The sequence below is a fragment of the Schistocerca americana genome, chromosome 3 (assembly GCF_021461395.2).
Source record: "Schistocerca americana isolate TAMUIC-IGC-003095 chromosome 3, iqSchAmer2.1, whole genome shotgun sequence".
NCBI classification, from domain to species: Eukaryota; Metazoa; Arthropoda; class Insecta; order Orthoptera; family Acrididae; genus Schistocerca; species Schistocerca americana.
This window is the reverse complement of record NC_060121.1, coordinates 496798524-496942702: the sequence shown is the minus strand read 5'-3', so window position 1 is coordinate 496942702 and position 144179 is coordinate 496798524.

The window sequence follows — 144179 nt, the reverse complement described above, 5'->3', positions numbered from 1 at the left end:
TTTGTTTATTTTGATGTTTCCTTCTGTTTATATGAGCCATTGATTAGACCACCTAACTTTCAGCTTTCACCTGTAGCACCTCACCTCAGATGCTTCGATTCTCTTCTGTTCCCGTTTTCGCACAGTCCACGGTCCACTATCATGCAGTGCTATGTCACGAATGTAAATTCTCAAAATTTGTTCTTATCTTAAGTTTCTCGCCATTATCCCTTCGTCTACTTTATTATTTTCGTTTTTCAGTTTATTCTTAATCCTTATTCTGTACTTATTAGGCTGTTCATTCCACTCAGTATACCCTGCAATTCTTCTTTCCCTTCACAGAGGATAGCAGTTATCACCAGCGAATCATAACATTGATATCCTTTCATACTGAATTTTGATCCCACTCATAAACCTTTTCTCTTATTTCTGTACTGTTTCTGCTACGTACAGATTGAAGAGTAGTGGCGAAAGACTGCATTCCTATCTTACACAGATTATAATCCGACACTTCATTCCCAGTCTTCCACTCTTATTTTCACGTCTCGAACGATGTACATTTTGTATATTACCAGTCTTTTCATACTGCTTATTCCTAGTTTTCTCAGAATATCGAGTATCTTACGCCATTTTGTGCTGTCGAACGCTTTCTCATGTCGCTGAATTCTACGAGGGGCGTTCAGAAAGTAAGCTCCGATCGGTCGCGAAATGGAAACGACTATGAAAATCCGATAAAGCTTTGCACAGATGTGTTGGGTAGTGCCTCTAGTATAACCCCAGTTAGCATCACGTCGCTCTTCTCATTTCTGAGCTCGCAGTGAGTGCGTAAAGATGTCTAGAAAATAGTGTCTGCCGCCAAGTACGAGGGCCTGGTGAGAAATTTCGCCTGAAGCTATGCAGCTAACATTACATAACTGTCGTGCTGTTTCGTCTTCACGACAATTCTCAGCCGCATTCTGCAGGGGCAATGAAGATGCTCCTGCATCGTTTTCAAATGGAAATGTTAGATTACTCACAATACAGTCCGCAATTGTCTCCCCCTGAGTTTCATCTCTGGTCACATGAACCGTTGTCTTTGAAGACAACATTTTGACACAGACAACGAGGTGTAGGCCAGCGTGGAGAATTGGCGGAAAGCACTGGCGGCTGCCTTCTATGATGAGGCTATTGAAAAGTTGGTACAACGCTATGACAAAAGTCTAAGTCAGAACGGCGACTACGTAGAGTAGTAGCTGAAAGGTGTAGCTAATTGTTACAAGTAAAACATTTCTGAAGTTCACTGTGGTTTCAATTTGGCAATCAATCGGAGCTTACTTTCTGAACAGGCCTCGTATGAACGTATTTTAATTTTTCTTCAATCTTGCTTCCATTATTAACCACAACGTCAGAACTGATGCCCTGCTGACTTTAGATTCCTTAAAGCCAAACTTACAATCATCAACAGATCCCTTTTTTTTTTTTATTCTTCTATATACTTTTCTAGTCAGCAGTTTGAACGCTTGGGCAGTTAAGTTGATTGTACAATAGTTGACACACGTATCTACCCTATATATACGTGGAATTGTGTGGATGTTATTTATTCGGAAGTCTGAGGGTACCTCGCCAGTCTGATATATTCCACAAACTAACCTGAATAGGCCTTTCGTTCCTGCTGCCCGCAATGGTGTTACAGACTCCGATGGAATGTTATGCATCCTTTCTATCTTATTTGATCTCAGGTCTTCCAGAGCTGTTTTAAATTCCAATTCTGGATCCTGTCTGTGTCTTCTATATCGACTCCAGTTTCTTCTTCTGTCACATCAGCAGTCCTACAATGTACTATTTGCATGTACCCACTCTCTCCTCTGAGTTTAACAGAGGAATTCCCATTGCATTCTTAATGTTACCAAACCTGCTTTGAATTTAACCAAAGATTGATCTGTCTTTTACATTTGCTGAGCCAGTCCCCCGACGATCATTTCTCCTTCGATTTCTTCACATTTTCTCTGAAGCCATTAAGCCTTGGCTACCCTCCACTTCCTATTTATCTCATTCTTAAGGAATTTATATTGCTGTATTCCTGTCTTTAATTAAATATATTTGTAATTCCTTCCTTCGTCGATCAGTTGAAGCATTTCTTTTATTACCCACGGTTTCTTCGCGGTCACCCTCTTTATACCTATGTTTATCTGTCCAGCATTTGAGGTTGTCTTTGTTCGAAATATCCACTCCTCTTTAACTGAACTGCCTACTATGCTGTTCCTTATCACGAACTTCAAACGCGTCTTATCATTCACTATCCATTTCCTTCCACACTGATTCTTCCGTTCAGTTCTCTTAAACTTCAGTCTGCTCTTCTTCATGAGCAAATTATAATGTGAGTTTACATCTGCTTCTGGGTAACCTGATCTGCTGTGTCTGACCGTGATGTAATGCAGTTGTCATCTTCTCGTGTCTCCGTGTCTTTTCGAAGCATATTAGTATTCGCTATTACCTTGTGAAATGTATTGCGAAATCATCTTTCTTCCGTCTTGTACCTACTGCGAAGTCCATATTTTGCCGTAACCCCTTCTTTTACTTCTTCTCCTACAGTTGCATTCTAGTCCCCCATAACAACTGGATTTCCACTCCATTTACTTACTGAATTACCCGTTCAGTATCCTCATATACTTACTTCTCCTCCGGACGTCGGTATGTATACCTGAACTATTGTTGTCGCTGTTGGTTTGCTGTCGATTCTGATTAGAACAATTCTGTCAACTAACTTGTTCACAGTAACTCATTCTCTGCCATACATCCAATTCACGACGAATCCTACTCCCGTTATACCATTTTCTGCTTCTGTTGATACTACCCTATACTAATCTGACCAGAAATTCTTGTCTTCTTTCCGTTTCACTTCACTGGCTCACACTATATCTAAACTGAGCCATTTACCTTTCAAAATTTTCTAACGTTAGTACAATGTTGAAACTTTTTCATTCCACACCCCGTCTCGCAGAACGCTATTCTTTCATTGGTTATTCAGTTTCTGTAAATGATACGATAAAGCACATAAATATCTGCTAAATATATAGTTTCTACATGTAACTACTCCACTATACAATGCTACTAAGTGCATAGTTTCTGCACGTAAGTGCTCCGTTATACATTGTGCTCTATACTGTTGTGACTATACCTAGCATATATTTTAGCATATGTAATAGCAAAATGAAACTTTCACTCTGCAGTGGACTTGGCGCAGATATTAAACTTCCTGACAGATTAAAGGTACGTGCCAGGCCAAACTCGAACTCTAGACCTTTGCCTTTATCATACAAGTGCTTACCAGTTGAGCTACCCAAGCACGACTCACGAACCGTCCTCACAGCTTTACTTCCGCCAGTTACTCGTCTTCTACTATTCAAACCTCCCAGAAGTTCTCCTGCGAAAGTTGCAGAACTATCACCCCTGGAAGACAGGATAATGCGGAGCCATGATTTAGCCACAGCCGGCGGGATGTTTCCATAGTCTTGGACCGGTACACAGTTTCAAACTGCCAGGAAGTTTCATATCAGTGCACACTCAGCTGCAGAGTGAAAATTTTGAGATGATAGTGCTCTGGAATGGTCGTTCCGGGTTCGAGAGTTTTTCGGAACAATATTTCCAAAATTAATATTTTTTTTATTTTTCAACGCAAAAACATGCATTTAAAACCAAAACCCAGTCAAGAAGAGAATCTCCAGTTACAACTTCGATTCTACAAAGTGTAATGACGCAGTTGTGCGTAGCACGACTTACATGGTTGGCCAACAAGTTAACAATTTTTTCTTGAGAAGGGTAAACAGCAAGAACAGAATTCAAACAAATAGCCTAGCACCAGCTCTCACAAACACTGCTACATACTTTGAATTTAGAGCTAGCAGTTACAGCAAATGAACCATAAATCAGCACAACAAGGAATGTGTTAGAACACCCGTTTGAATGAGAGGACCCAACAAAATACCAAATCAAAACAATCCAGTAACTGATAATCGTTTTCGAAATAACCTGCAGCCACGTCCACTCAATAGGTCACACCAGATAGCACAAAATCTCTTAATTTCATTGAATAATGAACAGCAGGCGTTCGTACTACTTATATTCACCTTGTTTGATTAGACAAAATTGTCCGTAATCCAGTGCTGCACGGGACAATACAACTTTCTAGCGAGCCGAGTATCACACATGCTCTGAATAGGATCAGGTCACGGCTCGAAATCATACGCTGGCTGGAGGATCTGTTGGCGGGCTTTACTGCTCACCAGATAGATGAATGTAGCAATCGAGGTCTGGGTCTGTCCAACGCAGGTTGTCCGTAAAATGTTGCCCGCTCGACAGTAATTGGTCCCTACCCGGAAAGCAGCACCTCCGAAGCGGCCACTGAGCGCCCTCTCAGCAGTTGCGGTTGCACGCTGACAGCGCCGGAGCCATTGGGCGTGTTTCAGATCGGCTCTCTGACGTGGCGGATCTGAAATGTCACAGACTCCGTTCTAGAAACATCCCCCCATGTTTTAGTTAAGCCAAGTCCGCGTAGTATCGTATCTTCAACTGTGCTAGTACTGAAAGTTTTGCAGGAGAACTTACGTGTGGTTCGAAAAGTAGGAGATGACGATCTGCCGGAAGTAAGGCTGTGAGGATGTGTGGTGAGCCGTGCTTGGGTAGATCAATTGATAGAGCACTTGCCCACGGAAGACAAAGGCCCTGAGTTTGAGTCTCAGCCTCTCACACAGTTTTAATCCGCCAGGAAATTTCATGTCAGTACACACTCTGTTGCAGAGTGAAAATTTCATCCTGGGAAAATTTCCCAGGCTGTGGGTAAGCCAAGTCTCTCCAATATCCTTTCTTCCAGAAGTATTAGTCCTGCAAGTTTTGCAGGAGAACTTTTGTGATGTTTGGAAGGTAGCAGGTTAGATAATGATAGAAATGAAGCTACGCGGATTGGTCGTGAGTTGTGCTTGGTTAACTCAGTCTGTAGGGTACTTGCCAGCAAAGGTCGCGAGTTCGAGACTCGGTCTGGTACACATTTATAATCTGCCAGGAAGTTTCATATTCAACATCGTTGCTGTATGTCTAAAATTTTAGGCGAAATTTTTGTGAGAACTTACTTCATTTGACGTTACCAGGGTTTTATGTTCCTGCCACTGTCAGTGTGGAGGCGATCTGCGAAGTATGGTAACTGAAGAAAACTTGACAATCCAAAATTGAAATTACACCACGTTTTAATAATTTAGCTTAGAATGTTTAATTGTTCCAAGTGATGTAGAATTGCAAATGGGCCCTCGAGTGATGTTTACAGTGGCATTGGTTGAGAATTTGTTTCCTCTGTTGCTGCTTTTGTGTGCGTTTTTGGTGGTCTTAAATCTTATTCGTGACGTATTTTATTCAAACACTTCAAAACTGTAATTTAGTTTGGAAACTGATATGGTTAGTCATTATATTAAGGTGGGTTTTCACGTGATTAAAGGCTAGAAATATCTCGAAATGTAGAATGATTGAGTCTAGGAAATTATTACCAATTGTGAATGGCATGCATACGACGATCTGAGACACTATATGCGACTTTTCTTGGGTATCAGCCCTGCGAATTGTCTCACGCAGCCCACCTCGACTTGCTGCCCTGCGCCAAACTCTTTCGTTCAGAGAAGCACTTACGAATAATGTTCTCAATTATATCTTGGATATATTTTAATCTCTGTCGGGCCCTACAATTTTTACCGTCTACAGCTTCCTCTTCTACCATAGACATTATTCTCTGACTTCTTAACACAAGTCCTGTGTTCCTTCTTTCCACAGTTCCTTCCATCTCCGATTCTCCGGATGATCTGCTCGTTTCTTATCAGTCCATCTAATTTTCGACATCGTTCTTTAGTAACACATCTCAAGCGCTTCGATTCTCTCCTTTTCCGACTTTCCTCACAGTCCGTGATCCACTTCGTCACAGTACTCTGGTCGATACATACATTCACGGATACTCCATCTTCAAATTAAAACCGATGTTTGATACTAGTAGACTTCCTTTGTCAGTCTTTTTTGCTTCATCCGTCATACATTATTATGCATCGAAGGTAACAGACTTATTTCAATTTACCTCGTAGTACCGAATTTTTATGAAACGTTTCTCACCAGTCTCATTTATACTACTCCTCACAACTTTCGCCTTTCACCAGTTTACTCCCATTCCATCATCTGATCACTGTTCATTCCATTCTGTGTGTCCCGTAGTTCTTCCTGGCTTCCAAGCTAGTTCTACCTCGATGCCTGTGATGGCCGTGTGTTGGTTAGAAGGAAGCCAGTTGAAGGCCTGCAACGAGCCTGTCTGCTTGCTAGACACACTGGACCTACACATGGAGCTATGGGACGACGTGCGATTTCGTATGACAGCAGGAGCAGTCTCATGATTATCCAGTGCACCCCGACTGCAAATTTGTATGTCATTCTGTGATTCGACCTGTTGTGCTACCATTCACGAACAGCACTCCAGGGGATGTTTTCCAACAGGATAACGCTCAACCACATACCGCTGTTTGAGCCCAAGGCGCTTTACAGAGCGTCATGTTAATTTGGCCTGCTCGATCACCAGATCTGTCTCCAATCGAGCTCACATGAAGGGCTTAGTTCAATAGTGGTACAAGTCCATTACCTCCACTTTTCTGCCTATAATGCTTCTGAAATTAATGATCCAAACAAACATACTGCAGATTTTTCAGCGCTCATTTAACTTCAGGACTCTGTATCTCAAAATGAACGAAAATGGACTTGTACCATTATTGAAATAAGCCCTTCATATGGGATATCATCGGGTGCCTACTCCAGCCTCATCCGTGAATAGAATTAACCGCCCTGTATTGACCGAACAAGTGCAACAGGCGTGTAACTCTATCCCACAAACTGTCATTCACCACCTGTTCAACACAATGCGAGCACGTCTGCATGCTTGCATTCAAAATTCTGTTGGTTACACCGGTTACTAATGTACCAGAGTTTCATATTAGCCATGGATTATCTTGCCTTTATATGATATTAATCTGTGCTCTTGAAATGTTATCTAGACAAACGTGTTCCCGAAATGTCATTGCTCCACGTTAATTAATTTTATACAATGACGCGGTGAAACACCCCGAAGAATTGTGATCATCAATTCTTTCTTCGTTTCCCGTTTTTACTGTTCCTTTTTGGTCTTTACACAGAAAGAGTATTACTCGTCTTTCTCCATAACTTAGCCTATTTTTCTGGGAATTTCGAATACTTTGCACCATTTTACTTTGGTGGGCGCTTTTTCGAAGTCCATATAACCTATGAAAGCTCTCAATTTATCTTGCTTCTTTTATCAAGAGAAACTTCGGGCCTACACCTTTCGGCCTCTGCCTATCGTCAAATCAAAGTAATCTTTTACTTAAAAATAAAAAAAGGAAGAGAGAGAGAGAGAGAGAAAGAGATGTGGAGCTCGTCCAAGTCCATACTTGCATGGTTACCATCACAAAAGTTCTACTGTCCCCTCTGCGAAAAGGTAACTATTTCATGGATTTTTATACAGGAGTCAGGATGAGTGACTGTGATGTCATTCCTAAGTCTGGGAGCAATCACTCACTAATACGGCCCGGTTTACTAGACAGATAGCGCCTGACGTCGGTTTGTAGTAGGGTTCTGGAGCATATACTGTAGCCAAACATTATGAATCACCTCGAAGGGAACGATTTCCGGCCGCGGTGGTCTAGCGGTTCTAGGCGCTCAGTCCGGAACCGCGGGACTGCTACGGTCGCAGGTTCGAATCCTGCCTCGGGCATGGGTGTGTGTGATGTCCTTAGGTTAGTTAGGTATAAGTAGTTCTAAGTTCTAGGGGACTGATGACCTAAGATGTTAAGTCCCATAGTGCTCAGAGCCATTTGAACCATTTTTGAAGGGAACGATCTATTGATACGTAATCAGCATGGTTTCAGAAAACATCGTTCTTGTGCAACGCAGCTAGCTCTTTATTGGCACGAAGTAATGGCCGCTATCGACAGGGGATCTCAAGTTGATTCCGTACTTCTAGATTTCCGGAAAGCTTTTGACACCGTTCCTCACAAGTGACTTCTAATCAAGCTGCGGGCCTATGGGGTATCGCCTCAGTTGTGCGACTGGATTCGTGATTTGCTGTCAGGAAGGTCGCAGTTCGTAGTAATAGACGGCAAATCATCGAGTAAAACTGAAGTGATATCGGGTGTTCCCCAAGGAAGCGTCGTGGGACCTCTGCTGTTCCTGATCTATATAAATGACCTGGGTGACAATCTGAGCAGTTCTCTTAGGTTGTTCGCAGATGATGCTGTAATTTACCGTCTAATAAGGTCATCCGAAGTCCAGTATCAGTTGCAAAGCGATTTAGAAAAGATTTCTGTATGGTGTGGCAGGTGGCAGTTGACGCTAAATAACGAAAAGTGTGAGGTGATCCACATGAGTTCCAAAAGAAATCCGCTGGAATTCGATTACTCGATAAATAGTACAATTCTCAAGGCTGTCAATTCAACTAAGTACCTGTGTGTTAAAATTAGGAACAACTTCAGTTGGAAAGACTACATAGATAATATTGTGGGGAAGGCGAGCCAAAGGTTGCGTTTCCTTGGCAGGACACTTAGAAGATGCAACAAGTCCGCTAAAGAGACAGTTTACGCTACACTCGTTCGTCCTCTGTTAGAATATTACTACGCGGTGTGGGATCCTTACCAGGTGGAATTGACGGAGGACATCGAAAGGGTACAAAAAAGGGCAGCTCGTTTTGTATTATCTCGTAATAGGGGAGAGAGTGTGGCAGATATGATACGCGAGTTGGGATGGAAGTCATTAAAGCAAAGATGTTTTTCGTCGCGGCGAGATCTATTTACGAAATTTCAGTCACCAACTTTCTCTTCCGAATGCGAAAATATTTTGTTGAGCCCAACCTACATAGGTAGGAATGATCATCAAAATAAAATAAGAGAAATCACAGCTCGAACAGAAAGGCTTAGGTGTTGGTTTTTCCCGAGCGCTGTTCGGGATTGAAATGGTAGAGAGATATATGATTGTGGTTCGATGAACCCTCTGCCAAGCACTTAAATGTGAATTGCAGAGTAATCATGTAGATGTAGATGAAGGATGGCGGTTTTAGGGCAGAGGAGAGGAAAATAGTGCCACGGCTAGCACCGTGGAAAAAATTTGTGGGACAGTCTGGAGGATAGTAGGGCTACTGGCTGATTTATGCCGCCAATAGCAACAGTTCAGGCATGGGCCTAAGGAAATATGGGTAGAACGCAGCTTCGAGGTGTTGATAATCGTCACATAACAGATGGTCAGGCGTTAAACCTAGCAAGGAAATGCGTGTATAATGTGTCTTTTATCCCTGCTGCTTGAAATTTAAATCTTAATCGGCACTGAACGTAACCCAGGTGTACTATAAAAGGGACCGATGGCATTAATTTGCTTCGATAAATTTAAACACTTCACAAGGCGTGGAATAGTGGAGACACTGAGTGACGTAGAGGAAACGCAGGAGAATAGCGGGCAGTAAGGCGTCCATGGGTGACTCAAAGGCAGAGAGACAGAGATAAAGACGACAGCGCCGGCGGATGTGGAGGCGGGCTCCTTCCGGCCACTGTGGGCGCGTCCCGCGGATGGCGACGGCGCATCACGCATCTGCAGGTAGCAGGTAGCAGGCAGGCGCCGGGCGCCGGCGTGGACAAAGCACCGGTCCACGGCGCGGCTCGCCGCGGGCACGTGCTGGCCGCTGGGCGTGACAAAGGAAACGGCGAGCGGACGAGAGGCGCCGCAGACAAAGGCACAATGGGGTGTCGATCGCACGCGTGTGATGCCCGGCCGCGGACAAAGGGCAGCCTCTGCGTCTCCCACTGGCCCGCGGCCACGCCACATAACCGGCTGTGACGGAAGCTGACGTTTGTGGTGGACAGTCCGTCGTGATTCCTGAACGAGTCGAAGCGTGTTTAAACGAAACTTCCAGTTGCCAGATTCACATTGGCATCTGAATGTCATGTTTCACGTGCCACCCTGAGATCCAGAGCTGTGAGGGGAAGATTAAAATTTAGTTGACCTCCAATACTTAGGTCGTACACACTGAGGAGCCAAAACATAATGACCATCTGCTTAATAGTTTCTTTGTCCGTCTTCAGAACGAAATACGTCACTCGTTCTCGGTATCAGGGTCTGACAGTTTGTTGGTAGGTTTATGTACACTACTGGCCATTAAAATTGCTACACCAAGAAGAAATGCAGATGATAAACGGGTATTCATTTGACAAATATATTATACTAGAACTAACATGTGATTACATTTTCACGCAATTTGGGTGCATAGATGCTGAGAAATCAGAACCCAGAACAACCACCTCTGGCAGCAATAACGGACTTGATACGCCGGGGCATTGAGTCAAACAGAGCTTGGCTGGCGTCTACTGGTACAGCTGCCCATGCAGCTTCAACACGATACCACAGGTCATCAAGAGCAGTGACTGGCGTTTTGCGACGAGCCAGTTGCTCGGCCACCATTGACCAGACGTTTTCAATAGGCGAGAGATCTGGAGAACGTGCTGGCCAAGGCAGCAGTCGAACATTTTCTGTACGCAGAAAGGCCCGTACTGGACCTGCAACATGCGGTCATGCATTATCCTGCTGAAATGTAGTGTTTCGCAGGGATCGAATGAAGGGTAGAGCCACGGGTCGTAACACATATGAAATGTAACGTCCACTGTTCAAAGTGCCGTCAATGCGAACAAGAGGTGACCTAGACGTGTAACCAATGGCACCCCATACCATCACGCCGGGTGATACGCCAGTATGGCGATGACGAATACACGCTTCCAACGAGCGTTCACCGCGATGTCGTCAAACACGGATGCGACGATCATGATGCTGTAAACAGAACCTGGATTCATCCGAAAAAATGACGTTTTGCCATTCGTGCACCCAGGTCTGTCATTGAGTACACCATCGCAGGCGCCCCTGTCTGTGATGCAGTGTCAAGGGTAACCGCAGCCATGGTCTCCGAGCCGATAGTCCATGTTGCTGCAAACGTCGTCGAACTGTTCGTGCAGATGATTGTTGTCTTGCAAACGTCCTCTCGTCTGTTGACTCAGGGATCGAGACGTGGCTGCACGATCCGTTACAGCAATGAGGGTAAGATGCCTGTCATCTCGACTGCTAGTGATACGAGGCCGTTGGGATCCAGCACGGCGTTCCGTATTACCCTCCTGAACCCATCGATTCCATATTCTGCTAACAGTCAGGGAATCTCGACCAACGCGAGCAACAACGTCGCGAACGATAAACCGCAATCGCGATAGGCTACAATCCGACCATTATGAAAGTCAGAAACGTGATGGTACGCATTTCTCTTCCTTACACGAGGCATCACAAGAACGTTCCACCAAGCAACGCCGGTCAACTGCTGTTTGTGTATGAGAAATCGGTTGGAAACTTTACTCATGTCAGCACGTTGTAGGTGTCGCCACCGGCGCCAACCTTGTGCGAATGCTCTGAAAAGCTAATCATTTGCATATCACAGCATCGTCTTCCTGTCGGTTAAATTTCGCATCTGTAGTACTTCATCTTCGTGGTGTAGCAATTTTAATGGCCAGTAGTGTAGGTATGTGACGTGAGATATCTACGCGTAGGTCATGTAATTTGCGTAAATAATGTGCCGCTGATATGCAAACGCGGTGGTGGCGCCCTATAACGACCCAGACGGGTTCCATAGGATTTACATCAAGCCAATTTGGTCACCTAGACATCAACGTCAGTTCACTAATATGTTCCTCAAATCACTTCAGTACAGTTGGCCCCGAGATACGGACAGTTATACTGCTGAAGGATGACGTCGCATGGAGGAACAAATCAAGCATGAACGGGTCCAGGTGGTTCACAGGTGTCAACATGCCTTCGATTACTACCACAGGTACCATGCAAGCGCAGGAGAATGTCTCCCATAGCATAATATTGCTTCCATACCCTGCGCCTCTGTCGCGTTGCACGTTTCGCGCCTGCGTTCACCTCGATGACGGCATTTATGGAGACGACCATCGACCTAGTGTAACAAAAATGTGATTCATCCGAAGAGCCGACTCGTTTCGATTGATGGACTGTCGAATTTCGATGGTTCCAAACCCACTGCTTACTTAATTAACGATTAAAAGGTAGGTCAGCATTGGTCGTAATATTGATGTTATATTGATAGCAGAATCGATTTTCGAACACATAGTAATCATCTTCGGTGCTGCACACATTAAACTCAGGCACTGGTATCAAGTTATCATTTGATAACAGATAGATGGTCACTATTTGATCGAAAATCGATTCTGCTATCAATAAAACATCAATATTATGACCAATGCTGACCTTCCTTTTAATTTAACATAAATGGTCGTTGTGCACACAGCACTCCATGGAGTCGCCAATCAATTAATTAACGATGTCGCTGGGTCAACATGTGAACACTTGGAGGAGCTCAGCTGCAGAGCTCCATGTTCAACAATGTTCGATTAACGGTGTGCTCCGAAACGTGCATGCACTAGTATTATGCTCTTTCAGCAGAGATGCCACGGATCACCATCTGTCCTACTTCACAGAGCAGACAAGCCTCCGACGAACCCGACGTTCTGTGAAGAGTTGTGGATGTGCAACCATTTAACCCGAGTGGTAGTTTTACTGTCCTTCTTTCCGTAGATGCTCACGATAGCAGCACAGTTCTCATGCTCTGCAGAATAATAATCTGTCCTTTGTAAAAGTCGCTTCGCTTATCACAATGAATTTCCCATTTGCAGCTCATCTTTTCGCTTATATATTATTGTTAACACATCATGTGCCCGCAATGAGACCACGCGGCACCCATAGTCGCGGTAGGCAGTGGTCATAATGTTTCGGCTCATCTGTGTGTATACACTGAGGTGACAAAGGTCATCAGATATCTTCTAATAGCATGTCGGACTTGCTTTTGTCAGGTGTAGTGCACCGTCTAGACGTGGTATGGCCTCAAGAAGTCGCAGTACTTCCCATGCAGAAATACAGAGCCATGCTGCCTCAGTAGCTGTCCATAACTGCGAAAGTGTTGCCAGTACAGGATTCTTTACACAGACCAACGTTGATTATACCCATAAATGTTCGATGTGTAGCCAGATCATTCGCTCGAATTGTCCAGCATGTTCTTCAAACCAATCGCGAACAATATTGGACCAATGACATGGCTCATTGTCATCCACAAAAATTCCAGTTTTTTGGGAACGTGAAGTCCATGAATGACTGAAGATGGTCTCCAAGTAGCCCTAACATAATCATTTCCAGTCACTGATCGGTTCAGTTGCACCGGAGGATCCAGTCCATCCCATATAAACACAGCCCACACCATTACGGAGCCACCAGCAGCTCGGTCTGTACCTTATTGACAACTTCAGTCCACGGCTATGTGGGGCCTGCACCACACTCGAACCCTACCATCAGCACTTACCAGCTGAAATATGGACTCATCTGACCAGGCAGCAGTTCAGTAGTCGTCTAGGACCCAACTGACGTTGTCGCGAGCTCAGAAGAGGCACTGTAGACCACCTCCTAGTGTTAGCAAAGGCACTCGCGTCGGTCGTCTGCTGCCACAGCCCAATAACACCAAATTTTGCCACACAATGCTAAAGGGTACATTCGTCTTACACCCCTCACTGATTTCTGCGGTTATTTCACGCAGTGTTGTATGTCTGTTAGCACTGACAATTCTGCCCAAATGCCGCTGCTCTCGTTCGTTAAGTGAAGGCCGTCAGCCACTGTGTTGCCCATGGTGAAAGGTAAGACGTGATATTTAGTATTCTCGGCACACTGTTGACACTGTGTATCTCGGAATGCTGAATCCCTTAACGATTTCCGAAGTGCAATGTCCCATGTGTCTAGCTCCAAGTACTATTCCATGTTAAAAGCCTGTTTATTCCACTTGTCTGTCCATAATCACGTCGGAAACCTTTCCACGTGAATCATCTGAATACAAATGACAGTTCCGCCAATACACCTCTTTCATACCTCGTGTGTGCGATACTACTGCCATCTGTATATGTGCATATTGCTATCCTATGACTTCTGTCACCCCAGTGTGCATATACATATTTAATTATATGAAATAAAATCGTTCATAGGTTCTGAATTGTTTGCTTTAGGACGTTCAATCTGCACGGTTGCCCACGAGGCATGATGGGAGCTTGTATGGCTTGGTTCAGCGACGAAGCCCATTTATATTTGGATAGGTACGTCAATAAGCAAAATCGGCTTATTTGGGGGACTGAGAATCCGAATTTCACGATCGAGAAGTCTCTTCACCCTCAACGGGTGACTTCGCGATGTGCAATTTCCAGTCGCGGAATAATCGGTGCGATATTCCTCGATGGTACGATGACTACCGATCGGTATGTGAAGGTTTTGCAAGATGATTTCATCCCCATTCTCCAAAGTGACCATGATTTAGACTACACATGGTTCATGCAAGACAGAGCTCGACCCAATCGAACCTGGATAGTGTTCGATGTCCTGAGGAGCACTTTGGGGACCGCATTTTGTCTGGCATGGGCCTCGATTGGCCGTCGCTTTCTCCGGATCTGAACGCATGTGACACCTTTTTTTGGGGCTATATTAAGGACAACGCGTACAGCAATAACCCCAAAACCATTTCTAAGCTGAAAACAGTTATTCAGGAGGTCATCGACAGTATCGATGTTCCGACACTTCAGCGGGTCATGCAGAATTTCGCTATTCGTCTGCGCCACATCATCGCCAGTGATGGCAGGCATATTCCTCCTTCTTCACCTAGCAAATGAAATGAACCGATGTTCTTCCACATTTTGAAAAAGAGTTGTTACCAAAAAGTCGGTAGCGGAAAGAAAAAATTGTATTCACCAGGAAAATGTTCTTGCTACCGCATTGTTTAATTTCTACAAACGATCAACTACGTAAGAAGGCTCTCACCTCGTTTATTTAGGCCAATGATCCGGCCCTCTCGACCCATCATAAGAAATTTGAAGGCTCTGAAACATATCTTTCTTCTCTTGATGACTTGGGAGAGTCTTATGAAGCCAACATCCCGAAGCCAAATCCTAGCGAAAAGTAGTCAGCGCTTTCCACTTCCATAACAAACATGCCAGGTTAAGAGTCCTAGGGCTGGGAACTCCTCTGAGTCAGAGCTCTGCCCCTAAACACCTCATGTTAGTTCTGGATGGAGTCTCGCAGTCACAGAGCTATGTGACTGTGTAGAATGAAGGCTGCAGCTTGAAACAGTGTGTTAAGAAAAAAGGAAGGTGCAAATTGGGGAGCAATGTCACATCCCATTCTGAAGTCGATTCTAGTCTTTAGCTAGACGTCAGGAGTGTATGCTTCCATCGTTTGGTACCAGTCTTGCCATTCAAAACATATCCTTATGAGGTGGTAAGGCAATGAAGGGAACACTTTATCAGTAAACACAGAAACGAGCAGTTCATAGTTCTGTCATGAAACAGGAAATAATATCTACTTCTGGAAGAATCATGAAGCCTCTCACTGTAGAGATAAATTCTCTCACTGTTGTCTAGCTTGATGTACCTGGTTAGTGTCTGGTTAGTGTTTGGTCGATGTCTGGTCCATATCTTAGAGAGGGATCTGGCCAGTGTCTGGACTGGTGTCCAGCTCACTTTAGTGCAGGCTGGTCAGTTTCGTGGTTGGTGGGCTGAGCCGCACTGGGTCAACACCCAATAGGTGATCTGGACAGTGATATAGACTGCTGCTGAAGACGATACTGACACATGAGTTACATCAGCTGTAGTAAGCAGCTGGCCTTGAGACAGGAGCTTGAGTGTTGTTGGCTATTGGTTATCAACCGCCTTAAGCAATCCAGTGCCAGGAATTTTGCGCGGAGTCACATGACATGTGAATGCATGTCATGTAGCATATGGATGAACTGTGTTGCGATGTTTGCAGAGAGGCTTGTGCCTTTTATATGGCCCGCTGGAGTCTGGCAACTACAAGAGTGACATGTTTTTTTACTATCTGGCATGTGCACAGAGTGGCACCTTGCTGTTGTTGTCTGCCACTGTCTGTAAGCTCATGTTGTGTATGACCAGGATTGGGATTGCCACATGGCTATGGTGGAGGATGCCAAGGATTATGGCAAAACACTGCCTGTGGATGTGTTCTGCGGTAGTATTGGTCAGGCAAGTGGCCATTAAATATGGGATGGCCACACAGCACCTCCTCCCTTCAAAAAGAAACAGCGAAACCATTGTGTGCAGACAGCCAGAGGAAAGGGGGAGGGGCATATGAGGGCAGTGGGTATGATGCAGGTACCGAAAAAATGGAAAATGGGCCTGTGCATGCAAGAAGTTCAAAGGGCAGAGAAAGGATCCACAGTATATGAGTGAGTAGAGACAGCAGAGAGTGGCAGAGGCTATAGTGTCGACAGCGCACAAGTAACGAATGGATTGGAACATGCAAAGAAATGGCAGTTAAGGAATAGACAAACCTGGGATGAAGAAAACACAGAGAAAAACACATGCATGAATGAGGCACGAGAGGAAAGTGGGAGACCCTTTCAAAAACGTGGCATCAGACTGGGGAAAAAGATGTAGCAACTCCATGCAGGAAATATGGGTCCAGGCTCTGGTATGCAGGCAGAGACAGTTGCAGATGGCTATGATGTGGGTGCAGAAGTCCCAACTGGAGGCTACTGTGAAGGCACAACAGCTGCCTAATGTAATGAGGGCACACCACGTACCCAGTATAGCACTATGTAAAGAGGTCTGGCCATGGCTGCAGTGGCACAGTGAAGTTGTATGCAAGGCAAAGGAGCAGTATCAGGTGTAGGTGAGTACCCTTGTAAGGATTCCAGCCATGACCGCATCCTCATGGGAGAGGAAAAGGAGGATGGAAGCAGAATTGAACTCACAGCCAGAGGGAGCAGTGAATGAGTAGCATCTGAGGTCAGACGCAGTACTGAGTGCCCTAGGAAGTTCAAAGGAAGCCTCATCGCTGGCATGCATTGAAGCTCCTGCTGTGGAGATAGCCTCGAGAGTAGCATCAAATGTGGTTGCATCGTTCCAGGTCAAGCTCATGGCAATGTTGGGCTCAGCTAGGAAGAGTAGGGAAGAATAGTGATGTGGACGAGGCAAGAAGGGGACCTGCAAAATAAGAAACACGCAGAGTCATCATCAGAAAAGGGCAACTGGGTCACCAAGGACGACGAGACCCTGCGAGGTCACAAAATTTCTTATCAGAGAATCCCAAAGGCACAGGGCCTCAAAGAAAGACTTATGGGGGTGGTGTCCCGGACAGGGTATGGTCAGGAAGGTTCTCAAACAAGGTGAAATGCATGCCACAGAGGTGCATAAATGCTACAGAGATGCACGCACGCCACATAGATGCCTGTTGGACAAAAAGGTGAGTACATTGGATGGACAGACCCACACTGAGAAAGGAGAAGACCAAGGGGGTGAAAGAGGCTACCCCAGAGGCAGGGGTGAAGAATCAGTGACTGGTAGAATGATGGGAGATGCGTCAGGAGGTGACAGGCCTGGATCAGTGGAGGCAGAAGGGGGCAGAAGGACACCACCATTGGAGAGAAAAGAAGAGGTCACAAAGAGTATGGAAGGCAAATGCATAGGAAGCACAAGCATGTGACCTATGGTGGAGAGTGTTCTGTGGGCTTCTGAGTGTGACGTGTGGCTTGCAGGTAGTTTCTCTGCTCTGGAAAGTCAGTTTCTGCTTCTTCTACCAATCTGTCATGGTGTTAAAATACTTCAGAATAATGAGTGGATTTTGCAGCTTTATCATGACAGTTTGTTCAACATTTAACACTATTTGAATGTGATACTGCGAAATCGGCAAGTTCATTTTGAGCTTTGTTTCAGATGTTACAACAGATGATACGGGAGTGGGGGTCCATTATTGCAGTTGTTGTGGTCTTCAGTCCTGAGACTGGTTTGATGCAGCTCTCCGTGCTACTCTATCCTGCGCAAGCTTCTTCATCTCCCAGTACCTACTGCAACCTACATCCTTCTGAATCTGCTTGGTGTATTCATCTCTTGGTCTCCCTCTACGATTTTTACCCTGCACGCTGCCCTCCAATACTAAATTGGTGATTCCTTGATGCCTCAGAACATGTCCTACCAACCAATCCCTTCTTCTAGTCAAGTTGTGCCACAAACTTCTCTTCTCTCCAATCCTATTCAACACCTCCTCATTAGTTATGTGATCTACCCATCTAATTTTCAGCATTCTTCTGTAGCACCACATTTCGAATGCTTCTATTCTCTTCTTGTCTAAATTACTTATCGTCCATGTTTCACTTCCATACATGGCTGAATGAAATGAAATGAGCGTTTGGCGTCATTGGCCGGGAGGCCCCTCGCGGGGCAGGTCCGGCCGCCATAGCGCAGGTCTTATTACATTCGGCGCCACATTGGGCGACCTGCACGCCGGATGGGGATGAAATGATGATGAACACAACACAACACCCAGTCCCTGAGCGGAGAAAATCTCCGACCCAGCCGGGAATCGAACCCGGGCCCAGAGGACGGCAATCCGTCACGCTGACCACTCAGCTACTGGGGCGGACCATACATGGCTACACTCCATACAAATACTTTCAGAAACGACTTCCTGACACTTAAATCTATACCCGATGTTAACAAATTTCTCTTCTTCAGAAACGTTTTCCTTCCCACTGCCAGTCTGCATTTTATATCCTCTCTACTTCGACCATCATCAGCTATTTTGCTCCCCAAACAGCAAAACTCTTTTACTACTTTAAGTGTATCATTTCCTAATCTAATACCCTCAACATCACCCGACTTAATTCTACTACATTCCATTAACCTCGTTTTGCTTTTGTTGATGTTCATCTTATATCCTCCCTTCAAGACACTATCCGTTCCGTTCAACTGCTCTTCCAAGTCCTTTGCTGTCTCTTATAGAATTACAATGTCATCGGCGAACCTCAAAGTTTTTATTTCTTCTCCATGGATTTTAATACCTACTCCGAATTTTTCTTTTGTTTCCTTCACTGCTTGCTCAGTATTCAGATTGAATAACATCGAGGAGAGGCTACAACCCTGTCTCACTCTCTTCCCAACCACTGCTTCCCTTTCATGCCCCTCAACTCTTATAACTGCCATTTGGTTTCTATAAAATTGTAAATAGCTTTTCGCTCCCTATATTTTACCCCTGCCACCTTCAGAATTTGAAAGAGAGTATTAAATTCAACATTGTCAAAAGCTTTCTCCAAGTCTACAAATGCTAGAAACGTAGTTTTGCCTTTCTTTAATCTAGCTTCTAAGATAAGCCGTGGGGTAAGTATTGCCTCACGTGTTCCAATATTTCTACGGAATCCAAACTGATCTTCCCCAAGGACGGCTTCTACTTGTTTTTCCATTCGTCTGTAAAGAATTCGCGTTAGTATTTTGCAGCCGTGACTTGTAAAACTGATGGTTCAGTAATTTTCACATTTGTCAACACCTGCCTTCTTTGCGATTGGAATTACTATATTCTTCTTGAAGTCTGAGGGTATTTCGCCTGTCTCATACATCTTGCTCACCAGATGGAAGAGTTTTGTGAGGACTGGCTCTCCCAAGGCCGTCAGTGGTTCTAATGGAATGTTGTCTACTCCCGGGGCCTTGTTTCGACTCAGGTCTTTCGGTGCTCTGTCAAACTCTTCACTCAGTATCATATCTCCCATTTCATCTTCATCATCATCCTCTTCCATTTCCATAATATTGTCCTCAAGTACATCGCCATTGTATAGACCCTCTATATACTCCATCCACCTTTCTGCTTTCCCTTCTTTGCTTAGAACTGGGTTTCCATCTGAACTCTTGACATTTATACAAGTGGTCCTCTTTTCTCCAAAGGTCTCTTTAATTTCCTGTAGGCAGTCTCTCTCTTACCCCTAGTGAGATAAGCCTCTACATCCTTACATTTATCCTCTAGCCATCCCTGCTCAGCCACTTTGCACTTTCTGTCGATCTCATTTTTGAGACGTTTGTATTCCTTTTTGCCTGCTTCATTTACTGCATTTTTATATTTTCTCCTTTCATCAATTAAATTCAATATTTCTTCTGTTACCCAAGGATTTCTACTAGCCCTCGTCTTTTTACCTACTTGATCCTCTGCTGCCTTCACTACTTCATCCCTTAAAGCTACCTATTCTTCTTCTACTGTATTTCCTTCCCCCATTCCTGCCATTTGTTCCCTTACGCTCTCCCTTAAACTCTGTGTAACCTCTGGTTTAGTCAGTTTATCCAGGTCCCATCTCCTTAAATTCCCACGTTTTTTGGCAGTTTCTTCAGTTTTAATCTACAGTTCATAACCAATAGATTGCGGTCAGAGTCCACCTCTGCCCCTGGAAATGTCTTACAATTTAAAAACTGGTTCCTAAATCTCTGTCTTACCAATATATAATCTATCTGATACCTTCTAGTATCTCCAGGATTCTTCCAAGCATACAACCTTCTTTTATGTTTCTTGAACCAAGTGTTAGCTATGATTAAGTTATGCTCTGTGCAAAATTCTACCAGGCGGCTTCGTCTTTCATTTCTTAGCCCCAATCCATATTCACCTACTACGTTTCCTTCTCTCCCTTTTCCTACTACCGAATTCCGGTCTCCCATGTTTATTAAATTTTCGTCTCCCTTAACAATCTGAATAATTTCTTTTATTTCATCATACATTTCTTCAATTTCTTCGTCATCTGCAGAGCTAGTTGGCATATAAACTTGAACAACTGTAGTAGGCGTAAGCTTCGTGTCTATCTTGGCCACAATAATGCGTTCACTATGCTGTTTGTAGTAGCTTACCCGCATTCCTATTTTTTTATTCATTATTAAACCTAATCCTGCATTACCCCTATTTGACTTTGTATTTATAACCCTGTATTCACCCGACCAAAAGTCTTGTTCCTCCTGCCACCGAACTTCACTAATTCCCACTACATCTAACTTTCACCTTTCCATTTCCCTTTTTAAATTTTCTAACCTACCTGCCCGATTAAGGGATCTGACACTCCACGCTCCGATCCGTAGAACGCCAGTACTCTTTCTCCTGATAACGACGTCCTCCTGAGCAGTCCCCGCCGGAGATCCGAATGGGGGACTATTTTACCTCCGGAATATTTTACCCAAGAGGACGCCATCATCATTAACCATACAGTTAAGCTGCATGCCCTCGGGAAAAATTACGGCTGTAGTTTCCCCTTGCTTTCAACCGTTCGCAGTACCAGCACAGCAAGGCCGTTTTGGTTAATGTTACAAGGCCAGATCAGTCAATCATCCCGACTGTTGCCCCTGGAACTACTGAAAAGGCTGCTGCCCCTCTTCAGGGACCACACGTTTGTCTGGCCTCTCAACAGATACCCCTCCGTTGTGGTTGCACCTACGGTACGGCTATCTGTATCGCTGAGGCACGCATGCCTCCCCACCAACGGCAAGGTCCATGATTCATGGGGTTCATATAATATTGAAATTAGATGACTTTAAGCTCAGCATTACAACTATTGGCATGATGTCAGTGAAGAGCAATGAGATAGTGTTCTCGCAAAGTTTTGATCACGCAGTGGGGGAAGTTGCTGTCCATTGATTTTTCCTGTGAATATGTACAAACTACAGGATAGGAGACAGGACATAGAACTTTTGATAGAATGTCATTCACACGAACCAAAAACAGAAAGGGCAGATAAATGCGAGAAATGCTCCAAAATCATCTTCACATCGTATGCGTCTAAGTTGATAACCTCTCCACTGAGTAGCCATAAACTGCAAACAACCACACGCACACACAAACATAAATTAATTAAAATTCAGGGTGAAAACATATCATTCATAAGATTTGGTGATGGCATTCTTTTGTTCACTGAAAGTGTGGAAGAATTACAATACATCTTGAATGAAATGGCAAGTCTAAAAGTCACATAATAGGGTGTAAGAGTCAACCAACGGAAGACGGAAGTAATAAGAAACAGAAGAAACGGTATCAGTGATAAACTTTCAACGAAATTTGGGAACACATAGGGGACAAAGTTGAAGAATGGTACAAGAAAGAGCCGTAGAGGACTAATACATTGGGGAAAGATAGAGACTAAAACCCACTCAACAAGTAATCAGGCACGTTGGGTGCTACTTTGAGAAAAAGTGGGTGTCGCAGGAGGGAAGACACGATTGGCCACAGAACACCAGTCAGCAGACCGAGAAACAATACCCTACCTTCCACAAACAACATAGAATCAAAAGAAGATCAGATCAAGGGAGCTGTATTGACACGATTGGTCACAGAAAACCTGTCAGAAGCCTGAGAAATAATTCCCTCCCTTCCACAAGCAACAAAAAAACAAAAGAAGATCAGATCAAGGAAGTTGTATTGACACTGAAGGCAGCGCGTATCTTTTTTGTGCCTAGAAAGAAAGCAGATTGAATATTTCTTATGCTCGAGCAAATGGTGGATGAATTACTCAGCACAGCCTTCCATTGTTCATAGTATAACACGAACACAAAGAGTAGTGCCCGACACAATCTGCACACTCCTCGCTTCTCAGCGGGATTGACTATCCTGGATTTGTTCACAAAGCTGTCAAACGTGGCAATGCTGGTGAGCCGTGCGCGGCTCGTGTTCATGCCGTTTCTTGCTTGATAGCTTCTCTTTACGCAACTGTCGCCTCGTTTCTTATTCGATTTACTGGCGTCTCTAAGTTTCTGGCTTGCTTGCCCGTGAATGGCAGCAACAGCGCGTATCGATAAGAGCACTGTCGTATTATCTTTGAAGTGACCGCTAGTATTTCCGGCTTGTCGTGCGTCGGGGTTCAGTCAGGACGCAGCACCAGTGAGGTCCGGAGAGCCAGTACTCTCCGACCGCTTGCGACACACATGCACTGTCCGACGGAAGGAGACTGGAGCGGGAACGACCGTTGGTTGATCTTCCGGTCTGTCGTCTCATCGAGCGACGTGTATTTGGTCTTTTGACCGTTTCTGGGCCTCGTCAGTTGGTCATCTTGCCGGACGTGGGTCGGTTTCTTCCTCGTACAGATATGTCGGGTGGCCAATGCGCAAGTGTTCCCTCTCCATGGTTGGGTCCAAGCCAGTGTGCCCGGGTCGCCGTGTTTCCGAGATCCGAACGTACATGTAGTTCAATCGGAATGGACCTTCAGTGAGGTCTGCACAGTCAGTACTCGCCCGACCTCTGGGGACACACATGCACTGTCCGACGGAAGGAGACTTGAGAGGGGACGACCGTTGGTTGGTGGTTCGGTCGGCCGTCTCATCGGGCGACGTGTATTGGGTCTTTTAACCGTTTCTGGGCCTCGTCAGTTGGTCATCTTGCCGGACGTGGGTCGGTCCCTTCCTTGTGCAGAGATGTCGGGTGGCCAATGGGCAAGTGTTATCCCTGCATGGTTGTGTCCGAGCCAGTGTGCCCGAGTCACCGTGTCTCCGAGTTCCGAATGGACAACAAGGGAGTCGGGATGGAGCTGCAGTGAGCTCCGGACAGCCATGACTCGCCCGACTGTTGTTGTCACACATAACTAGAGTGGGGACGACAATGGTTGGTCGTTCGGGCGGTCGTCTCATGGGACGACGTGTATTTGGTCGCCGACCGCTTATGGAAACTCTGCGTGTGTCGACTTGTGATCCGTCCTTGTTGTTCCACAGTGATTGGTTTTAGGATTGTAGCAGTTCTTGATGCAAGTGTTTTCGTGGAACTATGTCTAGCTTGTGTAATTTAGACTGAGCAATTAATTTTAATGCTGTCTGCGTACTGGAGTAGGCAGTCGGTCGGTTGGGACACAGCAGTGAGAAAGTCTCCGTGGTGAATTCATTAGCGTAGTTTTCAGCAGTGTGTTTTTCTTCACCGTATGATACTATCCGGCACGGCGTGTAGTTCGCCAGCCTTTGGTGTTGTTCATATTTATGAGTGGTTATTATGCCTTGGCTGTATTTAGACGCCAATATTTGAAGACGTAGCACTGTTGGTATCTTCGTCCTCGCTGACATTTTCCGTTGTTGCGCCGTTGGTCGACCGGAAGGGAATTGATTAGGTTGTTGGTCGGTCCTTCATCCGTCCCTGGGTCGGGTTGCCATCTGATTACTTTATCTAATTCTTGGCTGCCTATCTCACCTAACCTTACGTTAAAGTTACCTCATCAAGCCGACCATTGCAGCACTTCTGAGCACCATTGTTCTGTTGTTTTTAGACTGTGATTTTCTTTTAGTCTCAAGTACTGTGCCAGGCCTTCAGCCATATATTAATTTAGTTGCTTCAATTGTAAAATAAGGCCTTTAGCCGACTTAAATTATGGTTTCAAGACTGAATTGTTTAAAACTTATTTTAAAAAAGGAGATTTTGCTCTATTTTAAATCTTTCTTATTCAGGCCTTAAGCCTTCAGTATGTGGCCTTCAGCTGAGCTTTTTTTTTTTTAACCATGCACCTTGCCGTTGGTGGGGAGGCTTGCGTGCCTCAGCGATACAGATGGCCGTACCGTAGGTGCAACCACAACGGAGGGGTATCTGTTGAGAGGCCAGACAAACGTGTGGTCCCTGAAGAGGGGCAGCAGCCTTTTCAGTAGTTCCAGGGGCAACAGTCGGGATGATTGACTGATCTGGCCTTGTAACATTAACCAAAACGGCCTTGCTGTGCTGGTACTGCGAACGGTTGAAAGCAAGGGGAAACTACAGCCGTAGTTTTTCCCGAGGGCATGCAGCTTTACTGTATGGTTAAATGATGATGGCGTCATATTGGGTAAAATATTCCGGAGGTAAAATAGTCCCCCATTCGGATCTCCGGCGGTGACTACTCAAAAGGACGTCGTTATCAGGAAAAAGAAAACTGGCGTTCTACGGATGGGACCGTGGAATGTCAGATCCCTTAATCGGGCAGGTAGGTTAGAAAATTTAAAAAGGGGAATGGATACGTTAAAGTTAGATATAGTGGGAATTAGTGAAGTTCGGTGGCAGGAGGAACAAGACTTTTGGTCAGGTGAATACAGGGTTATAAACACAAAATTAAATAGGTGTAATGCAGGAGTAGTTTCAATAATGAATAAAAAAAATAGGAATGCGGGTAAGCTACCATCAACAGCATAGTGAACGCATTATTGCGGCCAGGATAGACACGAAGCCCACGCCTACTACAGTAGTACAAGTTTATATGCCAACTAGCTCTGCAGATGACGAAGAAATTGAAGAAATGTATGATGAAATAAAAGAAATTATTCAGATAGTGAAGGGAGACGAAAATTTAATAAACATGGGAGACCGGAATTCGGTAGGAGGAAAAGGGAGAGAAGGAAACGTAGTAGGTGAATATGGATTGGGGCTAAGAAATGAAAGACGAAGCCGCCTGGTAGAATTTTGCACAGAGCATAACTTAATCATAGCTAACACTTGGTTCAAGAATCATAAAAGAAGGTTGTATACATGGAAGAAGCCTGGAGATAATGACTGATTTCAGATAGATTGTATATTGGTAAGACAGAGATTTAGGAACCAGGTTTTAAATTGTAAGACATTTCCAGGGGCAGAGGTGGACTCTGACCGCAATCTATTGGTTATGAACTGTAGATTAAAACTGAAGAAACTCCCAAAAAACGTGGGAATTTAAGGAGATGGGACCTGGATAAACTGACTAAACCAGAGGTTACACAGAGTTTCAGGGAGAGCGTAAGGGAACAAATGGCAGGAATGGGGGGAGGAAATACAGTAGAAGAAGAATGGGTAGCTTTAAGGGATGAAGTAGTGAAGGCAGCAGAGGATCAAGTAGGTAAAAAGACGAGGGCTAGTAGAAATCCTTGGGTAACAGAAGAAATATTGAATTTAATTGATGAAAGGAGAAAATATAAAAATGCAGTAAATGAAGCAGGCAAAAAGGAATACAAACGTCTCAAAAATGAGATCGACAGAAAGTGCAAAGTGGCTGAGCAGGGATGGCTAGAGGATAAATGTAAGGATGTAGAGGCTTATCTCACTAGGGGTAAGAGAGATGCTGCCTACAGGAAATTAAAGAGACTTTTGGAGAAAAGAGGACCACTTGTATAAATATCAAGAGCTCAGATGGAAACCCAGTTCTAAGCAAAGAAGGGAAAGCAGAAAGGTGGAAGGAGTATATAGAGGGTCTATACAATGGCGATGTACTTGAAGACAATATTATGGAAATGGAAGAGGATGATGATGAAGATGAAATGGGAGATACGATACTGCGTGAAGAGTTTGACAGAGCACTGAAAGACCTGAGTCGAAACAAGGCCCCGGGAGTAGACAACATTCCATTAGAACTACTAACGGCCTCGGGAGAGCCAGTCCTGACAAAACTCTACCATCTGGTGAGCAAGATGTATGAGACAGGCGAAATACCCTCAGACGTCAAGAAGAATATAATAATTCCAATCCCAAAGAAAGCAGGTGTTGACAGATGTGAAAATTACCGAACTATCAGTTTAATAAGTCACAGCTGCAAAATACTAACGCGACTTCCTTACAGACGAATGGAAAAACAATTAGGGTCGACCTCGGCGAAGATCAGATGGATTCCGTAGAAATATTGGAACACGTGAGGCAATACTGACCCTATGACTTATCTTAGAAGCTAGATTAAGGAAAGGCAAGCCTACATTTCTGGCATTTGTAGACTTGGAGAAAGCTTTTGACAATGTTGAATATAATACTCTCTTTCATATTCTGAAGGTGGCAGGGGTAAAATACAGGGAGCGAAAAGCTATTTACAATTTGTACAGAAACCAGATGGCAGTTATAAGAGTCGAGGGGCATGAAAGGGAAGCAGCGGTTGGGAAGGGAGTGAGACAGGCCGGTCCCCGATGTTATTCAATCTGCATACTGAGCAAGCAGTAAAGGAAACAAAAGAAAAATTCGGAGTAGGTATTAAGGTCCATGGAGAAGAAATAAATACGTTGAGGTTCGCCGATGACATTGTAGTTCTGTCAGAGACAGCAAAGGACTTGGAAGAGCTGTTGAGCGGAATGGACAGTGTGTTGAAAGGAGGAAATAAGACGAACATCAGCAAAAGCAAAACGAGGATAACGGAATGTAGTCGAAATATGTCGCATAATGTTGACGTAATTATATTAGGAAATGAGACACTTAAAGTAGTAAAGGAGTTTTGCTATTTGGGGAGCAAAATAGCTGATGATAGTCGAAGTAGAGAGGATATAAAATGTAGACTGGCAATGGGAAGGAAAGCGTTTCTGAAGAAGAGAAATTTGTTAACATCGGGTATAGATTTAAGTGTCAGGAAGTCGTTTCTGAAAGTATTTGTATGGAGTGTAGCCATGTATGGAAGTGAAACATGGACGATAAATAGTTTGGACAAGAAGAGAATAGAAGCTTTCCAAATGTGGTGCTACAGAAGAATGCTGAAGATTCGATGGGTAGATCACATAACTAATGAGGAGGTATTGAATAGAATTGGTGAGGAGTTTGTGGCACAACTTGACAAGAAGAAGGGAGCGGTTGGTAGGACATGTTCTGAGGCATCAAGGGATCACAAATTTAGTATTGGCGGGCAGCGTGCAGGGTAAAAATCGTAGAGGGAGACCAGGAGATGAATACACTAAGCAGATTCAGAAGGATGTAGGTTGCAGTAAGTACTGGGAGATGAAGAAGCTTGCACAGGATAGAGTAGCATGGAGAGCTGCATCAAACCAGTCTCAGGACTGAAGACAACAACAACAACAATAACAACAACAACAACAAACTACGGGCTTCAGCCGTGCGGTTCTAGGCGATACAGTATGGAACCGCGCGACTGGTACAGCCTCAGGTTCGAATCCTGCCTCGTGCATGAATGTGTGTGATGTCCTTAGGTTAGTTAGGCTTAAGTAGTTCTAAGTTATAGGTGACTGCTGACCTGAGAAGTTAAGTCCCATAGTGTTCAGAGCCATTTGAACCATTTTTTGAAGCTTCAGCCTTGTGTATTCCTTAAAGCAATTTTAATAGCTTGTGTTCGGGCCTTCAGCCGTATTACTTTTGAACCCTTTTAAGGGCGCGTGTGATTAAGTGACTTTAGGAAAATAAAGTTTGTGTCTTTTGTGACGTTCGCGGCATGAAACACAAACCAGATTGATAACATCACCTGATGAGGATTGCCGTGAGGAGCGGCGCGAGCAGCGGTGGTGAAAGTTAAAGGGGCTGGTGATACTCACTTGGTTTGTCTCATTATTTCCAGGCCCAGCGGGCAAACAGTGGCACCCTAAGCTCAGTCCTACAGTACGTTCATGAAGCAGCCTCGCTTTTGGCACCTCGCTGCTGGCACATTGCACCTCGCTGCCCAAGGGGATACTTGTTGCATTTGTGCTGTAGCCTCGCTGCTCGCTGGGAGTAATTACCCTGAAGCTGCTCACATAGCGAGCAGAGTCAGACACTGCACTGCCGGAGTGACCATGAAGCAGCCAATCGTGGCTCAAGTTTCAGGACTTACGGTGATGCTCGCGGCATGAAATATCACCAGCCAGCTTAATATCATCACCTGGTGAGGATCGTAGCGAGCAGTGGACCCAGCAGCCATGGTGAAGATCGCTCATGCTTATGCTTATGGACTCATGTTTATGGACTCCATTTGCGCGTAGCTTTACAAAAGCCATAGAACATGAGTAACACGTAATGAGTACACTTGATGAAAAGCCCGCGAAGCACAACTCTTACGCTGCTCAAGACCCCTACAGCCTTGATAACGGCCTCAGTTTGACAAGGAAGAGGGCCCATAAGTTTAACGATATCCCATATCCAGCTGAAGTCACTCGTTGATAATTTGAGCCCATAGAGCAACTAAATTGCGGGTTTATTGATTCCTACGTTTCATCCGCTGTTCAAAACGCTCACAGATACTTCATATTTACTATGCCATTAAGGTCGCGTGATTCAGGCTACGTAAAACCCTCAGACGTGGAACACACCCTTGCAGCTGCTGTAGACTTGGAAAAAGGGAGCGTCAACGGGATTACTCACATGTAGAAGAAAATGCAGTTCTTATTCTCAGAACATTTGAAATAAACATCGTGGTTCATGTTCACGGTAATCCAAAAGAGTGGGCTTATATCATAACAAGAAACAGATCTCCAAATCACCGTGGTACACCCGTCGGAGTACTCGACACTTTGCATTTTTAGAAAATAGGTAAGATGGCGACTTATAGGACCACTACACTTTCCCAGTCATCTACTCCGCATTTTGTGTGGTTTGGCTCATTCAAGTCGTGCTACTTTATGTGCTGTAGTGGGCAATGCTCTGTTCGAGGTACCTAATCTAAATGTCCATTGCAAGCAGTTCCCTTGGAACAAACGATAATGCCTGGCACAATTTACTCGCCAGTTATTTCCGAAACGTATTTTCATTCTCCCAGTCCCACATTTTACAGCAGTAATTTCGCCTTCGGCCCCTGGACTCATTCTGCATCCCTAAGTGACTTACATTGCTGTGTTCTTGTCTTTGCTGAACCTTTTTGTACTTTTGACATTGATCAATCGAAGTATTTCTTATATTACCCAAGGTTTTGTCGAAGTTATCTTCTTACGGCGATTCTGCGATGTACCCGAATCCAAAGTCCGCTCCACAGAGCTCACGCCGTGATGGTCGCTTGGGGATTGGTTTAGACGGACGTGCTTTCACTGATAGCAGCAAAGTCTTATGGAGTTTTAAATCGATTCTCACTGAAAAGACGTGACATTCGCCTGTAGGCCTTGTCGGTTTGTACCACCTTCAGCTTGTTGCATAGCTGCGAGGGGCACGTTTTACTTCTAGACAAGCTGGACAGTCGTCGTTGCTACACCAAGAAATCGACCAAATTTATTTACAGTTCAGTCATTGGCACGTTCGAAGATGACAGCTCTTTTCTGCCATTCTCTCCCGTCTCTACGTCGACCCGTCTAATTTGCTGACTCTATGCAACCGAGTGGCAAATACACTCCGGGAAATGGAAAAAAGAACACATTGACACCGGTGTGTCAGACCCACCATACTTGCTCCGGACACTGCGAGAGGGCTGTACAAGCAATGATCACACGCACGGCACAGCGGACACACCAGGAACCGCGGTGTTGGCCGTCGAATGGCGCTAGCTGCGCAGCATTTGTGCACCGCCGCCGTCAGTGTCAGCCAGTTTGGCGTGGCATACGGAGCTCCATCGCAGTCTTTAACACTGGTAGCATGCCGCGACAGCGTGGACGTGAACCGTATGTGCAGTTGACGGACTTTGAGCGAGGGCGTATAGTGGGCATGCGGGAGGCCGGGTGGACGTACCGCCGAATTGCTCAACACGTGGGGCGTGAGGTCTCCACAGTACATCGATGTTGTCGCCAGTGGTAGGAGGAAGGTGCACGTGCCCGTCGACCTGGGACCGGACCGCAGCGACGCACGGATGCACGCCAAGACCGTAGGATCCTACGTAGTGCCGTAGGGGACCGCACCGCCACTTCCCAGCAAATTAGGGACACTGTTGCTCCTGGGGTATCGGCGAGGACCATTCGCAACCGTCTCCATGAAGCTGGGCTACGGTCCCGCACACCGTTAGGCCGTCTTCCGCTCACGCCCCAACATCGTGCAGCCCGCCTCCAGTGGTGTCGCGACAGGCGTGATTGGAGGGACGAATGGAGACGTGTCGTCTTCAGCGATGAGAGTCGCTTCTGCCTTGGTGCCAATGATGGTCGTATGCGTGTTTGGCGCCGTGCAGGTGAGCGCCACAATCAGGACTGCATACGACCGAGGCACACAGGGCCAACACCCGGCATCATGGTGTGGGGAGCGATCTCCTACACTGGCCGTACACCACTGGTGATCGTCGAGGAGACACTGAATAGTGCACGGTACATCCAAACCGTCATCGAACCCATCGTTCTGCCATTCCAAGACCGGAAATGGAACTTGCTGTTCCAACAGGACAATGCACGTCCGCATGTATCCCGTGCCACCCAACGTGCTCTAGAAGGTGTAAGACAACTACCCTGGCCAGCAAGATCTCCGGATCTGTCCCCCATTGAGCATGTTTGGGACTGGATGAAGCGTCGTCTCACGCGGTCTGCACGTCCGGCACGAACGCTGGTCCAACTGAGGCGCCAGGTGGAAATGGCATGGCAAGCCGTTCCACAGGACTACATCCAGCATCTCTACGATCGTCTCCATGGGAGAATAGCAGCCTGCATTGCTGCGAAAATGTGGATATACACTGTACTAGTGCCGACATTGTGCATGCTCTGTTGCCTGTGTCTATGTGCCTGTGGTTCTGTCAGTGTGATCATGTGATGTATCTGACCCCAGGAATGTGTCAATAAAGTTTCCCCTTTCTGGGACAATGAATTCACGGTGTTCTTATTTCAATTTCCAGGAGTGTACATGTCGCTTCACTGCCATTTCTGTACGTACGCGGCAAGCTGTCGAAGGTCATATGCAGCCTGGTACAACTTCTACATTATTTACAGTGACACAAAGCTCATGTTATCTGGTTATCTTAAGTAATCGGAGTGTATGTAGTTTTACAAATGTACATAACTATTACACATGAAAATTTGTCGGGTCTATTGCCGTTTCATTTCCACCGTATTCTTCAATGCATAGTGTAGAATCCGCTGCAACGACAGGACCATTTCGTTGTCGAACAATGACTAGCAAGCACATTTCGTATTCTCCAAAGGATACTACTGATTGATAAAGAGCTGCACTGCACGCCTTCTTTTTTTTTTTACTTTTCTTAACTCTGCAGTAGTGAACTGTTCGTACGTTCGTTTTAGTTACTAGTTGACACCGTACGTATAATAAAATAGTTCCATGTAACTACGCTAAATAAGCCTTTCCTTTTTCTAACATTATTTTTCATTCCAATTCTTTTGGGATCACTTTTTGTTGTTTGTATTTGCATTCATATGTTTTGTCGTTAGTGCTCATTTCCTTTTTCTTTTTAGTACCTCAAGGTAGGTCATTGTCCCTTTACTACAGCCAAAACTCGCAACGGGCCTATAGCAATAAGAAAACAGTACACCAGTTTTCATCGTATGTGTCACTGAAGCCTTGTTAGTGTAGCAGTTCCCTCTGAACATAATGCAAAGCACGTCTTTTTCGATTTAAGAGTGCTGCCCTTCTGCAAGATTACGTTAGAATGAAGCTTTCACTTCGTTGCCGAGTGCACTCTGGAATTCTTGAAGGATTAAATCGTGAGTCAGACTGTAACTTGAACCTGGACGTTTGCTTTTCGCGAGAAAGATCTCACCTATAGAGTCATATGGAAATGTTTCACCATTGCTTCTGTTGACATAAAGGAAACAAAATTCTCTGCTATATTAACACATGCATGAGTCAGTAAAAATTGTATGACTGAAAGTCTTTTTTTTGTATCATATACACTCTAAGACAGGGTCTCCAAACATTTTAGCCTAAGGGTTACATTGGATCTACAACTATGTTCGAAGGGCCAAGACGTAGCTAAAGTCTGAAATCTCTTGAGGCCGAATATTCTATTACAGCTGGGAACTCCTCTGTACAATTTAGAACTTTTCGTGATGCTTACCACTGCTGCCAGTTTTTACGAAATGACACTGAATAGATATCACTAGCGAAGGTCGTTGTAATGAGTTTTCACGAAACCTTATTACTTCCGTGCGTCATTAACATCTCAGGAAGTGGTCAGAAAGTGGCGCGAGCTGCATATGGTATCAACACTGTGGCAATAAATGTTACCTCTTCATTCCCTTTGGTCATCAGTGAAGTAGCTCAAGAAAACTTGGAGAAACCATAGCTCTTCATACCAACGGTGTTGAATTACGCGCAGATTTTCGTTTCCGGACTAGACGGTGACTGAGATGCACGTTCTGCGCTTTACACATTGTTACCACTACTTCCGAGAATGCTAAACGTATAGTAGTGACGTCTTACGGAGAGTAGAGAAGTTAACTACACCATCTTGCAGCTAGCATCAACATATGCCAACTGAAAAGCAATATATATAGACACTACATTTTCTTAGTGAATATACAGTGTGTTTAACAATGAGTAATTTAATTAAAATTGACCTAAAGATATATCCTGTGCAATTCTTTACTCAGATCCCTTCCTTTTAATACTATCAATTGACATTATTTTGATGTGCCCTTGCATCCCTTTCATTTCAATTTATCTAAATATGGAAAAAAAACGTCGATAGATAGTGAGTGCAGAAATTTTAAAAGGTAATGGGACATCAATATTTTGTGACAGTCAAGTAATAGGGCAATGCGCATAATTTTTAATGAAACAATATCAGCCCTCAAGGAATACTATATAAAACGTCATTATGAGACTAAACATTCTAAGATTTACTCCAAATTTAGAGGAAGTCAGCTGCCAGCGTGTGTAGTGCCAACAGTAAAATTCGAAGGCGGTGGTGTTATGGTGTGGTCGTGTTTTTCATGGAAGGGGCTTGCACCCCTTGTTGTTTCACGTGGCACTATCACAGCACGGACCTAAACTGATTTTTTAAGCACTTTCTTACTTCTCACTGCTGAAGAGCATTTCGGGAATGGCGATTGCATCTTTCAACACGATCGACCACCTGTTCATAATGCACGGCCTGTGGCGGAGTGGTTACAGGGCAATAACATTCCTGTAATGGACTGGCCTGCACAGAGTCCTGTATACGTGTTTGTGTGTGTGTGTGTCGACTATTGTTGACGAAGGCCTTAATGGGCGAAAGCTTTATTTGTGACACTCTTTTGTTGTGCCTATCTGCGACTCAGCATCTCATGATGCACAGCAACTTTCCTTTTCATAATATTGTTACATTCTATTATAGATATCCATTGTTTGATTTTTGTTTCAGTCTCAACTGAACATGCCAAACATTCAGTAAGTAATCCTACAGGCTTTCGATGCGAGGGGTTATGTTGATTAATCGGGTTTTTACCGGCTATTCGCGTCTTCCCTGAGCGATATTTCAACTGCGTGACTCGCAGTCTTCTTCAGGTTCTGTCCGATACTGATTCCAGTGTAGAGCGAGTCCGGTACTTATGCCTACGTTGTGCTAGGCGTTGCCCCTGCGGTCCGCGCCGCGTCTGGCGCTCTGTCAGTGGTGTGCACTGATCAGTAGCAACGGCTGTAGGGTTTTCTTCTAGACGCGGCTGTTCCGGACGCTATACGTGTACTTTGTGGCTATTATCCGCTGTCAGTATAGCTGAATTATGTTCTGACTGGCGTCCAATCTGTGCTAGACGTTTCATCTGCCGATAGTCATCAGTTGAGTCCTTCTGTGAATTGAGACTTTCTGTTACCGTGGTGTGCCGTGTTAGGCGTTCTGTCCGACGTTCTTGTTCCCCAGGAGCGGCTGCAGTGTCATTTTCAGGCCGATTCTGTTTATATTGTCGCTTGAGACTCCGAAGGGAGGGCGTTCTTCCGAGTCTCGAGCGACAATTTGAACAGAACTTCCCTGCTTATCCAAATATTGTACATCGAGAGCCAATAAAGCCGGCCGGTGGGGCCGAGCGGTTCTGGGCGCTGCAGTCTGGAACCGCGCGACCGCTACGGTCGCAGGATCGAATCCTGCCTGGGGCATGGATGTGTGTGATGTCCTGAGGTTAGTTAGGTTTAAGTAGTTCTAAGTGCTAGGGGCTGATGACCTTTGAAGTTAAGTCCCATAGTGCTCAGAGCCATTTTGAGAGCCAATAAACAAACAAGCATAAGCTGTAGCAAAGCGGTGTCAATGTTTCCTCCAGAAATGTCAGTAACCTTACTAACTCTTAAACTTTGATTAAAATTGCAGGTCCACAATCTGTAGGTGATGTACCAATGGGGTCTGTGCTCACTCGGCTCCTAGATTGTAACCTCTGAATGGGTGGATCATACCTCCCTTAAAAATCAATGCAAACGAATTTGTGCTTGATATATCCTTCTGCTTTAGCTCACCGACTTGTAAGTTCCTAATGCTCGGGTTGCTTTCCTTTAGACTGTTGCAAATGAATCCAAATCTGATATGTGCATTGCACTTCAGCTCACTTTAGTGCTTACGTTTACGCATTTTTCGAAGGTTGATGCTTCCAATGACAGTGTACAGTATTTCTAACTCTATTAACGTGCAAGAGATTTAGGTATGTTCATGTCAATGACGAACTCTGCCACAGGTATTCCCGCCTACTCCATCACCTACGAATATCCCTGTTTTACTAAACAAACACACTACAATTAGCTGAACACTGCGTGATGGAGGGTACATCATACCAGTATTATCGATTACCCTTCTATCCCAGTCTCACATTCTGTTCGAGTAAAAAATTGCCTATATACATCTATACATGTCCTAATCTACCCCTATGATGCTGGGTGAAATGCGTCGTCTTTCCCAGAGATTTTTTTTTTCTGTGACAAATTGAATGGTGTATGATGTTTTTGCTTTATGGATCAGTCATGTAACATGAACAGGCTGGGCAGACAGCTACTACGCAATCTCGAGCTGTCATATCAATGTGACTGTTCACCAGTGCATTTATTAATGATGGGAAGGAATACCTTACACAGCGTCACTGTAATTAAATAGCCCTGACAGTCGTTTGGGACCTATGTTCCGCGCAACTGACTCCAATGCGCCGTAAGGTTATTGGGTATTTCTTTTTGTGAGCAACTTCATCTTTTTTCTATTCATCAGTCTTCTGACTGGTTTGATGTGGCCCACCCCGAACGCCTCTCTTGCACCAGTTTTTTCATTCCAGAGAGGCACTTGCAACCTACTTTCTTAATTATTTGCTGGATGTATTGCAGTCTGTGTCTTCCTCTACAGTTTTTGCTCTTCACAGCGCCCTCTAATACAATGGAAGTCATTCCCCGATGTCTCAACAGATGTCCTGTCACCCTGTCCCGTCTTCTTATCACTATTCCCCATATTACAAGCCTTTCTTCGCCGATTCAGCGGTGAAGCTAATTTTCAACATTCGCCTGCAGCACCAAATCTCAAAAGCTTCGATTCTCTTCTCTTCCGGTTTTCCCACAGTCCATGTTTCACTACCATACAACGCTGTGCTCCAAACGAAAATTCTCAGAAGTTTCTTCCTCAAATCAAGGCCTTTCTTCCTACTAGTAGACCTCTCCTGGCGAGGAACGCCCTTTTTGCCAGTGCTCGTCTGCTTTTTATGTCCTCATTGCTCCGTCCATCATTCGTTACTTTGCGGCCTAGGTAGCAGAATTCCTTAACTTCATCTACTTGGTGACCATTAATACTGATGTTAAGTTTCTCGCTGTTCTCATTTCTGCTGCTTCTCATTACTTCGTCTTTCTTATATTTACTCTTCATCCATAATATGTACTCATAAGACTGTTCATTCCATTCAGCACATCATGTAATTTTTCTTCACTTTCACTTAGGATAGCAACGTCATCAGTGAACTGTATCATTGATATCCTTTCCCCTTGAATTTTAAATCCACTACTGAACCTTTATTTCCGTCATTGCTTCTTCGTGTACAGATGGAACAGTAGACACGAAAGGCAACATCCCATTCTTACCACGGTTTTAGTCCAGGCACTTCGTTCTTGTTCTTCCACTCTTATTGTTCCATCTTGGCTCCTGTACATAATGTACATGTCTCTCCCAGTAGCTTATCACTATTTTTCCTCAGAATTTCGTACATCTTGCTCCTGCAGTCTTCGCAATTGTGTGGACGATATCTTCCTAAATGCTAGATGGTATGTTTCGGTCATTTAATCATTCGAAGATCAACAGCAACTGATTGCTAGATGATATACCTACTCCAAAAAGTGTTTCATGCAATAAATGTGGAATTAAAAGCATACAAAAAATTTACTAGTGAAATAGTGTCAGGTAGTTTCCAAGTGTCAGTCAGTGCTATTTAGGTACAGTGATGACAGGTATCCCAACCATCCCTCCAACCATTAAAAAATGCTCCATTAAAACTAGAGTATTCCATGCCCTATACGTGCATATAGACTTCAACCTGATTTCGAAATTTAATCTGCTTATGATGAAAATACAGCTCATACAGCGAATCAGTGCTATCAGATGTCTGTAACACAGTTACCAGATGGCTATCAGGGCTATTGAGGTGAAATGGTGCTGTGTATTACTCCCTCCCACCATTAACAAATTCTCCATTAAAGCTTGAGTCTTCCGTGTCATGTACGTGCTTATAGACTCCATTTTAATTTCAATATGTAGTTTGCCTAAAAAAATACCCAGTAACCCTGTGGTGCAGTTCCATGTAACATAGGTCCCAAATGACTGTCAAGGCTAGTTAAGTACAGTGACGCTGTGTATAGTACTCCCTTCCATAATTAATGAATGTTCCAATCAATCTACAGCCTTCCACACCGTGCATAGCCTTTACCGGTTTTTGAAATGTGCTTCTGTATCACCACCATTTTGACAGGACCAAATTCGAACACTGAACTTCCATAGTTTTAATTCAGAGCTTAAAGAAACCTTCTTTTTAACAGAGAGATTATCCTATCATATTCATACAGAATTAGGAAGAGTCTGCAACACAGTCACTGACGGAATGGTAATGTTAGTAAGACGTGGAACACACACTCAAAGATACTCCATCCTAATAAAGATTAGGAAATTATTACCAATCAAACACAAACTCTGGCTTGTAATTTTCAACAGATTTATTTAACAATTGCATGCCAGCAGCAAACTGCTCTTACCCCAGAATAATGTACATAATTACCCTAGAATTTTAAACATTACTAAGCAGACAAAATGTCTACGGGCGTGAAAGCCCACCCCAAAGAATAAATAATTTTAAAAACCGCTTTACATAAATCTTAAGAACCACACATACAGTAGATGGCTTACTAAGAAAACTCCCACAGAAGTAGGACCCCTTTAAGCCATAACAGCAGAAACAACTCACAATTTTTCTTTCTGAATAATATATTAAAAACACTGTACAATGAAAGACATCTTTCGGGTATTACAAAACTTCAGTGACAAGTAATGGCACATCAGGGGTGCGCGGAAACTTCAGCTCAGATCGAGCCTGAATGAAAGCTGAAAGGAACGGTGAAGAAGAAAAGACGGACGTCTAAACATCACCAGGAACAAATAATAAACAGCTTGAATTCGCCGAGGAACGGGAGTCTACTGATAAACACAGCGACCGCGCTGTCGGATACAATTCAAACTGGCCGCCGCAAGGCGACGTCAAGCAGCTACAACGGACGACGCGCACCGTTGATTGTACCACTGAAACAATAACATAAAACCATACAGCAACTGAGCAGTATCCAGATTAACACAATCCTTAAAACATCAGAAAAATTTCAAAACAGGAATACGGCGACAAGGGACCCACATTCAGCACTTCCTACTAACGTGAAATAATGATGTACACAAGTTACTTCCACAAAATTTTTCGATAACAAGTCGCCATTCGCTTTTGTAAATTAATAATTAAAATGTTCAAAATATAATCACGTTGCAATTAGTGAAGCTTATAATTATGCCACTGGTTCTCTCCTTCCTCTATTTACAACTTCTGCCAACAGAAAATACGCATTATTTCTGAAGCAAGTTCCGACGGCGATTATTTAACAATCCGACGAAACAGACACCATACCATCACTGACAGATCAGACTTAATCAGGAAAGAGAGTTGCTAATTGAAACAATACAAAGCGACGATTATCTTCTACTGGTAACAGTAACACATTAACAATAAACTTCTCACGTTCTCTCGCATCGTTTAGGAGCACAGATGAGACCATCGTCCTTTCAGTAGACGCACACCACACGCACGTCTAAGTCTGCAGCCCCATTGCCCACGTGACAGAAAGAGGCAGAGCATGCGCGTGCGCAAGGAGCGACCGCCGAAACCCAGACTGCACACCGGAGCGCCAACCAACCGACCAAAACGAGCCCACTTCCCGCAACGTCGCGCGCTAAAAAAGCCAAAAAGCGGCTAAAGGGGAAAACCGCGGCCACGCAATACAGAGTCGATAGCAGAAATCTTAACTCAATACAGAGAGGCGACTGGCGCCAACGCCGCCTCGTATCAGACATTCTAAGGAAATGAGCATAAGCTATAGGAAAATGATTGTATGAATTGGTACTTACTGAAATATTCCAGACAGCGGCTCCATCAGAATAGCAATTTAATGTCAGTCATTTCCAGCCTATATGATTTGATCACGGTTCTTTACATGCTTTCCTGCTACCACATTTTACATGAGGTGGAATTTAACAGTTCAACTGTTACTATGCAGAGAGAATTATCACTTTTTCTAGTGTGCTATTCACATGCGACATTCCAACCACTTAGACAAAGCATGCTATATCTGACGTACCCATATACCACTACCGCTGAAAGGACTAAAGTTATATTTTCTGGCTTCTCTCTGTTTCTTCCAACATATGACCGTTTCAAGTATATTCCTATCACATTGCTAGAGAAGTGGGAAGAGTCTGTGACACTATCACTGCCAGGAGCGTGGATTACCGATATAATGGTGATCTGGCAGCTACTGCGCTATTCCAGACAGCTGCTCCTTCAGAATAGCAATTTTTACTGTCAACCATTTCCAGATTATATGGTTTGAACATGGGTCCTTAGACGATTTCTTGCTGTTCTTATTTAGTATTCCTACTGCTATCACATTGTCATCCCCGCGTGAGAGCCGTGGATTTCTCAGCCCTGACAGAGATGAACTTGAGAATTTTGCCATGTACTTAGCTGCTAAGGCCACCAAACACATTTGAAAATGATTTTCAGTTGGACTCCTCCTTCTATGAAGAAGTTTAGGGATACTAGACACTTTAGAACAGAAAAAGCAGACACGATATTTATATGTACCAAACAAACCCACACGCATACACCCACTCACACACACACACACACACACACACACACACACACACACACACACACAGGGTGTCTATGGCAGGGAAGTAGTGGAACAAAGCCAATATGAGGACAAATAATTTATTCAAAGTGGCAGCTACGTTTCCCCCACCCTATATAATGTCACACACCCACAACCACCTGTAAATGTCGAGAAATTTTGGCGGGAAACAGGGCAACTGTCTTTACTGTACAAAGCTAATGCCCCTACCTCTCCACCAGCTAATACAACGTTACCTATCCCCACCTCCCATCCCTTCCATGGGAATGGCGGAAACGGTCACTGTCTGTCCAGCTGCTGGAGAGGGACTTCATCTTAGTGAACTTTATTTAGTTTTTTTAGGAAACTGTATTAAATACTGGTCCTAATTACACATCTATAAGCATATTGGTACACGTCAAGTGCCTAAAATCGCAATACGACTCAGATTTGATGATTTAAAACAACTGGTGACATCCTGCTGGAAAAAAATTCACCACGCCTCTCAAGATTAGCTGCAGGCAGACTCAAAATAAATAGCAACTCTACATAGGATGTTCCGTCCCCTACAAGTCGAAATAAATCTCTCTGCTCCACTTGTGAATTGGTGGGAAAAAAGACTGAGCCTAAAACGATAACTGAAACAACCCGCTGAACTGGTAACTGCATATAAATTACGGATTTTTAAGCAAAAAAAATGCAGTGATGTTAAAAAAGCAGTCTACTTATACTTTCTAGTGATAATAACACCTTGCTAAAAATAAACTGTGCATAGAGTAACACCACCTCATCTGTAAATTGCAGGAAACAACACGAGAAAGCTTTGTAAATGACCGAGTGCTAGTGCAGTGGACTCTAAAAACGACTACAAGTGATACTTGCAATTTTGTATTTAATGCATAGCGCATCACAGGGCGTGGTTCCAGGCCCCTGGTAGACCTATAGCTCCAGCTTACTTGGAGCTCTTCTGGCAGCTGTGGATTGTTGTGGGGCTGTCACCCACACTGCCGATTGTGGCAATACCTGACAGCTTCCAGTGTAACTATAGCAACACGCTCAGTGCAGTGCTCCAAGCGGCTGCCATGTGAGACGTCACGGAGAGTCCTGTTATTATTTCACAAGAAAGATGTGGTCCATTCTGCAGGATTCAAACACAAATATTCTTTCAGACTCATATGTATAGATGACCGAAAGGAAACAGAAACTGTCGCTGGTCTAGAACAACAGCATACTTTGGCAAAACCTGTGTGTATGTGTGTGGTATATGGCCAGCAGTTTCCTCCATTTGTAAATAATGGACTCTGTCGATCATTTTCACAAAGTCCTTACTGTGATGAAGCTCTCCAACCTCCCCATTGTGAAAACTTCCAACAGCAGCCTCCAATAATACGATTATTTCCAGAGCATTCTGCTGTTAATGATAAATGTTTTCGCAGCACCTACAGCAGAGAGAGGGAGAGAGTTAATACCTGTTGAAACTAAGCAGTTCTTCATATTCAAAATCCCTACATAGAATATGTCATGAACCTTTAAGCGTTTTGGCTTCAAAGACATTTCTGAAAGTTGAGGGAAATGCTTTCTGCAAATCGACACATGCTTGCCTTGTGAACAATAGAAATTTACCTGTCTGCGGGCCACCCGTTCCTAAATGTGTATCCTGCCCTGTATTTGTAGTGACTGAGAAAACACATTCTTCCGCATCACTAAGGTATCATGAAAATCATGTACAGCAGTATGAAATGGGCTATATTTTTTCTAAGTAGTGTCTCACCTGGTAAAATAAATATATTCTCTGTCAGATCAGAAATCTACTTTCCTGATAGTGATTGTGTTGCAGACACTTCCTGTATTTGTAAGGAATGTTATAAGAATATCCCTCCATCAAAAGGAACCTCGTTTTTAAAGTTCTGATTTAAAACTATCGAAATGTATTGTTTGAGTCTGATCCTGTCCAAATGCTACCGATACAGAAATTCATTAAAAAATCAATATGGAATGTGTATAGTGCAGAAGATTGTAGATTTAATGGAACATTTATTAATTATGGGTGGGACAACCTTACACAGCGTCACAGTATTTAAATAGCCCTGACATTCATTTGAGATGTATATTACATGCAACTGATTCCAATTCACCATAAGATTACCAGGTACTTTTTTCCTCGTAGGCAAATTAATTTCATAATGAAAATGAAGTCTATAAGCATATGTCTGACATGGAAGACCCTAGTTTTAATGGAACATGTATTAATGGTGGTACAGAGTACCACGTATGGCATCAACATAAGTAAATAGCCCTAACAGACATTTGGAGTTTATAGGCCTAAAGACATTTAGGGATTAAGTTACGGCCTAATAGCTTTTTCAGGGATGGAATCGACTGGCCGGTATAGCAGTGGGATAAATATTCCAACAGTTTTGGCGACTATTTTTGAGTGTACGTATTGTGTATAACTACATTTTTGAGTTAATAAAATCGTTACCATTACTTCACACTAGTGACTGGGTTTCATTTGAATGCCCCTTACAGAACTAGAAATCCTGTACTCTGTCGTTGGAACCATTAACTGTCATATAATGCCTAGCAATAAACATCTGGGGCGAAGTGAAGTAGAACGCATATGTCGGGTTGAGATTCATTTGCTGGAATCATATGGAAAGCAACCTGGGCACTAGTAACTGACAAGTAGATGAGCTAAAGCAGAAGAATATGCCAGGCTCAAATTCATTTGCATGGACTTTAAGGGGGTGTGATGCACCCACTGAGAAATGAGCAAAGGTCCCCTTGCTATGTAAGATGAGTGCTGCTGATGGAGAAAATATTAACTTTGATTTGTTCCAGCTTGTACTTGTTTTTTAATTGGGCCTCGATGTAAGACAGTTGGATAAACATGCAAGTCCTGTGTTTGCTGCTAAATAATAATTATCACTATACATATGCATACTACCCATATGGATATACTCTGCTCTATATGGAATACAGTATAATGTTCGGTTCATTATCGAACATGGTGTGAGGGTAAAAAATGAGTAATGCTGTGATTAACTTCCGAATCTCACCCTACTCTTGTAGAAGCTCTTAATTATCCATGGAGGTGTGAGGTTATGGCTACTAGTTTCATTGGATAGTTTGTTACTGTGATATTGGTAGTTGCTCGCTCAATTGCTACAAATGTGAGGTGGGGACATACATCTTGGAAGGTGTGGTCAACAGACAGGTGCTATTTACGAATGGGGAGGATCACTGGCTGCATATCTTCCTACCCCCCCCCCCCCCCTCCACACACACACACACACACACACACACACACACACACACACACACACACACACACACATGCAGGTGTTGCCACAGTATGCTATTGTTCTAGACCAGCGACAGCTTCTTTTTGCCCTCTTCCATCTATACACATGAGGCTGAGTGCATGTTTGTGTTTGGATCCTACAGAATAGACCATTTCACACTTGTGAAATAGTAACAGGACTCCTATGTCACCTCACGTGGCAGCCGCTAGGAGCGCTGCACTGAATGCCTCATTGTAGGTCTACCAGCAGCTCTCAGGTATCTCGACATTCGACGGCGCACACAGCAGCTCCACTACAATCCACAGTTGCCAATAGTGTGCCGAGCGAGCTACTGCTAAAATTACGCTGCCGGCCCTGGACCCTGCACCGTGACATGCTGTGTGTTAAATACAAATTACGAGCATCATGTGTAGTTTTTTTAACCTCCACTGCGCTAGCACCCGGTAATTTACAAAGCTTTTTCATGTTGTTTCTATAACCCACAGCATGCACTTGTGATTTACAGATGAAGTGGTGTCACTCTTTAGAATTTTGTTGTTATCAGTAGTAAGTACGTGCAGTCCACTTTTGTAACATTACCACAGTACTCGTTTATTTCTTAACACTCCATAATTTCTATGCATATAACAGTTTAGGGGTTGTTTCAGTTAATGTTTTAGACTGCACTCCACCAATTTCCAAGTGGAGCAGATAATTTATTTCGACTTGAACGTGAAGGGAGCGTCCTATGAAAAGATACTATTTATTTTGAGTACACCTGCTACTAGTTTCGAGTGGTATTGTGAATTTTTTTTCAGCTGGGTAAAACCTATTACCTGCCATCGTCAGTTTTGAGTTGTATTGCGATTTTCAGCGCCCGTTGTGTAACACTGTGCATACAGATGTGTAATTAGGAGCGCTCTTTACTTCAGTTCCCCACCAAACATAAAGTACACTAAATTAATCTTATTCTATAGCAGCTTGAGATAGACTGAACATGTCCCCCTATTTCCAAGGGTGGGGTGGTGTTGGGTGTGGGTGACATCAAAGGAGAGGGGTGGGGGCATTAACTTAGTGGAGGTACCATAATTGCTCTATTTCTTGCCAAAATTTTCCGCCATTTTCCAGGGTGAGGAGGGGTGTGGGTGACGTCATGGGCGGAACCCTTACCATTTTGAACAAATTATTTCTTCTTGTATTGGTTTTGTTCTGCTACTAATGTTCTCAGTTAGGGAGAAATCCGGCAACCTTATTGGTGAAAATAGGGTTTGACAAGCACGAAGACCAGCAGTAGATCTCTCGCCGTTGTCAGGCAGGGCCGGCCGGAGTGGCCGAGCGGTTCTAGGCGCTTCAGTCTGGAACCGCGCGACCGCTACAGTAGCAGGTTCGAATCCTGCCTCGGGCATGGATGTGTGTGATGTCCTTAGGTTAGTTAGGTTTAAGTAGCTCTGAGTTCTAGGGGACTGATGACCTCAGATGTTAAGTCCCATAGTGCTCAGAACCATTTGATTTGAGCAGTACCAACATAGACATCCAGTTGTGCAGTGAGGTTTTTCATTGCAATCCAGCGATCTTTGCAAACGAGAGTGTCCACACGTTCCAAGATTAGAGGAGTCACAGCCGGCATGCGGGAGATTGGACAGGTTGTAAGGTGGCGTTGCCTCCTGACATTCATTTCTTACATATTCCGTCCTCACAATAGTACTCTGCACATCAAGACTCTGCATTCGAACCCAAACTCGATAAGGTAGAGAAAATTTTGTGTGAATTCATGTAAGTGGAATGCAAATCTAATAAGTAAATTGCAAATGCGCACCGAAGTTGAAAAAGTCGAGGCTGGGGTACACAACATGATGGCCACAGGAATTTTCGTTCTAAAGAGGAAACCAGCCCACTGGGAAGACCGTCCCTTCAGAGGACTGGGTCAACAAGATACCTACTGCAGCCAAAGCAACTGCCCAGGGAGAAGACAGCTTTTGCCGGAGTGAAGGGATAACGACCCCCATGTTCCACTTAAAAACAAATTCTGCTACATTGTGTGGGAGCGCCCAGAAGACGCATTTTTTCACGGACTGACTGCATAGTTACGGAGTTCTCACAGGAGGACAGTATACCCCTAACGGAGATGCTACAGATTTCCGCATTCATCGACTCAAACGAAACGTCATTCTCCCGTTTAAAAGAGCAATGCTGATTAGCGGAATATTTCAGACGCAAATAGCAAGAGGAGTGAGGGAAGACAGTGAATGGTATACCCTTGCAACTTTTCCAGAAAAAGGGGCCGTTCAGTTATCGCTCTTGAAGCTGGAACACGTAACGAGGGCGAGTGCGCTCGTACATGTTCGCAAAGAGTGAGGAACAAAGTCTCTCCTCAGTACTTCACTGGGAGAGCACCTGTGTTGTTAGAGAATTGGAGTGACACTCTATATTGAGTCGCTCGCGATTAAGCGTTGATCACTGTGTTGGCCACCACACTTATTGTGCGGTGTGAACACATACAGAGTACTAGGTAAACGTCTGTGACTGGATATTGAGTGGCATTGCGGTGGACTGGTTATCTGACCGGTGTACCATGCCTGCTACAGCAACACCTGCGCCACTTCCTGCCGCCACCAGACGCGCCTCTTCAAGGCGTAGGGAGAGTTTGATTGGCGAAGGTCAATGGAGATAGAAAGAGATAGTTGTGTTATCTGTCAGCAGCGAGTGATGCAGGCAGCAGTCGTCACAGCTCACGGTACTGTGCACTATATCATATGCAAGCCCCATCTGTCCTCATTGACAGTACACTCCACTACATTTCTCACGCAACAGCCTTGACCGTACCTAGAAAAGTTATCCAAGTTATGTAGACGTGGCTCTCAGCCATTCTGCAGAGTAAATAACATTCTTAAAGAAAAGGGAGGAAAGAATCTTTCAATACTTTGAAAAGTAATAGAATTCCTAATCCATAAGAGGCAATCTACTGTTCCAAAAAGAACCCGGAAATTAATTAATTTTTATAAGAAAAAGTTCCACTTGATTTCTCAGAATTTTTTTTTGCAATAAATAATATTTTTCGTTCTTTTAATGTTTTTGTTACACTAACTAGCAGTAACCCACTAGTTATGTAAGAATATAGAATATTTTTGTGGCTTTTCCTTACAGTGGACGACTCCAGAATATATTTGTCGCTGAATGTTTTTCAAGCAGTTCTTGTTGGTACATTAGGAGCGTCTGTCTGACTTCTGTAGTAGTGTGAGTTGGAAATTGTTTCTTGCAGGAGCCAAAGGGTACTCGTTGGATCAATCCATTGCGCAACTTGACAAAATAAAACCCACACACTCACAGAAGGTTTGTGCGACCTTGTGATGATGACAGACACCTCGTCCAGCGACTCACTGTGCTTTCGTTCACTGCCAGGTCTCCGTAGACGTTGTGCGAGTTCCTATGAATATCTGCAATGCTCTGATTTTCCACCAAAGGCACGCAATGACAGCTCTACATTTGGAATGCACCTCCGGTACAGACGAAATTTTGAAGGTTACGAAATAGCGCCGCCACCAATGGGGACGTCATGAAACCACAGTTGGAATATTCCACTACGTTCCACAACCAATTACGCATTTTTTAAACCGAAATTGGAAGAGAAAAAAATTCATTGGGTTACTTATTCAATGCCCCTCGTACGTAAGTTCATTTTTTCGAGGCGATAATTAGTGACGGTCACTCATGACTTCATGACTGTCCCTCGTACGTGTCTAACGGAGGGGCTCAGACAGTGGGGCAACGCGGCAGAAACAGCAGCAGAGCGGCGGCGCAGGTCCTTCACCTCGGCCTGCTACAGCAACACCTGCGCCGCTTCCTGCCGCCACCAGACGCGCCTCTTCAGACCCGGGCCGAGTTTTTCGGGTGACGCCCACGTGACGCTCGGAGTTCGGCCGGCGCTGTCCACGTGTCACTTCGCTTCATTACCCCATCCTCCGCAGCGGTTAAAAGCTCGCGCACATCGTGTCGTCACTGCCACTAGAGTCACTCGCCATCAAATTATTGGCAGAAAGCAGACACAAATCTAACTCGCCGCAAAAGAGAGAAAAAGGGAACGACAGTATAGCTAACCAGCAGCAAATAGTGACAGCAGAAATTCCATTAATTTCTGGTGTTTTTTAGCAGTCAGACTGGTTAACCAGGATGTAAGTGGCCTATAAATGAGTCTCATCGTACGTGGAATCTAGGAAAAAAGCAGGTAACGGTCCATTATATTAAAATACGTACTCCAACGCGTCAAGACTTCTAAGAATTGTTTTATTATTCATTATACTTTCTATTAATGGAGAAAAAATTGCTTTTCAATTTAACTGGAGAGTCTTTGAATCGAAACATGTTCGGAATTTTTTTTCTTTGCAGTTGTAAGAAAGAAGCCGGCCGGTGTGGCCAAGCGGTTCTAGGCGCTTCAGTCTGGAACCGCGCTACCGCTACGGTCGAAAGTTCGAATCCTGCCTCGGGCATCACACATTGTGATGTCCTTAGGTTAGTTAGGTTTAAATAGTTCTACGTTCTAGGGGACTAATGAACTCAGAGGTTAAGTCCCATAGTGCTCAGAACCATTTGAACCATTTTCATAAGAAAGGATGTGGTAAAACGCGTAAATTTGTCCCAAATGCAAGGTCAATGCTACTGCTCCATGTAAACATTAAAAAACGGAGTCATCCAACGTCGTTTGGATGTTTGGCCTTCATCTTTAGCATATTTTCCATTCTTTTACAGTGAAAATTTTCAGTGAAAATATTAATTTAATAACTTGCTTCATTTACTCGTTTAACTCGCGTAACGCACATTCAGTATCTGATGATATTAACTTCGTTATTTATAAGTGTACTTATACTTCCGAATATGAAATATTACAAATAAAACTGGAAAACACAAACGTGTTATTCTACACGTAAACTCAATCCATTGGAGTATTACTCTCACAATTAAATCTAAAAACTTTATATGCAAAAGAATAGTAAAGCTCAAATGTTTACATAAACGTGTTATTCTACATGTAAACTCAATCCATTGGAGTATTAGTCCCACAATTAAACCTAACAACTTTATATACAAAACAACAGTAATGTGCAAATGTTTACATCGGTCAGAAGTATGGGAAATAAAGAGAAAAATTTCACTACTACCCATGGAAGTAGAGTGCTGGAGTCTCAATGTTCGACCCAGCAGAAATGAAGAAATTATAAAAGTGGAAAGGAACATAATGGATACTGTTGTAACGAATGAATGGCTATGGTACGGAAATTCATACCGAATGGATGATAATAGATGGCCAAGAAGATTTGCTGGTGGATCCCTGATGGAAAAAGAGAGCAATTTCAGCCAGTGGCTGACAGATGTCGAGAAAGCTATGGTTTTCTGAAATCTACAAAGGGTGGATTGGAAAGGCTGTTAACTGTGAAGTTTGAGAAGCGAAAAGCAGTATTAGGTATAAATATCTCACACATATTATATATATAGCTGATTTTCCTTTATGCTAGATTGCTTTTTGGGCCTATCAGCAAGGGTTTGGCGCTCTGTTTATGTAGGAGCGTACAGTATTTTTTCGTCCTGGTAGCATTTTCCATCGTAAGAGATCCTCCTTAGAGTTCGAGATTTCAGTGAGAATTTGCTTCAAAGTGCAGTAGTTATTCCAACAGTGCAACGGTGTGACGAAACTTTTGGGTTCTAGATTTCTGAATTTTGCGTTCCGAATTTCCTTTTACGTGAGTAGTTCTTACGAAAACTACATGGCGGCGATGGGAAATATCAAACCGAGTTGAGAGAAACCAACCATCAGTCACAAAAGTACACTGACACCTCTACGACACCGCCAGCACATAAAGCAGAAACTTTTGCGTAATTTTATGAAAGCTAGAATTATTGAGAAGTGCAGTCAAACCTTTTGATTCATGTCGTGCAATCTTTCTGTGACTAGATGCAGTTTGTTCTAATTATTTCTAAAGTTATGTAACTAATGTTAGTACATATCCTGTCTCTTGACCATAACATTTTATAAATGTTTTTTGTTTTTCCTAGTTGAAATTATTACGACAATACTTAGTTGTCGTTAGCTCAGTTTTCAGTCATGTGCTAATTGATCTTCAGAGACAATTTTTTTATTTGCATCTGGTGTTCACACTGCTGCTTTCCCGTTTTGCTAATGAAAGATTCTGTTTCAGGAATAGGATCAGTAATTTTGAATAACTGAGAATTTCACTTGTTGCCTAACTTCAGCTTTAGGATTTTAGCCACAATACTACGTAACAAGTTTGCAGCATTGATCCCTCTTGTCTCGTCCTTCAGACCGAACACACTCATTCTTCACTTTAAAGCAAATTCAGGGTCATTTATGAAACATTCAATTCATTTGCACCTTCAGAGCTGGCGACCGATTCTTCTTATCTATAGTCTAATTTCAGAGGTGTAGCTAACAATGAGCTTCAAACCAGTTCAGTCTACATACTGCTATGGTTATTATGGGAACAGCCGTAAAGACTACGGCTACATAGGCAGTGCGATATACAAGTGAAGTGTATTTATGTTTCTACCGCAATTAGAAACAGGACCCTCCTACCATTTTCGTACATTAGATAGTTCATTTAATTTTGACTGCCTTAAATAAAATTTAAATTTCGTTAGGGCAAACAGGTCAAGGGCTTAATTCAAGATTTGCTTACAAGATATTTTTTTGAATAAGTAATGCTAGGGTTGTTAAGTGCAGTATCTGACGCTAACACTCACTGAGTGCGTCGAGAAACAGTAGATGACACGAAACAGCGTGCTTTGCTAACAGGATTTTTTTTTTTTTTTTTTTTTTTTTTTTTTTTTTTGTGGTGAGGTGACAGATCCCGGACCAGTAATAGCAAAAAATGGGAAGGACAGCGGCTGTTTCTGACTTCACAGAACAGATGCTAAATTTCAATCCTGTACTGTGCTTAAACATTGCTAAAAGCAAAAGCAACAAAGATAGGAATGTTTACGCTTAAATTCGCGTTGTTAAATTTAGATCAGAGCTGTAGAATAATTAATGGTTCGTCCTTACATGAACCGTATTTATAGAGCCTTCAAATCAGTTTCACATGTAGGAACGATGGAGTGGAATATAGTGCTTCATTTCCTGCCACCACGTATGACCAAGAAGCTACGCTAATTTTTCGTTCTAGCTAATTATTATATTAACACCAATCATGACCATCAATACATTTGTTGAGAAGAGTTCTGATTTCTTCTGTGGGATTTCTTTTTTTCTGTTTTACTTATTATTTTATTTGATTTTTTATTTTATTTATTTATTTTTTTCATAATGGTTAGTAAGGGATTTACAGCGTATGGAGGATTTGCCACACATTAAGTGGATTAACGAGAATCAGCGTTAGAAGCTGTAATTTGTTTTGTGTGTGTTTTAGGCGAATGTATAGCTTTGTCACAATACTTGAAATTCTGGCCTTTTTTTCTTTCTTTTTAATGTAATTGTTAGGATGGGAATGTTATACGTGGGAGTAACAGAGAGCATGGGTCACAATCTGCCCAACTCAAATTGTCCAGACTGATACAAAGGGATTTGAGGTACAGCTGCTTTTAGGGAAAGCAGATTCAATAGGATGACGAAAGGATATCATGGCGCTACACACTTACAAAGATCATTGGATCTATTCCATATTCAAAAACGAAGTACGTATCGTAAACTGTTATGAGTAGGGTCGACATAAAAAGACGATGAGCCCAGACCTTAGCCGTCGTCGGCTACTGTCTACTGGTGCAGCGTCTGACATAGCAGGATCCGTTTTTTGTCTTCTAACTACTATCATTGGGTCCAGTATAATATATATGATACTGCTTCTGTTGTAATTGCCGTATAAGAGACCGGAGGTACTTCCAGTTCAGAACTCAACTTACCCAGAGAACACCTTGAAACTTGAACTTCTCCGTACAGTGGATGAAATAGCACCACAGACGGGACGTATTATCGTGAAGCAAATGCTAAAGCATGTGCAGCAATACTTTGATAAACAGCGGAGTAAAGTCATAACACTGAGTTTCTCGGTTTCTGGTATTATTGTGATCCTGACTGTACTTTGTGTAACCTGCATTTGCTTTAGGCGGAAAACCACCTGGCCACTTGAGTTCTCTGTGCATCATTTGCCAGCAAACTGGGATAGTATTAGGAAATAGTAAGATAGTAAGCAGTCAATTTACAATGTGGTTCACTAAAAATTAGAGTAAAAAGAGAAGCAGACAATTTATATTGGCATATATTGGCCAGATAATCACATTGAGAATAATAGCAGAACATTCACACGAATACCAGTCATCACTTTACATGCTGTTCGTAGACTTTGAAAAGGCATTTGACAGTATAACTAGAACAAAAATTTGGAGTTCACTGAGAACTTTTGGAATCCCCAATAAAATAATAGCTCTCGTCAAGTGCGTGTATGAAAACTACACATGCCAGATTCAACATCAACGTCTGCTTTCAGATTCAATAGCAATGAAAACGAGCTAAGCAAAGCTGCATGCTCTCACCGATAGTTTTTACATAGTACTTAATCTTGTAATGGCGCAAGCAATAGATAAAGTGAGAGGAATAAAAAGAAGCAATGGGACACATCTAGAAGACAGATTTTTCAGATGACCTTTGCCTTCTATCCGACAGCCTCAACGACATGAAAGAGAAGGTAGAAGATCTGAAATCTGCAGCGAAGGAAGTTGGATTGAAAATTAACGCTCAAAAAACTAAAGATATGCGGACAAATGATAACAGCACTGCAGAGCTTAAGCTTGAGAGCCAGATAATTGAAAAGGTGGATAAGTTTTGCTCCCTTGGAAGCATGATTACACCAGATGGCGGTGCAACAGAGGACATTAACAGCCGCATCAACAAAGCAAGAGGTGCTTTTACAACTCTACGCTCTATCTGGATATCGAAGGAAATATCACTGAGGACCAAACTGCGGATATTTGAAAGTAATGTAAAATCTGTGCTCCTTTATGGATGTGAAACATGGAAAGTGACAAAACAGTTAATCCACAAGCTGCAGACACTCAACAACAGATGCCTGAGGAACATCCTGCGGATATGGTGGCCAAATGTCATCTCTAACGAAAATCTTTGGGAAAGAACAAACCAGAATCCAGTTGAGTTGCAAATCAGAAGCAAGAAGTGGAGATGGTTAGGACATACTCCTAGAAGACCAAATGAGCATATTGCGAGAGAAGCACTTGACTGGATCCCGCAAGGACGACGGAGACGAGACAGGCCCAAAATGATATGGAGACGGTCAGTTGAAGCAGAAGGTCATCAGCAAGGAATAGGATGGGAAGAAATGAAGATACTAGCAGAAGACATAGCAAGATGGCGATCCTTTGTTGCAGCCCTATGCTCCACATAAGGAGATAATGGAATTAATAATAACAAAATATATTGGCCAAACCAAAAAACCTGGAGGTAAGACTTTCCAGAAATGTAAACGGGACACAGTCTTGTGGACCAGACCTCTCGAAGGGGAGAAGAGTGGTGCACCATGGCTTTGCCTGTGTCGGTTCGGCGGAATGGTGTCACAGGGGAGATATAGCAAGTCAACGGCATAGCTAGGTACCATGACACAAGAGTGCATATTCAGTACAGAAGATGTAGTCAGTACATTGAAATTCGGAGTTGTGATGCGTTATAGCAACGACTTCTGGAGGCGCTGACAAGACAGGAGAGCCAGGGCAAACGATGTAATGATTTCCCAACAATAATACCCGGCAGTTTCAGTCTGTTACGGCTTACCACCCAGGACCACCGCTGTTTCAAGGCAGACTCGAACGTGGCTTGCATATACACCTACTAATTTGGAATCTCAGTCTCCGTTGTGGTCGGTGTGCTCAATTAAGCAGTCGATGCCAGCTGCTAGGCACGTGAATAACTCCTCTTGCAGATTGAGAGGAACTAATCATCTGGTACTGTGGGACTTCCAGTGACCGTGGACGTCTACGTCAGTGTAGCTATCGATCAATTCTCCACCTCCGACTCCACCGTTGTAATTATTTTGGAATAAAAGGCTGCCTCAACTAGAACTGTTTCCATGAAGAGCCACCGTCCGACGTTTACCAGCATTACCTTGATAACCGCATCCTGAGTGCGTGAACGGCACTACATTCTGACATCCTGGCAGCCCAACTCACTGCCACTGTAGAAGCCATGATCCCGCCCTCTGCATAAGACAGGAGATGAGGCAATGGTTGAAATAAACCATTGAGAGTGAGTTATTCTCGGTGCCTCAATAATTCGGTTGACAGAGCACTTTCCGACGAAAGGTAAAAGCCCAGGTTCGAGTTCCCATAAGGCATATAGCTTCAATCTGGCAGCAAGTTTCAAAATCATACTTCAGAGTATGACTTATTCTCTTCTCGAAATTTGTTATGTTTGTTTGTAATTTTCGCATATTGTGGAGAATATTGTGTTTATATAAATAGTAGTTCTCTCTCTCTCCAGAGGCATTTCTGTTTTGCCTACACGTTACTGTCCGCAATAAACGTGCTTTCAGCGCTAAGTGTTGTACTTCTTTGATGACCGCGCTTACGGGTTTGGTGATAGTTGTGGTTAAGACGTGACGTTGCTTTGTGGAGACGACTTCAGAACATCTACATTACCTTGACTCTAATTAGGCAATGCCAAAGCCATTACCAACACGGACAGGAACTACAACACAAGCAGTACATTGTCTCAAAGGGTTGTACATTCATGAGACCGATATTTTCAAAAACAGCAGTACGTTAGTGCACTTCAGGTACCCATCAGTACTTTTCGGAGACACTGGTCAGCACGAGACGAAATGGCTCATAGAATTCGAGCGACTCAACAAAGACAAGAGGTGGGATGACATGATGTAATCGACAAATGCATACATTTAGTTGGAGGCCACAGCCCAGTAGCCGTTCGAGAACAACGAAGAGAAGGTCTGTAGCTGGAATATTCCACGCCCAACTACAGAAAATTTTTCGTGACAATCATCAGCAAGTCTGCTTAGTGGAAGAACAATTGAAGAACAGACCAGAACGTTACGAGAACACGTCACAGCCTTGCATACAGAATAGTTTGACCATATCCACATTGTGAATTCGAATGTGACAGAAACCTATAAAATCTCACACTTGATAAAAAGAGTCGCAGAAGACATGTATCATTTACTTCCGGAAAAGGATTTAACGACGACAGAGAGTTTCATCGCTTGGTGCCAACGCATCTAAGTAATGCAACAGAGAAAAATGATGGACTTCCAAATGTGGTTCGTAAGACATTTGTGGAAAACCATCATTACCTCACCTCTAACGTACGCCAGGCACTAAGAAGAGACACAGCCGTTTACGGCAGGCAGAAATGTCAAACTGAGTGAGAAAGAGATGGCAGCCATCAATGTCAGCCCTGTACGTCAGGAGGTAATAGAGAACGTTGATTTGCGCAGGGACCGAGGCTGGATGTCTAGGTATGTCTTGTGTTCTCATGATCCCTGAATGGCATATGTGATGTGGGAAATCGAATTACAGCACATTCTTCCTCGAATGACAGCTCTATGAATACACTACATGGAGCATCGCCAGAACTATGTCGCATTCCTTGCGAAATTCTCCAAATCTTCATATGTTGTTGATTGGGCAGCTGTGATTATCAATCCATCACTTATTACATTCCATGTCATGCCTACTTCTTAAATTTTCCTTTACGGATGCACTGCACTCGTATTCACTTCCGTTGCCAAATGATTTGACTAGTTACTTCCATTTCATATAGCTCGGTGAAGATAGTTATTTGATCCGTGTGACACACTTCAGAAATTCACTACTGACTTTGTAAACAAATACTATCTGGTTATCTCTCTTTATTGTCAACATCAGTCGTTCTGAATTTCCTTACAGTCAGTCAGTAGACCTTTTTCTGTACACATCTATACAGTGAAGGAGGAAATGGAGGTTATGATTTAAATTGAAACTTACCTATGTTCCTACTATTACTCGTGCTTGTACTTACCTGACTTAAACTTCTTATTTGCTTGTCTTGTCCTTTATTTGCATCAAACGCAAAAGAGGACGAAATACGATAATAAATTTTGTTTGTACATACTTGCTGCTACAGGGAGCCAAGAAAATAGGAAGGAAGTACACTAGTTAAAAATTAATAATGATTTATTATATATGTAATTCAGGGACCATAAAGTAACAAAAAATTGTTTTGAAAATGCCAAGATAAATATGTTGTAAAGTTCAGAAAAGTAAAATAGTGAGTTTCTCTAAAGGAAAGTATCAGATGACGATAACATCAACGATTCACAGTTGAAATCAGTCAGCTCGTACAAGTGTGTAGTAATTTGTTGGTTTATGGACTAGCATGATTATATAGGCGAAGTCATAGGTGGCAGATTTTGGTTTGTTGCTAGGATAATGGGACACTCGACGACACAAAATAGAATATTGCTGAAGTGTGTAGTACCCATACCAAAAGGGCTAATAGGGGATACTGAACGTATAAAGAGATGGCTGGCTCAAACGGTCAAAGGTTTATTACACTCAATGAGAGAAAGTCACGGAAATGTTGAAAAACCAGTATTGGTTGACACTTTTAGATAAACGGCAATTGCCAATCAAAAGCCTTTTTGCAAAGATTCAATGACCAGTATGAAGCGAAGAATCCAGAGATAAGGAGGCGTATTCAGAAAGTAAGGTGCGATTAGGCGCGAAATGGAAACCACTGTGAAAATCCGATAGAACTTCGCACAGATGTGTTGGGCAGTGTCTTTAGTGTGCCTGTCGACCGCTTCACATCGCTCTTTTCAGTTCAGAGTGCAAAGTGAGCACGTAGAAATGCCTAAAACAACAGTGTCTCCCGCCAACTATGTTGATCTGGTGAGAGATTTCGCGTGAAGCTATGCAGCCCACACAACATAAATGTCATTCATTTCTTTCTTCAAGACAATTTTCAGCCGCATTCTGCAGGGACAATGAAGACGGTCCTGAAGCGTTTTCGATGGGAATTGTCTGATCACCTACAATAAAAAAGCACTACGTCTTCAGGCCACGAGTGGCCTACCGGGACCATCCGACCGCCGTGTCATCCTCAGTGGAGGATGCGGATAGGAGGGGTGCGGGGTCAGCACACCACTCTCCCGGTTGTAATGATGGTATTCTTGACCGAAGCCGCTACCATTCGGTCGATTAGCTCCGCAATTGGCATCACGTGGCTAGTGCACCCTGAAAAATGGCAAAAGCGCATTGCGGCCTGGATGGTCACCCAACCCAATGCCGACCACGCCCGACAGCGCTTAACTTCGGTGATCTCACGGGAACCGGTGTATCCACTGCGACAAGGCCGTTGCCGATCACCTACAACACAGCCTTAATTGGATCCCTCCGTTGTTCATCTTTGCTCACATGAACCGCTGTTCACGAAGACTAAATTTTGACACAAACAACGAAAGGCAGACCAGCATAGAGAATTGGTGAAAAGCAAAGGCGGCTGCTTCCAGTGACGAGGATATTGGAAAGTTTGTACAACGCCATGACAAATGCTTAAGTAGGAGCGGCGACTATTTAGACAGGTAGCTGGAAGGTGTGGCTAATTAACGTGAATAAAAAATTTTGGATTTTCACTGTGGTTATCATTTCGCTACCAATTGGACCTTACTTTCCGAACAGCCTTCGTATTCTCTAGGCCCATACCGATCGCTCCCGCAGCACTCAAAGAGGAGTTTAAATTGATATTCTCCGAGCGTTATATACGTGGGTGGAATGAAAATTTAATGTGTGCCACAATGGGACGTAGTCTCTGCTGTTTACATCATAGTGGCTTGCATAGTATGGGTGTAGATGAACACGTAGAGATAATTGTGTAATAATTGCTGAGAACCGCCAGACTTGGAAAAAAACGGGTCCGTTTGTTGAAGGCACCAACCAAGGTCTATAGCTTTATTTTCAATAACACTAGGTTAGCAGAAGACACAACATAGCAAGATCGCACCGAGATGACGCAAGCACGAGCTATCATTTAAGAAATAGTTCACGCAGGAGAATCGTGCAAACATATTGTCGTTTGACCATCGCACAGATTCCCGCTTGGAAGACATACGTAGTAACAAGAATCCCTAGTGTAGACAAGCAGCTGAAAGAGTGGAAAGCAAATACGTCGCCAGGTCCGGACGGAATCCCATTTCGGTTTTACAGTGAGTACTCTACGGTGTGGGCTCCTTACTTAGTTGCCTTTCTCGCAAATGTCTCGCGAAGTTCCAAACGACTGGGCAAAAAAGCGCTGGTGAGAAGGATAAACTAACGCACCCGAAAAATTATAGACCAATAGCCTGTGCATGGGTTTGGTATAAAATTGTTGAACGTATTCTCAGTTCAAATAAAATAAATTTTCTTGAGACCGGAAACTCAGCTTGGCCTAGTCTCATCTGCGAACCATGGATGAAAGGTAAGAGGCAGAATACATATTCCGAAATTTGCGAAAGGCGTTTGACACGGTGCCCCACTACACACTGTTGACGAAGTGCGAGCAAACAGAGTTGGCTCCCAGATACGTAGGTGGTTCCAAGACTCTTAAGTAACGCAACCCAGTACGTTGTCCTCGACTGAGAGCGTTCATCAGAGACAAGGGTATCGTTAGGACCGCTCCAGGGAAGTGCGACAGGAGCTCTGTTATTTTCTGTATACATAAATGATCTAGCGGACAGAATTAGCAGCAATTCCGGCAGTTTTCTGATGACGGTATGGTGTACGGGAAGGCATCGTCGTTGAGGGCCTGTAGGAGGGTACAGGACAATATAGACAAAATTTGTAGTTGATGTGATGAATAGCAGCTAGCTCTAAATGTAGAAAAATGTAAGTTAATGCAGATGAGTAGGAAAAACAAACAGGTAATGTTCGGAAACAGCATTTGTCATGTGCCGCTTGACATAGTCACGTCGATTAAATATCTAGGCGTAACATTGCAGCGCTATAGGAGATGGAAAGGGGATGTGAGGATTGTAGTAGGGACATCAAATGGTCGATTTCGGTTTCTTGGGAGAATATTATGACAGTGTATTTCGTCTGCAAAGGAGAGCGCGTATAGAGAAAGCTAGGCCAAACCATTCTTCAGTGCTGCTCGAGTGTTTGCGATCCAGACTAGGTCGGATTAAAGCAGGTAGTTCAGAGCCTAGATTTGTTACCGGTAGTGTCAAGCAAAACACGCAAGTGTAACAGATGTGCCCGGGAAACTCAAATTGGAATTTAGGGAGGCAAGGCGACGTTCTTTCCTAGGGAACTGTTTAGAAAATTTAGAGACTCTGCATTTGAAGCTGGCTGCACAACGATTCTACTGCAGCAAACGTGTATTTAGCATAAGGACTACGAAGATAACAGAAATTAGGGTTCGTATGGAGGCATATAGAGAGTTTTTTTTCCTGGTTCTATTTACTGGTGGAACAGGATATGTAATAGCTAGTGGTGGTACGGAGTAGCCTCCTCCACGCACCGTACGGTAACTTGCAGAGTATGTACAACTGCAGAAGTCCGCCCAAGATCATGTAAGCGGGAAACGTCACCACCTAGAACCTGGTGTCACTTTCCTTTATTACCGTCAATAATACGAACAGGGGCGAGCGTAGCAGCAAGCGTTTCGCTCTGGGCAGCGTGCGAGCGCGCCCGTCCCGACGCGGCCCGTGTTAAGACGTCAGCGTCGGCGGCTGCCCACGCCGCGGCGGCGCTCTGGGCGGAGCCGCGACAACGCCCGCCGCCCGCGCGCTGCGCAGCCGAGCCGCGCCGCGCAGCGCGGTGGCCACAGCCGAAAAGACGGGCGCGGACAAAGCGCGGCCCACGTGGCTTCCTGCGCTCCTGACGAGTGCATCACGCCGCCGCTGCCCGGCAGCCGTGCGCTCGGACAGTCCAGCCAGATGCAGCCGCGGCCCACGGCACCAGGCGAGCCTAACTGCGAAAGAGGGCAAGCGATCAAAACAGCCACCAAACACATCATTTTTCTGTGTCATCTTCAATACACGCTAACTACACTACTGACCATTAAAATTGCTACCCCACGAAGATGACGTGCAACAGACGCGAAATTTAACCGACAGGAAGAAGATGCTGTGATATGCAAATGATTAGCTTTTCAGAGCATTCACACAAGGTTGGCGCCGGTGGCGACACTTACAACGTGCTGACATGAGGAAATTTTCCAACCGATTTCTCATACACAAACACAGTTGACCGGCGTTGCCTGGTGAAACGTTGTTGTGATGCCTCGTGTAAGCAGGAGAAATGCGTACCATCACGCTTCCGACTTTGACAAAGGTCGGATTGTAGCCTATCGCGATTGGGGTTTATCGTATCGCGACATTGCTGCTCGCGTTGGTCGAGATCCAATGACTGTTAGCAGAATATGGAATCGGTGGGTTCAGGAGGGTGATACTGAACTCCGTGCTGGATCCCAACGGCCTCGTATCACTAGCAGTCGAGACGACAGGCATCTTATCCGCACGGCTGTAACGACCCGTGCAGCCACGTCCCTCGATCCCTGAGTCAGCAGATGGGGACGTTTACAAGACAGCAACCATCTGCGCGAACAATTCGACGACGTTTGCAGCAGTATGGACCATCAGCTAGGAGACCATGGCTGGAGCTACGCTTGACGATGCATCACAGACAGGAGCCCCTGCGATGGTGTACTCAACACGAACCTGGGTGCACGAATGGCAAAACGTCATCGTGCACGACATCGTGCTGAACGCACATTGGAATCTTGTATTGTCATCACCATACTGGCGTATCACCCGGCGTGATGGTATGGGGTGCCATTGGTTACACGTCTCAGTCACCTCTTGTTCACACTGGCGGCACTTTGAACAGTGGACGTTACATTTCAGATGTGATACTGACTGTGGCTCTACCCTTCATTCGATCCCTGTGAAACCCTACATTTCAGCAGGATAATGGACGACCGCATGTTGCAAGTCCTGTACGGGCCTTTCTGGATACAGAAAATATTCGACTGCAGCCCTGGCCAGCACGTTCTCCGGATCTCTCAGTAATTGAAAACGTCTGGTCAATGGTGGCCGAGCAACTGGCTCGTCACAATACGCCAGTCACTACTCTTGATGAACTGTGGTATCATGTTGAAGCTGCATTGGCAGCTGTACCTGTACATGCCATCCAAGCTCTGTTTGACTCAATGCCCAGGCGTATCAAGGCCGTTATTATGGCCAGAGGTGGTTGTTCTGGGCACTGATTTCTCAGGATCTATGCACCCAAACTGCTTGAAAATGTAATCACATGTCAGTTCTAGTATAATGTATTTGTCCAATGAATACCCGTTTATCATCTGCATTTCTTCTTGGTGTAGCAAATTTAATGGCCAGTAGTGTAATAAAGATATTCCGTCACCTATCATGCAATAAGCGTTAACAGTTATTTAAAAGGCGTACGTGACAATGTCAGTCTCTTTTATATATTCATATATACGATGTACAACCTAACTGTGTTTGTAGGTCACCTCAAAGTATGTGAATGGGTGCTTGCAAGGTGCAAAATTATAGCCACCTTACAATATGAAATGATTTCCAACTTGATTATTAACATACTTTGAATGAATAATGGCAGTTGGAGCTGGATTCATGGGATACTCCATTTCGGAAATGATTAGGGAATTCAGTATCCCAAGATCCACAGTTTTGTTTTGTTTTGCTTTAGGGTGCAAAAAACAACTGGGGTCATACGCGCCTCAAGATCCACAGTGTCAACAGTGTACTGAGGATACCAAATCTCATGCATTACCTCTCACCATGGACAACGCAGTGACTGACGGCTTCACTTAACGACCGAGAGCAGCGGCGTTTGTGTGCAGTTGTCAGTGCCGATAGACAAGCATAACTGCTTGAAATAAGCGCAGAAAACAATGTGAGACGTACCACGAATGCATTCGTTAGGACAGTGCTGTGAAAGTTAGTGTTAATGGGCTATGGCAGCAGACGACGGAGGCGAGTACGTTTGCTAACAGCGCGACATCGCTCGCGCCTCTCGTCGCCTCCTCACCATATCGGTCGGGCCCTAGTAGACTGGAAAATCATGGCCTGGTCGTATGAGTCACGACTGCGGTTTTAACAGCTGATGGTAGAGTTAGAGTGTGGTGCAGACCCCACGACGCCATGGACCCAAGTTGTCAAGAATGCACACTGCAAGCTGGTGGTGGACCCATAATGTTGTGGGCTGCGTTTACATGGAATGGACTGACTCCTCTGGTCCAACTGAACCGATCATTGACTGGAAATGGTTACATTCGGCCACTTGGAGACCACCTGCAGCCATTCACCGACTTGATGTTCCCAAACAATGAAGGAATTTTTATGGGTGACAATGTGCCCTGTGACCGAGCCACAATATTGTACGCGAGTCTTTTGAGAACAATCTGGACAGTTCGAGCTAACTGTTTGGCCATCCAGGTCGCCCAGTATGAAACATGTCTGACATTTATGAGAAATAATCGAGAGGTGAATTGGTGCGTAAAATCCTGCACCGGCAACAATTTAGCAATTGTGGACGACTGTATAGGCAGCAGACTTTCAAAGATTTGTTGAATCCATGCTACGACGAGTTGCTGCACTACGTCGGGCTAAAGAAAGTCCGACACGATATTAGGAGGTATTCCAAGACTTTTGTCACCTCAGTGTTTACACTGGGGTGCTAAACGTAAGGACAAAAGCAATTTTAACATGATTTGTCCCTGCTAAGTAACACAGCTCATTGAAACTTGGGCCATACGTACAATGAGCCTCCACATCACAGTGCAATACAGAACGTAACCGTGCCCGGGACATAACAAAAGGTGAAACATGCTTTCTAATAGGACATATGATCACCACCGACGACAATGTGTACTCTACGAAATGCTGGCACGCTGGCTGCAAGATTGGTTAGAGGTTATTGTGGTAGTGCGTTCTATTACTCCAGCAGAGCGGTTAACACCTGCTGGACCATCGTTGGTGCATGTGCAAGTGTTTCAGTACGTCTCCCTAACTCGTCTCACACGTACTCGATGAGATTTCTGGTGTGGAAACAGACTGGCCAGCCCACTCGCCGATTATCCTTTCGTTCCAAGAGCTCCTCCACCAGCACATTTCGATGTGGTCGCTCACTGGCATCGAAATGCACCCCTGGAAAGACACACATGGGAAAGGAACACAGTGTCGCTATAACTTTGACCAACGAATGTACCGCTTTCAAACGTTTGAATGTCGCTACATACATGCGACATTATGCCTCCCTCACACCGTCATACCTGGTCCACCAAAACGGGCATTCCCGAGTCCGGCCATACTCATTTAGGTTTTCCGTGATTTCCCTAAATCGCTCGCGGCAAATGCCGGCATGGTTCCCGTGAAAGGGCACGGCCGACTTCCTTCCACGTCCTTCCGTAATCCCACGAGACCGATGACCTCGCTGTCTGGTCTCTTCCCCTAAACATCCCAACCCCTACCCAACCCCACCAAAACGATCATGTTTGACAGTATTCCTGGGTTTACTATGTGTTCCTTCCTGGTGACATATGAGAGTACGTCCATCATTGTCGAACGTGATCATTTTGATGGCCCAAGAGTTATGAGAGGCGTAACGCTTTTAGGCGTACTGATCTCTGAATCCTTGGACAAGGTAGACGCTACTGTCAACATTATCCCCATGTTCGTCTTTTCAGGGCTGAATCCGACCCTGACTTCACTTTTATGGATGACGGTAGCCGACCGCATCAAACAACGTAGATAGCAGAGTTCTTGAAACGAGAGGAAATTTGGTGGATGGAATGGCCAGCCCGTTCCACCGACGTTAATCCCATCGAACGTTGTGGGATGCGTTTAGGACAGCTACTGCAAAACGTCCACGTGCACGCCTGTGGTGGAGGAACGGAATACCCTGCAAGACCTCCTTGCCAACCTTGTGACAACCATGGAAGCAAATTGCAGAGCATGCTTTGCGGTCCACGGTGATCGCTCACGCTATTACGAACAGTGTCTTGCCTGTTGTAGTATCCAGGTACCATAAAAATGCCTTTGATTTCTATATAGTTATTATCTTTGCATAGAAGTATCATTTCTCTTCGTATCATTCAGTATTTCTTCCAGTTACCTTTTTACTTACCTACTTATTTATTTCTTTTAATTACTTCTTTCTGTGTATGGTTTCATCGAGCAATATTTCCTGGCAGTGACACTCATGGGAAAGTTACGTTCGTCCTTAAGTTTTGTACACTTGTGTTGGTGTCACAGTTCACAGCTCAACACGTATGTCACAACATGAAGGTGACTTAAAGGATACCTATATACTTTTCTCCCGCAGCGGTCATTGTAGAAAGGAATGAAATACACATTAGGAACAAGCGGGAAATAACCACCGTGGACAAAAAATCCCTACTCGGGATAGATCACACTGATTCAGTGCAATACCGCCTCTACTTGTGATAATGGCCGCATCTGACAAGGAAGAAACTTGACGAATACCTTCAGGTACGTCGTGTCCAGCTGAAGCCATTCGTCGGAGATCAAGATTCCGTCCGCAGAGCTACCAAACTGCGGAGGTCTTGATTGCTAAGCCACATACGCTGTTGTAAACAACCACAACAATTTTTCATGAGAATCCGGCGATTTAACCGCTAGTCGCAATGCAGTAGGGTACATGAGCGTTTGCAAAACCTGAAATATATGCGCACTGTGCTGTGAACACACCTTGTGCCATCTGGGATGATGGGAGTGTCCACAGCATATTAATCACGAATATGAAGAAGAGAGGGCGAAGCTTGATCACCGAAAACGAAACATCCTGCTTCATGTTCACGGAAACCTGAATGAGTGGCCCTAAGTCACTGTACGATTAACATCCTCAAAACATCAAAGACCGATCGCCGGCCTGACGCTGCTTGTTAGTCGTCTCTTCTTTTTTCCTTCAGTCATCTTACTGGTTTGATGCGACTCGTCACGAGCTTCTCACCTGCGTCAACCGCTTTACCTCACGTAACCCTTGTACCCAATCTCCTCAATGAGACTTGTTAAAAAAGCTCTCTGTGACCTGAGAATGCGTCCTCAATTCACGCGAAAGCTGTGATGACTTGTAACAAAATGTATTTTACAGCCAGTGAGAATGGTTTCGTTCAAAATGTGCCCCCAATTTAAAAGAACAACAATTATTTGTTGGAAGCATTCCAATGTCTTCCTTCCCCTACCATACACAGGTTCTCTGTCCGAAGAGCCGCCAGGAGCAGTGTTTCGGTAGACATTTGCAATTTAGTTTATGCAAAGTGTAGGTTGAGTCATCATACGTTTCACGCGCTACACAGTGTTAACGAAAAGTGTCGATTTGCTTCCCATTACAAATAAAATGATTTTAAAGCGAAATTTCACGTGTCAATGGAAAGGTCCAAATTAGTCTAGTGTCATATTCACTTTACTGATCTCTAAGAAGAGTAGGCTCAATACAGTAAGAATCAATACCCAAAGACGTACGTTGGGGAAGTACTAAGGAATAACGAGGCTAAGGCTATAGATACAGCAATAAGGAATAGCTCAGTAGCCAGTAGAGTTGAAGAGGAACGGACATCTCCAAAAAGGGCAATCACACAAGTTGAAAAGGAAAACATAGGTAAAAAGAAGGTAACTGCGAAGAAACCATGGGTACCAGAAGTAGTGCTTCAGTTGGTCGATGAAAGAAGGAAATATAAAAGTGTTCAGGGAAATTCAAGAAAACAGAAATACAAGATGCGGAGATAAAATTAATAGGAAATACAGGGAAGCTAAGACGAAATGGCTGCATGAAAAATGTGAAGAAGTCGGAAAGGAAATTATTGTCGGAAGGACTGACTCAGCGTACTGTGCAGTCAAAATAACCTTCGATAAAACTAAAAGCAAGGGTTGTAACATTAAGATTGCAACTGGAATTCCACTGTAAAATGTAGAGGAGAGAGCGGATAGATGGAAAGAGTACATTGAAGGCCTCTATGAAGGGGAAGATTTGTCTAATGCGATAAAAGAAGAAACGGGAGTCGATTTAGAAGAGATAGGGGATCTAGTATTAGAATTTGAGAGAGCTTTGGAAGACTTAATAACAAATACGGCAGATTGGATAGATAACATTCCATCAGAATTTCTAAGACCAGTAGAGGAAGTGGTAACAGAACGACTATTCACGTTGGTGTGTGAATGTATGAGTCTGGTGACATACCAACTCCCAAGACTGCAAGAGCTGACAGGTGCGAGAACTATCGCACGATCAGCTTAATTGCTCATACAACCAAGTTGCTGATAAGAATAATATTCGGAAGGATGGAAAAGAAAATTGAGGATGTGTTAGATGAAGATCAGTGTGGCTTTAGGAAAGGCAAAGGCACCAGAGAGGCAATTCTGACATTGTGGTTGATAATGGAAACAAGACTACAGAAAAATCAAGACAGGTTCATAGCATTTGTTGACCTGGAAAAAGGGTTCGACAATGTTATATACCACATGTACAAGAGCCAAGAGAGAGTAATAAGAGAGGACGATCATGGACGAGATGCTCGGCTTAAAAATGGTGTAAGATTAGGATGTAGTCTTTCAAACTAATGTTCAAACTGTACATCGGACAAGCAATGATGAAAATAAAATAAAAGTTCAGGGGTGGAATACAATTCAAGGTGAGAGGATGTCAGTGATATGATATGCTGATGACATTGCTATCCTGATCTGCTGAATGGAATGGACAGCCTAATGAGTACAGAATGTGGACTGAGAGCATATCGAAAAAAGACGAAAGTAATGAGAAGTAACAGAAATGAGAACAGTGGGAAACTTAACATCAGGATTGATGATGAAGAAGCAAATGAAGTTAAGGAACTCAGCTTCCTAGACAACAAAATAACCAATGACGGATGGAGCAGACTAGCACTGGCAAAAAGAGCATTCCTGGCCAAGAAAAGTCTGCTATTATGAAACATAGGCCTTAATTTGAGGACGAAATTTCTGAGAGCACAGCATTTTATGGTAGTGAAACATGGACTGTAGGAAAACCGGAACAGAACAGACTCGAAGCATTTGAGAAATGTGGTATTACAGACGAATGTTGAAAATTAGGTGGACTGATAGGCTAAGGAATGAGGAGGTTCTGAACAGCATCGGAGGGAAAGGAATATGTGGAAAACGTACAAGGAGAAGGGGCAGTATAATAGCAAATCTGCCAAGACATGAAGGAATGAGTTCCATGGTACTAGAGGGAGCTGTAGAGAGCAGAAACAGTGGTGGAATACCTCCAGCAATTAGTTGTGGACGTAGGTTGCAAGTGCTACTCTAAGATGAAGAGGTTGGCAGAGGAGAGGAATTCGTGGCGGGCCACATGAAACCAATCAGAAGACTAATGACTCAAAAAAAAAAAAAATTGCAGGGACAGTGAAAGGCGAAGAATAAGCAGTAGTCCTGCAGCAGTTACTGAGCAGCGCGACAACGTGGCGGTAGCAGTCGGCTCGGGCCTGGGCAGTGCTGGAGTGGTGGCTATTCTTGGCGTTTTACTGTCCATGTTAATACACAGCGATAAAACGAATATAGCACTAGACTAATTTGGGACCGCTTATTCGAGTAACCAGGTAAATTTCCGCTTTAAACATTTTGTTTGTAACGGGACACAAACCGACACTTGCTGTCGGCACTGGAAGTGGCATGAAGAGACGTCACAAGCGGTGTTTATTTGGTATGAATCCAGCCACATATTGAATAAACGAAACTGGAGCTATCTGCCGAAGCCAGAGAGAAAATGCGCCTGACGACTCCAAGGAAAGACAAGTGGTGTAGTTCCCTCCTTGTGGTCCTGTCATCCTGTCCTTTACTGTTATCACTGTTTTCCACATGCTCCTTTACTCGCCTATTTCTTATCTCCTCAGCCCCTCTAATTTTCATCGTCATTGCATAGCACCACATCTCAAGCGCTACGATTATCTCGTGTTCTGGTCTTTCCACAGTCCAGGATTCACTTCCGCACAATTATCTACGCCAAGCATGCATTCTCAGAAATCTCTTCGTCAAATTAAGGCCGATGATTGACGCTAGTAGACTTCTTTTGGAGAGGAATGCCCTATTTGCCTGTGCTAGTTCACTTCTTATGTCCTCCTTGCTTCTTCCGTCGTGTTGTATTTTGCATCTAAGGTGACAGGATTCCTTCGCCTCGTATACTTCGAGATCCCCAATTTTGATGTTCTTATTTCTGCTATTCTTCATTATTTTCGTTCTTCACATTATTCTTAGTACATACTGTGTGCTCAATACACTGGAGAAGTAATTACATTTTAGCAGTAGAAGATCTGTCTACAGAAGTTCGAGGTGTCTGTTAGGTTTCACTGTCGGCCTCTACTGTACAGCTGATAGTGCATCTATGGGTAATTAGTGAGAATGTTTGTGACATCGAGAGCATTTGTGATATTAACATTATTCAAGTGATCTGAAACGAGGTATTTTTCAATAAGTAAATTTTATTAAACTTGAAATTCTCGTGTAGAATTGTGTTTAACTTTTACGTAATCTTATAACCGTGTAAATGGCAGATTTTTTCGGCAGCACATGAATACACGGTGAGAGGACCAAACGTACATTTCATTCAGCCCTTCAAATAAAATAACACGAATAGTTGAGTAGTTTAAAATCCAAGAACAGATTTGGAATGTAAGAGAGACTGCGGGTCAAGTAACCGTTATCAAAGGAGGATTGAATGCATAATTAATGAGACGATCAATTTGATAGGCAAGTTTTAACGTTTTGGAAAAAAAAAACTGCAATACGCTGAAGCGACCAACGTATTTCCAAGGTAACGCACCACCAGATGCGATGGTCTGTACAACTTTCAGTTTTCTAGAAGCTAAATTAGTGAAACAGTTCCGAGATGACATGTGTGTTGGGAAGGTAGACTTTAGCTGCTACGTTCAAAACTGATTCACACACGCGCTTCCGCGTAAGGAGAAGTTTTTCGCGTTACTGCCGGTTCTATGCCCAACGTAAGGCACAAGAGGTCGCACCTTCTCCTTCGTCTGACCCTCCGCTGGAGGGACAACACAGCCACACTAGTCAATCTGGCAGTATGAGAAGTACTTTTTCATCGGAGAAGGAACATTAGTGTGCCGCACCGAAGCTAGTAAAACTGGGGGACGCACCCCCAGGAGTCCCTCTCTGAAGCAGCTTTTAGACGCGATCGGTCAATTACTGTACATTGAAAGACTAGCGTACAAGTTAGCCAAATTTAACGGTTTTCCTGCAGAGCACATTTCCATTCCTGTCCTTTCCATTAGCTCTTCATTACAAACGTTATCCCTTCCATATCAGATGTTTCAAGTTTCTTCGCCTGTTATATTGCCATTATCTTTCTCCGGTTTCCATACAATACTGCGCCCCAAATGCCCACTTTCAGGAACCCGTTACTCAGTTTGATGTAATTATTTCGTTCGCCATCACCCAGCGCAATAATCGAAATGATATAATGATTTGAAATTCTTTATTGCTATCCGGGAGTAATAAGTTCTCAGTATTTGACTGGCTGGCGAAATGTAGCATAGGCTGCATCACTTAATGTGATTTCGAGAATCATTTACTTGAAAAATTCACGACGTCCTCCAAGCTATATAGTCACCCAACCTGTTTTCGTGCTCCAACTCTATCAGCTATCAGCAGCGCCTCTTCCTGTCCTTTTGAAACCATCTCTCCTTTATATACTATCCCTCGTAATTCTGCTTCCTGTACAGGAAGATTTTCTGTTATAGAGTGTTTCTGAATTACGGTGCTGAGCACGTTGACAGTCTCCTTTTAACTATTCTTCATAATTTTTCTTGGCTTTGTTTATCGGTATTCCAGTTTCTGAGATAAATATGTTCTCAGTTCCACCCAACAGGCCTTCAATTTACTCTTTACCTTTGGCGGTTTCGGAGTGGCCGAGCGGTTCTAGGCGCTTCAGTCTGGAACCGCGCGACCGCTACGGTGGCAGTTTCGAATCCTGCCTCGGGCATGGATGTGTGTGATGTCCTTGGGTTAGTTAGGTTTAAGTAGTTCTAAGTTCTAGGGGACTGATGACCTCAGAAGTTAAGTCCCATAGTGCTCAGAGCCATTTGAACCATTTGAACCTTCGGCCGTTTGAACTACCTCATCTTTCAGCCTTAGCTTTAGTATGTTCATCAGCGGTTCTATTCTGATATGTTTGACTATTTTATTGTCTCCTGGACATACAATTTAAGCTGAAGGAGCTGCAACTTATTTTTTCATCTTAAAACTCAACTGTCTTTATTGATCCTGTACTTTCACTCCACACTCTTGCTTTTCGAAGATATTGTAGGTTAATGTCTCTTTTCTTAAATGCCACTGTGTTTGATCCGCATTCATCTCAGGATTTTGAATATCAGAACCTACTTACAATTTCAAAGAATTTCTTTAGGTCTGCAAATTTTAAGAAACTTTAAAATTTTGTCTTCCGTTACTTCACACCAAGCTAGAACTCTTTTCGTAGAAGGCTTACCATTTCTGAAACCAAAGTGATATTTAAATCTGTCGGTCTGTTCAAACGTATATTATTCCAATAAACAGTTTACAACCGAGAGATAAACCAATATTTTCCAAGATTATCGATACGTGTCTTCTTCCTAGTTATGAATCCTGATATTTAAATCATAATAAGTCCGTTGAGAAACCAGTGGCCACAAAAATGCAGCCTCCAGCTAACGACAAGCGTCTCCAAGGCCTTTACGGTCATTTGACGTTATGAGTCGACGACTCACTATTAGCTTGCTGTTCATGTGAAATATAGTCAGCAGCGGATATATATTTATGTATAGTATGACTGTTATTGCAATACGGATAGCTCTCAGCAATATCTGATGTTTTATGTTACAACACAGTGCAGTAAAGGTATCTGAATTTAAATGCACTTCGTGAAAGCTAATCTGAAGTTAAAAAAATCTGTTTGCTTTCTACGCTCATCTGACATACCTGAACCGGTGTCACGTGGGGAGAATAACGACACAGCACACACCAAGGGGGAACCTTCTCCCTTCCCATCTGAGACTCAGCTTAGAGTCACTTCCACTTACTACCGACTCGCGGCTCACGCGAGACAGCGCGTGAGAGTCAGTCCTTTGTTTTCCACACATGCTCATTCCAGGAAAATTAACAGAATGAATCAAGGAAAAGCCTATTGTATCAATTGCGTGAGGCAGCCTACCTCATGTCACTACGTCCATACAACCCAAAATTGCTTTACTGAAGACGGTGATCTTCCTCGCTCCTTTAGCCAGAGGTTTTCAAGTGGACCTGGAGTTTGAGGTGATATGCGAGTGCTAATAGAACTGTGGCTAGACAGGTAGACTTCTAAGATTTCAAAATAAATGAAAATTTGAGTAGTGCTTTTCTAAACTACTGAGAGAATACCAATGACCGCTTGTGTATAGCACCAACGAAAAGTCTACGCAACACAACATATTCAATGGCATATTTTTATTTAAAAAATATATCGTATCCAAGGATAACTCATTAAATTATATTCTACAAAAAATTAAGTAACATCTGAAAAAAAGACTTCAACAATCGCTATCCAATAGGAAGATAACCATTAGTTGCCGAAATATAGCAAAATTCCTTTCTCAGAAGGAATAAAATACATATAGCACTTCGAGATAGGATCTGTATGATACCCTGAAAAGATTTCGGTAGAACTGTAAATACTAATGCCTATAATATTGGCATAATAATGTTAACGATGGCTAAAACAAATAATCTCTTTCCTTTAGTGTTGTAGATTGAGAAGATTATACAGTTATGGGAGAACTGTTTTATAATAACAACAGTAAAGTCAAAAAGAGTTAAAAACTACGTGTATAATGAAGAATAAAATACAGTACTTAGCAGCAGATGGTGTTAGTTTTAAAACCTGCCGCGCTGGCCGTGCGGTTCTAGGCGCTGCAGTCCGGAACCGCGGGACTGCTACGGTCGCAGGTTCGAATCCTGCCTCGGATGTGTGTGATGTCCTTAGTTTGATTAGGTTTAAGTAGTTCTAATTTCTAGGAGACTGATGACCTAAGATGTTAAGTCCCATAGTGCTCAGAGCCATTTGAACCATATGTTAGGTTCAAAGAAATTGTATCACACTATTTAGTTAGTTACATGTTCCACAAGTCGTTTGAACGATTCTTTTATCGAAATGACGTGGAAAAAGCAAGTTTACAAGATATGTGTACATGATTACATTATGATTTTTTATTAATGAACAAATTATTTTTTAACTCTACTCATGCAACTACAAAAAAAAAACAAGTTTTTCTCCAGGCAACCAGTTTTTAAATGAAAATCATCCCTGGAATAGAATAGAAGGGGTTGTCCAGGAGATATTATTTTATGTTGATAACAAAGTGTGTGCTTTGAGAAGGGGTGAGTCAGCATGAAACTGGTAAAAACTACAGCAATAAATTGTGAATTCAAGCAAAAAATTAAAATAAAAATTTTTAAAATTTTCTTCAGTATTATATAAGCACATTTGTGGACCTACCATTCCGAAGTAGCATGAATGATTTAAAATCTTATTTCTTTGGAAGAAGTAGTGAGTCATAAGAAAATGAAAATATAAATAAAAAATTAAAAAATGTGTAGACCACATTACCTCCGTAACTAAATAATGCTGAAGAACAGGGTTCAAGGGATATTTTCTTGATTGGAAGACTACGGCGGGTGCACACAGCCTTGTGAGGCCAATGGAGCAGCTACTTGCAGCAGCGGCTCTATGGATGGAAGCGAACTACGGCTGGGAAGGCAGGGTGCTGGCCACAAGTCTGCGTACACTAATAGTGGGTCTTTCGCCTTCCATTTTGCTGAAGAGATGCGGCCACCAACTGATAGACTGCTGTTGCGTAGAATAGCTATTTGTTTTGCCTGTTTTGAAATTAATTCCAGACAGCTGTATTTCCTCATTTTCATTTACTACGATCGATTTCAAATCAGCTGCCACACGCAGCAACATTCCAATTGATGCACTTGCAAAGTATGTATCTGCACAGTCATAGAAATGGAAACAAACCAAAATGACAAATCGAGCAATGACTATCATGGTTACGAAATATACACGTATAAATTTGTAGGTATAACTTAAACGGCAACGTTAACCACAATTGTGAGAATATGACCAGGTTGACCGTTGATCATAAAGACTTGATCGCTATGTTAACTAGTTTTTTGTGTACGTCGTTCTTCTGCCTTATCAGCTTCCCGCTAAATAGCTTGTATGCCTGATTGGATCATTTCTTCTCGAAAGATCTCTTTTCTATTAATGATTATTTACGTTTCCGTGGGAGGCATTTATGTGACATAACTCTTTCAGTCAGTTTCGCTTTTCAAAGTTCTCTGTTATCGAGTGTCTTTATCATTCTGCTGCTCCCACTGTTTATAGGGTATCATTTATTCAGTCACATCCATTCACATAGCTCAAAAACTTCATTTATTCATATATAACAACTCGAATAATTCTTCTTTAGATTCCAACATACGAAATTATAGGGATGATTTCATTAGTGCATGCTTTCTATTTCAGCATTTATTTCATAAAGACATTCATTGCTTACACTTTATTCTGTTTTATTTTCATCACATGTTACATTGCCGTCTGTGTAATGAAAATATGTGTAATGTACTGACTTTTCTTGTGTCTTTCCTATGGGGTGATTTCCTGCGAACGACTTTGGTTCAGATTTCCCTGCCCTAATATCACGCCTATATGGAATACTTACAGAGTGTAATTCATGTACTGTGACTGGTAAGAACTCTTTAGTATCATCCGAAGATACGATCATTTGCACATAACATTGGTAACATTATGTATAAGTGTCCATGACTGCATCTTTCAGAATGCTCTCTACGGATACAAGGACGCTGAAGAACTTTGGTGAGCCACAGCTTCAACAGTATGATCCAATACACTTTCAGTTTACAATTTATATGTTTCTAAAGTTATTCTGAATGACTGCTCAGAGGGAACAAACTTGAAGACTTTGTTACTGGTAGAGAACAGGAAAGAGATGAGTATGAGATGAGAAATATGGTACTGCGAGAAGAATTTCACTCAGTACTGAAAAATCTAAGGTGAATCAAGGCTCCCAGACGAGTTGATATTCCGACAGAAATGTTGAGATCCTTTGGAGAGCAAACCATGAGAAAAATATTCCACCTGCTGTTCACAGTAAAACAGCTACAACCTGTATTGATTCCAAGCTGGAGTGATAAACAGTCGAAGTGCAGGAAAAGGAAGCAAAAATTGAGACTAGAGTAAAAGAGGATTTTCGCCTCTCCCTGATGTTATTCAGCCTGTACATTGAGTAGACCTTACCAGTAAAAAAAGCTGGGCAGCTATTTGGAAAGGGAATCTAAGTTCGGGGAGAATAAATAATAACTGATGTAATAGTCTTCTGAAAGGACGTTATAAGATGAACATCACTACAAGTAAAACGAGCTAATGGAGTGCAGTTGAATTTAGTCAGGTGATGCGGAGGTAATTGTATTTCGGAAATGGTAACCTATATAAAAACTAGTGGATGAGTTTACTACTTGTGCAGCATATTAAATGATGATGGCCGAAACAGACAGAATATAAAACGTGGTTCGGCAATAGCAAGAAAAGCGTTTCTGAAATAGTAGAGACTGTTAAAATCGAATATAAATTTGTTTTCCGAAGGTATTCTTCTGGAGTGTAGCCTTGCATGGAAGTAAAAAAGCATTGAAATGTGGCAATACAGAAGAATGCTGAATATAACGCGCATAGCTCGGTTAACTACTGCGGCGGTCGTGAATCGAATTGAGAAGACTAGAAATTGAACTAGAAGCAGAGGTCGGTTGATTGGACACACCCAGAGGCATCAATGAAACGTCATTTCGACAGTGGCTGGGAGACCAAAAATTAAAGGGAGAGATTATGTCTGATTGCAGTAAGCAGCTTCAGATGTATGTAGGTTGTAAAAGTTAAGCAGACATGAAGAGTCTTGCTCATGATGAACTAGCGTGGGAAGTTACAGCAAATTAGTCCTGTAACTGAAGACCACAACAACGACAACAACAGTCAATATGAACAGAACCAATACTCACGTGGTTAATTCAAGTAGCTGGCTTAAGTTCATGCCACTATTTCACAAAATGGACAAGTAGTGCGATGGTCATTTTCCTGTTTTGCATTAGAACTTTCAAATACTCTCTAACATCCATCGAGGGTTTTACATCAATGAACATCTTGCATCATACTCTAGTGAAATAATGCTAGTACTCTCACCTTTAATCCGCCAACTTATTTCTAACATAACAAGATTTGAGCTGTGAGGAAATATGATGAAGAATATCGAAAAATGTCAGTGACAAAGTTGTCTGAAAACCTAAAATTAAAAACTAAACTCCGCCCAAACAGGCCATGAAGGCCCAACGGTACCGACCAGCCGCCGTGTCATCCTCAGCCCACAGGTGTCACTGGATGCGGATATGGAGGAGCATATGGTCACCACAACGGTCTCCCGGCCGCGTGTCTGGTTATGAGACCTGTGCCGCCACTTCTCGATAAAGTAGCTCCTCAGTTTGCCTCACAAGGGCCGAATGCACCTCGCTTGCTAACAACGCTCGGCAGACTGGATGGTCACCCACCGAAATGCTAGCCCAGGCTGACAGCGCTCAGGTTCGGTGGTCTGATGGGAACCGGAGTTACCACTGTGGCAAGGCCGTTGGCTGTCTGAAAATCTGGGTCTGCTAAATAGCACGAACACGTTTACATTTTCGCTTCGTTGGAACGGTTGTCCACTCTTCCATCGTGATTTGTTGTTAGTGCTAAACTTGTAACAACTTCTAAAGTTTCTCTCTTCAGTAGCTCTCCGGAATGCAAATTTCATTTTTTACCTTATGCTATTTTTAAGAAAGAACTTGGTAAAACGTAACGTCAACGGATCTTACTCAGCTCGAAGTATGCTAGAGAGGTCATTTCAAAAACGGACAATATTCTCCACTTGTGAGAAACTTCTCTAGTTTTATTCATACGAAATCGATGAATTTCTTCTCGTTGATCATTCCCCCCTGATCCTTTTACTCAAGCTGAGAATATTCTCGAGTGAAGTACAGTGTGGCGCAAAATAGGTATTAGAAAACATTTGTGTACAATAGTTTAATTGTACTCCATAGATGATTAAATGATGCTCCTTGTAATATTGTTATATTGTACCTCTGAAAATTCTATGTCTTAGTTCCCATTTCAGAATGGAAGCACTAACTTTGGAACAGCGTTCGTTAATCGTAAACACATTGCGTGCGACGAGCATTCAACAGCACATTTGGTTCAAGAATAGTGCCAACCTTAATGACCACTTCTCGGTGAGATTACAGTACAGAAGTGAAATCGAAATGTGATGACAAAGTTTCAGCACCCTCAGATATAGATTTTGTGTAATATTTTCCCTGCACCCTACCTCTTCTTTGTGAAATTTTTTGAAAAGATGGGATCCCTACACGATTACACGATGGAACTAGCCTCAGTTTTAAACCTGGGCAGTGTGCGTGGAACAGGTGCGAACCTTATTCAATGAGGAGCCCTCTACATCAAGAAGACATGCTGTAAGAGGTATGCGCTATATGCGCAGCCTGCAACAGGCAAGACTTAGGAGAGTCTCTGACCAGAGAGCAGTATGTAGTTAGTTGTTGCTTGTCGCTTGTCGGCAGTAGTCCGTAGTAGTTTTCAGTAGTCTGCGTGAGTCGGCAGTAGTCGGCGCGTGTCTGCGCGTGTCTGCGAGTGTCGGCAGTCTGCCCTGGTCGGGACTCTGGAGGATGAGTATTATTGTAGAAGGTAAAGAAGCAGCCTTGCGCATATCTAGTAATGTACGCTAACTGTCATCTAATTTCTCTTAAAAAATGCCCCAATAATAATTTTTATATTAAAAGTAATTTTTTTTTAAAAAAGCATTCATTTCAATTTAAAGATTTTATCCAATGAATAATTAATTCCTTTCACGAGTCACAAAGCATAGGCCAGCATTGCATGGAGCTGTGCCGAAAATTTTTTAGGTAAGAGCAGATATATTCGCAGCTTTTATTGAGGTAAGAATTTTTGCTTTTTTTATTCAGAGTACAGGGCAGTCGTCATAAAATTTACCAGGTTACTGAATTTTATTATTTCGGGGTTCTTGGAATTTTTCTGTTTCGAACTGAAACGTCCCCTTTCAACAATTATACTTGACTGTCCTTAAACTGGCACACAATATTTTTAGCGCAACGCAATCTGACTTTCAATAATCCCTACAAAAGAGTGGCCTGACTAACATTAACCCATACCTTTCACAAATCACTTACCTCACAAAAATCTTCGTTACTCGAACTACTGCAATACAGCGAGCGCCACTACTGCCAGCTAAATAAAAGATTCAAACTACGGAAGGCACTAACTACTGATAGGCATAGTTAGCAAATGAAAGATTTTAATAGAGAACAAACAATGTGTTTACCTTAAAAGTGTTGAAAAATCATAATATACATAGCAGTTCATGACATCCAGTTTTACAAATTTCAAAACTCCGCCATTTCTCTCCCCACATCCACCACTGCTGGCGGCTCACCTCCAACTGCGCAACGCTACACGCTGTTCACATCCAGCTGCCGCTGCCCAACACTACAATGGCAGACAACAATGTAAACTAGCCACAGACTGCACACAGCACAGCCTGTGATTTTCATACAGAGCGCTACGTAACGTTGCCAATAAGAAAACATAAACAGCCTACTTACATAGCCCCCATGCTCCCCACAAAAAATTTTACAAATTGTTTTGGGCAGTGGCCAATAATGATTTGATAAAAATTTTCATAATTACAATAACAAAGATATCAAATGCACACATTTATTGATACAACGTTGGTCAAAAGCTAAAATTTTCTCACAGTCCATAAAGACATTCCTGATCATTCATCACAGTAAAATTGCAGTGTTTTTCTCAAAGTCTGAGCAATAAAAGAAAATGCGCACGGAAGTAGTGGATTTCCATGAAGTGTTAAAGAAGTAGTGTTGTCCTTCCAACAGAAAGACAGTGCTGACTCTCGACATGCAGACAGGTAATGGGCCACAACAGAGCAAACCCACAGCAGAGTCATTCGAAGTTTTGAAGAATATTGGTAGGTAGGTCATCACAGAGCAGACCACTGTAGTCCTGGTAGACAGTATGGTATTGGTGGGCCACCTGAGGTGCAGACCCACTGCAGTCCTTGTAGAAATAATGGTATTGGTGAGTCATCAAAGATGTGACCCACTGTAGTCCTTATAGAGGCAGCCAGCAGCCATCTGTTGCGGCTGTGGAGGTGCACAATCATCATAGAAGAGTCTTGCGGACAATATAGCAAGTCCATAAACCACCACTTGTGCACTCACAAAGTTTCTGAAATGTCCTTAGAATCAGCAATGCTGTTAACCAGTCCCTTGCTGAATTGTCAACACACGTCCAAACCTTAACAGTCCCTACTTCTCACATATTGTTCATATACTATGACCAACAGAAACGTGTGCAGTGAAATGTAACTTACAAGTTACTTAATGTGATGTACTGGTGTCAATTACAATTTGATAACATAAGAATACAATAACAAAGGTACAAAATACATCATTAAAAACATAATAATACAGATAACATTTGTAGTAAAACAGGCTTTACAAAAAAATAGAAATAAACAGATACATCAGTGTTACAGGAATTACGACATAAGTAAATATATAAAATAATGAGAATAGTTTTCGAAACATTAATTTCACACTTGAGCACAGAAACAGAACAGAATTAAGAATGTCTAAACATTTTTACTAAGTGAATAACATATTATTAATGCAAATTATATTTGAGGATAACAGTATTCCTCATCATAGTGAATGTACCTTAGTACTAGAAAAATTCTACAACATAAATCGTATTAGCTAAAAACATAAAGACAGGAAAAACACAAATATACAAGAGTACACAACACATAGCAAAATAACACAGGGGGAAAGGACAGGGTTTGTTTTCAGTGTAACACTTGGTACTGCAGTACTCTGCAAACAAAACCTTTTTTTTTTTTTTTTTTCTTGGAGATCTCCCTTCGTTCATCATTATTCCCAAAAAGTCCTATCTATACCTGCTTTCTGTACTTTTTTCGTATAACTTCTCAATGCCTTTCTTCCAATTCATCGCAACTCATTCTCTTATATAGTCTACCCCCTTTTAAGCTAAATTAAATCTACTGAGCTCAGATATATATACTAAGGGACGAGGCAATGCAGCAGCACAAAACAATTAATACAAACAGCAATGAAAAAAATTCATATTAGCAAAGCAAGCGGCACTAAAATAAATTAGCAGAGCAACTGCAATATTACAACTAATATAAAGCAATGTGCAGCAAACAATAAAAATAAATCAGTTGTGAAACTGGCTTAAGAGAGTAATACAAAGTCAAATTCAGTAACACTATGCCTGGCAAGCAGCAGCAGCAAATGCAATAACTTATACCTAAAAATGACAAAGCTCAAGCAGAAAAAATAGTACACCAAAGACAACAACGCAGATAAGGGAAATGTCTGTTCACATCTTACTTAATATCTATGTCATTAAAGTGGTGCACCACGAAAAACTAATTCTACAAAAATTACCAAGTACTTGAAAAGAAAATTATGTATGCAGTTACTGTTATTAGTCCCTTCTTATTGTTCTTTCCATTCCAAGAGCTCCTTTTTCGAAGAATGTGGATCATAAAGTAATTATTTAATAGATCTGTTGAAAGAAAGTGTTCACATTAGCAAATGCATTTTATTTTATTTTATAAAACCAATGCTGCAACACAGCTGGAAACCAGATATCAAATGAAGTAAGCAACTATGAAAAGCAAAGCATAAAAATATCATTCAATAGTCATATGACATTTCATAAGTTAGTAGAAATTCTCTCAACTCTCGTAGAAAGACGCTTGTCATAATCAGGGGTGCAGATGTAAGTATCTTTCCAAGTAATGAGCGTGTTGTATTGGCGATGCTTTCTCTAAAGGAATGTCAATGGCGAGGATAAGGCCTCTTTTTTTTTCTCCACCTAATGGCTTTGTTTTGTCAGATGACTACCTCTCAGCTGGGCGCCCAAAACCCATTACGTTAAGGTCACTTACCTTTCTTACTGAAATATTTACGACAGCAGTTTCTGCTACAGTGGCAGCCTCATATAAAAAATTTCACAGGTCGAGAATTTGCGTTACAAATGTGTAGAAACAAATTCCTACAAATACAACAGTGTTAAAAAAATTTTCAGTGGCATTGTGATACATCCACACATGTACACACATTTCATGATTCTAAAGTACGATTCTCGGTTTCCAACATCCTTCTCCACATATCAGTGTCCCTAACCACTACTCATTTTTCCTTACCTTATTATACATATACATATTCGTTGACACTTCTTCAATATTTCATCGTAGCATTATCAAATAACTCATATGGCATCAGCTTATTAATCATAAACATACCTCAGCAGCATAATACACATCGTCGTCGTAAAAATAACATCATAACACCTCAGTCAAATCTCAAAATCGTCGTAGCTTTCTCCAATAATTTCAAAACCTAAAAAAAATTCTCTGCTCATGTCAAAAGTGTCATCTGCATCAAACGTACTTTAAAAATCATGATCCCATACCAAATACATCATTCAAAGCTCTCATAGTATCACAGTGGTTCCGAAAAAATATGAAGAGTTCACAAAGTACATACAAAATACAGTTTCATAAGTGTGAAGTTATCCAACTGTGTAATTGTGTAAACATCTGTCACTGATGTAGTAAAAAAAATGTTTGTTTCTCTGTTAAATAATCAGGTAGCTGTGTAATTGTGTGTTGGAGAAATATGGTACCGATGTGTAAAGTTGTATAAGCAAATACCATATTAGCTAGGGCTCCTTGTGCTTGCCACACACATGGTACACAAAGTAAGTGTGTACCCCCCTGAGGATTAATGCAATTACACCTTCAGGTGTTACAGATTACAGCAATGGAATGAAATGTATCACGGAAAACTTTCTTTGTAATTCAAAAACCTTTAAAAATAGATGTTTTAAGTATAAAATTAATCACTCAAATATGTATACTGTAGCGCTAAACTGTGCGTCTTGTTGCAACATAATCTCTGTGGAAGTGTCGTAGTTATCGTCCTCCGAAAGCTAAGTTCTGCAGAAGTCAATATACTTAACTCATGATAAACAAAAGTGAAATGCTTTGCGTATAGATATCGTAGTTATTATGCTTATTGGCGTGATGAAGAAAGTACTGTACAGTAACGTATTGTTGTGCCACGAAAAAGGCTGTCTCATTGTAGCTATACCACAAAAGTTACAACTAAAACATGTTTTACTTTCCAAAATAATACAGAAAAACTGTGCAGATATAAATCAGATACAGCGCAAAAGCAACATTGTAAATTGTCACTCATTAGTAGCGTCGTGATAAAACCGTGTAGCTGTCACATAAACTAAGCACTGTGTCATCTGGTATCTCGCGGAAAGTACAAGGGTAGTTCAATAAGTAATGCAACACATTTTTTTTCTCGGCCAATTTTGGTTGAAAACACCGGAAATTTCTTGTGGAATATTTTCAAACATTCCCGCTTCGTCTCGTATAGTTTCACTGACTTCCGACAGGTGGCAGCGCTGTACGGAGCTGTTAAAATGGTGTCTGTAACGGATGTGCATTGCAAACAACGGGCAGTGATCGTGTTTCTTTTGGCGGAAAACCAGGGCATCTCAGATATTCATAGGCGCTTGCAGAATGTCTACGGTGATCTGGCGGTGGACAAAAGCACGGTGAGTCGTTGGGCAAAGCGTGTGGCATCATCGCCGCAAGGTCAAGCAAGACTGTCTGATCTCCCGCGTGCGGGCCGGCCGTGCACAGCTGTCACTCCTGCAATGGCGAAGCGTGCGAACACACTCGTTCGAGATGATCGACGGATCACCATCAAACAACTCAGTGCTCAACTTGACATCTCTGTTGGTAGTGCTGTCACAATTGTTCACCAGTTGGGATATTCAAAGGTTTGTTCCCGCTGGGTCCCTCGTTGTCTAACCGAACACCATAAAGAGCAAAGGAGAACCATCTGTGCGGAATTGCTTGCTCGTCATGTGGCTGAGGGTGACAATTTCTTATCAAAGACTGTTACAGGCAATGAAACATGGGTTCATCACTTCGAACCTGAAACAAATCGGCAATCAACGGAGTGGCGCCACACCCACTCCCCTACCAAGAAAAAGTTTAAAGCCATACCCTCAGCCGGTAAAGTCATGGTTACAGTCTTCTGGGACGCTGAAGGGGTTAATCTGTTCGATGTCCTTCCCCATGGTCAAACGATCAACTCTGAAGTGTATTGTGCTACTCTTCAGAAATTGAAGAAACGACTTCAGCGTGTTCATAGGCACAAAAATCTGAACGAACTTCTCCTTCTTGATGACAATGCAAGACCTCACACAAGTCTTCGCACCCAAGAGGAGCTCACAAAACTTCAGTGGACTGTTGTTCCTCATGCACCCTACAGCCCCGATCTCGCACCGTCGGATTTCCATATGTTTGGCCCAATGAAGGACGCAATCCGTGGGAGGCACTACGCGGATGATGAAGAAGTTATTGATGCAGTACGACGTTGGCTCCGACATCGACCAGTGGAATGGTACCGTGCAGGCATACGGGCCCTCATTTCAAGGTGGCGTAAGGCCGTAGCATTGAATGGAGATTACGTTGAAAAATAGTGTTGTGTAGCTAAAAGATTGGGGAATAACCTGGTGTATTTCAATGCTGAATAAAACAACCCCTGTTTCAGAAAAAAATGTGTTGCATTACTTATTGAACTGCCCTCGTACTTTACATCCAGAATGTATTTTCAAGTAAACCAAAATGTTGCATTAAAATCTCATTAGCAGTACTGGTAAATGTTTTAAGTATGTGAGCCTTACAGTCGTTACGTAATCGTGCAACTAACAAGCAAGAATGTACACACACAATAACACTGTGTCGTCTGTTCACAATAACAATGCATTCGTAATTTCTGTTTAAATAAGTTCTCTTGGTTCTTGACTGGATATTTAACTTCAAACATTGTTGCATATTAACAGATTCTAAGTCTGACAAAGCATACTAGTAATGTAAAGTGAAAAATTTTATGGCAAAGACTAAGTTAATAAGTAGATTATCTTTCAATAAACGGTTTTACATGTGAAATGTGGTGTAAACCTTTACTGTTCCTAGTATGCAGAGTTTCAACTTCAACGCAATTATAATGTGGTATACATCGGTAAAGAATACTGGAATTTTTCTCAAGGTTAGCGTCTATGTAATTTTTCCCTGAGCCAGCGGGCGCACGTGGCTGCCTGCGGTGCTAGTCATTGTCTATTTCCTTGTTGGCGCGCGTCGTTATTGGGATTAGGAGACCTAACTTCTACAAATTCACCTTGCTGAGAAGGCCCTGCCCTGTTTGAAGCTCGCCAGTTCCGATGGAATTCAGGTCTGTCGCTTTGTCGGTAGTTTACATAGTTTCTTGTTTGTCCGTCATGTGGTGGAGAATTTCTCCCGGAATCGTAACTACGTGGTGGACCGTTGCGTCTGAACTTATTCTGTCTCCCTTGATAATAATTATTTTCGTTCCCATATTGTCTGTTTCTATGCTTGTCTCTGTTATATTCATTACTACGGAAATGCGACCTTTCTCTGTAACTATTATTACTCTGCCAGTGGGTGTCATATGGGTGGTGTCTGTTTTGGTCACGATTTGCGTTGTAAGAATATACTTGTCGTGTCCAGTTATTGTTTCTGTCGTCACGGAATTGTGACGGATGTGACCTGTGGTGATTGTTTTCCTGTTTTCGCATCCCGCGACTGTCTGTGTCAATTTCTAATTCTTGTAGGAGTCCCTGCAAAGCTTCAATGTCGTCTTTGCAACGTCCTGCCAAAATAATATTTCTTAAATGTTCAGGCAATTTCATTAAGCAAATGCGGATGAGTTCTGAAGGGCTGTATGGGTTTGACAGGTACTGATTCTTGTGCAACATGTCTTCAAAATATTTCACAAGACTGGAAAATTCAGATTGTTCTAAATGTTTCATCATTATGATGCTATGTTTTACTCGGTCTTGTGTAGCTGGAGACCAATATGCTGAGAGGAAGGCATGATAAAATTCTCCTTCACTGTGACAGTCGTGCATGACCGATCGCATTCTTACAGCTGGTTCATTCTCTAAATAGCCACACATAAATTCTAATCTGTGTTCTAACGACCAGTTGGGAGGAAAACAATGAGAGAATTGATGGAGCCATGCTTGTGGATGAATGTCGTTACCAGAATTCTTAAATGTTTTGAATTTACGTGTAGTAATGAACAGCTTATAGTCAAAATCATCATGTCGGCGAGTCGCATGTCGGTCATTGTTACGTCGTTTCGGTGGTTCCATCTCAAAATTCGGTGTGCCTTGCCAATCTCTTTCATAATTTCCGAAGTGTCCTGTGTTATTATTTTGTGGTTGTTCCGTATTTCTAAGTCCCTCTTCCCGTGTTGGAGCGCGAGTGTCCTCTGAAATATGTAATTTTTGTATTACTTGTGCCAACTGATCTTGTACTTCCCGGATTTCTCTTTTGTGTTGCGTATTAATTTGATTCTGATTTTGTTTGAATTTCTTAATTTGTTCATACTCTTCTGTGTCAGTGATGGCTACAGGTCTTGTGTCATTGGGATCATCATCTACCTTTGTAGATAAGTTAGTGAACTGATCTGAAAGTTCGGCTACTTTCTCCAATAGTGTACTTATTTCCTCAGTGTGTTTTTCTGAACCAAGTTTCAGAGTATCTACTGTGTCCCTTAAGTTTTCCTGAGTTTTTGCAAGTTCCGTAACCGAATCGATAGATGCAACTGAGTCAGTTTTAGCTTGCACGGTCTCATGATTTTCATGAACAATAATTTGCAGTTCTTTTATGGCTGCTTCGTGATTCTGTAATGCATTTTCATGGCGCAAAAAAATAGGTTGGAAATGCTCACAAATTTGTGTTTTTACGTCATTACAGGCTTTTTGACATTTCGATTCAATGTTATGTAACTCAGTAGTTAAATCTTCACGTGTTTGTTCAAGCGTGGTGTGAAGATTTTGTTCCATTGCGTCTAACTGTTGCTGTGTTTGTCTCTGATTTTGTTCCATTGTGTCTAACTTTTGAAGCTTTTGCTGTGTTTGTCCTTGATTTTGTTCAATTTGTTGCATTAGCTGTAATAACAATGCATTAGTGTCTGGAATCTGTTCCTCTACGCTTTTCGGCAGTGCATTTGCACCGGCAATATTCACATTTTGACAAGCAGAAAATGTATCTTGACTTATTTGAGAAAACGGTGAGGACGCAAAACCTGAATCTACAGTATTTGCAAGATTGTGTCCTGTCATTTTGGATTCCTGAGGCGAGCTGTTGTCGAGCGATCGATCGATAATGCTTCCCTGTTCACTAATTGTTTCGCTGCCTACGCCATTGTTTGCCGTCCGCTCCATTTCCCTATGCACAATTACCAAATTACTATGTTGAACATTAGTTAATTCATTACACGGTGGCGCTAACACACTGCTTTCGTCTTCACTGTCATTTCTCAGTTTACTTTGGAGCCTAGTATTACGTTTTTCACAAGCCATAATTGTCACAATATTTCACACAGTAACACAGAAAAGCACAATTTGAAGAGCAAAATAAGATAACATAGCAATGGAAATAATGTCTACTTAATTGCAAGCGCAGCTGCGAAATACTTGGTGCAAATCTAGATGCATGTCACAACTGTTTTACTGTACAACAATGAAAAACTACAATTACAAAGGAAATTCTCTCTATGATTACGCGCTAGCAATAAACAAAGGCTACACTAATTACACAAATTACAAGAAAAAAATCAGAAGATTCCAGTGAGGTATCCTCGGCTAAGGGTCGACGTATGAAACGTCCCCATTCAACAATTGTACTTGACTGTCCTTAAACTGACACACAATATTTTTAGCGCAACGCAATCTGACTTTCAATAGTCCTTACAAAAAAGTGGCCCTCACTAACATTAACCTATACCTTTCACAAATCACTTACCTCACAAAAATCTTCGTTACTCGAACTACTGAAATACAGCGAGCGCCACTACTGCCAGCTAAATAAAAGATTCAAACTACGGAAGGCACTAACTACTGATAGGCATAGTTAGCAAATGAAAGATTTTAATAGAGAACAAACAATGTATTTACCTTAATAGTGTTGAAAAATCATAATATACATAGCAGTTCATGACATCCAGTTTTACAAATTTCAAAACTCCGCCATTTCTCTCCCCACATCCACCACTGCTGGCGGCTCACCTCCAACTGCGCAACGCTGCACGCTGTTCACATCCAGCTGCCGCTGCCCAACACTACAATGGCAGACAACAATGTAAACTAGCCACAGACTGCACACAGCACAGCCTGTGATTTTCATACGGAGCGCTACGTAACGTTGCCAATAAGAAAACATAAACAGCCTACTTACAGAACTTAACATTAAATGAGAAAAGAATTTTGTGGGAACATTAAATGTGAATGCATTTCTGCACACAGACTATAAATGGGAACTAATTTTATTCAGAGGTTACAGTATTTAAAATTGATTTAATTATTATTTCCGTGGGGAGGTTACACTTGGTTCATTTTTAATTAACATTTCGTGTGGGGAGGTTACACTTGGCGACATCCGGCCAGGATCGTATTTCTTTGTGAATCTTCCGATAAGTAGTCATATATCTGCTCTTATTTACTTAAATGTAGTTTGCATCTAGCGCAACGCATTTACTAATTTGTCACTCTTTCTTTCACAGATCATCGGCAATTTGTTGCTCTTTCTTGTAATTGTGTTTGTTACATTTTTGCATTGTCCTTGTTTCATTTGAGCTTAATTTTGATTTGTGACAAATGCCGCGAAAAACTGTTAACAGTCCATCGCGATGTACAATGAGTGAAATAGCCGACTCGAATAGCTTGACCGATAATACTTGCAATACTCATTGTAATAGCGACAGTCCTCCATTTACAGATAATCAGTGCGTACCGACCACTAGTAATGATATTGATCCTAATGATGAACAAATAAATTCAATTGTGTCCTCTGTTAATATAACGACAATTGATGACGCGGGACGTTCTGTTACAATGAACGGTGCCCAGTTAGACACGCCCGATTTGCAAAGTTTGAATTGTGAACAGATGAATTTTTCTAACGAAAATGAACAGTGTACTCAAAGTACGACAGATTTATTTGATTCCGAGGTAGTGACTAACAGTGCACATCCGGTTGGCAAACCTTTTCAAGAATTACAGAATGACCAACTGCTTACACAAAACGCGACAAAAGCAGATACACCATCACACAGCACAGAGAATAGAGCAGATAATATTGGCTTGGATCAAATTATGGCAGTATTGCTACAGTTTAAGAAAGAACAAAACGACCATTTGAAACAACTTAATGAACTAATTAATGAAAGTTTCAAACAGCGGAATGAAAAATTCGACAACCATTACAAACAACTTAATGATCTAATTAATGAAAGTTTCAAAGAGTGGAATGAAAAACTAGACAACAATTCCAAACAGTTGAATGAAAGTTTCAAACTGTCGAATGAAAAACATGACAACCTTGACGAACAGAACAAACAACTTAGTGAACAGATTACAGCCGTTACCGTGCAACGTTATGATACTAAAGAACAATTACGTGAAGATACTAAAACTTGTGCTAGTAACAGTAGTGAAGAAATTAGATCTGTTGCACAAGAATTAGGTAATAGACATGCAGGCACAACAGAATGACTTAGAGATGAAATTAACGTAGTCACTGAACAATGTTCAGAAAACGCAACACAGACACGCGACGAGTTTAATTTAAAGTCACCAGAAGTTTCACGCACTCTGGATACGGAAGTCGATAAGAAATTTGAACAACAGATCAGCCAAATTGACGAACGTATTAAAGTGATAGAAATGAAAAATGTTTCAGTCAATAACACGTCACAGCATACGGTACATTCCGAACATTTGTCACACTCACACAGCCAGTATAATTTAGGTAATTTACAGAGAGTACGTGATTTAGATTCCGAACAATCACAGACAAATAGATTCTCATGCAATCCTGAACCTGTTCACAAATTCAGAGACGATAACGTTAATTTCAAGCAATTTTTATACGTAAGAAAATCTAAGGTATTTGATAATGACAGAGCACAGGTACACGCTTTGAACTGGATACGTCGATTTATTTTTGTACTTTCACCAGCTTGGACTATAACGCAGAAACTAGCTTTGAACTGGATACGACAATTTTCTCTTGAATTTTTACCAGCATTTCGTGTAATGCAGAAACTAGAACTAGCATGGATACAGCAATTTGCTTTTGAATTTTCACCGGCATTGCCTGTAATGCAGATGCTAAAGTTTATTTGCAGCACGTAATTGACCTCAGGGGATTCATTACACTTCGATGAATATGTGCCGTAGCGTGCACAGGGCCCCGAGCCGTAGTAGTGCTGTTTCATCTTTAGTTTTCTGCACTGCTGCCTTCTCTTCTACTATCCTTTATATCTATTAGAATAACTCTTCAACTATCGATCTATCTATAATTATGAAAGTGTAAAGAAAACCTGATAAGACAAATTTTACCGAAAGTGACATTTATCTTTATACGCTCCAGAAATGACAACCACGAGTAGTTTAATAACAGACAAAAAAAAAATTTAATCATCAGTATGTGTAAAATTATCAGCAGCAGCGAACGCATTTTGGTAACAATAGACGTTTTTCACCGCAATAGCAACAAAACCAGCCGGTTAGCATACCTAACCAACAATGTAATGTACAAGGTCGACCAAGCTTTAATGTTTCGCCGCTTGCATGCATAGCATCAGCTCCAACAAACAGTAACTCACAGCAACAAGGGAATCAGTACGTACAGAAAACACACCAGTTCAATTCCTATCGCAATGCACCGTATAGAAATGACTATCATGACAGACGTAAAAATAATGAGCACAATTTTCAGCGTACGTTTAATAACAGTCGGTGTTACCAACAGCAAAATCATCCGCAACAACATATTATCATGAATGAACCAGACAGTAGATATCATCCCGAACGTAGTACGTCAGGAAGAAATAACAGAACAGTACAAATAGTTGAAATGCCACAGCATCCTCCCGAAATTAATAGCACGTCAGATAGAATCTGACTAGATACAGTACAGGTTGCATCTTCCAGTAACGCAAGCAATACTTCAGATACACAGAATCTTGTTCGCAAAAATGTTATTTGATACATGCTTTGTTTAATGCACCACTTTTATCATACGCATGTTACTAGAAATGTTTCCATTGCCACCGACAGTTCTAACACCGCTTTAGGCGTACACATTTTTCAGGAAATTGAAGAAGATGGCACTACAGTAATTAAAAACATAGCCTTTGCGAGTCGCATTCTGTCACCTGCTGAACGTAATTATTCTGTTACAGAAGTTGAAACATTATGTGTTATATGGGCATTTAAGAAATTTCGGCATTTTCGTTATGGAAGACGTACCACCGTTTACACAGACCATAGAGCTATACAGTTTTTACTTTCCGCTAAATGTACACACGACAGATTAAGCAGATGGAAACTTTATTTGCAGTAATTTAATTTTACAATTGTTCACATTCCCGGTACACAAAATATTGTAGCAGACGCACTATCCCGTTCTCTCAGCAACAATCAGCAAGACATCGCAACCAACTTCTGCAAAGCAAATTTCAGCGTCATGTACATTCAACAAGTTGCATTTGAGAATTTCATTTCGTCGTCATTACAAGACATAGCACAAGAGCAGAGTAAAGACAACGTATGGAAAGAAATTAAACACCTTTGGCAAGATAGGAATAATGTTACCATTAGAAACCATTACACTGTACGCAATAACATTCTGTTTCGCCACCCTCACCCTGACAGCAACAATTGGTTATTATGCATTCCTGACGAGCTTGTTAACAAATTAATCTGGTATACTCATTTAAGTTACGCACATTAAAGAGCCAGAAAATGTTTTCTTATACTGAGACAGAACTGTTGTTTTACCAACATGGAGAAACGTATTCGACGAGTTTTAGCGTCATGTAAAATCTGCCAGAAAGCTAAGTCAGATACGACTTCACATATTCCTCCATTACATCCCATTGTACCTGTTAAATTGAGACACATGGCCGCTGTAGACATTATTGGTCCGATTCCCAGAACTAATAGAGGTTTTTGCTACATCTTTGTCGCTGTTGAACTCACTTCAAAATTTGTTACCTTCACTCCCTTACGCAAAGCTAATGCTAAAACTGTTTCGAAAGCATTTGTAAAACATTTTCTATTTCATGTAGGGCATGTATTGAAAGTAATTTCCGACAAAGGACCATAGTTTCGATCTGCTGTATGGACACGTATGTTACGAGCTACAAACATTCCTCCGATCTATATATCCAGGTATCATGCTTCTTCGAACACTTGTGAACGATTAATGAAAGAAATTGGTAAACTGTGTAGAATATACTGCCATAAAAAACATATTGATTGGGACACACACATACTCTAATTCCAGGATGTAATTAATTCCATACCAAATGAATCTAATATGCTATCTCCGTCTGTTATACTGAAAAATGTTGAACCACCTAACAAAATTAAAGAATTAGTAACCTTTCCTACATCTCGTCGACTACGACACCATGAAATAATTGACATTGCGCTGAACAACATCAAACGTGCCGCAGAGCGCCGGAGAAGACAGCAAAAACAGGTTTGTACACGCCGTGACTTTCACATTGGACAGAAGATATTAGTACGCACACATTATTTATCTAATAGAGGAAAAAGTAGATGTAGTAAATTTGAACTTCCATACCCAGGTCCATATCGAATTCGCAGCGTTCCTCACCCCAATGTAGTACACGTCGGAACTCTGAGAACCCGAAAAACCAAAGGGAATCACCGTATCTCCAACATCAAACCCTTTATTGAATGAACATACTTTATGATTTATCACACTGTAATGCCATTTTCTGATATTTTTTTTATGACCACTTATGTAATTATATTCACATGAACACTTACTGATGATTATCGTATTTTTTTCTTGGCAAATGCCCGGCAAGGTAAGGTTAGCAGGTCGCTCTTCTTGTCGTTACACATGAGACCGTGCATATTTTTCCAGATGAACTTACACATTTTATGACCACTTATGCAATTATATTTATGTGACTACTTACTGATAATTATCGTATTTTTTCTTGACAAGTGCCCGGCAAGGTAAGGTTAGCAGGTCGCTCTTCTTGTTGTTACACATCAGACCGTGCACATTTTCCATTTTTCATGTATGTATGATTGTTTTCTGTTTTGTTTGTATACACTATGAAATATTTAAGATGTAACAAACACCAATTGACTTTGACATTTTGCCTTACGATAGCTCAACATCGTGACTATTTTACATTTTTTTTTTTTTTTTTTTTTTTTTTTTTTTTTTTTTTTTTTTTTTTTTTTTTTTGCTGCTACATTGTGATACTCTGTGTACATTTTTGCATCTGAACACTGTCTATGTTTTTTGACATATTACGTTTTCTGTTATGCTCTGCTGTATGCTCAATTATATCACTATAAACCACCTTTTATTTAATGTGTATATGATTTAAATGCAAGATATTAATCATTGTTCATCATTTTCAGAAAGAAATAACGTGTAAAAGAAATAAATTATGGGAATTTCGCCTTTGCAATGAACGAAAAAAGATACAATACCTCGTCACGAAGAGTAAATGGATCAGAATTAACAAGCATTAACAAGAATATACTATACACATCGTATGATAGCAGTCTTAACTAATTTTTTCTTTCAGAATACGAGGCGATTGATGCAGGCTGTCAGACAGAACTACACATCTTAGTTTTAGTGATGAAATATGCTAGAAATAAGGAACTCTATACTATGAATAGTTGTATAATGAATAATGAAGTGACTGTTTTGCTGATGATAATGAATGATGATGAATAGTGATGCAGAATATGCTAATATGGATAATGAAGTTTTTCTTTACAGGTGATGATAATAATGGAGTTATGTTGATATGGATAATGAAGTTTTTCTTTGCAGATGAAAATAATGATGAAGTTTATATATTTACTGTTAGTTAAGAAATGCTATGTAGTTATTTAGGTATTTGTTGCAGTTCGTTTTGACAGTATGTTTTATGTCGCATGGTATGATGACTGAAGGTTTTGGAAAGGACAGCTAGAGAACATATATATTTAATACACATTTCATTACCTGTTAATTCGAAGTTCACTACTTTTCAGCATAATATGCGTTTCTTCTTTCAGCTTAATAATCCATTTTGTATTTTTTGCAGGAGAAATTATTCATGAAATTAATGTGCTATAAGCAGTTGGTCATTAAACCGGTGTCATTCATGAATGTGATCACATATACTCTATTTGTTTCATAACCTTGCTACAGTTTACATGACGAATGACGTTACACATCTTCATTTGCAGCAATAAGTCAAATACAAATATCGTTATTCCCCAGCAATCAATTATCGATCCCAACGCAATGCATTGCTAGCACAAAAAAAATGTATTACCAGTCCCAAATAATGCTACCAATTTAAAAGAGTTATGAGTAATACTGAATGATGTTTTCTAATCACAGACTTTGAGTAATAGTTACAGAGTGTTACATTTTTAAATATGTCATATGTCACTTAAATGATGAGTTCTGAGTAATAGTGAATGATATTTTGTAATAATGCATGCATGCTCTACACTCATTAACTCCTGTTTTGATTCATGACTTCTGATGATTTGTAACTGGCCAATGAGTGCCAATAATTATTTTTAAATATGTCATCTGTCACTTAAATGATGAAAAATGTTTTGTAATATTCAATACTTGCTGACAAATGAATTCCACTGTTTCTTATATTTTAAATTTGTATCATGTCACTTTTATGCTATATATATGAATACCAGTAGCTTGATGCTACACTCATTAGCTCCTGTTTTGGATTATGACTTCTGATGGTTTGTAACTGGTCAATGAGTGCCAATGTTCTCTGTAAATAGATAACTTATGAACATTATTCTGTAATACTTCATACATGGTACAGAAATGTTCAGTAACTGGGCGATGAGTGCCTCCAATTAATCAAATCAGTTGATGGACTGATAATTATCAATGATGACTGGCATAAGACTTAATGTCCTTCACCTTCTGATCTAATTACCAGAAATTACTGTAATATCCATTTGTCCCGTCTATCCTCATGCTCATGGACCACTATATTTGGTTTTTGCACTATATTCTACGCTGGTGTACCTAACAAGAACGTGGTGTTGAGACGACATGCTGTCCACCACCTTGAGCGATGGAGATGTTATTATGGTCCCACTGTTTACCTAATGTACTACCAAAATGATAGCATGGAATATTACTACGACATTTCAGTGTCTTGGCTACACTGATTAATACTTCAGGGAAAAGAACTTCAGATTGTATCACTTGGTGTTGTGCTTCTGTAGAAAGATATGGACTTTCAGTGCAGCTGCGTGCAACCTAATGTGCTACAACCATGATGCAATCCTTCCCTTTCCTATCCTAGTTCTTGTAAAATAGTAAAAAAAAGAAAAACAAAAACTACATTGCGTATGTACTTTATGTCATTTATTAATATGATTTGTACTCATTGCCTATACATTTTGTGATTTCCTGATATGTTCTGTACTACAGTGCGCGTGGACTTTATGTCATTTGTTAATATGATTTGTATTCATTGCATATACATTTTGTGATTTGCTGATATGTTCTGTACTACAGTGCGTGTGCATTTTTGTCATTTGTTAATATGTTTTGTACTCATTGCGTATACATTTTGTCATTGCTTGATATGTTCTGTACTCAGTGCATGTGCACTATATTTTATTTCATGTTCTGCACTTATATATATGTATATATTCTGTGATTATAAACTTAGTTAAGTAAGAAAAATTTGTTGCTCATGGCAAGTCCAATTGACTCACCATCGCTGCCAAATTTTTGCCCCCCTAGTGGAGGGTTATGTAAGAGGTATGCGCTATATGTGCTGCCTGCAACAGGCAAGACTTAGGAGAGTCTCTGACCAGAGAGCAGTATGTAGTTAGTTGTTGCTTGTCGCTTGTCGGCAGTAGTCCGTAGTAGTCTTCAGTAGTCTGCGTGAGTCGGCAGTAGTCGGCGCGTGTCTGCGCGTGTCTGCGAGTGTCGGCAGTCTGCCCTGGTCGGGACTCTGGAGGATGAGTATTATTGTAGAAGATAAAGAAGCAGCCTTGCGCATATCTAGTAATGTACGTTAGATGTCATCTAATTTCTTTAAAAAAAATGCCCCAATAATAATTTTTATAATATAAAGTATTTTTTTTAGAAAGCATTCATTTCAATTTAGAGATTTTATCCAATGAATAATTAATTCCTTTCACGAGTCACAAAGCATAGGCCAGCATTGCACGGAGCTGTGCCGAATTTTTTTTAGGTAAGAGCAAATATATTCGCAGTTTTTATTGAGGTAAGAAATTTTGCTTTTTTTATTCAGAGTACAGGGCCGTGGCGCAGCGCTGCTGTCGTTATAAAATTTACCAGGTTACTGAATATTTTTTTATTTCGGGGTTTTTGGAATTTTTCTGTTTCGAACTTAACATTAAATGAGAAAAGAATTTTGTGGGAACATTAAATGTGAATGCATTTCTGCACACAGACTATAAATGGGAACTAATTTAATTCAGAGGTTACAATACTTAAAATTCATTTAATTACTATTTCCGTTGGGAGGTTACACTTGGTTAATTTTTAATTAATATTTCGTATGGGGAGGTTACAATGCAACACAGCAACTCAGGACGACACGACGTCTCTCCAGAGGATAATGAAAGAGAACTTATGCTTTTCCGTCATAAGGTTTACCAGTATCAACTTCTGAAGGACAAGGATATGGAGCGGCGATATTCCTTTGGAGATGACATGACTGAGACCTTTGAAACTGGAATATTCGATACGAATTAGATCTGGTTTAGTGATGAGGCACACTTCCATCTCCATGGGTACACCAACAAACAGAACTGGCGCCCTGAGTTACTGAGAATCCACACATTCAAACTATTGCTCCACCTCATCAACGAATTGTCACTGTTTGGCGCGCAATTAGTGCACAATGAATTACTGGGCCCATTTTCGCGGGACATGTCGCGGCAGACAAGCATAGGAAACTACTGGAGCATGAATTTGTACCGGCTCCACTACGCGGTCGCATGCTCCGAAACTACTGGCTCGTGCACACTGTACTGCGGACGGTTCGATTTCTTTCATGAGAAGTTCAGAAATCAGATCATTGCCCTGGAGAGTTTAACATTTGCTACAGCAACTCATCCCCAAAGTGTCGATTCTCTTCTTTTCTGGTTGAAACCTCTAATGTCCCCTCACATTTTTAGAGCCGTTGCACACAGAGAGTGGAGTGAAGCCTGGGTGCAGCCAACAGCCTGCTTCCTGTGACCGGCCGACCGGCGGCCACCCACCTCCACCCCCGCGACCCCTCGTAATTGGCAGCGCGCGAGTTACTGCTGGCCGCCGCACCGCGGCGCCCTCGTCGCCTCTTATTATTTCGGACAGCCGCACACCCGCCGCCGAGCTGGCGCGCGGGTTCCGCTGCTCTAAATCAGGTGGGCCGGGCCGTTTGGGAGCGCTCCAAAAGCGGATGACTTATGCCCGGGCGCCGTATATCTTAGCGCGCGGCGCCCTCGTTTAAATATGCCCTCCTTTGTGTTTAACGAGAGCAAACACGGCCGACGCCCAGAGTGCGGGCCCCCCGCGCGCTCCCGCAGGGTTCGACTTTTCCGCCGTTGCCTCTCTCTCCCGCGCTCCGCCACACCCAGCGCCGAGCGCGCCGGGACTCAATAATTAATAGCGGTTAGCGCGCCTCGGCGCTCCACGAGGTAATTACACCAGGTCTGCGAGACCGGCGCTGCTCTACGTTGCTGAGGTCGATTCTAAACGAGAGCGCTCCTGCAGTATGTAATGTACAGCAGACAGCGTCTTGGTATTCGCCAGCCTTGGCGGTCACAGACAGTGGTCGGATGTGTGTGTGTTGCGATTGCGTGAATGTGTGAATGTATGTTGTCTAATTGATGAGAAGGGCTTTTGGCCGCAACCTTATTTCTTTTAAATTGTTTTTGTTGTGCCTTTCTGCGACTCAACATCTCACCATGGTGAGTAGCATTAAATCCTTTTCATAATATTGTCATTTTACACGGTGTTCCAAAAAGGTACGGCCAAACTTTCAGGAAACATTCCTCCCACACAAAGAAAGAAAATATGTTATGTGGACATGTGTCCGGAAACGCTTACTTTCCATGTTAGAGCTCATTTTATTACTTCTCTTCAAATCACATTAATCATAGAATGGAAACACACAGCAACAGAACGTACCAGCGTGACTTCAAACACTTTGTTACAGGAAATGTTCAAAATGTCCTCCGTTAGCGAGGATACATGCATCCACCCTCCGTCGCATGGAATCCCTGATGCGCTGATGCAGCCCTGGAGAATGGCGTATTGTATCACAGCCGTCCACAATACCAGCACGAAGAGTCTCTACATTTGGTACCGGGGTTGTGCAGACAAGAGCTTTCAAATGTCCCCATAAATGAAAGTCAAGAGAGTTGAGGTCAGGAGAGCGTGGAGGCCATGGAATTGGTCCGCCTCTACCAATCCATCGGTCACCGAATCTGTTGTTGAGATGCGTACGAACACTTCGACTGAAATGTGCAGGAGCTCCATCGTGCAAGAACCACATGTTGTGTCGTAAAGGCACATGTTCTAGTAGCACAGGTAGAGTATCCCGTATGAAATCACTATAACGTGCTCCATTGAAAGTAGTTGGAAGAACGTGGGGCCCAATCAAGACATCACCAACAATGCCTGCCAAAGCGTTCAGAGAAAATCTGTACTAATGACGTGATTGCACAATTGCGTGCGGATTCTCGTCAGCCGACACATGTTGATTGTGAAAATTTACAATTTGATCACATTGGAATGAAGCCTCATCCGTAAAGAGAACTTTTGCACTGAAATGAGGATGGACACATTGTTGGATGAACCATTCGCAGAAGTGTACCCGTGGAGGCCAATCAGCTGCTGATTATGCCTGCACACGCTGTACATGGTGCGGAAACAACTGGTTCTCCCGTAGCACTCTCCATACAGTGACGTGGTCAACGTTACCTTGTACAGCAGCAACTTCTCTGACGCTGACATTAGGGTTATCGTCAACTGCACGAAGAATCACCTCGTCCATTGCAGGTGTCCTCGTCGTTCTAGGTCTTCCCCAGTCGCGAGTCATAGGCTGGAATGTTCCGTGCTCCCTAAGACGCCGATCAATTGCTTCGAACGTCTTCCTGTCGGGACACCTTCGTTCTGGAAATATATCTCGATACACACGTACCGCGCCACGACTATTGCCCCGTGCTAATCCATACATCAAATGGGCATCTCCCAACTCCGCATTTGTAAACATTGCACTGGCTGCAAAACCACGCTCGTGATGATCACTAATCTGTTGATGCTACATACTGAAGTGCTTGATGCTAGTACTGTAGAGCAATGAGTCGCATGTCAACACAAGCACTTAAGTCAACATTACCTTCCTTCAATTGGGCCAACTGGCGGTGAATCGAGGAAGTACAGTACATACTGACGAAACTAAAATGAGCTCTAACATGGAAATTAAGCGTTTCCGGACACATGTCCACATAACATCTTTTCTTTATTTGTGTGTGAGGAATGTTTCCTGAAAGTTTCGCCGTACCTTTTTGTAACACCCTGTATACATGTAGGGCTTTGCCCCATCCAAAGTAATCCCCTCCCGCTTTCACACAATTTTCACTGCTGTGTTTCCACTTCCCGAAGCAGTGCTGGACAGCTTCATCCGAGTTGTCTCGCCATAACACTAGTCTCCTTTTCCGTCTTTTTTTTCACGTAGCCATTGGAAATGAAGAATCAGCGAATTTCACGCACCAGATCATTGATTTACCGAACTTAAAAGTCATCAGTTGAATTGGAAGACATTCCTGGTTGAGGATTATCTTCAGTTGACTGACGACCACTCTTAAATCGTGATAACCGTTTGTAACATTGCTTTGAATGCTTGTTACGAAAGACGAAACATTGCTCCAAAGTTTCTCCGCTTTCACACAAAGTTACTCGATCCAAGGTAGCTCCTAAAAAGCGCATATTTCAAAAATCACCGATCAAACTGAAAGATGTTCCACTGAAATAGCAATATCACCAAGACTGAACGTGGTATCAAGACTCGAAAAACACGAGGCGATAAAAGAAGTATTGCACAATGCAGTGCTGATAACTGCACCATCTCTGTTGGCGTAATTCAAAACATTCTGTTCTTTTTACACACACGCACACACACACACACACAGACAGTCACAGACAAGTCAACCCAAACAAATACTCGTCGTCATAGTTCACTCAATGCCCTGTGTCGACAGGTAGTGTAGATTGTTGCCCACTACAAACAAAATTACTTTTGAACTCGAGTTTACGAGACATCCGGTAGAGTGGTCCCAATTTAGTTTAGTTTGATATTCGATTTATCGATATGTATTAATAGGGACAGTAAAACATGCAGAATAGCCAGTACTCCAGCGCGACAGCACCACCTTGGACAGTGCTGACAGCTGCCACGCAGCAATGCTGCTCATTCGCTACGGTAGTACTCGTCATTTTTCGTATTTCACTGTCCCTCTTAGTACATAGCAATAAAATGAATATCACACTACACTAATTTTGGATTCGCTCTGTCGAATGCTCACGCAAAATTCCCGTTGAAGGGGGGAAGTAACGAAAAATGTAAACATTTATTTAAAAAATCATTACAGCCATATTTATTAATGTAATTTTGCATTTATGAAGCAAAAGAGCTGTGTTTTTTTTTTATAACAAGCCATAACTCAAGTTCTGATCATGCAGTTAATCTGAAAATTTTATTGTAGTGTCCTGAATAGTTTATAAGATCACGGAACAGCAACATTTTGCGAACAGTTTCTGAAAATTTCATTACATTGGCGCATACACTATTTGAGAAAAGGCTTCTAATAACGTGAAAAATCTAAAAGAGAGAAAAATGAGGTTCAAAGATTTTATTCTCATACCTCTACATGTAATGAGCTTATCCCCATTTTAAAATGTCCCATACTGATACACCTCATCCTCCAGGTTTCTCTTCTCTCCTCTTCGAATCTGGCTGGCCTTTATTTGCAGGTAAGACAGTGATCTGTTAACTTCTTGATCCTGCTCTCGTCGATGGTGTAAAATGATTTTGTTGTAAACACATTAGGATTCATACCAACTCTCTTCAGCACTTCAACTCTGTCATTATTTCCGTTATTGTAGCATAAAACTGCATCATAGAAACCTATTTTAAGTACTTCAAGTCAACAGAATGTGCGTTTTGAGCATCTAATCCAAATTAAATTATTGAGGCTTCCATTTGCATTTTGTGTCTTTCTGAGAAGAAACTTCCTCAATGAATCAGGGTTTGCAAGAAACCTGAGTGTGGGTTTAATTGCATTCATGACAGATTCTGGTAATGAGTGTTTATGTCAATACGTCTCATACGTCTTTCGATCCCAGATTGTGCATTGGTGTTTGGTCAGTGGATAGTTTAGGAAAAAAACTTCCCACACAACACGCCTCATTGCCTCTAAATTATGTGTGTTTTTCCTGATAGCTCTCCCATTAAATAACTGGAGAGAATCAATTTCTTTCAGAGTAAGCTTGAATTTTCCACTTAGTGGTTTCATCCTCAAGTACTCACCTTCCTTCTCTTTCAGCGACGAAGCTTACCACCAAGCCTCTTTTGGATGTGGCCAACACATTCTAACTTTCCTGTTGTTGTATTGTACGGATTTTCATCTGTTACAGTTTTGAACGATGAGGAGTCCTCGTCACCAAAGTATTGAGTTTAGTTTATCTAACACCATATTGGTCCTCAGATATGGAAAACATCCTCACAATTGTAGCGGCCTCCATGTCCCCACTTGTACCACTATAATTTTTAGAGCATGCTACAGTTTCTCACTGTCACCATTGTTGGACACTTTCCTTGTTGCACACTAGTGGCAGTATTTAGACATAATTTCTACATCCAAAAGTTCACCTGAGTCAATACCAGTAGCAGATGAAACTCCATACAGAGATGTGTGACTCCTTTTCATCCAGATCCGATCTACAGACACACATAGGTCAATAAAATTTGTAGGAAATTCACTGTCATGAATATCTACCCGATGATGTATTTCTTTTTGGTTTATTTGCACCAATTCCTCCACTGCTTTCTTCATAGAAACTTTGGCAGTGTCACACACAGCATCGGGCATTTCATTATTTATTTTTTCAAACTTTGCAAGAGGTGGAGGCATGTTCAGAAAACCATACAATAAATTACCTCCTTCCTGCCACGTCCAATGCTAACCTAAAATTGCTTTCATAGGTACCAGTATCAGTTTTTTTCGAAGAGGAAAATGAAAATTCATAGCACACGATTTACAAATTAATTTAAAATGAAAGCTATTCCCATTCTTCTTTCTTCTACAACAATCATGAATTTCGTATGTTTACAGATAACACATGAACATGCAAAAATTATAGCCTGGCAGAGAAGCTCTAAATCAATAAGTCTGAATCCAGTGGAATCCATATCAATATAATTCGCGTAACTGTGCAGTTCTCCTATCCCAACTTTCGATGCTGAGGCTGAGAGCTTATGTTCTTCATTTCGTGCTGCTTCCTCTTTTTTGTTGGTAAACAGATTTCCATGGAACCTCCGTTTTCTAAACGCAGTTTTTCCACCACCCATTATGCATAAATCTTGACTGCCACGTTAAGGTTTGCGAATTCAACCTTCCAACTACTAATATGGGTTAGTACTTGCGTGGGGGCTTAATTATATAAATGAAAATAATTTTTATTTTTCGTAGCTGTATCTTCGGTCACGAAGTCTCGTAAACGGTTGGCCCTGACTAGTTTTAGTACGCAATCTGACTGCATAGAACAACAACAAAGAATGAAAGAAAATTTCCGTTAACACAATTAATTAATTAAGTCCCCAGCAACTATAAAACCTACGAAACCAAAACACAAGTGTAATTGTTCTGTGTGTGGAAGTGTGATTCAACGTACACATCTGGCACGGTTCTTCTTCAATAAGACAAGAAATTTTAAATACCATTTATACTGAAGTAATTAAAAAAAATAGAAATACTATAATTGTGCAAGAAAACCAGAATTACACTCTAATACAAGAACACAAGCCAGATGCTTTGTTGACTGAACCTGTAATGACGCATTATTTAAGACATTGAAATAATAAAAAGAAAGGGAATTTTTTTACCTTCATATACACTCCTGGAAATGGAAAAAAGAACACATTGACACCGGTGTGTCAGACCCACCATACTTGTTCCGGACACTGCGAGAGGGTTGTACAAGCAATGATCACACGCACGGCACAGCGGACACACCAGGAACCGCGGTGTTGGCCGTCGAATGGCGCTAGCTGCGCAGCATTTGTGCACCGCCGCCGTCAGTGTCAGCCAGTTTGCCGTGGCATACGGAGCTCCATCGCAGTCTTTAACACTGGTAGCATGCCGCGACAGCGTGGACGTGAACCGCATGTGCAGTTGACGGACTTTGAGCGAGGGCATATAGTGGGCATGCGGGAGGCCGGGTGGACGTACCGCCGAATTGCTCAACACGTGGGGCGTGAGGTCTCCACAGTACATCGATGTTGTCGCTAGTGGTCGGCGGAAGGTGCACGTGCCCGTCGACCTGGGACCGGACCGCAGCGACGCACGGATGCACGCCAAGACCGTAGGATCCTACGCAGTGCCGTAGGGGACCGCACCGCCTCTTCCCAGCAAATTAGGGACACTGTTGCTCCTGGGGTATCGGCGAGGACCATTCGCAACCGTCTCCATGAAGCTGGGCTACGGTCCCGCACACCGTTAGGCCGTCTTCCGCTCACGCCCCAACATCGTGCAGCCCGCCTCCAGTGGTGTCGCGACAGGCGTGAATGGAGGGACGAATGGAGACGTGTCGTCTTCAGCGATGAGAGTCGCTTCTGCCTTGGTACCAATTATGGTCGTATGCGTGTTTGGCGCCGTGCAGGTGAGCGCCACAATCAGGACTGCATACGACCGAGGCACACAGGGCCAACACCCGGCATCATGGTGTGGGGAGCGATCTCCTACACTGGCTGTACACCACTGGTGATCGTCGAGGGGACACTGAATAGTGCACGGTACATCCAAACCGTCATCGAACCCATCGTTCTAACATTCCTGGACCGGCAAGGGGACTTGCTGTTCCAACAGGACAATGCACGTCCGCATGTATCCCGTGCCACCCAACGTGCTCTAGAAGGTGTAAGTCAACTACCCTGGCCAGCAAGATCTCCGGATCTGTCCCCCAATGAGCATGTTTGGGACTGGATGAAGCGTCGTCTCACGCGGTCTGCACGTCCAGCACGAACGCTGGTCCAACTGAGGCGCCAGGTGGAAATGGCATGGCAAGCCGTTCCACAGGACTACATCCAGCATCTCTACGATCGTCTCCATGGGAGAATAGCAGCCTGCATTGCTGCGAAAGGTGGATATACACTGTACTAGTGCCGACATTGTGCATGCTCTGTTGCCTGTGTCTATGTGCCTGTGGTTCTGTCAGTGTGATCATGTGATGTATCTGACCCCAGGAATGTGTCAATAAAGTTCCCCCTTCCTGGGACAATGAATTCACGGTGTTCTTATTTCAATTTCCAGGAGTGTATATTGACGAAAAGCACTCTGATCATTACAATATCCCCATTCGAACAACATCCGCTGTCTAGCCCATCAAACAACTGCATAAAACATGGAACAAGCACTCCCTACTACAACATCTCAACACCGACTCACTCCTACTACTTCTCACCAAGCACTGACTACTGCCACATCTCGACAAGCACTGCCAGTGGAGGCGGCCGAATAAAACTTTTTGGCGCAATCTCTGGCGCTGTGGCTCAGTGTAGCCACCTTTCATATGCCCTTCCACCACGGGGCAGAATTTGATGGTATTTTTGCCAGCATTGGTGGTGAAAATACCACCAAATTCGTCCACAAAAATACAGACAAAAATGAAAGATAACATTAATACGTAAATATCACATAATTAGATAAAATTTTGGCTTTGCACTGACCTTTCAATAACCTAATATATAAAATACAGTAAGCAATACAAATTCTTTCAAACATGTTACTTTACATAATAGTTTACACAATACACAAAAAATCAGTTTATACAAATGTTCACATAAAGTGCTTTCAATGATTCAAAAAACAAGTAGTTGATAGTTCCAGCAGTAGCACCCAGCAATGGTCAACAGGTGCAAATACCAACAAGTGACATCATTTTAGTAGAAGCAGTTCCATCAGTGGCACCCAGCAATGTTGAACAGGTGCAGACACCAACAAGTAACATTATTTCAATAGATGCCGTCCATCGGTGGCACCCAGTAATGTTGAACAGGTGCAGACACCAACAAGTGACATTAACTCAGTAGAAGCAGTTCCATCAGTGGCACCCAGTAATGTTGAACAGGTGCAGACAGCAACAAGTGACCTCATTTCAGTAGAAGCAGTCCCATCTGCGGCACCCAGTAATGTTGAACAGGTGCAGACACCAACAAGTGACATTTCAGTAGAAGCAGTTCCATCAGTGGCACCCAGCAATGTTGAACAGGTGCAGAGACCAACAAGTGACATTTCAGTAGAAGTAGTTCCATCAGTGGCACCCAGCAATGTTGAACAGGTGCAGAGACCAACAAGTGACATTTCAGTAGAAGCAGTTCCATCAGTGGCACCCAGCAATGTTGAACAGGTGCAGACACCAACAAGTTACATTATTTCAGTAGAAGCAGTTCCATCTGTGGCACCCAGCAATGTTGAGCAGGTGTAGACAGCAACAAGTGACATTATGTCAATAGATGCAGTCCATCAGTGGCACCTAGTAATGTTGAACAGGTGCAGACACCAACAGGTGACATCTTTCCAGTAGAAGCAGTTCCATCTGTGGCACCCAGCAATGTTGAGCAGGTGCAGACAGCAACAAGTGACATTATGTCAATAGATGCTGTCCATCAGTGGCACCCAGTAATGTTGAACAGGTGCACACACCAACAGGTGACATCTTTCCAGTAGAAGCAGTCCATCAGTGGCACCCAGCATTGTTGAACAGGTGCAGACACCAACAAGTAACAGTATCTCAATAGATGCAGCCCATCAGTTGCACCCAGCAATGTTGAACAGATGCAGACACCAGTCCATAATATTCACTATCACTAATCACACAGTTCATCAGCAGAAATTAAACATTTCTAAGTGTCACACATCAATGCTGAACAGTTGCAGGTGTGAACAACAGTTTGAATGCACACACAATTGCTTTTACAAAATTATTATCAATGCTCTTACACTAAACATACAAATCATAATAAACACACAAATGATATCAGTTAATTGTCATATTAACTATTACAAATACACAAATATCAGTAAACCTATAATATTTATGGGTGTCAGTGCAAGCCACAACAAACAAGTAAAATAATATGTAGGAGATAGGTCGGTACCAAATATTTGGCCTTAGGAAGGGGAAACACACAAAACACAGTCACTCATATTTCATCCACATTGAGTACTACTGTGTAATTGAATAGTGTTAACTGAGTAAATGTAATTCTGTCAAAATTTGATGTTCAACATGTGTATCAAGTAGTAGTGGCACAGTGTATAACAGTCAATAATAGTTATTCAACGTCATAGTCATCATGTCAAGACCAATGTTTGCCAAGCCAAATCAAAATGTACGGTTGCTGAACAACTGTCAGTGTACCAAGATATGCAAATACTTCCTCTCTCCAAAAAAAAAAGTATATACTGCTTATTGATTTAACAAAGTGTGTGTGTAGACAATATTCCTTCCACTTTAGTGTTCTAGTCTGCCATCTTCATCCTCCTTGTTCCATATAGACCAAAAAAAAAAAAAAAAATGCTCCTCACTTACTTTACCTCTTATCCACCAAAACTCCAATAATCATTCCATAATCTTAATACTTCAATAATACCTCTTACGTCGATACATATAAACCTTATCATCAATATCATTTACCTTACCTCTTGTCCACCAAAACTCCAATAATCATCAACTTCACACAATCTCAATACCTCAATAATACCTCTTCAATACATCGATACATATAAACCTTATCGCCAATATCATTTCACTTCCATAACAACTCCTTCCTCTAGTCAGTCTCCTCTAACAAGTACAGATAAAATCCTAGTGCAAACTTCAATTCATCATCCCATGCAATCCGAAGACACAGTGTCCACACACATCCTCTGTGTAATCCATCTGACCCTAATCTTCTACTCATTATGAATTATAAAATTATTTTGGTTACCTTGTCCATCATTAAATAAAAGAAACGCATACGTGACCTCTAACAGACTTTAGTTCGTATAACTTTCTGTAAGTAAGCACGAGTTCGGAGTGTGAATGATAGTAATATTTCACAGTGTGTACACCACTTCAAAAATTATGGCAAACAGAAGCAAACATGTGGAGTATTTCTTGTGTCAAGTGTCACTTCCTATTTCAATTGCTCACGAAAAATGCGGTGTAATAACTGCCAATGGTCTAAACCTAGTGTTGGTATGTCATGTCGTTAGCTTCCTTTCTATTAGCACAAATTTATACAGCTTCCATAAAACCTCCAGCTCATGTGACTTCTATGAAGTTTCTTGTACTAATGTCGTTCGTCGAATTATAGCAGTTCATTTTCTTATCTTAAAAATATAAGGCACTGAGCGTAAGCAAAACATGCAATAGCGAGTAAATATACCAGTAGAGAACAGAATGTCAACAAGTGGATGCAGCACAGTTCCTACCACGAGGCTCTGCCAAGCAAACAATCTATAATTAATACCATAGTTTGACCTAAACTCTATGTTCGTACACAGTATATCAGCATTTCTATATACCAAATTAAAGAGTAGTTATGACAACAAACAGAAATGTATAAATATGCAGTCCATACGCACAGCAGCAAACATATATCTTACGTAATAAACAGGTCATTAGCATCACATCAGCATAAGCAAATAAATGTTCGTATGTAATCTTAATAAGTAAACATGAAGGCGCAAGCAGATAAATCACAAAGTGTAACTTACATAAATAACCATATCAGTACAATTAATCAGGTGGCAATTATAATTTAAATAAATAAGCACAGCAGGTACATAATAAAAAAAAATGACGTCAGTGAAAAAGCAGTGCAGGCAAGCGATGCATAATATACACAAGTAACAACCCTGTTCATTAATCAATAATTGTCAAAATCAGGAAACACAAAGTATAAATCACGTAATCGCGAGCAGCAAATTACGTCTAAAGTACGTACCTAAGTGGAAATATGTTACCTGAAAAATAAACTCAATTAATAGTTTCCTTTTTAGTTTATTAGTTTCTTCTTCGAAATTACATTCTCCCTGAAATTTTCTCGATAGCAAGTCGTCTTAACGTCGGACACGCACAGAATTTACCTGAAGTTCTTAAATATTTTATAGAACCTATCCTGAAAAATACTGAACGTTAATAACATAATTCATCAAGTCACTATAGCTTTATACTGAATTTAATCGGAGACTTTAGACTGAGTATTTGCTTACGGCTGTCAGTACATTCGCACTGAGCGCTCGATCAGCTGTAGGCGCGTGACGTGGGAAGTGATTGTTTGCGGTCAACGACTGCCTTGTGCGGCGCGCAGACTTGACTGTTGCTTTGAGTATGTGCCGCCGCCGGAACGCGGCGCGGTATCCTTATATTCTCTGCATGTTTACGCATAACTGTTGGTTTCTCGAAAGTATGTCATTCCACAAATATTTTAATGTTCGATATGTGATGTATTCCCTTAGAGCGCCGAGACTTAAGAGTTTCTACTTCGACAGTGTTATCACGAATAATTTTGCGAACCCTATATGGACCGTTATAAAGCAGAAAAAATTTGCGACACAAGCCTTTTCCTTTGTGAGACAAACGATGAGACTTAATTAACACCTTTTGACCAACTGACAAGGTTTTTAAACGACCAGGACGTCTACCTGATTTCTCTCTTCCAGCAGCCGCAGATGCGATATTTTGTAGAACCAGGTTGACAACTTTAGAATGCCACAGTTTCCGTGAAGGCGGAAAAGGAACGATTTCAGAAATGCGATTTGTCAGTGCTTTATTTTTTAAAATCAATATAGGCAGTAAAGAAGTTGAATCATTAGGGAGTTCATTCAGAATGTTTTGAAAAATGTGAAGATACTGATCCCAAGTTCTGTGATTCTGATGACAATAAAGTCGACACAATTTATTGATTTTCTTCATCCATCTCTCTGAAGCGTTAGATTGAGGGTGAAAAAGTGAAATGAAAATTGGTTTAATCTTACGACGCCGTAGAGTACGAAGCCAAATTTTAGAGGAAAACTGTGATCCCTTATCTGATATAACCTTATCAACATGACCCACTTCTTTAAGACAATGTTTGACGAAAGCATTAGATACTGAACGAGCTGTTGCTTTGCGTAAAGGTGTAAAACACACATATTTTGATGTCAATTCCACTGCTACCAGAATGTACGCAAAACCATTAGTAGAACGAACCGCTGGACCGAACAAATCGACTGCAGCCACGTCTTTTAATTTCGCTGGAATGATAGGTAACAACGGTGCTCTGTGAGAAATAGTTGGTGGCTTAGCCTTTTGGCATAATTTGCATTTGGCAAGAACAGATCGAATACGTTTTTCCATATTACTGAAGTAGCAATTTTCTCGTAATTTGTGAAAGCATTTTCTGGGACCAAAGTGTGCATAACTGAAATGTGTGTAGCAAATCAATTTATTAGCCCACTCATCAGGAATACAAACTAACCAAACAGAGTTGTCGACCGATTTTCGTTTAAAAAGAATATCATTGCGAACTAAATAATACTGTCTAATCGCTACGCTTTCCCTTCTCCTCCACTTCTCCTTAATGTCATTCCAGATTGGATCCTTACTTTGCTCCTTAGCGATGTCCTGGAGCGAAGACGAAATAAAATTCTCAAACGCAACACCTTGAATATACATCAAACAATAATTGTTTTCTATGCCGTCCTCTTCAGCACTTTGTTTCAAACCCATAGGTGCACGTGATAAAGCATCGGCAACAATATTTGAAGAACCCTGTATGTAAACAATACTAAAATCAAATTCCTGTAGATACAGCGCCCATCGTGACAATCTGCCATGAGTTAATTTTGTTGACATAAGAAATTCCAGAGCTCGATGATCGGTGTAAACCTTAGTACGTCTACCAAACAAAAATGTCCGAAATTTTGTGAAAGCCCAAACAACAGCCAAAGCTTCAAGTTCCGTAATCGAATAATTCTTTTCTGATTTAGAGAGAACACGACTTCCAAATGCAATAGTCTTCTGTACTACAACGCCGTTTTCTTCTATCTCTTGAAATAAGTGTGCACCTAGGCCCTTGTATGATGAGTCCGTCGCCAAACAAAAATCTTTAGATAAATCCGGATGTGAAAGAAGTGGAGCAGCAACTAAAGCATCACGAAGTTGTTCAAATTCTGACTGAGCTTCCTCATCCCAACACCAATTAGAATTCTTTCCAGATAGTTCACATAAACGAGGTGTGGCCAAATTGTCCAATCTAACAAAGCGTCTAAGAAAATTACAGACACCAAGGAAACTACGAACATCACGTTTTGTGGTAGGAACAGCATAATTACGAATAGCGTCTAGTTTCTCTGGATCAGGAAGAATACCTTCTGTAGAAATAATGTGACCAAGAAATTTCACCTGAGAACGACCAAATTCACATTTTTCCAAGTTCACAGTAATGCCAACTCTTGCAAAGATACGTAGTAATGAATCCAAAATTTTGTTGTGTTCACTCCAAGAATGTTTAGCAATAAGAATATCGTCAACATATGAAGTAATATTGTCACGAAGATAAACAGGTAAAATTTCGTTTAAACTACGAATGAATGCTGCAGAAGATACAGTAAGTCCAAACGGTAACAGTCCAAACTGGTAACAGTTACCAAAGGCTAAAAAGGCAGTGTATTTTCTACAATCAGGGTGGAGTTCTATTTGCCAAAAACTTGCGCGCATATCAATCGTGGATAATACTTTAATTCCATGGAAATGTTGAAGAAGTTCATCTAAATTTTGTGGACGGTCAGTTTCAGGTATGATGATATTATTTATCTGTCTGGAATCCAGAAACAAAGGAATTGACCCATCCTTTTTAAGTACGACATGTAATGGGCTGGTATAAGGACTGACTGCTGGCTCAATAATGCCTTGATCTAACATGTATTGAAGTTCACTCTTAACCTTGTCTCTGTAAGCCAAAGGAATAGCGTACGTTTTCCCCCGAAATGGTGTGTGTTCTTTTACTTTAAATAAATATTGTAAGCCTTGTATAGTTCCTGTGTGATGACTAAATACTGTAGCATGTGAAGTCAAAATTTGGTGCAGTTCTTCTCTTGCAATATCATCTGGCACTTCAGCTTTATTGACCTTTTCATTAATTAATTCTTCACTATTAATTATATCATCCATCGCGTCTCTGTATCTATTGTCGTTGTCATGAATAAACACACTGTCGTCATAATGCTCAACGAAAACATCAGAAGTAAGAAACCTTAAACATTTTGTATCTGATTCAGATCTTGTTAAACACTCGAAAAATTTCAAACATTTCGGCATTCCGGCAACAGTCAAATTCACACTTCCTTCTTTAAAGTTCAAAATTGCCTTATGTGTGTTAAGAAACTCCATACCTAATATAATTTGTGTACTGAGTAATGGAACAATAATAAAATTAGCAGAAAATTCGTATCCTTGACAAATGAAATTTAAGTTGGTCTGTTGTTTAACTTCCACACTTTTTCCAGAAATAGCTCCTCGAATTGTAGTTTTAGAAACAGGTAACACAGGACAAGCAATAGTTCTCACATATACGAAAAACTGATTCACTAATGACATTCAATAGGCTCCCAGAATCTAAAACTGCAGTGAACTTATTCTCACCCACACATACTTCAATAACAGGATGTAAAAATGCGTCTACATTATTTTCCTTTTCGTCTAGCAAAATGTCTCTCATGTCTTCCAGGCATACGTAGTGTAAAGTCGTAGTGTCATTACTTTCTGAACCGTCTATATTGCCGCCAGAAGCCGAAGCTACAAGTCATTGTCGATTGCTTGCGTCACGTCTTTGATTATTCGCGTCACTTCGCGGATCAATTTCTACTATTTGCACTTGTCTCTCTCAAGTTCTGTCACGTGGAGGATGTCAATTAGGTCCCTCCTGTCTGTTAGATACAAATTCTTGGTTGTGTCTGTTATTAAAATTTCTATTTTCCTGTTTGTCTGCGTGACTACTTCTTGTGTAATTTCGACTGTCACTTCTGAAATTACTGTTAGACCTACTACCCTGGTTATTTCTGTAGTAAGAATTTCTATTACTGTATGAATAATTTCTGTCTTGATGATACCGATTACTGTTTCCGTATGATTGATCATTCCGGTACGAATTACCATTATTATAATTGTCTGTGTAATTTCTGTTAGAACGTCTGTTATTGTCATAAGGCTGGTATCTATTGTCCTGTCTGTTACGTCTGTCATTCTCAAAATTACCCATATAACGCCCGTTCCGATCACTATCCCTTTTCTCTGAAAATCTATTGTAATTACTGTTACTGAAAAAATTACAAGAAGTCCCATCGTCGTTGTCATACTCGAGTTCTTGTAGCAAAGTCTTATAAGTCTCAATGTCGTCTTTACATCTTCCGGCTAAAGCAATCTGTCTTATGGATTGTGGCAGCTTAGTTAAACATATGCGAATTAATTCAGTCGGGTTATAAGGGTTGGACAGGAACTGATTCTTTCGAATCATGTCTTCAAAGTATTCTGCCGGCGTGCGGAACTCAGACTGTTTAAAATTACGCTGCATAATAAGACTATGTTTGACTCTGTCTTGCGTGTTTTCGGACCAATATGCCGATAGAAATGCATGATAAAAATCATTTAGATTATTACAATCTCTAATAAGTGCACGCATGCGCGTCGCCAGTTCGTTTTCTAAATATCCACACATAAATTCCAGTTTGTGACTTAGTGGCCAATTTGGTGAAAGTGCGTACATAAATTGATCTAACCATGAACATGGATGTATGTCATTCTTAGAATTGCGAAAGATCTTAAATTTCCGAACAGTCAAAAAGTGTTTATAGTCAAAGTTTTCGCCTCGTGGCGACAAAGACCTACCGCGTCTGTCCCAGTCCCAATGTCGATTACTGTCAAGTTCGCGCGCCTGGCGCTCTCTTGTTGCATCCCGTAAATGAAACAAATTACTTTCTTCAAACCCCTCTGCTATCTGTGATTCCAAATTTCTTTTGCTGTCTTTTCCTACGATTTCGCCTTCAATTTGTTTGACTTGCTTATGTAATGCTTCAAATTCCCTTTTAACACGTTCATTAAATTTTCCCTGATTTTCAACATGCTTATTTATGTTCTGGTACTCTTCGGTTTCTGCGAATGGTAATGGAGCTGTATCATCTGAATCTCTGTCCCCATGTAAACTAAGATTTGTCAATTTATCTGAAATCTCCTCCACTCTTTCCGATAAATCACTTATTTGTTCTTTCTGTTTATTTACGTCTTCTGTAAGTGTCGCGACTCGGGTTTCAGTATTGACACATTTATTAGTTAACTGTTCATATTGTTGTGTTAGGTTATTTAATCTGTCATTTGTTACGGATTCCTCGATTCTTTCAAATATTTCCTCCTTATCGTGTGCACGTTGTAAATTTAACTCTGAAAATTTTTGTACTATCGCGCGATCTCTTTCTTCCTGTTCTCTATCCTGTTCCTTTTTTTCTAATCTCTACTGCAATTAATCTGTTATTGTGAGCATTCAAAATCGGTTGTACTTCTTCTCTGATTTCTCTCTTTAATTCATCTTTCATATTTTTGAAACATGTCCCTATTCGTGAGTCTAACCGTGTTTCCATTGTTCCCATCTCAGTTCTAATTGTTCCTATTTGTGATCCCAGTGAGTCTAACCGTGTTTCCATTGTTCCCATACCAGTTCTAATTGTTCCTATTTGTGAGTCTAACCGTGTGGCCAAAGTTCCCATCTCCGTTTTTAATTCAGATCCTAACTGTGATCCCAGTGAGTCTAACCGTATTCCCATTGTTCCCATCTCAGTTCTAATTGTTCCTATTTGTGAGTCTAACCGTGTTTCCATTGTTCCCATATGTGATCCCAGTGTGTCTAACCGTGATCCCAAATTTAATTTTGCACCCATCAACTGCTCCATATGAACTGGTTTAAAATTCCTTTCGCCCTTAACAATTCCCACAAAACCAGCTTCCTTCGTCATAGCTGTAAAGCTATCTGTGTTCGATACTATTCCAGAATCTTCTGTCGTTAATGTCGTATTCTGTGAATTTTCTGATTGAGAAAAATTTTGAAATGGTCCCGGACTATCTTCCTGACTTACTAAATTGTTTTCAACTTCATCATTCATCATACTGTTCTCCTGTGTTGGCGAGTTCCCCATGTTAACAATTTCGTCATTCTCACTATTCATCATTTTTGCCCTTTTCATTGATCGCGTAATCATTTACAAAATGTACAAAACTCGTCACTATACGAAAATTACACACAATGATACTTTATCACCAACAATACCGTTCACACGAAATGCTTCCCTCAAACACGATCAACGAACAATTGAAACAATTGCACTAAATTGTCAAACCCATAGACAAGACAACAAAAATTAAATTCTGCAAAAAAAATACCATTAGAAGAATGACAATTACCAAATCTACACATGCAATATAGACTACAATTACTAAACTACGAATTACTACAACAATACTACTGTCTGCTATTTTTACAATCAGAAGATTTCCAAGCGACGATCCGAAGCAGCGGTCGCCACGTGCGTGGGGGCTTAATTATATAAATGAAAATAATTTTTATTTTTCGTAGCTGTATGTTCGGTTACGAAGTCTCGTAAACGGATGGCCCTGACTAGTTTTAGTACGCAATCTGACTGCATAAACAACAACAAAGAATGAAAGAAAATTTCCGTTAACACAATTAATTAATTAAGTCCCCAGCAACTATAAAACCTACGAAACCAAAACACAAGTGTAATTGTTCTGTGTGTGGAAGTGTGATTCAACGTACACATCTGGAACGGTTCTTCTTCAATAAGACAAGAAATTTTAAATACCATTTATACTGAAGTAATTTAAAGAAATAGAAATACTATAATTGCGCGAGAAAACCAGAATTACACTCTAATACAAGAACACAAGCCAGATGCTTTGTTGACTGAACCTGTAATGACGCATTATTTAAGACATTGAAATAATAAAAAGAAAAGGGAATTTTTTTACCTTCATATATATTGACGAAAAGCACTCTGATCATTACAATATCTCCATTCGAACAACATCTGCTGTCTAGCCCATCAAACAACTGCATAAAACATGGAACAAGCACTCCCTACTACAACATCTCAACACCGACTCACTCCTACTACTTCTCACCAAGCACTGACTACTGCCACATCTCGACAAGCACTGCCAGTGGAGGCGGCCGAATAAAACTTTTTGGCGCAATCTCTGGCGCTGTGGCTCAGTGTAGCCACCTTTCATGCTGTCAGAACGTAAATAATCCAACTGCAAAAAAGTTTTCGGGCAAAGATATAGATGTCAACCAGCGATATAGGTGTCAGCCAAAGATATCGAAAGAAAATAACCTTCACACTAGCTAAAATTCCACTGAAGCAAGCAGTTTCTCGAATTTCGGAAAAGCTGGGAGTGGCCGCCAGAACAATCAGTTTAACAACTGAAAGGTATTTCTGAAGCTACTATCACGATAAAATTCACACACAACATAGTATAAACCATGTAGTTCAAGAAAGTATTTTTTTTTTTTTTAGAAATCGATTTTTTGGACCAAAATCCAATACATCCCCACTTAAAAATGCAAACCGTCAATTTCCTGACTCCAGCCACACACTGCAAAGATGAAACTGAATACTTCTGCCGAAGCATCAGAGAAAATGCGACTAACGGCTATTATGAGGGACACATGGTGTACACATTGATAGAAAAAACAGTAGCTCATGTACAGTAATGAAATTTCAGGAATACATAACTCCACCCAAACAGGTCATGAAGGTCCAAGGGTACCGACCGGCCGTTGGGTCATCCTCAGCGCACAGGCGTCACTACATGCGGATATGGAGAGGCATGTGGTCAGCAGACAACGTACCCTGACTTCAAATTTACACGTGAGTCTGGTGTTTCGACTATTGTGCTGCCATTCATGAAAGCATTCCAGGGAGTTTTGTTCGTCGCGATTACGCTCTCCAATATACCACCTTTGTAACCCAACATGCTCTACAGAGTGTCGACATGTTGCATAGGCGTTCTCGATCACCAGATCTCTCACCAGTCGAGACCATATGGGACATCATCGGACGACAACTCCAGCGTTATCCACAGCCAGTACTGACCGTCCCTGTATTGGCGGACCAAGTACAACAGGCATGGAACACTATCCCACAAACTCACATCCACCACCTGTACAACACAATGCCTGCCGTTTGCATACTTGGATTCGACGTTCTTGCTGTTACACTGTTTATTAATGTACTATTTTTTCACATCTGCCATCGTCTGTCTCGCACTTAAATTAGCAGTGATCTTGCAATGTTAATCACTTAAATGTATTCCCGAAATTTCATTACTCTACATTAACTATGCTTTCAGGTTGCGACTTTCAAAAAATGGTTCAAATGGCTCTGAGTACTATGGGACTTAACTGCTGTGGTCATTAGTCCCCTAGAGCTTAGAACTACTTAAACCTAACTAACCTAAGGACATCACACACATCCATGCCCGAGGCAGGATTCGAACCTGCGACCGTATCGGTCGCGCGGTTGCAGACTGTAGCGCCTAGAACCGCTTGGCCACTCCGGCCGGCGGTTGCGACTTTTCCCGTCAGTGTAGCTTCCTTTTACGACATTGGCGTGACTTCGTAGAACCTTGGCATTCTCAGTGTCTCAACATCTATGTAGGCAAGAACAACGTCGTCCATTCATAGAACAAGATTAACCTTTGTTTTTGAGTATTAAGTCAGAACCACAGCCATAAAATCGGCAAAACACAGAAAAAGAACAAAAATCACGCTGAAGTCTGTGCAGAACATATACTTAAGTCTCGCGAGGTGCCGAAACAAACGTAATCATTCATAGCCCACTGATAGGCTACTGTTAATGTTACTATTTACGTACCTTTGAAGTTATTAATACTAAATCAGATTTCCAGTTTTACCTTACACCAGCATGACGTGTTACGTATTTAAAAATAACTGGTAATGAAAACATGTCCTCCATGAGCCAATATTTCATCTCAGTTTGTCCACAAATACTGGAAAAATATATAAAGCTATAGTCCTTAGAGTTAAGTTCATAGTATTGCAAACGACATAATAGACCATTCACGTAGTTAAGACTCTGAGTGATTGCAGGCTTTGCCGGCGTATTCCAGTGACAAACATCAGGTGATCAGCCAAGTGGTGGCGTCGCTTATCGCAAAGTGTCATTAGAGTTTCGTATACATCATCTTCAGGCGAGGATGATGGATACAAAACTCACTGGTACGCTGCTACAAGACCGCGCCACCACCGGTTGATCACACGATGAGAATTTACCAGCAAACAGTTCATACACGGTGATTTTTTCCCACCAGGGGTTTATCGATGAGAGGATAGGGAACAAAAAAGGTATAATTTACTTACTTCCGGAAATACGTGATTTCCATGCTAGAGACCATTTATTCAGTCATACTTTGTTACAGAGACTGCTCTCCAATACGCGCCGTTCCACGCAGCCGTAGTTGCAGTATGCATAGTATCCTCATATAGGGTAGTACTGTTCCTGATACGTCATGCCCTAGCACCCGCTCCTGCCATAGAAATTGGTAATGTTGTGTGCGATTCACTTTTCTTGCTGTCGCACCTTGCAGTGGATGTGGTGCACAATGGTTCAGTATTCGAATCGAGAGCTTTCCGACATGGTGTTTACTTACGGAAAGGCAAATGGTAAAGGGTGGCGGGCAGCAATGTTGTATCAGGAGACCTATCCCCGCCCACAACAACCACAACATTCAATGTTAGCAACAGTGTTTCGCCGTTTGTGAGAGACAAGGTCATTTGAGGCAGCAGGAAATCACGAATGACGCGCCCGAATGTTCGGACACCAGACTTGGAATAAAATGTCACTAACACTGTGGAAGGCGACCGGCGTATCAGTACCATGCAGTCGGTCCGCCAGTACAGGATAAGCCAGACATCCGTGTGGAATATTCTCCATGACAATTGTTACTACCCTTATCGATTACAGCGCGTGCAGGGTTTACTAGCGACAGATTTTCCACATCGGGTGCAGTTTTGTCACTGGTTTCTTCAGCAGGCTTCCACGATTCTGGTATCTACATCTACATCTACATCCATACTCCGCAAGCCACCTGACGGTGTGTGGCGGAGGGTGCCTTGAGTACCTCTATCGGTTCTCCCTTCTATTCCAGTCTCGTATTGTTCGTGGAAAGAAAGATTGTCGGTATGCCTCTGTGTGGGCTCTAATCTCTCTGATTTTATCCTCATGGTCTCTTCGTGAGATATACGCAGGAGAGAGCAATATACTGTTTGACTCCTCAGTGAAGGTATGTTCTAGAAACTTCAACAAAAGCCCGTACCGAGTTACTAAGCGTCTCTCTTGCAGAGTCTTCCAGTGGAGTTTATCTATCATCTCCGTAACGCTTTCGCGATTACTAAATGATCCTGTAACGAAGCGTGCTGCTCTTCGTTGGATCTTCTCTATCTCTTCTATTAACTCTATCTGGTACGGACCCCACACCCGTGAGCAGTATTCAAGCAGTGGGCGAACAAGTGTACTGTAACCTAATTCCTTTGTTTTCGGAGTGCATTTCCTAAGGATTCTTCCAATGAATCTCAGACTGGCATCTGCTTTACCGATGATTAATGTTATATGGTCATTCCATTTTATATCACTCCTAATGCATATTCCCAGACAATTTATGGAATTAATTGCTTCCAGTTGCTAACCTGCTATATTGTAGCTAAGTGATAAAGAATCTTTCTTTCTATATATTCGCAGCGCATTACACTTGTCTACATTGAAAGTCAATTGCCATTCCCTGCACCATGCGTCAATTCGTTACAGATCCTCCTGCATTTCAGTACAATTTTCCATTGTTACAACCTCTCGATATACTACAGCACCATCCGCAAAAAGCCTCGGTGAACTACCGATGTTATCCACAAGGTCATTTATATATATTGTGAATAGCAACGGTCCTACGACACTCCCCTGTGAAACCCATGAAGTCACTCTTACTTCGGAAGACTTCTCTCCATTGACAATGATATGCTGCGTCCTGTTATCTAGGAACTCTTCAATCCAATTACACAATTGGTCTCATGGTCCTTATGCTCTTACTTTGCTCATTAAACGACTGTGGGGAACTGTATCAAACGTCTTGCGGAAGTCAAGAAACACGGCATCCACCTGGGAACCCGTGTCTATGGCCCTCTGAGTCTCGTGGACGAATAGCGCGTGCTAGGTTTCACACGATCATCTTTTTCGAAACCCATGCTGATTCCTACGGAGTACATTTCTAGTCTCCAGACAAGTCATTATACTCGAACATAATACGTGTTCCAAAACTCTACAACTGATCGACGTCAGAGATATTTGTGTCATTCACCCTATCCACGGATGAGACCACCTTTACGCGGAGGGGTACCTTCAATTTACGTAACCTGTGGCATAGTATTCATAACCTCCATGGTATGGTGACACCAGATCATCAGCATCGGCGCAGCCGGAATGTGTGGGCCGGGATAACTGGGGACCGTATTTTGGGATCAGTCTGCCGTCTACGTCTCCTAACAGGCCGCGCGGGGCCGCCGGGCGGCCCCCACGTCGGAGGTTCACGTCCTCCCTCGGGCATGGGTGTATGTGTGTGTGTGTGTGTGTGTGTGTGTGAGCGTTCTCCTTAGTGTAAGTTAGATTAAGTAGTGCGTAAGCTTAGGGACCGATGACCTCAGCCGTTTGATCTCATAAGACCTTACCACAAATTTCCAAATTTTCTCCTGACAGGCCGGAACTATCGGCGTTTCTTACGGGTGATTTTGCCTCCCCTGCTGGAAGAAGTGTCATTGATGATTCGAAGGGTTATGTGGTTGCTACATGATGGTGCTCCATCCCACTTCGCTGTTAACGTCCGGACGCTTCTTATTCATGTCTTCCATGGTCGATTGATCAGACGAGAGGATCCAGTTGCATGGCCTGCTCGTTCTGCGGATCTCAACCCGTGCGATTTCTGGTTATGGGGATACCTCAAAAGTTTCGTGTACACAGAGGCCACTCCAGATGTGGAGACTCTGGAGCATCGTATTCGTGCTGCCCCCGACACTGTTCGCATGCAACCTGGCCGATGTGAACGTGTGAGACAGAACATGCTACGACGCGTACACGTATGCGTTGAGGTAAATGGAAACCATTTTTAAGAGATACTTTAGCTGTGGTATCATGGTACAGCGCGTATCAGACCGCAGTCTCTGTAACAATGTATGACTGTATGCCATATACACTCCTGGAAATGGAAAAAAGAACACATTGACACCGGTGTGTCAGACCCACCATACTTGCTCCGGACACTGCGAGAGGGCTGTACAAGCAATGATCACACGCACGGCACAGCGGACACACCAGGAACCGCGGTGTTGGCCGTCGAATGGCGCTAGCTGCGCAGCATTTGTGCACCGCCGCCGTCAGTGTCAGCCAGTTTGCCGTGGCATACGGAGCTCCATCGCAGTCTTTAACACTGGTAGCATGCCGCGACAGCGTGGACGTGAACCGTATGTGCAGTTGACGGACTTTGAGCGAGGGCGTATAGTGGGCATGCGGGAGGCCGGGTGGACGTACCGCCGAATTGCTCAACACGTGGGGCGTGAGGTCTCCACAGTACATCGATGTTGTCGCCAGTGGTCGGCGGAAGGTGCACGTGCCTGTCGACCTGGGACCGGACCGCAGCGACGCACGGATGCACGCCAAAACCGTAGGATCCTACGCAGTGCCGTAGGGGACCGCACCGCCACTTCCCAGCAAATTAGGGACACTGTTGCTCCTGGGGTATCGGCGAGGACCATTCGCAACCGTCTCCATGAAGCTGGGCTACGGTCCCGCACACCGTTAGGCCGTCTTCCGCTCACGCCCCAACATCGTGCAGCCCGCCTCCAGTGGTGCCGCGACAGGCGTGAATGGAGGGACGAATGGAGACGTGTCGTCTTCAGCGATGAGAGTCGCTTCTGCCTTGGTGCCAATGATGGTCGTATGCGTGTTTGGCCCCGTGCAGGTGAGCGCCACAATCAGGACTGCATACGACCGAGGCACACAGGGCTAACACCCGGCATCATGGTGTGGGGAGCGATCTCCTACACTGGCCGTACACCACTGGTGATCGTCGAGGGGACACTGAATAGTGCACGGTACATCCAAACCGTCATCGAACCCATCGTCCTACCATTCCTAGACCGGCAAGGGAACTTGCTGTTCCAACAGGACAATGCACGTCCGCATGTATCCGTGCCACCCAACGTGCTCTAGAAGGTGTAAGTCAACTTCCCTGGCCAGCAAGATCTCCGGATCTGTCCCCCATTGAGCATGTTTGGGACTGGATGAAGCGTCGTCTCACGCGGTCTGCACGTCCAGCACGAACGCTGGTCCAACTGAGGCGCCAGGTGGAAATGGCATGGCAAGCCGTTCAACAGGACTACATCCAGCATCTCTACGATCGTCTCCATGGGAGAATAGCAGCCTGCATTGCTGCGAAAGGTGGATATACACTGTACTAGCGCCGACATTGTGCATGCTCTGTTGCCTGTGTCTATGTGCCTGTGGTTCTGTCAGTGTGATCATGTGATGTATCTGACCCCAGGAATGTGTCAATAAAGTTTCCCCTTCCTGGGACAATGAATTCACGGTGTTCTTATTTCAATTTCCAGGAGTGTATGATAGTCTCTAGTACGGAAATTATGCATTTCCGGACATAAATTCATTAGACCTTTCTTGGTCCATATTCTGCCATCGATCAGTCCCTAGAGTTTGTAAACGGTGGAAAAATCACCCTGCGCATAAGTAATGAAACTTGTTGCTCAAGATATGAACCTGTCTATGAACGTCGTGCCGAGCAACACAAAATGTAGTTTCTGTTTATCATAGTGTACTCCCCATGCAGTATACATACTAATACTAAAATGTCTTTTGGCCGTGCAGTTCTAACAACTACCATTTCCATACGCATTTAATCTAGTGCTTAAGTAACAGAGGCAGTCCATACTGAACCAGTAGGGGAAGTTAACCTGAATACGAATACTCTAAATTTTCCTCATGTAAGGTATATTGACATGACCTTCTTTTAGTCCATATGGATACCATTCACACGTACGGCTCCAAAATTTTCTACAAATATCATTGGTTAAATCAGCTGCTAAATTACAACTAATAATTCGTATATGCACAAGCATTTCGTATAACATACAAATAAGAGTAATCTTTCGTAACGGTACCTTTCAAGATCAAGTTGGGCATTCAATCCCTTAATTTTGTCGATTTTAGGATAAGCTAACCAGTATGTTCCCTCATCTGCAATCCCAATTATTTTATAAGGTCTTGTGTAAAATATCTGCCATTTACAGTTACTTAGGTGCAGAAGAGAAGATTTATGGTGAATTTTCGAAAGAATCCTTTCTCCTACCTTACACCTTTCTACTTGACATAATTTCTTGTCATAATAGGCTTGCCTTAAGTGTGCTTGTGTTTTGAGTGGGACTGAGGTTTGCCTTAAATTTTCTTCCCAGGAGCATGCTTCTCCATGAAAACTTGGAAGAGGACCTATACATTCATTCTTTTCTTTCGTGTTGCAGACTAGTTCAGCTGGAGTGCACACTGTTGTGTACAGTGGCAAATTATATATAGTCTTTATGAATAATTCTAAATATTCTTCTCAACGTGTTTGTTGGTTAGGTGCATAAGTGCGTATGGACCTAAGGAATTTACAGAAATTTCCCTCATTGGGCTTAATTTCTATGTGAAATCTTGAGAGGGCTTGAGTGGCCGAGCGGTTCTAGGAGCTTCAGTCTGGAACCGCGCGACCGATACGGTCGCAGGTTAGAATCCTGCCTCGGGCATGGATGTGTGTGATGGCCTTAGGTACGTTAGGTTTAAGTAGTTCTAAGTTCTAGGGGACTGATGACCTCAGATGTTAAGTGTCATAGTCCTCAGAGCCATTTGATTTTTTTTTAATCTTCATATTAGTATTTGTTTAATTTGGAGTTCAGATAGAAATGTTTTCTATGATCGACTAGGGAAGTCTGATGCGTTCTCAGACACCAAGGCAGCAGCATCACCAACAGTAAGTATGATATCATTAGATTTCTTTTAACAGTTGGGCCTGTGGCAGTAGACTTGGTTGCCTTAGCAGATATTTGGCAAACATTTACGTTCTATTCATAAAGGTTTTCTGTTACTATTTTGATTTTTAATTAGGTTCACAATCCCCGTAGTCTCTTCGTCGCAAAAATGGTAAATGACCAGCCACTCTCTTCTACTCACACAATCCTCTTTCTTCAAATCATTTTCAACTGTCTAGTTACCTCAAACGTGGGTACCCAAGAAGTAGGCTTCCACTGTGACGTTCTGTCACCCTCAAGGTAGTCCAATACGGCAGTTCTCTGGTAACATGCCCTATTAAATGTAGTCTTTTGGCTTTAATTTTGGAACGTTGCCCATTTTTCTGGTTTTTTCTTGACTATAAAGTTAAATGTTATTTCGTATTCTTTCATCAAATTATGACCATTACTAACCTCCGTTAATAAAAACGAGAACCACAGAACATAGCACGTAGCTGTCAAAATATGCGAAGACAAAGAATAAAGAAAAGCAAAGTGCTTTCTAAAATGTAGATTTTTTAAAACCTTTATCTGTTCATTTGTGAATCAACATATAGATCTTGAGTTTTCAAAACGTTCTGAAATACCGTCAGCAGAAAGGACGCATAAATCTGCAGACAGACATTCTCCTAGTAGATTTTGTTTGGCCGACGGTTGACTCAGTATTAACGTCAAAGGTTTTGATTCGTAGGAATGAGCTTGGTACATTGCATGTCGTTGAACAAGCAGCCGCGCTTAAATGTTGAAACATGCAGCCTCAAGGGAGACTTTCTAGTTCAAAAAAATGGTTATAATGGCTCTGAGCACTATGGGACTTAACATCTGTGGTCATCAGTCCCCTAGAACTTAGAACTACTTAAACCTAACTAACCTAAGGACATCACACACATCCATGCCCGAGGCAGGATTCGAACCTGCGACCGTAGCAGTCGCGCGGTTCCGGACTGAGCGCCTGAACCGCTAGACCACCGCGGCCGACTTTCTAGTTCCTATCGGCAATACACGATATGTACAGTCGTGGACAAAACGAGCGAGACCCCTCGACTTTTCGTTACGCTGATCCGCACAGCTTTAAAGTCTGCTACACAGCATAACAGGTAAAAAAAATGGTTCAAATGGCTCTGAGCACTATGGGACTTAACATCTATGGTCATCAGTCCCCTAGAACTTAGAACTACTTAAACCTGACTAACCTAAGGACATCACAGATCACCCAGTCATCACGAGGCAGAGAAAATCCCTGACCCCGCCGGGAATCGAAACCGGGAAGCGAGAACGCTACCGCACGTAACAGGTAAGGCGACGAAGTGCTACCAACGTACTATGCACAGGCGTGAAACTAACAAACTATCCGAACTTTGTCAGACTGAGATGTTCTGAGAAGATCTCGGACATTCTGACAAGTTTCTCATAGTAACGATTACGCTACGGTCTTAGATACCAATCACGGTAAAAGCATGATCTCAATAAGGTCGTTAGTCAGTATAACCGGTTATAATCTACGTGGTATTGTATTGTATTGCGATCACGACTGCTAAAATTTATAACAAATCATAATTACGTTAAACCATATGGTCAGTTGTGAAGGAAGTGTCTGGTCAACAGCACAAAGTCGATGAAACAAAGTCACTTCATAGTAAAAGTATTTCCATTACTGATAAGTCAGGTATACGTACAATAGTTAACAGTCATTTTCTGAGCATTGCTGGTGAATTAAGTGAAAACTTAGTTTATATAGGGAATCATATAACCCTCTTGGAAAATGCCTTTCCGAGACTGATGTCTGAAATACTCCTCTGTGATACTGACAAGGGGGTGATTGAGTGAATAATTAAATCACTGAAGACTAAGGACTCCCATGGGTATACTGGGGTGTCAAGCAGAATATTAGAGTACTGTGCTGATATAATAGTCCTGTACATAGCCATAGTTGTAATGTTTCCTCTAAGAATAGTCAGTTTCTTGAACAATTAAAGTACTCAGTAGTAAAGCCGCTTTATAAAAAGGAAAAAAGGGATAATGTAGACAATTTTAGACCTATTTCTATGAGGCTGAGTTTGGAAGGATAACTGATCTTTTGTATTACATAGTTTTCTATCAAGTGTACAGTTCCACTTTAGAAGTGGTTTAACAACAGAAAATGCTATATTCTCTTTTCTCTGTGAGGTACTAGATGGATTAAACAAAAGGTTTCGAGTGATAGGCATGTTTTATAATTTAACTAAGGCGTTTGATTGTGTTCATCACGAAATATTGCACCAAAAGTTGGACCATTATGGAATACAGGGATATCCCACAATTGATTCACCTCTTACTTTAAAAACAAATAGCAAAAGGTCAATACTCACAGTGTTGAGAATGAATGTGATATGGGGACTGGGTGGGGCACAGTTAAATAGATGGTGCCCAAGCGATCAATGTTTGGACCACTCCTGTTCCTTATTTATATAAAAGATATGTTCTCTAATATTACAGGTAATTCTAAAATATTCCTTTTTGCTGATGACACTAGCTTGGTAGTAAAGGATGTTGTGTGCATCATTGGCTCTGTTTCAAACAGTGCAATTCATGAGATAAGTTTGTGGCTTATGGAAAATAAACTAACGCTAAATCACAGGAATACTCATTTTGACAATTTCTAACACACAATTCAACAATAGCCGATGTTTCAGTTTCACAGAATGATTCGTCAAACTAAACGGTTCAAATTTCTAGGTGTTCAGATATACAGTAAACTGCCGTGGAAAGCCCACGTTCAGGATCTTGTTCAAAAATTTAATGGTGTCATTTTTACTATTCGAACGGTATCTGAAGTTAGTGATTTCCCGACACGAAAATTAGTCCACTTTGCATACTTTCATTCTATTATGCCGTATAGTATTATATTTTGAGGTAACGCTTGCCATTCTCAAAGGATATTTTTGGCTCAGAAAGATATTTTTCGATCAGATACGGGCAGTTCGGGAAATATGTGGTGTAAGTTCGCGAACCTCTTCTCGAGCCCTGTTCTCTAGTCTGGGTATTTTGACATTGGCCACTCAATATATATATATATATATATATATATATATATATATATATATATATATATATATATATATATATATTCTTTACTGTTTTTTTTAGCAATATCAGCCAATTCCGAAGAATTAGCAGCTGTCATTCAGTTAATACTAGACAGAAATCCTATCTGCAGATTGCACTCCCTTGACTCTTGTGCATAAAGGTGTGCAGTATACTGCTGCACCCATTTTCAATAAGCTACCATACGAATTCAAAAATCTTAGCAGTAAGCCACGAGCTTTCAAATCGAAACTGAAGAAATTCCTCATGGGTCACTCCTTCTATTCTGTCGAGGAGTACCTCGAAAAATTAAGCTGATTCCCATGTAATATTGTTGACTGCGCTTAATTAAATTTATAGCTTGTCTTTTTTGGGTTCATAAACATTTTATCTGTTCCCATTTTTACCTGTAATTTCATGTACTGACACGTTCCATGACCTTGGAGATTTGCTCCTCAATTTGGTCCAAGGGAACTAGACGTGCAAAATTTAAAAAATAAATAAAATTCTGTAACGAGCCGCTGGAGATCACGTCTCCCTTTCTCTCCAATATTCAGAAAATATGGCTCAACAACTCTGAAATCTTGTTCACACTACATGTTTCATTTCATTTTCCTTAGACGTTGAACACTTACCCTCAAATTAAAACAAAGGATAGTGTTCTCTTCTTCTGGAGAAAGTGGGATATCTCGCGCTGGCAAGACAATTCGCTGTGAGTCGACAGCTGGGATGTTGTTGACTGTCGACTGTGCGCGGTGACGGTCACCAGCGGCGTTGGCCGCCCTGTGTCCTATCTAGCAGGGTACACACAGGGCGCCTTGGAACGTGCGGTCCGTTGCTGTTGAGCGCGTAGAGGTGGGTGAACTCTGACTTTTGGAAACCCGCGTGTAACGGTGGTTTAGTTGTGCTTACAAGGGAACCTCCCCATCGCACCCCCCTCAGATTTAGTTATAAGTTGGCACAGTGGATAGGCCTTGAAAAACTGAACACAGATCAATCGAGAAAACAGGAAGAAGTTGTGTGGAACTATGAAAAAAATATGCAAAATATACAAACTGAGTAGTCCATGGGCAGGATAGGCAACATTGAGGATGATATGAGCACAGGAGCGCCGTGGTCTGGTGGTTAGAGTGAGCACCTGCGGAACGAGGGGTCCTTGGTTCAAGTCTTCCCCAGGGTGAAAATTTTAATTTTTTTTATTTTCGAGAAGTTATGATCTGTCCGTTCGTTCATTGACGTCTCTGTTCACTGTAATAAGTTTAGTGTCTGTTTTTTGCGACCGCACCGCAAAACCGTGCGATTAGTAGACGAAAGGACGTGCCTCTCCAATGGGAACCGAAAACATTTTATCGCAAGGTCATAGGTCAACCGATTCCTCCACAGGAAAACACGTCTGATATATTCCATACGACACTGGTGACGGCATGTGAATGACATGACAGGAATATGTTGTCGACCCGCCTAGCTTGCTCACTTGGCGAATGGGTAAAAAGATTCTTCTACCTTGCCTGATTTAGGTTTTCTTGTGTATGTGATAATCACTCCCAAAAAGTGATGAAAACATAAGAGTTTGTCAGATAATAATTGTCTGAAAATAAAGAATTAAACTTTTCTCTCGAGGGAAGACTTGAAACAAGGACCTCTCGCTCCGCAGCTGCTCACGCTAACCATGGGACCACGCCGCTCCTGAGCACATACTGTCGTTGAACTTGCATATCTTGCCATGGACTACTCAGTATGTATATTTTGCTTATTTTTTTCATAGTTCCACACAACTTCTTCCTGTTTTCTCGATTGATCTGTGTTCAGTTTTTCAAGACCTATCCACTGTGCCAACTTATAACCAAATTTGAGGGGGGTGCGATGGGGAGGTTCCCTTGTTAGAAGTGTAGACTGTCAATCACGTCCTGTAAGATGGTTTTTTGCAGTTTCTGCTTGCCCTTAGCCGGATTGACTGAAACGATTTTCTTTACTAGAACCACGTAACTTGTTGTCAGACATACTGCCCACCAGTAATTGGTTACGTGCCGCACTGAATCAAGCATTCATTGCAAGTCACAAGATGCAACCTGTTGAATCAGTTGTTTTAATAAATTTAAAGTGTTCCCAGTGGCCAGTGGTTACTGATTTTGATTTATTACGTGTTGTTGAGTCTAATACTGAACTGTTTCAAGCAACCCGCTCGGATAATCGTTATTTTTTATGTAAATTAGATGCATACAGGGGACTGTGTAGAACAAATTTTGACAGAAACCCTACGCATGGAACCTGGTGGAGATGCCATAGCAGGTAGATTTTGAGCAACATTGTTCAGGATCCAAAGCTAGAATCAATTACGTCCAATGTAAAAGGGACTGTTTTAATTTTTTTTATTTTTAAAATAATGAAGGTTTGCATAGTATCGTTTTACTGCCATTTAGTGTCATTTTAAAATAGCTCGGTATGCATGACATTAGACAGTTACTAATATACTTTTGCTTGTGAGCTTTGTTTTTACAGTTGTTGATTTCGTTTATGCTGTCTTTGTTCAATTGGGGTCAAGTAAAGGTGTGATACTTTAAGGAGCGATCTAAAGCGAATTTGCTACGTTTTTTCCCTAAATTTTGATTTAATAAATGTACAAAATTAGTTATTGGTAATTCAGACATCGATCTCATCTTTTCATCCTACTGCCCAGTAATGCCACAATTCACACTGTCCACTCATATTAATGTGACCGCCTGTAAAGAGTCTGAATAACCTCATTCGCAGCGTGGACCACCTTGTGACGTCTAGGAAGAGAGTCAAAGAAGTTGAGGGAGGTACAATAAGAGATGTAGAGCCGTGCGACTCCAGTATCGTGGCCACCTACGCTAGATTTCTCGGTTGGGGATCCATGGCGCGCAGTGCATAGCACACTGGTCTCGCATTCGGGAGGACGACGGTTCAATCCCGTGTCCGGCCATCCTGATTGTTTTCCGTGATTTCCCTAAATCACTCCAGGCAAATTCCGGGATGGTTCCTTCGAAAGGGCACGGCCGACTTCCTTCCCCGTCCTTTCCCAATCCGATGAGACCGATGACCTCGCTGTTTGGTCTCTTCCCCCAAACAATCCAATCCAATCCATGGCGCATATAGCCCGATCCAGGTGGTCCCACAGATTCTTGATAAGGTTTAAATCCGGGCAGTTAGGTGCACAAGGGAGCATGGTAATTCATCCCGGTGCTCTTCAAGCCACGCCCATACACCATGAGCTGTGTGAAAACTTGCATTTTCCTGCTATTAGTTGCTACAGTTCTGAGGAAAAACAAACTGCCTGTAGGGATGGAAATGGTCCCAATTATGCATTCCAGAATGACGAGATCACCCAGGGGACGCCACGAAAACATTCTGCAAACCATAACGCTCCCTCCTCCTGCCTGTACCCTTCCAACGATTGTTGCAGGGTGTTTTCTTTCAGAAGTTTCACGCCGGGTTAGCCTAAAACGTGAATCGTCTGAAAAGGCTATCTGTCTCCACTCTATGGACGTCCAGTTACGGTACTGGAGTGCAAATACCAGCCTAGACACCTGCTGCAGAGGCCCATACGCAGCAACATTCGCTGAACGGTCGTAGAGCAGACACTGTTGGTAGTCCCTTGTTTCATCTGGGTGGTAAGCTGCTCAACAGTTGCAGACCTGTTCGTCTGTCCACATCTCCGTAGACGTCGTTCGCCCATGTCAGGTGGCGCCGTGCTGTACCATAGTTGCCTCGGCTCCGGTTTTTGATAGCGCCATTTTTCTTTGCACACTTTACTTTAACGATAGTGGAACGCAAACAGACTTATCCATTTCGGAAGTGCTTCCCCCCCCTTGGCCACATAGGCCATGGTTACATTACGTTCAAATAGCTCTGAGCACTATGGGACTCAACTGCTGTGGTCATCAGTCCCCTAGAACTTAGAACTACTTAAACCTAACTAACCTAAGGACATCACACACACCCATGCCCGAGGCAGGATTCGAACCTGCGACCGTAGCAACAGCGGGGCTCCGGACTGGAGCGCCTAGAACCGCACGGCCACCGCGTCCGGCTTACATTACGTGACTGGACCTAATACGCCAGTCTTGTTATACTTGAAATTGTCAGTGTGTGATATTCAGGTGAAACTTGCTGCGAGATCGAAACTACTTGCTGGACCGGAACTAGGCGATATTCTGGGTTCGAGTCCCAGCCCAGCATACAGTTTTAAGTGGCCAAGAAAGTTGATAACAGACACTGCGCTGCAAAGATAAAGATTCATTCCGGAAAGATATTCGGTGCGGGTGACGCGGCCTGGGAGCGCGGCTGGCCTGCGTTGCCCGTTAAACTCAGCCAGCGGACGGCCGCTGGCCTCTCACCTCTCCCACAGCGCAGCGCCACGCCGTGCCGCACCAGACAAGCACTCCGTCGCCAAATGAGCGCCGGCCGCCGGCCAGGTCGCGCTCTAGCCGCCTCGCCTCGCCTCGCCTCGCCTCGCCTGCCTGCCTGCCTGGCTGTCACTCACTCACCGCTGACGGCCGCCCCGCATGGCAATGCTGGGAATCCTCACCGCTGTCCGTCGTGTCAGTCCGCGCCGCCTTACATCTGTTCCCCTGCTGCCAGTGCTTCTTACTACCTTTCCCACGGTCGTTTTGGATATTTTACTTATTACCCCTAGCTCTCGGACATGTAGAACCCATTCAGGGCATGGTACATTATCTAACGCGACAAGGCCCATTCGACAGCAAAGACAATGACATCTGTCATTGTGGACATAAGGGAACACCCAACCACATTAGTAGTATAGCAGGGAGTATACGGGAGCAGATAACAATCATGTATCATTGTTACAGATAAGGACTTCCGATGTCAAGTTGCCGGCCGGAGTGGCCGAGCGGTTCTAGGCGCTACAGTCTGGATCCACGCGACCGTTACGGTCGCAGGTTAGAATCCTGCCTTGGGCATGGATGTGTGTGATGTCCATAGGTTAGTTAGGTTGAAGTAGTTCTAAGTTCTAGGGGACTTATATTCAAGGTCACACACTACTCCCCCTTCCCCCTCAGGGAATCACTGGAAATTGATCAAGGTCACCCGGGGGAATATTGTCATCCCCTCTCCTTCCCCTTTCTTCCTGAGACCTGCCCCCTGAGTTTCAAGCACACACTCTTCACCTTTATCTTATATAATTAGGGCACTTTGCGGGTTCTTTATCAAGCTGGGCAACATAGGGAAGGATCAGGATGAGTCTCTTTTTTTAATAACAAATAAATTTTATTGCAATTAATTAAGTCACATCACTTGAGGTCTGTTTGTTAACAATAGATTAAATTTAAACACTGGAAAATCCAGGATGGAATGTAACAATGTTATGAGAAGGAAAGTTGCTACACACAATATAGAGGAGATGCAGAGTCGCAGATAGGCACAACAAAAGATTCTCACACTTAAAGCTTTCGGCCAATGACCTTTGTCAGCAATAGACAAATACACACACACACACACACACACACACACACACACTCACTCACTCACACAAACGCAACTCACACACACAACTGCAGTCTCAGGCAACTGAAACCACACTGCAAGCAGCAGCACCACTGCATGATGGGAGTGGTGACTGGGTGGGAGAAAGGAGGAGGCTAGGCTGGGATAGTATGGTAAGGATGGCGACAGTGAAGTGCTGCAGGTTGAGCGGCAGGCATGGGAAAAGTGGGGAGGAGAGGGGAACTAGTGGGAAAGAAGAGACTTAGAGAGAAATAGAGAGAAATAAATAAAAAATAAAACAAATAGAAATAGAGAAAAAAGACGGGGTGTGGTGGTGGAATGACGGCTGTGTAGTGCTGGAATGGGAGCAGGGAAGGGGCTGGATGGCTGAGGACAGCGGCTAACGATGTTTGAGGCCATCATTGCTTCTCCGGTGTACAGATTGTACATTAGGGGCGAAAGACTACATCCCCACCTTACACCCTTCTTAATACGAGCACTTCTTTCTCTGTCTTTTTCTCTTGTTGCTACCTCTTAGTTTTCGTACCAGACCATAAATTACCAGTCTTTTCCTACAGCTTACCCCTATTTCTCTCAGAATTTCGAGCATTTTAAAGTATTTTATATTTTCGAACGCCTTTTCCTGGACAACAAATCCTATGAACGTGTCATGATTTTTCTTCAGTCTTGCTTTCATTGTCAACCGTAACGTCAGAATTGCCTTTCTGGTGCCTTAAACCTTTCTAAAACAATACTGATAGTCATACCACGGATCGTCAATTTTCTTTTCCACTCTTCTGTATATTTTTATCAGCATCGTGTATGCACGATCTTTTAAGATGATCGAGTGATAATTTTTGCACTTGTTGGAGCTTGCTAGCTTCGGAATCGGGCGGATGACGTTTCCCCAAAAGTCTGATTGTATATCACCAGTTTCATACATTCTACACACCAGGTTGAATAGTCGTCTGTTGCCACTTTCCCCAATGATTTCAGAAATTCGTATGGAATGTTATCTATTTCTTTTGCCTTATTTGACGTTAAGTCGTCGAAATCTCTTTTAAAGTTTGATTCTAATGATGGATCCCCTATTTCTTCCTTGTCGACCCTGTTTCCTCTTCTTTCACGTTATCAGACAGGTCCTCCCCCTCATTGACACCTTCTGTGTGTTATTTCTAGTTATCCACTCTCTCATCTGCATTTTACAGTCCAATTCCTATAGCACTTTTAATATTACAGCCCTTGCTTTCAATTTCACCGAAGATTGTTTTTACTTTTCTTAATTCCAAGGCAGTCCATCATTTATTTTTCGATTTCATCACATTTTCTCATGCAGCCATTTCGCCATAGCTTCCCTGCACTTTCTGTTCATTTCAATCCTAAGTGAGTTGTATTTCTGTACTCCTGAGTTTCTCTAAACTTTTTTGTACTTCCATCTTTCTGCGAGCAGCTGAAATACTTTCTTCTTTTACCCATGGTTTCTTCACAGTTACATTCCTTGTAGTTATATTTTTCTTTCCACCTTCTGTGATTGCCCTTTTTAGAGATGTCGATTACTGTTCAACTGAAATACCTGTTAAGTTACTCATTATCTCAGTATTTATAGCCTTTAAGAACTTCAAGCGTATCTCTTAATTCCTTAGAACTTTCATGTCTAACTTTCCACATTGATTCTTCCTGACTAGTCTCTTGCCCATCAGCCTACTCTTCATCATTGCTAAACTGTTATCTCAGTCTGTATCTTCTCCTGGGCATGTCTTACAATTCAGTTCTGGTTTCATGACACCTTTTTCGTTTACTGGCCACATGCCTTCTTCATCCTCATGCCACTGATCACTGCTGATTCTTCCGCCTTTTAGGCGCAGTTCCCCACCCAAACGCCAAGAGAGTGCCTAGGTCCTCTGCCCGCTCCTCCGCCTTTTTAGACAAGGCCAGTGGAGAACGAGGGTGACTTCTTATGCTGGAAGTTTTCAGTCGCCTTTACTGGTTGAGTTTTTTTCTAAATTCAAATAGTGGCGCGTTTCGAACCTGGTACACAGTACGTTTGATTACTAATCAAAGACACTATCCCGAGACCATGGTTGTGCATTGTTACAAATAATAACTCCACTGCAAAATTCTCATCCTTCCGAACACAATAAGTTTCTAGAGAGGTGACCAGTATCTCCAGTAAAAACTGTCTTGCCTATAGGTTAGACCACCCTCTAACACACGTGTGGAATATACCTTTGACCATGTACACCACGTTAGCAATGGCCGAAAAATTTGTTATATTTTTTTTAGGTGTAATCGTGAGCGACCTGGTTGCTGACGCAAGAGAGACTGCTGCTATATCAACCGATGGGCTGGGCGTCCGACTCTTGGTAACAATAACAGAGAGGTCCCAATACGTCGGTGGAAAGATATGTGGCCTGTATTGTAGGTAAGCACCAGGCACTCACCTCACTCCTTCCTCTCTCTCTCTCTCTCCCTCTCTCTCTCTCTCTCTCTCTGGACCAGTCATAATACAACTTTCAAACCTAGTGATTATGCATTGCCGACATCAGTCTCGTGTAGCCTGAGTTGCCAGGCAGATTAAAAAGTTTAGCATGATGTAGACATTGCATTATTATTAGAAACACAGCCATAGAAATAAAATCCCTCTGTCTCCATCAAATTGGTAAGGTCAGTCTGGGGTTTTCTTCAAACATGGACAGGTGTGGCACAACCGCTACATTCCCTCCCCACCCCCTACATGCGAATCATATTCAGCATACTGAATAAATTTGAGCCATAAGATACACTCTTACAGGCACTCTGACAGTGGGCGACATCAGCCAGTGTTGCCTGGAAGACATTTAACGTGTGGGACACCACTGCAAGACTCTCAAATACATTTGCGTATAAAGACACGTCCCCGTCACACAAATGAGACTTATCAATGGCCACAGTGCAGCAAAATAATAAACTATTTCTACTTAACAGGTCATCGCCTGACAGCGGCTGCTACGCCTCTGCCGCTACATGATGAAATGCAGCCATAGAGAACTGCAGTGTTTATGAGCCATATGGCGATAAGCCTTCAAATAAATTTTGCATGAGGAGCTGCGCACCACAGTCGGCATTGCCGTCGCTGACGTCACAGTAGACGGCACCTGAAACTATGGTCGCCTTCACTCCGCTGCTACCAGCCCTGAGAATACTGGCCAGCTGGGCCAGGCCAGGCCGCCCAACATTTTCCAGTGACACTGCTCGCATAAATGAAACTTTCAGCTCTGGGGAGAATCTCCACAGCCTCAGTGTATGGATACCGGTTGACAGTAAACACTGGAGATGTCCTATGTGAAACCGATAACAGGCAGGGAATCACTGACCTGTGTGTCGTTGACAGCAACTATCAAGAAATTCTTTTCCTTGGCCTGCAGTCGCAACCTCCAGAACAGAGAGGTCGCTCAGTGACCGGTAAGGAAACAGGAGCTGTGTTGCACACACAGCCACTGCCAGCAACGCAGCTTCATTACAAAAAAGTTAACGCTGAACGCAGGCAGCCGTAAAACCTCCCAAAAAGTTTTTGTTACTATACATCTCTCGAGATCCCGGGTATAATACCAGTAGTGACATTATACTAATAGTGACAGAGTTTTCCCACGCATCAGGAATTAAGCCAAATGCACTAAGATAAAAACAGTTCTGAGACAAATACATAAGTTATTATATCATGCTGATCATCGTGATGGAATCTTCAAAGTATCGAAAGACATGTCCACACATTGCTCCTTGCGAAGAAGAAGGAGACGATGACCGAAGTAAAGAGAAGTTATGTTCCATCCATGTGGTTTCTATGGGTGTTGACCACACTTTATAGTAGTGACCCTTTTGTCGCTGGCAGAAATGCTGATACACACCAGTTACAAAGACTTTTCGCAAAACCAGAAACATACTTCTCGGGTTAGTGCCAATAGATTCAATCAACACATTAGTTTTATGTGAACTCATATTAGGATTAAAAACCGCAATGAGTCTATGCACAAGCATTTTTCTCACAGTTGTTCAGAAGTACATGCATGTAAACATTCGGCTGGCAGCAAAATAGGTTCCTTTGGAAGAGCTCCATTATATTTCTCATAATTGGAGCCCACATCTATTAATCCAACCTGGTAAATGTCTCAGGCTGACAAACAAATCCTGTATTTTATTACAACACACCACAAAACTTCTATACATGTTATATATGTGATAAATAATTATACATTAGATGGGTAATTGTTGGTATTTATTTATAATATCATACTGACCCTAGCACTGCATGGTGGAACTGTAAAACATCCAGGGAAGAGTGTGTTTGTACAAGCCATAGCTGTGGGTGCATAGTAAAACATGCTTCCCACTCTTGTTATACATTAAGTATCTGACGTCAGTAACATGGTTGGCAAACTGAAGTCAGTCATCCGGCAGAGTATCATTGAATTCCAAAATTAGATGGTCTACAAAATAGCAGTCATTATCATTTTGCAATCGATTTCCACGTAAAAATAACTAAAAATAGATGTACAATGCATAGTTTTGTAAATCCTTATAGATCATGATTTTTTAAAGTAGAGTATCAAGGTATAGTACTACATCTTGCCATTGTTAAATAGTCCATTATAGCTATAGTATTCCAAAATATGTACACATTCAGCTGAAATGTACTACTTAGGTATTTTAATTTTAGGCGTTAAAACCAGGGAGGACATGATCGTGTGATCAACAACATGTAAGCTCGTATTATTTCCCAGTAGACAACTTGCAGAATGACATTACGACTGCTTTAACAGTTATTAGTCTAAGCCTGCTCGACACATGCCTTATTTACCTATATGGAAGGTATAATATGTTCTTTATCTTTACCAGTAAGACCGTCAGGATGTCTAAGAATGTATATGGCTGTTCTTTGCATTTTCAGATTTACTGTCACTAGAATTCTGCATAGACTTAACAGTAGCAAAAAATCTCTGGGAAATGTTGAATACCATACTGATTTCGAAATGTGATTTGCTTACGACTAATAGACAGTCATCTAGATGTAAAACTTAGAGTACCACCAAGGCATATAGTCTACAGCAGCTCTGACAAAATTACTGTTTCGTAGTTTGTGTTATTGATTTGCATAATTTTATGACCAGTTGGCAGCCTGATTACCTGGAATGTATGTACATCCATACACGTCAACAGCATTTACTTTAATTCTTGGGAAGATGCCGATTCAAAGCCCAATAATTCTGTTTCTGTATTCATGAATGTCGTCAATGTGTACGACAAACGCTGGAATTTATCTTAGCATAGCAATATGATCAGAATGACCACCAATATCAAATGATGTTTTACTGGCGATGGTTATTCATTCTAGAACAAAACTTTCAAGTAAATATCAAAATACCTCCAGACGCATGATCGCCTGGTCTTTCCTTCTAAATGTGATTGGACTTGCAGTGCAGTTGTACTATTTTACACATGATATAACGTAAATATCCCCAGACCTTGGGCTCAGATGTTAGTGAGTCCAGCAAAAGCAAACATGCTTGTGTTTTGTATGTAATGTAGTGTTACCCTGCACACCAAAAACGCATGCTTAGCTGCATATATTTCTTACTATCACACTAGACATCTATAAAATAAAAGGGGAGATGCACTCCCATGCCCAACATCTGCATGGAAGAAAGTACCACTGCTATCCTAGCATGGAGGGTCGTCTTAGTGTGTGGGTGACTTTTATATCGTTTGAAGTAGAACTAAGATGCATATTTAGATAAAATAGTATGTACAGTCTAGATTTAGGTCCTCAGTCCTGCACTTATACATCCTCTGCAGTAGTAGCAAACTTCTCAGAATATATTAATTTATATGATTTTTTCTGAAAAAAAGTAACAGCACATAGGAGAGAGACAGCAGAAGATGCAGTCGGCTAGACTGCTGTTTCATAATCTGCAGTAAGTGAGGAAGGTTATGTCTGCCTCTCAATACCGCTATCTCACGGCCACCCTGTATCATCATTAGCCTGTGAGATCCTGTCACCGTCCAGTGGTTTTAATGTTTGTCATTCTAACATTATACATTATTATTATTATTTTAATAGGCGATTACACAGTTGATGTTAAGTGGATCTGCGTGACTTTAAAGTGAATTTCATCCGTTCTGAGTTAACACCATCCATTCCGTATGACCTAAACTGCTGCTATCTGGTGTTCTTACCCAAATTTTTTTTCCACTGAAATGAATCATCAACTAACTGTGTTTACATGTGGGTGTGTAATTGATGTTGAAACTGATTATGTAAACTAGTGGTATTACTGTATTCATATAAAATAATGTATTCTGAAATGTTTATTACTACTACAGAGCTTACATAAATGCAGGACTGAGGACCTAAGTCTAAACTGTGCATATTAATTTATCTGAATATGCATCCAAATTATAATTAAAACCATGTAAAGTTTCCCTTATATTAAGAAGACCCTCATGTTATTCTATACAGTTGTTGGACTTGGGACTGGCATCTCCCATTTTTTAAAAAATATCTGGGTTCATACTTTGGTAATAAATATACACTGCTAAGCATGCGTTTTTGGCGTGCAGAGTAGCACTATACATACAATCGAAACACAGCCATATTGCTTGTCGTAGCTGTGCCCACATACCACCACATGCATCTGGGATATCCAAATCATAGTATTCACAAGATAGAGTGATTGTATTTCAAGTCCAATCACATCTAGAAGGTATGACGAGAAAATCTTGTGACTGGTAGTTTGTCATCAGGATCTTTAGCCAAAGGTTTTTCTCGTTAGTATGAATAATCATCACCAGTAAAAAGCGTTTGGTGTTGCGGTCGTTCTGGTCATACTGCTTTGCTAAGATGAATTCCTGTGTTTGACCTATGCATTTATAAATACTAAGACTGACATGGGATCTAAAGCAGCAGCATCCAGAGAATTTGAGTAAATATTGTTGACTGTTGCTTCAGACCAAATGCTGGAGCCAGTAGTCTTTGGTCCCCTTTTCGTAATTTTTTATGGCATCACTGGATTAAAGTTATGGAGATAGGCTCGTAGCGTCAACGTGTTCTTGTAAGCAGCCGTGCCTCGAAGTACTTTGGTATGAAGATATGATAATTCTGATAACATTTCAGACACCAGTTCAACGTGTGAGCCACATCTCTATATAGCTGTTCATGAAGCCTGACCGAACTGCGGTGTTAGTGAGCCACAAAAACTCTCAAATCGTTACATTTAGTTATTTGACAGGTTCCGTGGGACACTGTGAGCCAGGAAGAACTGGACTGAGAACTGAAGATAACTGGCTTAAGTTCTTGGTACCGCCAGGGATTTTTCCTTGGGAGAACTGTAATGTGGTTCACTTAGACTCGTGGTCCATCTCAGGAGCTGCGTGAGTGGTAAGTAGAGACTCCAAGGTCTGGAAAGCCGACAACAACTGACACAGCTACATAGCTCTGCAGATGATCCACGGAGATCGAAGCTAGTCATAATGGAAAAATAAAATCATACAGTTGGTATTAAAAACAAACGATATAAAAAAATTGGTTAAGAATCACATAGATGGTAATTTCCCTCGTGATGAGTATGTGTGCTATGACCGTTAATCTGTTATCTGAAAGCTATGTCCTAATGTTGCTGACCCCCTAATTAGCTACATCATTTAAATTACATTCCACGTTTTTAGCAGTAATATTGTACCATCTGCAAAGAGATGCATGATGTTTAGTGGGAGATCACTGTTTTGTATCAAGAAAAGCTACAGGCCAAGAACAGAACCCGGTGGAATCCCCATCCCCCCCACAACGTACAATACTTTAGTCAAATTCAAATCTCTTCCCGGTTTTATACACTGGAGAATAACCTTCTGCTTCGTACTTTGCAGAATTTTCCCTGATTTCATTATGTTCCATTTATGGAAAAGTATAGTATGCTCCGCAAAATCAAATACTTTTGTTAAATCAAAGAAAATATTTACGGACCGTTTAGCCCTGGTAGCACCTCGAGCACAAAAGAATGAATAACATCTTCTGTGGAAGGTATGCATTTTAGAACACATACTTAATGCACTTTCTTTCTTGTTTTGGTCCATACTACCACTTCCCAAAACATCGAAAGCAAAGAGCTTCCAGTAGAAGGCATTTGTTTCACAGTACCAAAGAAGAAGAATTTCTCATAGCTCTTAAGGTAAGCGTTTTAGAGTCCATGTTTGCTTGACTTTTTGTTTCGAATGATCATTTCTGTCGTATCGTGAATATTGTCTACGACTTCTGAAACAACCTATTATTTCTTCCTCAAAAACTTTTGAAAAAAGTGGTAGATAAGGAAAGGCCGAATTTGTTTATGTTATCTCATTATCTCGTTTTACAGAGTGGTTCCAGTAACGAGTATTTCAGTCTCTTCAGAAACTGCCCGTATCTGATGGACACATTGCACAGGTGACTGAGAAGACAGATATGTGTAGTATACCGATCTTGAAAATCCTGTTTGAAATTTTATCACATACGTGGGAGTCTTTCCTCTTTAATGATGCAATAATCTATTCAGTTCAGTCTTTTCTTGTTCTCCGCAGATACACGCGATGAAATTGTCTCGGAAGCCGGCTTTAAAGAGCTCTACATAATTACCAATTTGGATTTATCTTGAAGACTATTGACAAGAAGTGATCATTTCATGTTATGCACAACTACAGTGGTCCACTAACAAATTCATTTGCACACATGAGAGCTGTAACGTATCTGGGTCGCTTATATAATATATTGAGGATCCACATATTACCGTGTGAAAATTACCGAACAATCAGTTTAATAAGCCACAGTTGCAAAATACTAACGCGAATTCTTTACAGACGAATGGAAAAACTAGTAGAAGCCGACCTTGGGGAAGATCAGTTTGGATTCCGTAGAAATATTGGAACACGTGAAGCAATACTGACCTTACGACTTATCTTAGAAGAAAGATTAAGGAAAGGCAAACCTACGTTTCTAGCATTTGTAGACTTAGAGAAAACTTTTGACAATGGTGACTGGAATACTCTCTTTCAAATTCTAAAGGTGGCAGGGGTAAAATACAGGGAGCGAAGGGCTATTTACAATTTGCACAGAAACCAGATGGCAGTTATAAGAGTCGAGGTACATGAAAGGGAAGCAGCGGTTGGGAAGGGAGTGAGACAGGGTTGTAGCCTCTCCCCGATGTTATTCAATCTGTATATTGAGCAAGCAGTAAAGGAAACAAAGGAAAATTTCGGAGTAGGTATTAAAATCCAGGGAGAAGAAATAAAAAATTTGAGGTTCGCCGATGACATTGTAATTTTGTCAGAGACAGCAAAGGACTTGTAAGAGCAGTTGAACGGAATGGGCAGTGTCTTGAAAGGAGGATATAAGGTGAAGATCAACAAAAGCAAAACGAGGATAAGGGAATGTAGTCGAATTAAGTCGGGTGATGCTGAGGGAATTAGATTAGGAAATGAGACACTTAAAGTAGTAAAGGAGTTTTGCTATTTGGGGAGCAAAATAACTGATGATGGTCGAAGTAGAGAGGATATAAAATGTAGACCGGCAATGGCAAGGAAAGCGTTTCTGAAGAAGAGAAATTTGTTAACATCGAGTATAGATTTAAGTGTCAGGAAGTCGTTTCTGAAAGTATTTGTATGGAGTGTAGCCATGTATGGAAGTGAAACATGGACGATAAATAGTTTGGACAAGAAGAGAATAGAAGCTTTCGAAATGTGGTGCTACAGAATAATGCTGAAGATTAGATTGGTAGATCACATAATTAATGAGGAGGTATTGAATAGAATTGGGGAGAAGAGGGGTTTGTGGCATAACTTGACTAGAAGAAGGGACCGGTTGGTAGGACATGTTCTGAGGCATCAAGGGATCATAAATTTAACATTGGAGGGCAGCGTGGAGGGTAAAAATCGTAGAGGGAGACCAAGAGATGAATGCACTAAGCAGATTCAGAAGGATGTAGGTTGCAGTAAGTACTGGGAGATGAAGAAGCTTGCACAGGACAGAGTAGCATGGAGAGCTGTATCAAACCAGTCTCAGGACTGAAGACCACAACAACAACAACACATATTACTGCCGCTTATTCCCTCCTAGATTCAATTTATTCTCATTATTAGTGAGATTTGCCTGTAGATGGAGGTCAAAGAGGCAAAACAGTATTGTTTGAAGAAAAGGCTGTGTGCTAGGAAGACTGCACAGAGCGGTGACAGGGCAGAGCACCACGCTTTTTTGCAGCAGCCTGCGAGCGACATGTCCTCTAGACGGCTGCGTGACGCAACAGCTCGTAGACTGGAGCGCGGCGCGACCTGGCAGCGTGAGCATTTTGCGACACAGTGGTGGCGGCTCGCGGCTGGGAACACGAGGCCCCCATTCCCAGACCCATTGTCCCGGATTACGTTCTGCCTCGCAGCGAAACGTGTGCTTGTCACATAAAACGTAACCTATAAATAACCCCTCAATTCACACACTGCACTGCCTGCCCCAAAAGTTTTCTCAGGAAAGTTCGAAATAAGTCAGTTCAAGATTTTCTCAGGTCCTTGTGCCTTGCTGATTTCTTCCCCTGAAATCTGTTTAACGTAATTTCAGTTTTGGACTACTTACCTTGCTGTCTATACCATGTTGTTTTACCCCCTCAAAACGAATGATGGTCGTTCTTTTCGGTACGCATTTTTATATTTTTTTCTACTTGGTACGCTCACGGGCTTACGATAGTGGAACTACTTTGGCAGCAGTGGTAACTGGTCTGCAGAAGTGGACCACAGAAATGCTTACGCAGCCACCAACGTAGCCACTGTCCGCCTGCTCAGCTGGGTGGTAACGTGCTTGCCTCCAGTGAAACCGGGCCCTGGTTCGATTCCCGGCCGGGTTAGATTTTCTCCGCTCGTCGACTAGGTGTTGTGTTGTGTTGTCCTCATCATCATTTCATCCTCATCACCGGCACGCAAGTCGCCCACCTGGCGTCGACTGAAGTAAGACTTGCACTCGGCGGCTTAACTTTCCCGGATGCGGCCTCCCGGCCAACAACGCCGTACGCTCCTTTCATTTCATTTCAACGCAGTCACTCATCTGAGATGAGCTATTACAAGTCTTACGCTTTTATGTTGGGTAGTACCTCCAAGACAAGAGCAAGCCATTAATGCTTGTTTCCACTGGGCAGTGGGCCGGGTCTTGAAGTATGGACGTGTAGACGCAGAACGGTTAGTCTATGCTGATAAGTGTAGTCCACTTCGTGGTGCAGATTCGACAGTGCAGAAAACATCAGGTCGCAAAGTTTGTGACGTGTTTGTGGGAAGTGTTCGAAACGGAGAAAAAATAACCAACTCACTGATATGTGTACATCACGTGCCACGTATAAAAATATCTGCACTTATGCCCTTTACAATCTGTATATTTTTTTCTTGTTGGAAGTTATATTACACCGATACTGAGCTACATACTGAAACTGTGGGCTGGACCTCACTTGTACATAAACAGATCTACAAAGCTCCACGTTCTGGCCCAGATGGGGTAATCGGGAGCGACCGACACCCGTTTCATACTCTGCCTATAGCGTCATTTGGATGTGGTATGGGAGGGGTACTGGTGAGAATACCGCTCTACCTGTCATTGTCGGCTTTCTTGACCTTGGAGCCGCTGCTTCTCATTCAGGCAGGTCCTGAATTGGTCTCATGAGACTGACTGCACCCCCATCTAGTCTTTCCACCAAAGAAAAACCCCGGCAGTACTGGGAATCGAACCTGGCTTCTCCGAATAGCAGATTTAGGTGGTAGCGCTCTCCCAATTCAGTCACCAGAGTAGCCACAGAAAGTGACTCAGTACAGTAACTTGACAACTGACGAGTCCCCCATCCCGTCAATATTCTTCTTCTTCTTTTTCTCCTGATATCCTAACAGAAGTCCTGTCAAAAAATTGGTTCAAATGGCTCTGAGCACTAGGGGACTTAACTTCTAAGGTCATCAGTCCCCTAGAACTTAGAACTACTTAAACCTATCTAACCTAGGGACATCACACACATCCATGCCCGAGGCAGGATTCGAACCTGCGACCGTAGCGGCCGTGCAGTTCCAGACTGTAACGCCTAGAACCGCTCGGCCACCCCGGCCGGCGAAGTCCTGTCATCCTGTCCCTTATCCTTGTCAGAGTTTTCCATCATTCCTTTCCTCGCTGATTATACGGAGACTTTCCTCATTCCTTACCTCATCAGTCCACCAATTTGCACCGTTCTTCTGTTGCACCACATCTGAATTGCTTCGATTCTGTTCTGTTTTGGTTTTTCCACTACCCACGTTCCAGCATCATAGAATGCTGGACTCTAAAAGTATACTCTCGGAAATTTCTTCCACCGTTATCTACAAACTAGATTAAATATTAATATTTGTTTCGTTGCAATGACAGCTCACTTTCAACATAACTTTACCAAGTAGCAAGTATATTCTTTCATCATTTGAGTACGTTAATATATAACTTCTCCTTGAGCTACAGGATGTAATGTATCACATCAAACTGTTTGGAGACGATTGAATGATGCAAATCTCTTACCGACGACCGTGGAGAGCTCCTCATCGTACACCACAACACCATGGACTCCATTACAGAAATCATGCGGAATGAACGCCCCAGGACTAGCGTTTGGTGTTGCTTACAGACGAAAGTCGCACCCGTTTGTAGCCTGACAATCGCACACAATATGTTTGGCGACAACATGTTCATATAGAATGCCGCCAACACTGTTTCCCACATGCGCAACAAGATAGTGGCATTACATGGAGCCGATGTACAACTATCTTGGCTGTTGAGGACAATCTCAATGCTCTGCGGTCTCTGAGGTACAGGTACGAGATTGTACAACCAATAATGGGACTGCATCGCCAAAATTTTGGTGACAATTTCATCTTGATGGACGATGGTTTCCGTGCTCATCGTGTTGTACTCTAGAACAACTCCTTCAGCGTACTAAGATAACTATAAAGCAGTATTCTGCCTGCTACCCCGAACATGAACCCAAGGAAAAATGTGTGAGATCGTTGTGACGAACTTGTTTTGGGCAGCAACAACGACCACGTACTGAGCTCCATTTAGGCAGAAACACCATTCCAAAGTGGAACAATTTGAACCAGGATTGACTTGACGATGTCATCGATGGTATGCCATGGCGGATTCGAGTTTACATCCGAGCAGGCCTACGTTCCAACACGTACTGACGTTGCTCAGAGTTTCTATGGAAAACACCCATGGGAAATAGATGATTTTGTCGTTACACAAGTGCATCTTTCCTCCCACTCTCCATCTACTTCTGCTCCTTCTCTGTGTCTGCTTTCCTCCTTTCCGTTTTCTGCGTCCGTTTTCTCCCACTCCTGTGCCCATCTTTTCTCCCCCCTTCCGCCCCCCCCCCAACCCCCCCCCCTGTCTTTAGCTGATTCTTCAGCCTTTGTTCATTGTTCCTGCAAATTCAGATTCTATGGTAGTATTCAAATCATAAGCCAATAAGCCATGAATACAACTTTCCTGTTTGCTAATAACGTTTCACGGCTATGTGTTTTATAATAGTAAAAATACTTAACTTAGTTCTATCCGACTGTGTATTAGAGTTTCGTGTAAAAATCTGAAGTAAATCACTCATGAACTTCTCGAGTGTTTTGGTAATAACGTTTCCCCTTTATACGTTACATGTATTACATAATAATAAAATTTGTATATCAAACAGGCGCTTACATACATATATATAACACGCGCGTATTCTAACGCAATGTTGTTTCAAAAATTGAAAGCAATGGGTGAAGAACTTTCGGAGGTATATGATTTTATACATCGGAACATCTACATTTTGCTTTGTATAGATATAGTGATCTGGGCACATTGCAGATCGATATGTACACATGAGAGTCAATTTTAATCTTCTGACACATCAGCAGAGAGATGCGCGCTGACGCTGAAGTCAGGAGATTTCACGAATTACGAAATAAAGGGGTGATGAAAAACATTTGTTGGTGTATCTAGTTAGAAATTTGGACACCAGTAGTTTCATTTCTGACTCGTTAAGACACGGCAGCTGTGCTCTATCTTCGAATCTGCGCGATGTTATCTTTCAACAAAGTAACACAATGTCGCATCTTACCCACGTTAACCGTACTGTCCTGAATTACCTCGAAACAAGTGGTTTCCGGTTGTTGCCCTGGCCATCACGATGCCCTGATCTCTTGCCCATTGTACAAACATATCTAACGATGAGTTGTCAGTAGAATGGCACGTCGGTACTTGCCAGGCACTTACCATCTGCTATGACTGATACATGTTGGACAGAGTTGAAGCAGCGTGCAATGACCCTCCCCCATTCGTCGTCCAAGCTAAAAAAATGGACTTAACATCCGAGGTCGCCAGTCCCCTAGAACTTAAAACTACTTAAACTTAACTAATCGAAGGACATCACACACATCCATACCTGAGGCAGGATTCGAACCTGCGACCGTATTGGTGGCGTGGTTCCAGATTGAAGCGCCTAGAACCGCTCGGCCACTCCGGCTGGCCGTCCAAGCTCACAAGGGGAAGGCCTGAGACACGGCCAACCGATTCGGCTCAAATTTGGCAGGTCGCTTGTGTACAACCTAAAACGAAGGAATTTAAGATATTTTGGGTCAACACCCTCGCCTTTTTGAGAAAATCACCCCTGAAGGC